The sequence below is a fragment of the Hoplias malabaricus genome, chromosome 17, assembly GCF_029633855.1.
Source record: "Hoplias malabaricus isolate fHopMal1 chromosome 17, fHopMal1.hap1, whole genome shotgun sequence".
Taxonomy (NCBI): Eukaryota; Metazoa; Chordata; class Actinopteri; order Characiformes; family Erythrinidae; genus Hoplias; species Hoplias malabaricus.
The window spans coordinates 8,672,900-8,799,782 of record NC_089816.1 but is presented as its reverse complement, the minus strand read 5'-3'; the positions used below and the strand labels follow the sequence as shown (position 1 = coordinate 8,799,782).

At 38.0% G+C, this 126,883-nt stretch overlaps 5 protein-coding genes across 6 annotated transcripts; 2 read left to right on the top strand and 3 right to left on the bottom strand.

Moving 5' to 3' along the window:
* Window positions 1–33,001: 33,001 nt before the first annotated feature.
* On the bottom strand, window positions 33,002–62,982 carry kctd8 (potassium channel tetramerization domain containing 8). Of its 2 annotated transcripts, none has more exons than XM_066649165.1 (7): window positions 62,868–62,982; window positions 61,548–61,649; window positions 61,250–61,392; window positions 60,891–60,999; window positions 59,298–59,387; window positions 57,022–57,931; window positions 33,002–34,692 (listed from the first exon to the last, which is right to left on the bottom strand). In XM_066649165.1, exons 5-7 carry the CDS (start codon window positions 59,334–59,336, stop codon window positions 34,160–34,162), a joined length of 1,482 nt encoding a protein of 493 aa, XP_066505262.1. In that variant the 5' UTR covers window positions 59,337–59,387; window positions 60,891–60,999; window positions 61,250–61,392; window positions 61,548–61,649; window positions 62,868–62,982; the 3' UTR covers window positions 33,002–34,159. The 2 variants fall into 2 exon arrangements, with proteins under 2 accessions (XP_066505262.1, XP_066505261.1); XM_066649164.1 differs by lacking the exon at window positions 62,868–62,982 and adding an exon at window positions 62,408–62,631.
* A 140-nt stretch (window positions 62,983–63,122) lies between these two features.
* On the top strand, window positions 63,123–82,860 carry loxl3a (lysyl oxidase-like 3a). The gene is made up of 15 exons (XM_066649166.1): window positions 63,123–63,553; window positions 64,203–64,485; window positions 66,321–66,484; window positions 69,975–70,192; window positions 74,501–74,690; window positions 75,002–75,182; window positions 75,451–75,605; window positions 76,035–76,205; window positions 77,375–77,530; window positions 77,854–78,013; window positions 78,522–78,765; window positions 80,747–80,862; window positions 81,221–81,357; window positions 81,790–81,901; window positions 82,113–82,860. The coding sequence occupies exons 2-15, from the start codon at window positions 64,206–64,208 to the stop codon at window positions 82,184–82,186; spliced, it is 2,358 nt and encodes a 785-aa protein (XP_066505263.1). The 5' UTR covers window positions 63,123–63,553; window positions 64,203–64,205; the 3' UTR covers window positions 82,187–82,860.
* Window positions 82,861–83,265: 405 nt separating this feature from the next.
* Window positions 83,266–85,940, bottom strand: tubb4b (tubulin, beta 4B class IVb). Its single transcript, XM_066648830.1, has 4 exons — window positions 85,782–85,940; window positions 84,868–84,976; window positions 84,648–84,758; window positions 83,266–84,450 (listed from the first exon to the last, which is right to left on the bottom strand). The coding sequence occupies exons 1-4, from the start codon at window positions 85,836–85,838 to the stop codon at window positions 83,390–83,392; spliced, it is 1,338 nt and encodes a 445-aa protein (XP_066504927.1). The 5' UTR covers window positions 85,839–85,940; the 3' UTR covers window positions 83,266–83,389.
* A 1,020-nt stretch (window positions 85,941–86,960) lies between these two features.
* On the bottom strand, window positions 86,961–97,914 carry aup1 (AUP1 lipid droplet regulating VLDL assembly factor). The gene is made up of 12 exons (XM_066649397.1): window positions 97,612–97,914; window positions 95,572–95,709; window positions 94,354–94,504; window positions 93,596–93,786; window positions 92,185–92,257; window positions 91,478–91,551; window positions 91,198–91,264; window positions 89,726–89,831; window positions 89,475–89,618; window positions 88,878–89,029; window positions 88,349–88,437; window positions 86,961–87,397 (listed from the first exon to the last, which is right to left on the bottom strand). Exons 1-12 carry the CDS (start codon window positions 97,650–97,652, stop codon window positions 87,358–87,360), a joined length of 1,266 nt encoding a protein of 421 aa, XP_066505494.1. The 5' UTR covers window positions 97,653–97,914; the 3' UTR covers window positions 86,961–87,357.
* A 7,862-nt stretch (window positions 97,915–105,776) lies between these two features.
* On the top strand, window positions 105,777–112,450 carry kazald2 (Kazal-type serine peptidase inhibitor domain 2). The gene is made up of 4 exons (XM_066650050.1): window positions 105,777–106,616; window positions 107,505–107,665; window positions 108,917–109,064; window positions 112,206–112,450. Exons 1-4 carry the CDS (start codon window positions 106,130–106,132, stop codon window positions 112,328–112,330), a joined length of 921 nt encoding a protein of 306 aa, XP_066506147.1. The 5' UTR covers window positions 105,777–106,129; the 3' UTR covers window positions 112,331–112,450.
* The last annotated feature ends 14,433 nt before the right edge of the window (window positions 112,451–126,883 follow it).

Below are 126,883 nucleotides of genomic sequence, written 5' to 3'. Positions count from 1 at the left end.
ACCTCTCCGCTCCGGGTGACTGTCTGTGAGGAGTTTGGTGTGTTGTCCCAATGTCCCAATGTCTGTGAGAAGTTTGGTGTGTTGTCCCAGTGTCCGCGTGGGTTTCCTCCTGGTGACTGTCTGTGAGGAGTTTGGTGTGTTGTCCCAGTGTCCGCGTGGGTTTCCTCTGGGTGACTGTTGTCCCAGTGTCTGCGTGGGTTTCCTCCAGGTCCTCTGGTTTCCTCCCACAGCCCAAAAACACATTATGGTAGGTGGATTGGCGACTCAAAAATGTCCATAGGTGTGAGTGACTGTGTGAGTGTGTGTGTCGCCCTGTGAAGGACTGGCACTCCCTGCAGGGTGTGTTCCCACCTTCTGGGTAGCCTCCGGACCCACCGTGGCCCTGAATTGGATAAGTCGTTTCAGACAGTGAGTAAGTGAGCGCTGACTCTGTGTCCTCACACTTTGCCTGGTGAGCAGTTCCTCCATGCAAATGGGGATAGAGTGTATTTGGAGCATACTTCCTGCTACACTCATGCCAAGCTCTAAATCTTTGTCCAAGATCAGCCCTTCTCAAACAATTAAATGTTAAAAGAACAGTAAACCTATGTGTACTGATTAACAGTGAAGAAAAAATAATAATAAAATAGAGAGCCTTGATGGAAAAACAATTAGTGTTTATTTCAGAAAAAATACATTTGTTTATAGAGAGCTGTTAAATAAGAAAAAAACATCCTGTAGTGTCAGTGACTAAAACAGTTTATTTATGCAAGTGGTAGCATACATTTAGAATGAGTCTAAAGATGGAATGAGCTTTCATTACTTGTACTCAACATTAATAACAGGGAAAAAAATCAAATGAAATACATTTTGTTTGATAAACAACATGTTTGGTAAAATGGTAATTGTTAACATTTTCACGTAACTATTCCTTTAAGGTTGTTTGCATTATAAGAAGCAGTGCCCAGCATAGAGATGACTGCAGTGATATTTAAAGTAAAGGTGTGAGGCCATTTTTATATTCTTATTATATGATTTGCCTGTTTAGTGAGAAGAGTGTAGGAGTGACATAAAATAAATATTCACAAAATCATTTGGCATAAACACAGCACTGGGTGAGATATTGCACCATCTCTTGCAACAAATGGAGCTTGCTGAATAATGCAAACTCCTTTAGATCATAACCACTATGAAAATGTGACATGATAGGTCTGTTTTTTAAACAGTGCCCTTAAACCACTGCATAAATTAATATACATGAGCATGATATTTTTGTTTAAGCCAGTGTTTAATTTAAAGCAGGTTTATAAAGGAGGTAAACCAATGTACACTGAATCATTACAGGTCAAAACTCCAGCAGCTGAGTGATCAAGCATGTCACTTCCACAAAGTCAAAAAGTCAACACCTTCCATTAAAAATCCAAGCCAAAAAGGTTATGAACATTACATGACCCTTAGTCCATGCATACGTATTATAAAAACTCATTACATGGCATTGTTCTGACTTTGTTTGATGTTATTTTTATTAATGTATTAATTAATTTCTTATGCATTACTAAGCACTGGCCATATCACTTTTAGGCAACCGCCCATAACAGCTGCTTAAAATACATGCAGCCAGCAAATTTAGTTCAGTGCCCTTTCTCAGCTGTAGGCCTAGTACTTTGCATGTTTTAATACTGATAATATGAATAATTCAGCACACACCATGGTTTTTGGGGGCTTCTTTTCTAGGAACGCAAAAAGAGCCAGACTGGCGGTAAATGAGCCCAGTGTTTTTTATGTAAAATTAGTGGTAGGCAATACATGTGTGCCCTTAAATTTGAGCAAATGCACCAATGGGAAATATACACTTGGTCTCACCTCCTAAACCAAAATTAACTACAATTTCATTACATTTGCCTTCCATATTTACATTTTCAAAAAGGCTATAAACGCTTTGGGAAATCTAAAAATATTTTGCCTAAATCTACAGGTAAATTGTATTCTGTGAAATAAACATAAAATAAAAAATATGAATAAAATGAACTGTGGTTAGACTCATGCCTTCATGTACAGAAGTATAAATCTGCCTTCAGCAGAAATCCGGTAATTTGTGAACAGTTGCCAATGGTACAGTATGTCATAGATGCTGGTTAGCATGGTAGTCAATGTGTTAAATCATGTAATGACTCTAGCTGAGGCTTCCTGGTGCCTGTTTCCTTTTGTGCTCCACTGTAGAAAGCCAATCTAAAGGTCAATTGCACTTTTCAAAGGCTGTGTTCCTGGCGTGCTCATGAATAAATTAGTGAGGAGTGACCAGATCTGGTGAAGTAATGGAGCCATTAACATCAACAGCCTATTGAAAATGCCAAACCAACTCTTCAGGCAGACAATTCTGAATGCCTTTGGGAAATTCCATCTTTTGAGACAGACACTAAAATAACTATATTTTTCTGCATCACTGGAGACAAAAGTGCAAACACACTGCAAAAATACAAACATATGAAGCGCAACAGCATATTTAAGTAAATTAATTTAAAAAATTTCATTCACAGCGTGTTATAAATTAAATATTGGCAAAGGTTTCCTTGTTTGCCTTAAATCTGCAATATGTGCTCTGTGTTACAAAAGGCTTTGAAAACATATCAGAAAATACCAGATTTATGGACTGAGTGAATAATATGACTTAAGAATCCCTCTCTTGCAAGGAAAACTGCGGCATTTTACCATTACCAATGTCTTCCATTTTTCCTTGGACCTCTTATAACATCTTTTTAAATGTCCATTGTGTTGTTCACCCTTTCTCTGCCTGAATGACTAGGAATTTGGATGCTGTATGTTGCCATGTTGTGTCTGTCGTCATGGGGCTGGAATGGCACATTGGAGGTAGCTGGAGAGAGCTGGGTGGGATTAGAACGTTCTGGAAGGCATTTACTAGAAGCCCAGGCCCATCTCCCGAGCTAATGGGCTGGAACAGATGGGAGTGGATGAAGAGATCTGTTGCCATGTCGCTGCATTCCTGTGTCACCAGCTGTTAGGCCCAATAATGAGTGCTGATGAATGAAGATGCATCAAATAACCTCAAAAAGCGGAGCCATGGCTGGAGCTCTGCTACAGCAGCCAAGCGGAGCCAGAGAAGGATGGTGAGGATGAAAAGAGTGTTCACTGGTGTGATGGAAGTCTGAGCACTTCTTCATTTCCTCTAGGGTCAGGGCTATCAGTGAAAACTGACGGATGCAAATCAAACTAAATGGAGAAGAAAATGGAAGGCCTTTGAAGGTGGTCAGCCATAATCCACCTCTATTACTCAAGATCAAAGAAGGTGGTCTTCATTTTTGTGGATATCTTCCCACTAGAACTGTTACAAAGACTTTTAATAAACTAAGCAACATCCTACGTTAAGCGGGGCATGAAATAAATTAAGATCAATTTTAGATCGAGACATCATTCATTTTGAGTAGGTCAACATGTAATACAAACCCTGTTTCCAGAGGTGTTAAAAAAATAAAATAAAAAATAATAATAAGAGATCTGGAGGTTGTGGGTTCTAGTCCTGCTCCGGGTGACTGTCTGTGAGGAGTGTGGTGTGTTCTCCCTGTGTCTGTGTGGGTTTCCTCCGGGTGACTCTCTGTGAGGAGTGTGGTGTGTTCTCTCTGTGTCTGCATGGGTTTTCTCCAGGTGACTGTCTGTGAGGAGTGTGGTGTGTTCTCTCTGTGTCTGCGTGGGTTTCCTCCGGGTGCTCCGGTTTCCTCCCACAGTCCAAAAACACATGTTGGTAGGTGGACTGGCTACTCAAAGTGTCCATAGGTGTGGGTGTGTGAGTGTGTGTCACACTGTGAAGGACTGGCGCCCCCTCCAGGGTGTGTTCCTGCCTTGCACCCAGTGATTCTGGGTAGGATCTGGATGCATCGCGACCCTGAACTGGATAAGTGGCTACATACAAAGAATAAATGAATGAATTAACAATAATAATAACAATAATAATAATAATAATAATAATAATAAGAAGAAGAAGAAGAAGAAGAAGAAGAAGAAGAACAAATGTATTTTGTAGTTTTTTTTGTGAAATGAAATAAAAAAACAAATTGAAATTTGTTAATTCTCTTGAATCTTTAATTAACTGCCAAAAAAACAAAGAAAAGGTGTCCAATGTTTTTACTGGCCAACTTGATTGTATTTTGTGAATATAAACACAAGAAATATTGGATACGTTCAACATGCGCAAAAAAATTGGGAAGAGGCATGTTTAACAGATTAAAACCTGCGTTCTTTTTAAGTTCACCATTTAATCAGATAGAAACTGAGGATACAAGATTTTGAAGTTTTACAAGTGTAATGTTTGCCAATTCTTGCTTGATAAAAGATGTCAGCTCAACATACTTTATGCAAAGGTCAAATTCAGTGGGTGTTCAACCTTTTAAGGTTGTTAATCAGAGAGCAGCAACTCAATATTCAACTCTGAATTTGCTGATTGAAGAGTGAATCCTCCAATTTTCAGCTCCAAAATAAATGTGTTGATGAAGCTGGAAGTTTATTTGTATGCTGTTATAATACATATTCCAAACATGTAACAGTGACTACGTAAGGATGTAGGAGAAATACACTTTTTAAAATGTCAGAAAATTCAATCCCAATTCAACAGCTTCTCTAAAGTAAACCGTTCAGCAGTCCTGCTCTGAGAAACAGGAGAGCAGTGCTCTGGCAGCTTGATATGTATCTGCTGCTACAGTGAGTGACCCCCCCCCCCACACACACACACACATACACACATTAGACATACCAATATATACAGACACACAAACACACTGACACGTGACTCTTTTACCCTGTGTAATTTAATTATTTATCTTACTATTTTAATAATTTCATCACACATGGATTTGAGTGTCATTTCATTATAGTATATAATGTCTCAAAAAATTCTTTCACATTTCTGTTCAAGCATGTAGTACATTTTTCTAATTTTAAACAGTGCATAGTGGCACAGCCGTGGTGATCTTAAGCGAGACCTTAGAGCAAGAACTTGGACTGGGCATTAGCCTACACTGAGAAAATCTGTAATATAGATATCATTTTTCCCTATATATTCTCAAATCCTAGGATAGTAGATTAGTTTTAAATTTTAATAAGATGTTAGCAAAACTATGTTTAGTAGTTCTTGTTTCTACTCAGGTAATCTCGTAGATTTCTCATTATTTACTTCATTTTAAACTCAATTTACTTGATTTTAAAATCTAATCCATTTACACCATTTTGAGATTGATTGGTCTTATTGGATCGATGCCCCTTCACAGAGCCACACACACTCACACCTATGGACACTTCTGAGTCGCCAGTCCACCTACCGCCATGTACTGCCTTGCCCCTTTTATAAATAATAAATAATCGTCATCATCATCATCATCATAAATTATTTTATATTCATCCATACACAGTATGTAAAATTTAATGAAAAATATATAGAATAAAATGTGTGTTGTGTACATGTATAAGGTGTTTTTTATAAATGCGGTGTCCTTTTGTGGGAGTGGGGTTATAATGTCTAGACAAGAATCTCATAAAATATACATGCAATTTATGATAATATCCAAATGGAATGGCACTCCATATCTCTCAGTGCCATCAGCTTTGGCTCATAAACGTATCTCAAATTGTACTTTTCATATAAGACACAATCATTTGGCCAGTATGAATAGTGTAAGTGGCCATTTACATTTGAAATTGTAACAGCTCTGAGGAACTTGATGTAGTAGACAGCTTAAAGGACATTGGGAGGGGAAAATGATGAGGGAAGATAAGATAAGGAAAGACAGATGATAAAAATGTCTGTCTGTATTCTTCTTTACACAGAGATTTTCTCCTTTAGGACGACCCACAATGGTCAGTCATTTTGTGCACAATCTAAAAAGCTCTTTGCAGGGTGAATTAAAACATGAGTGTAAAGTCTAACTGTGTCAGGACCAGAGTTAACTTCTGTGTACTTAAGATGCTGGAAGAAAATCCTTTCACCCCAAAGGGTGTAACTGGTAGGACCTTCTATTCTATGAGATAGATTCATCCTTGTTGGAGGCCAGGTTAATAGGATGTCATGTTAAGCATCATTCAGAAAAAAAACCCAGCTCTGCTCACGAGAAAGGTTTTCCTCTGAGTGCTCAGAATGAAAGAAGAATGTGACATGATTGGATAACCACGGGGAAGGTTTAGCATTCCTAAATGTAGCTACATCAATATGTGATGCTCTAAAAACACCAAATCCTCAACTTCACGAGTCTCACAGGATCAGCATAGCGATCCAGAGCTTTGCCCAGGGGGAGAAGGGAATGTGTATGTGTGTGTGTGTGACAAAAAAGTGAGAGATAAAGTGTGAAAAGTAGAATGAAAATGATCTTCGTAGACAAACCCATCCACACCTTGTCACCCAGTGATGACACTATCACGGGCTTGATCTTGCCCACCTCAGACCAGTACTGTCAAATCAGCTCTAATCCACATTATCACACACACACACACACACACACACACACACACACACAGAATATCTATACTCATATAGCTCCCTTTCAATTCCAAACCACTGGGCTACTATTTATCACAAACAGTAAAAACTAGGAGCGGCATTGTGGCGCAGCAGGTAGTGTCGCAGTCACACAGTTCCAGGGGCCTGGAGGTTTTGGGTTTGAGTCCTGCTCCGGGTGACTGTCTGTGAGGAGTTGGTGTGTTCTCCCCGTGTCTGCGTGGGTTTCCTCCCACAGTCCAAAAACACACGTTGGTAGGTGGATTGGCGACTCAAAAGTGTCCATAGGTGTGAGTGTGAGTGTGAATGTGTGAGTGTGTGTTGCCCTGTGAAGGACTGGGTGCATTCCTGCCTTGTGCCCAATGATTCCAGGACGGCTCTGGACCCACCATGACCCTGAACTGGATAAGCGCTTACAGACAATGAATGAAAGTAAAAACTAGGATAGGGCAGTTCTAAAAGTTTGATACATACTTTGATCAATGATACATATATTTTTTTTATTATATAAATAAAAAGTTAATGATGTTTCTGACAGATTATTATTTTCACATCAAGTATTTTATGTCAGTTTGGTTAAATTGCTTCAATATATATATATATATATATATATATATATATATATATATATATATATATATATATATATATATATATATAATGTTTTTGGACAATCCTTGTCAATTTTGTATTTAACTATTTTGAGGTGCAACCTTGTTTCACATAGGCATTCATGTGTACACAGCGTATAAGAGCAGTAGCATTAGAATGGCATGGACTTCAGTAGCTGCATGTGAGCCTAACGCCAACACATGCAATGTCATGCTTTGACTAGATGGCTATAAAGCCTCCCACTATTGATCTGTGGAGTAGAGATACCATCACTGGAGTGATTGAGCTATATTCAGTACCTTTGGGACTGGTGAATGGGCTTCGGGTTCCAGAACTAAACACCCAGTATCCAATCTCACCTGTTACACTGGATGCAATCACATCTTAACTGCAATGTTCAAACACTGATTAAACTGCAAATATTGCAGGAAAGGGATGACATTATTGCAATTAATTCTCTTCATTTCATAAGAATCATTGTGAGATCAGGTATCCCCAGTATGAAATTAACTATGAGTTTAGAGTTTTGAGGGTTTGGAATTTGTTAGATTTTTAAGGTGCTCTCTGAGCCTATCGAAAACACAACGGCACAGATATATTCCTGACTACTATCTTTACTATCTACTATCTTTTTTCTGCTGCCTTAAGACTCTTCGTTCAACTCTTCGAAGGTATGATAATTTGTAGCAAATACTTTAAAACCAGGGAAACTGCCTCGAAATCACTTTGATTCATAAGCATGGCCTGGAGTCTGCACAGAAGGGACCAGAATGTGAAGGGCTATTCAGAGCCATTCAATGTAGTTTTGCCCACTAAAAAACACAGTGGCAGTGCTCACATGCCATATAATTCAGCTCTTTGGAACAGGGTCCACATGGGATCTACCCATGAAACCTCAGTTTCTAGTTTGTAAAGAAGCTATAAAACTTGAATAACAGAAGAATGTAAATAACTTGCTTCTTACAAATATGTAATCCCAAACACTTTCATTGATACTGTGGTCTAATTTACATTAGTCATTCTCTAGGATATACTGGTCGCAGAATGTACAAAGCACAAAAAGAAAGGAAATTTGTGTTTGGTAGATTATTTCTTTGTTGTAACAGAGCTTCATGGCAAAGCTTACACCATTGGAAAACCTGTTAATGTCTTTTTAAATGGTGCCACAATTGTAAGGAACATGCATTTGTGGGATCAGCAGTAGAGCTGAGTATGTGGGTTGCACCCATGAAAATTTTCAAATCCTACCATATAATCATCAAAACAGTGATAAAACACAGACAAAAGAACTAAAAGAAGGCAAAAGACTATTAAAAAAAAAGAGACCTTAAGTGAGAATGCCAGGAACAAAGAGGGATTTTAAACTATTAGGGAAACACAAAACACCTGGGAGTAATTAAGATATGTGACAGGGGTGCGGCTAACAGAGTATCAGGATGAGCCAAGCCTTGTGTCTGAAATGGCTCCCTACTCACTATTCCCTGTATTAGTCACTATTTAGTGCACTATTATAGGAAACTGAATTCAGGAGGGTAGTGAATGATTTCGGACACTACCTCATGTAGGTTTTTACCAAACAACACAGAAGATTATGGGTAATCTGTAAATTTTTGCAGTGCATTGTGAGAATTTTTAAGTGCACTGAAAATTGTCCACTATGTTTGGAACCCCAAAATAGTGCACTATATAGTGAATAGGGCACACGTATAACAAAGAGATAACTAAATTGTCCAACAAAGAAATGTATGGGACGTGGCACTTCATTTTTTTTTTGTCTTCCTCAATAGTTATTTTGTAACTTATCTTCTTGGAACCTATTTTCTTCTTAAATATTGCAAAATGTGAAAAAATAGAAATGTCCAAGTACAGCCTAAGCATTCCTCTTGTGTTAGGGTCTTGACCGACCCGTTTTTAGGTTTTAAATGCATACAAGTACTTCCTAAATTTGTTTATTGCTTCAAGAATATTTGACTTCGTTAGGAACTTGACAAAATAATACAACAAAATAATAAAAACATTTTTTTTACTAAATTATAAAATGTTTTTGTTAAAAGTATGGCTTTTTTTGTTTTTAGGGTCAGTTTTGACCCAGGTATAATTTCAAATCAGAAAACAATAACAAGTTCCAAATCTGGAATCATAAACACACTATACACCAACAGCCTATAGCTAGCTCTTCTTACAACCACTTGAGCTCCAGATAGGGGCTTCTATCTTTGCCTGTTTCACAAAAAAAGGAATGACAGACATGTCCAGACATGTAAGGCCAAGTCAGGTTAGAATTTGTGTTTTGTAGAGTATACATCTCCAGTTTACAGTCTGCAGCAATGAAAAATTTAAACCAATCCTTTCATGGATAAGGAAGAATAACAAGGTAAACAAGAGGTAAGAAACAAATTGGTTGATAATTAATAGTTTTTAGGGGATCTTATGGCTGATTTAAGACACGGGTCAAAACCAACCCATTAACATAAGAGATGGTAACAGAAATCTAACACAGGAGGAAGGTTAAGAAGTTTCTTCATAAATTGTCTAATATATGAGAAGATTTTAAATGAACATGTATGAATGGTACCCAAGGTTAAAAAGTAACAAATGAAGTGTTACTAAATGTCATTTATCTGAACTGATATATCAAGGTGACATTTATTGAGAGTGTTTGCAACAAGTAGTTTAATAATCCATAATTTTCAGAAATACTAAAGCATGAGAAAAGATTCTGCAAATTGTTTTACATGCTCTAATGAATAGGAACCCAAGTAAGAGTGATTAGAAAGAATGAAATCAATATTTCCAGGTTTTTATAATCATTGGTGCCATGTGCATTCAGAAATCAATCACCCACAAATGTGCATAATAACACTCAACAGTGCAAGATGAGGAAATGAACTATAAAATAGCCATGGTAGCAATTATATGATCGTTTGATTGAATTTTTCCCTTCGTTCCACACTGGGTTTTAAAAATAAGCCAATTGCCCTGTCAAAATAAGGCTGCAATGAAGAGAGTTCTATTAGATTGATTCAGACCTTATTACTCCAGTGCTTCATAAAGAAAGTGTGAGCTGCATCAGCTCCTCTGCCAAGTTAATCCCTACCTGAACAATAAAAAGAACTTTTCTGAATCCTACCTAAATAAATTACCAGAGCCCAGTTCAAGATGAAATATATTCTTTTTATCAGAATCAATTAAAAGTTAATTGTGAAACAGACAGTAGATTTTGAGAGCTAACCTGAGGAGAATATTATCTAGAATTCCATTTTGCTCTGGCTTTTTATGAGATACAACAGTGTGGAAAAGTGCAGAATTAGCTGGGACAATCTGATATACCAAGTTGGAATAATGATGTCAGAATTAATAACACATGGTACTTTGAGCTCCTCTACATTTGGATTTGAAACAGCAGTAGGTTATGTAAAAAATGATTATGATTAAGTCCATGACAACAGTGTTATCAGCAGAGTCCTTGCAATTAAAAATTCTTATATGTGACACTCTTAGTAAAAACCTTTTAAGCTGAAAATGACATTGTTTGATGCCCTCTATTTAAAATAAAGAAGTCACTAAAGTATCAGTTCTTTTTGGGATGCAACATTTTTCATTTTCATCATATGCTCATGCTAAAAGACTGTTTATCTCTACTGCTAAGGTTTTTTTTTTTTGAAAAAGCAAAGCTTCATTTCAAAATCACACAAAAAGTAAAACACACAAAATCACACAAACACTAATTTTAGTAAACTATGCAACAATGCAAATGTTATGATAATCTGCCTGTGTGTCTCAAATCAAGTAACTAATACTCTAACCTACTTAGGTAATGCACTCGTGTTTGTGGTAAAAATAAGATGATGCTGGAAAATGAAACAGGATGCATTGTACTGTTAATACCAGGAGACCCTGTTGTCAATTTTAGATATGTTTTTGTGTTTGTCTGTCTGTATATAACATTACATTCATTAGCATATTGGTACAGCCTAAATCCAATCTCAGAAAATAATACAGTTATAACAGACACACACATGCACTAATACACTAAAACAGTACCAACGCAGCAGTTCACAAAACCACTCAACTGAGTATTTTATCAAACATCTTAAACATCCAGCATCTATCAACAAAAGTAAGTAGGAGTTTGTAAAATATGTTCCTCTATTTGAAACTTTTAAAAGAATTGTATTTTCTTAACATTAAAATATTAGCTAAAATTTTATATTGTGCCAAAATTTCTTCAAGATTGGGGCAAAAGTTCCAAGGTTAACTGAGCAAAAATATCTAATGTCATTAAAGTGTAAATGGAGGGGGTTTATTTATTTATTTATTTGTTTAATTTTTACAGAAAATTGCTGTTTTGGAGGATGTTCCCATTTTTAAGAGTGTACTTAATGAGTTGACCAAAGTATTTGCTCATTTTCACAATCTGTTCAGAAATGTTAGAGATGGTGTCAGGTCAAAAAGGCTTTCTCCCCAGATGCCTGACTTAACTTTGTCTATGCCTCATCAAAAATAACAACATCTATAAAAAAAATTCATGGACATATATTTCAGGTTAAAAGAGAACAGGTTCCATTCTTTATTTAAGCAGGTTAATATATAGGTGCATTAACCCAGGTAAGTCAAGGAAGAAATACAAAAAGCATTCATGAAGCTGTCATTTTTATCCAGTTTTCAGGGGTGCACCTTTTTTATACAATTCATAGGCTGAGTTGGATCCCATTACATCCAGAAAGTACCTTATTCCCCATGTACATATAAGGGCTTCCGCTTCTGGTTAGCTGTTCAAAACAGTGTTTGATAGACACTATTAAGTTCAAAAGAAAGTTTGGGTGCTTTTAAAAACTACGTTTCTTATCTATATTCAAGCTCTTTCCCGTACTCCTTTTCTTCTCATTAATTGTGTTTTTGTTTTTCACATTTTCACAGCCTTTGAAAATCTCTTGAACAACACCTGGTGTTTTTCCACTCTCCTGTGGAGATGTCTCTATTTGGTCCTAAAGATCCTTTTGAGCTTTTAGACATTTGTCAGTTAATGATTATATTTTAAAGGACAATGAAACATTATATATTTGAACCAATTAGACCCGTTAATACATATCCATAGCAAGTTATGCTAGAAGTGTGACAACTGCGATGCACTGGAAAGTTAATAATTATTTTATGTTAATTCAATTGCTCCAATGATTCTGTGGCCATGACAAGTACAGACACGTACCACTAATCAGCTGAGCTTTCCTTAATGGCCACAAAATGGCTGTCAAATCACACAAGATGGCACTCACCCTGTGCTTATAATCAGACGTCATCACATGCTGTTTTATTTTTAGCATACTCAGCATGCTGTTGTTCATTTCCCTCAACCATTCACTCTGAGCTTTTTTTTTCATTTTTGTAAGAAGGGTACAGTGTATATGGAGATTGAAGTCAAAATTATTTTAATAGCACGGGTTATACATGTAACGGCTAGAGTCCAGACTGTTGACTATTTTGCCATTTTTCTCCCTCTGTACAATATATATATATATATATATGCTGATATTCACCTTTGTCTTATACACTTTAAAAAAAAATCATGATCATCAACATCATCTTCATCATAATCTTTTTTCGCTTATCCATTTCAGGGTCGCTGTTGTGAAAAACTAATTTATTTGGCAAAATAGAAAGCCCAGAGTCTGGAAACAGTGACGAGGGTATTACTACAGTCAAATATGACAAAGGGATTATGTAAAGTGAAGACATAATTTCAAGGGTCACTCACGGGTGACATGAAGGTACTATACATTTATCTGCGAATGTATATTTAAAATAGAATATAGCTATATCCAAGCTATATTAAACAAGTTAAATAAACACTAGTAAGAAACCTTACTAAATAAATGTGAAATATCTATTCTAAATATACACAAAGTTTCATAAGTAGTGAGTGTGCAAAAATTAGCATACTTGTTATCAGCAATTAGCAGGCATACATTTCACAGAATATGAGGGCTGTACAGTACATACACTTCATACTATGTAAACAATGGAGATTAAATAGTCTTTCTTTACCCTTTCTGTGAGTAGTAAAAGCACATAGTTTTTACTTATTTCAATTTGAGGCTATTTATCAGTGCCTGAAGCCAAATGATTACCCTCTGATTCCTGTGCACGTTTTTCCTCCCTGTCTGAAAAGCGCGAGAGATGTGTCTCTCATCCTCTAAAGAGGATGACAAACGCCCAGCCAGCAGTCTCATGCATCCTGCAGCAAGCTGGAAATGCCACATTCATTAGAGAGGGTTTTCAAGCACCCTGCAAACCCCAGCTGCTGGGGTCTTTGTCACCTAGCGATCAATATTTAGCATTTTAATTCCATGTGTGTGGCCTGTCTAAACCCGGTGAGTAATGTGAAAGAGCAGAAAGCTGGAGGAGGGCAGATAGGACCCCATTCGGAAACTGCAGGTGGTCCACCATGGAGAGACGGGATTTGTATCTCTTTATCCAGTATTTTACAATTCAAGTTCAGGTTAGATGTTAAGTGCTCGTGTTAGCATGTTTCTATTGGAACCCACAGAAGTGGGCCTTGAGGTCAAAGAAAGTCAGGGAAATTGCTTCTTTCTGCAGATAATTGATTCCACCACCATCCAGGGATGTTTGTGGACTCTGTGAGATTTAAGCAGATTACTTCACAATCACTCAGCGGTTTGCTAAATGACGCTCCCGACAGGTTCAACAAGATATGAAGTGCATAACGATACACACTCAAGGACACAAAACCTGATGTGACCTGATGTAGTGTTTTTATTTTTTAGCTGAGCTGAAGAATCTGTGGATATACTGCAAGGTCAAAAGCTGGGTACCCTCAAAGCTGCCCTTGGATACTCAACCCATAACAAGTAATCTCTCTCTCTCTCTCTCTCTCTAGCCCTCTCTCTCCCTCTCTCTCTCTTTCTGTCTCTTCTTCACTCCCACTGCTGGAGCTCAGTCATCAGCGGGGGAATGGCACAAGGCCAATGTGAAATGAAGCTGTGTCTTGGGCTCCCTTTGCTGTGATGAAGCACACACAGAGGTCTGAAACTCAACAACAAAACAAGGGGAACCTGGGCCAAAGTGGAACATAAAATTATTCAGATGGCTTCTGCCAACTTAGATTTAGTGTTATTGTTTTACTTGTGTCCTTGTGTAAACCCAAAAGGGATTCTATTGCTTAAAAGATGCTCATTGAAGGCTCATGAGACAATGGTGTTTCTCTTAAAATTCCTTAGGAAAAACACCTTTAGACAAAATGGAGAAGAAACATTTCTGGCACAAAAATATATACAGCATCATAACTGAGAAGGCCTTTGATTTTGAATGAGAAATTGTTACATTCTTGTCTTAACTCAGTATTAGTATACCATGTTGGCTAGGTTCATGCTGGGTGATGGGGAAATGGAGGACCGCCCTACTCACCCAGAGAGAATTAAGCCCATAGTGCACTCTTGGAACCCAAGCCTCAGATTTCTGGGGCATTATAAGGGATAGACCCAGTGATCTCCTAATGAACAATGTTCATTTGAAATGTGTTAAATGGTTTTGAATGGGGACATGGTTAATAATAATTCAAGAATGGGATTGTTCTTCTACATCTGCAGACAGGCAAAAGTCCATTTATTCCAGGTATTTCGTTTGGTCAAGGCTAAATTGGAATACAAAATGCTAAACTGGAACTGGCATACTCCCCCACAGAAATGAAAACTTGCACTGACTACAGAAATGCTCTCAAGAATTGGAGTGGGCTTATGCATTTATTACTGATGGGTGTAAATGTAAAATAAGCTTACAGAATTTCAAATGAACATTACGGAACTTCTTTTCATCTCCTGCACTCCAGAATTATTCTGCTTGTGCATATAGCAGAGCTAAATACACTGTAACCGAGAGCATTACTGAGCAGCAGTTCAAAAGGAAAGCATGTCTGTTGGATAACACATATAGCACACTGTACACTGTGTTGTGTTGCTGTAGGCTGAAGCAAAAGTGCATGATGTGTGGAGTTAATGACTAACTCAGCTATTACAGCTTCCACTGAGCTATGCCTGAAGCACCAAACCGTAGGCGGGATTCTGAGGAGCTGTTTCTCATTCCAGTAAATTCTCTGCCATTGTTATTGATCACTAATTGACACACAGTGAGGAATTGTTTCTTTCCAAGCCATCATGTCCAAAATGAAACAATTTGTGGCTCTCTGGGGGGATGTATGTACTCGCTGACCTCTATAATGGTAGGTCCGTCTACAGTCATTAGCATTAACATGTTTCAACTTTCTCTGATAATTCAATCTTTATGCTTTGACGTTCTATGACATTTATACAGTGTGAAAAGGAAATACTTTACATTGCATTGAATTGTGCCCTGAAAGAATAAAATAGTTTTGACTCTTCAATAGAAGTAGCAAAAATGCTTTTTATACATAATTTAGATTTTGTATGTTGCACTATTAGCATTGTATATGTATCTATGCATTTTAACATTTGAAAAATAATTAAATAATTTTGCATGATTTAATAATGTAAGATTTAGATTCCTTTGGCATTTTGTTAAAATTTCATACAAAATGGGGCTGGGTTCCTCAAAAGCATCTTAGAAAAAAAAAGATTTGTAAGTGGTAGGGTGAGTATCACACTGAGCATTCTCTTGCCTTGGATGATCTTAACTCAAAGATGTTTTGGGGAAACTGGTTCAAGAGCAGTAGAAGTGGTTTAAAATAAAAAAAAAAAACAACAACTTTGTTATCAAAGTGACATGACGTTCTAAAATTGGTATCCTAATTTTCTATGGATTAGTCTTACTGAACTATGATGGGCATAAAAACAATCTTCAAAAGCTCAGCAACAAAGGGAAAGTCTATAAGAAGCATGGAGGGATATAATTTTGAGATTGAGATAATTACTTCATTTTCCTTTGTTGTCATCTTGTTACATAATAAAAGAGGCAGTTACTGACAAAACAGTCTGGAATAATTAGAATAACTGAAACACACAGGACAATAGATGCAAACTGAACAGCTTTTCTGGCTGGATTCCCAGAGCATCAAACATATGATAATATTACATTAATTGTGTTGATTCTCTAAAATGTAAAACAGCTATTGTTTGATAAACTATTTAACAAGCACTTGTAAAAACAAAAATGAGGGTTCAAACTGTCTAAGAAATGACAACAGGGTGTCTGCAGAGCTCAGCCTGTGGTATCAGACACACGCATGCACTGAGCAAGTTTATTGAACAGCAGGATGAAAAAAAGGCAAAGACAGTGACAGAGAGAGAGAGATAGAGAGAGAGAGAGAGAGAGAAAGTGTGAGAGTGAGAAGTTGAGAGAGATCGGTACATTTCTTGACATTTTCCTATTTTCTGCCAAACATGTCTTCAAGACCCAAGAGCTCCTGTCAGTCAAGTCATCCTAATCCTGAACAGAGACTGAGCAGTGCCTGGACCACAGGCTTGTGAAATCACTCCAGGGACCATTTTCTCTCTCTCTCTCTCTCTCTCTCTCTCTCTCTCTCTCTCTCTCTCTCTCACCTTGAAACTTGAATTAGATTAAATTATTTTAATTTACCATACCACAGAAAGGCTATTTCAGCTGGGGTTCATATGATTTCCACTGGTCTACCATTAGCCATCAAATGTTCATGTATTCCACAAATATATAACCTCAAAAACTGCCATAAAACAAACATGTGTTTGTTTGTGTGTGCGTGCATATTTCTCCCCACACAGTGTCAACACTCCTACACACGTGAGTAAGAGGGGAAAATCAAAAGATTTCACTGGGCACAGTAAATAACAGATTGAGGCAGGTGAAAGAGCAACACTGCTTCATCAATTACTCACCACTCTGCTCAGTGAGCACTGAACAATGGGCACTTAAGAGGCATTAAGAGGGGGTTTTGATATGTTCTCAGAATATTCATGCTTCTCATGCAATTCTTCTTGAATGAAGAAGGATACAGGGAGCTTGTGGTAAAGGAGGGGAACTAAAAACCGGTTTTATGTAGTGTATTAGCTACTGTCTAGTTTGCAATGTCTATTGCTAGCATCCTTCAGCTTCACTCAGAGGAGTTCTCTGTCAGGGAAACTCAGCAAAGCAGTAAATACACTGAAAGTAAGGAGAGTACCGAACAATTCATTAAAATCAGGGCTGTGCTGCAGGTGCTATAATACGTCTTCCTTAAAGGGTAATTTAGCACTCACTCCTTAAGGTTTAGAGAAGTAGACTTTAAAGACAGTATTATTTAACAGTATTTAAAAAAGCAGCTGCAGCTAAAGATAATAATGTTTGTCTTGTTATTCTAGAAAAGCTTTGCTGTATTTAACATGCTGTGATGAGTAAAATAACTCTACCTTTAAATGATGGTGTTGCAGTGGGTAAACATGTTTTAAATATCAAAACTATTTGAAGTGTTTAACAGTAAATCTTTGTCCCTCACTGCATAGCTGTCACTGTTCTCCCTAATTCTAAAACTTAGTGAAACTCATTGGTCAAGTTACTACTTGTACAGTATGACCAGTTTTGGCATTTGTTCTTTTAAATGATAATGAGCCACTGTTCTTCCCACCCTCAAGGGAACATCAATGAGAATGCACTGAAAAAATGATTTCTTTTTCATAATATGACCCCCATAACAATGTAAGCACTGAAAACATAATAAAAGACACAAACGTCATTGATGCAAAGCACAATATCACCCCCTAAAAATGAGTACTTGAGAAATTCCTGTGATATATATAAAAACACTATTAGGGACCTGGAGGTTGTGGGTTCGATTCCCGGTCCAGGTGACCGTCTGTGAGTAGTTGGTGTGTTCTCCCCGTGTCCGCGTGGGTTTACTCCGGGTGCTCCGGTTTCCTCCCACAGTCCAAAAACACACATTGGTAGGTGGATTGGTGACTCCAAAGTGTCTGTAGGTGTGAGTGAATGTGTGACTGTGTGTGTTGCCCTGTAAAGGACTGGCACCCCCTCCAGGGTGTATTCCCGCCTTGCGCCCAATGATTCTAGGTAGGCTCTGGACCCACCGCGACCCTGCATTGGATAAGCGGTTACAGATAATGAATGAATGAATGAATGAATGAAAAAAACACTATTTTTGCACATGCCATGTGAATTCTTTTTAGCTGTTATCTGAACATGCTAAAACATGCCATATAATCAGACTCAGCATCACTGGATAATGGGACAGTGTAAGATGTAGGGACAGTTCAATGTACTTATCTCACGAAGCCTGCATTTGTATTTGCCTGGAGTCAATGGAAAAAAATCTAGATTTTTTCAAATTACGTTCTTATATTTTATTTAAGATATATAAAATATTCTTTATATTTTTCTTATTATAAAGTTTATATGTAAACTTTGAATATACTATTAGACATTTTCTGGAGGCCTAGAAACATCCTCACTGATCTGTTGACATAAATAATGCAGTAAACATTTCACAGTGAAATTGGTTGTAATTATAATGCTGTGCATACTTTACTTTGCTATTATCAACATCAAGCACAGAAAGTGTTTGGCTTTCACACATTTCCTGATCACATATTCATGGATACTCCTGTATCCATCTAAATGTTTGAGGTGCAATGGTACATTCAAAATTTAATGTTGACAATGGCCTGATTGATTTTAAAGAGCCAAAAATGCCATGCATAATCCTATGTTCAATCCATATGAATGAGTAAGAGTAATCTAAAGACAACAGCCAGCCTTGTTGGTGTTAGTGTTTGTTGAGCAATGGTGGGCCTATATAATGAAGACTGCATTTTGTTCAGTGTGAAAGAGGCTTAAGGCTCCACAGTCGCCTTTATCACACCATAGTCCTTCCCTACAGTCCATTCTTTCAGATGAAGTAAATTGTTATCACTGCAGAACAGGTGCTTTGTGACTAATTCTTCTCCGTGCCCTTCAGATGCACTGATTCAGAGGAGTGCTCCACTCCCCCACTGGGATAATAGGGACATGCATGTTAGCATTGCAGCCATATCAAATATTTAATCATGGTCCCTCTGTACATTAAACACACTCAAGCCTGTTATTACTGATTCTTAGTCTGGGGATGAGAGCTGGCCCTAGGTTTACCCAGAAGAATACACAGAGAGAAGTAATATTACAAAAAAATGGATTAGGTACTTAGCAAAAAATTAAATGTCTATGTGGAATGAACATATGCAAAAACTGCCTGCATTCTATAACATTGTCTTTTCTTTGAATCCACCCATGTACAATAATAAGAATATGTGGAGAAAGAAGAAAGAGCTGTCAAACTGTCATATTGGTTTTATGTAAAAATTAATCATTTTCACAACTCTGCAGCATGCTGGAGAACATGGTTCTAGGAGGGGGGAGGTGTGCTTCTAGGCTGAGTTCTCATCGGGTGTACAGGCGAGACGGAGATGGAGGAGAATTGGAATTTGCCGGAAGGAGAAACATGGACCGGCTTGTCAGTCTGGAGCAGCTTTTTCCTCAGTCTGCTGGCGAGAGATTAGCCATCTCCCCTTAGCCGTGAAACAGCCCTTAATCCCACCTCCTTAATCCCGCACGCCACACAGAGCAGGTCTGTGTTGATTCAGTCAGCCTGCCAGCAACTCACACACTGAAGAATTTTCTACACAAGCTGAGTGAGGAGTTACATTTCTCTGGAGGTTACTGCACTTCCTAAAGCCAACGATTGTATTGCATGATTTCAAATAGCTAATTATGAATTTGTGCTTGGAACAATGGTATATCTATGTGTATACTGCCCTTTACAAAGAAGAGTTACATCTGTATCCATTTCTGTACCCTAACTTTTATACTTTTGGACAAGGATGCATGTATTTGAAACCACTCTGGAACAATGGATAACATGAATTCCCCCATTAATCTACACAGATCACACTGTCTGTGATATTGGCTAACCTTACTGAACTTCAGCAGATTGAATTCATGCATAAAATGGCCCCAATTCTCATAAAGAACTGATTCTTCCATCAAAAACCCATATGTAATACTATATTTGAAAGTTACTTTTAAAACATATAACATTTAAAATGTGAATATATGACATTCAAATGGCTCAGTAAACATTCCATTTTCTGTATAATATTTTGAATCTAAACATTAAAATGTGATGTTTAAAAATTTTCTTTTTAAATATATTATAGGCACTTGTTTGGAAGAAATTTATTTGTATTTGTGTTTACAATGCAAATGTTTAATGAAAGAAATTAAATGAAATGAATTTTTTTTATCCCATGTGGACAGAGCTTGGCAGAAGTGGTTCTATACAATTCTGTGGGTGCACAGCTGAACTGTATATGAATGGAAAAGGTAAATCAAATATGCACACTGCCAGGGCACACAAGATGAATCCATTTCACTGCAGTGTGGCAAATTTCATGGAGAGAGGGGCAATGTTCTTTCCCCATTCTACTGCCTTGCAGAGCACAAGGCCTCCACTGGGGAGGAGCAAGATAAGGGGGACTATAATTGCTGGCCCTTTTTCCCTCTTTGATGGGAAAAAATAATGCCATACACTGCATACACAATTTTCTGCCAATTATTACCGACAGATGAAAGTATAACCCTTGAAAGTCCAGCTGAGATACAGTAGGACATGTTCTGCCTCACACTGGTTAAGGCTCAATGAATGGTGTTCTTCTAAAGAATTAATTATTGCAAATTCAGGGTTTGACAGTTTAGGTCATATTAAAGACATCTTTTTAAGTAATTTGTCTCTTGGACAACACTACGCAAAGCAGTTTTTTTTTCGTTTGCAGTCTTTTGATAAAATTATCCAGCAGTGGTTGTGTATGCAAGGTGAGGAAATATAATTGACTTTTAGCAATAGCTATAAAAACCATTAAATTTTTTGCACAGTAACACATACAAACATAAAGACAGAAACATAAAATACAGTACATCAAAATTCCATTCACCTCCTTTCTGCATCTGCTACATGCTAAGATTTAATCTTCCCTGAAGTTCTAATCTACATCACGCTGCATCAGAGTTAATGAATGACTGACTGAGTGAGAAATCAATCTTTACACTGTGACTGATCAAACCTGTGCACTTAATGCCATGGCCCAATTCTGCTCACTTTGACTTACTGCCATCTCTAAGACCCTGTTCTCCATAATCACATAAATATGCTTTGATTAATGCTTTAACTCACTGTTCATTTTCTCTTCAATCACTAAGCCCAGAAGAGTTAAGGGAAGCTCGTTTGAAGTTGAGATCACCAATTCACCAGAGAACGCATGGCACTTTTAGATTAAGGTATAAGGGTAAAATATACCTTTAAAAGTCCAGGAATACATTGGCTTAATCTCCAAATTTCTAATGGGGATGAGATAAGACAACTCTCCTAAAAATTATACCAAGGCCATGCAAGTACCATACTTACAGTATGTTATTTACGTACAGTATGTATGTATGTTCCGACTTACACCGAAAATTGGTTTACGAGGCGACGTAGGAACGGATCAATGTTGTAAGTCGAGGACCCCTTGTATATAATAATGTAGCTAATGTAAGTTTGATTCTAGACACACCAACCATTGTCCACTTCAGTCTATTCATTTAAAAATCAGAGACAAAGAAATACATTTGACAAAAATTTAAACTGAATGTATGTTTTTGCAATTGAATACATGTTTGAGGATCTAACTACCCCCTTTGCATGCTTCTTCCTATGGACCGTAGGGAGTGATCAATAAGAAGAAAGATCGCCTGCAGAGGAAGAAAACAGGATCAGCAGTTGAGTTTGATCTTGGCCACTGGGTATGACAGCCAGCAGAGAGAAATTCACTCCCTTCTAAGAATAATCTCAGTATAATTAGTAGCCTTGCTTACTTATAAGAAAAATGCTTACTCTGCACTTATGTATATCTGGTTAAGTTTTGCCGTGTAACAAATGTTCTCCACAGGCAGAACTGAGTGCCTCAGCTCTTTGGCTGACTACATATTCCCTGACGCAAAGTTCAAGTCACAAAACTTTCTGTTTGTCTGAAAATAGTTATGAATGTGTGAGCAGTAAGAACTGTAAATAAGCTAATTTTTAATAATAAACTAATAAATGAAGCACTCGCATTCTCTGCCTGGTCCACTGGATTTTTTCCTGAATTTAATGAGCTCTAAAATATTGTAATGTCTTACAGCTTATGCTTTGATTATGATCTGTGAAACAGGGCAAATGGCTGATGTAGATTTTAGTGGTTTCAGGAAGTGTAGAAGCATATTATGTTGACATGTTCTGAATCTTGAACAGAGGATGTGACCAAAATGCAGAATGCGGTCCAGTGCAGCAGTTACAGATCTCCATGGTGTACTCAGCCCAGAGGATTGTAATTAGTCTTCATCAACAAACCTAACAATATCAGTAAATTCAATAATGAAAAATATTTCGTTATACATTTTTTTATAGATTTGTTGGCTTAATTTGCTGTCCATTTAGATTACTAGACTAAAAAGGGGAGTCAGGTTACAGAGACAAGTACAGCGTTTTGCCCATGAAATGTTAAACTTAATCATAAACTTAAACTTAAACAAAGATGTTCTGTATTAGATTTATCACATCTGAATGGGATGTGTTGGAGCAGCTGCATATGGCCCCAATGTCAACACACACACTGAAAAATGTCAGATAGAGGGGAATAAAATTCTCAGCATAAAAATAGATTAAGGCAGATTACCAACTAACCTTTGAAATGATTTGGTCACCCCTTGTGGCTGAATGTAGTCGAACCTTCACAGCAGTGATCCATCTTCTTGTGTAAAGTGTTTCCAGGTACTGCAACAAATACGGTACAAATTTGTAATCCATTACTTTGGCTTTGGAAGAAACATGAATTATGAAATTGTAGGTTTTCTTTTTTCCATAAAAGTTAAACAACATTTCACAGCTCCCCCGTCTATTTCAGTTGTTTAAGAGAATCTAGATGGTTTGTTACTCTGAGTCAGATTAACATAGTTTGTACGGTCCTTCATATGATTGCCCATGGCTGCAGGTGAAAATCAATGCAGATCCATTTGTAATTTCACTGTTGATTAATGAGATGAAACGAAACATTATCACTTTTAAGCAAAGAGCAATCATTGTTAAAACGTAATTCAGTGTGTTTGAGGAGTCTTTGCATTATCATGGTGTAGATCAATACATAATTTAAACTACAATTCCCCAGAAATAAAGCAATTATCTGACATGTCTATGTGGTACTCAAGCACACAACACAATAGGCCTTTTACAAGAATTAAAAGCTGGGTTTAGAAACAACTAATCTATATTTCTTTATGCTCTTTTAGTACTAAGTGACTTATCTAGTGAGGGGTTAATATAGTTAGAAGGAGTTGATGATTCAAGACTTGCTCTAAGTGCAAGTCTACTTCAACTGGGCTATAGTTAGAGTTAATAGAGCAGTCCACACTCAGCGCTAACAGAAGCTATAGCTGCTAAGCCTCTCTGATCTGAAACAACAATGTGCTGTGGCACAAGCTGCAGAGGCAATGTATGCTGAATCTGAAATTACCCTTCTGCAGCACTGGCAAGAGAGGAAACAGTCACTTCCTAGTGTCCTGACACGACCTTCCTTCAGCAAATTATGTAATATGCATTTGCAGATATGACATAAGGAAATGTCCAAATATACATGCAGAACAGCCCCTATTCTAAATGAGGCGTATTTATTGACTATTTATTTAATAAAAAGTTTTAGCTTTTTAGTAATGAAGCCCTCTCAGGCCGGCTAGTGTTTAACACTGGCCAAGTCCCTTCTTCTAGTTTGGAAGTATTTTTTAAAGAGATTTATATTAAATGGCTGTCAGATGTAAAATGTCTTATTTCTTCTGTCTTCTAAATGATTTCTCTTCAGCAAGGCCTCCTGGCCAAATTGCTACACGAAGGCCACATAGGCCTCGGTTCTATAATCAATAGCAACAAATCACACACTAATCCAAGGATTTTTTGCCTTCCAAGACACTTTGTTGACATAAAAGTAAGCAGCTTACTCTGTAAAAGGAAAAACGTAGGTCTTTTTTTCCCCATTGCTCCGTCACGTTGGAAAAAAGCCATCCTTAGCTGCTTTGAGGTCGTTATTTCAGCTTTCTGACGTTATCTGTGATGCAATCCTTTCTATCTCTTGAAACACTCCTGTGCCTCGGACGCTTTTTGAAATGCTGGCAGATATATGTTCAGATTTCTCTGCCGTTTCAGAGAGCCTTTGATTTAGATAATGCAATCTCCAATGGGACTGAATTTAATAACCAAAAACTAAGGTAAAGTTGAATGCAGTTAGGACATCATTTGTATTGTGGAAGTATTTTGTTAAGGATGTGTGTGTGTGTGGGCGTGCATGCGTGTGTGTGTGTGTGTACCAGGAATATATGACACTGTGGGGAACAACATAACTCTCAGTAAATCATTACATAATTTAAGGTTGAGTTAAGGGTAAGGTTTAGCTAGAATACGTGTTGGAAGTGTTTTTGGGGTTCACCATCAGCAAGTGTTGCATGTGCTGGCATGTGGAACCCCTGGATCACACTGCTTACTGCACTTGTTTTTGTTCTATATACCCTTTTAAGGACATAAATAAAGAACACTAAATAGGAGTACGGCTATGTTTAATTACTCATTTTTGGTGATGTCACAATATCTGTATTGTCATACATGTCATTTTTATGTACATATCTACTAGTACTGATACTGATGGTGAAACATAAACATCTAGAATTTGCTTCTTGTGCTTACTGAATTAGCATTAGAGAGATGTGCCACTGTTGATGTTCATTATTTTACATATGTGTATATCTGATGATGTTTTATAAACATTAATACAGATGTATTAATATCTGTCTTAATTAGCTTTACATTATAATATTACAAAGTTAGTAAAAGTGTAAAGCAGGGATTTTTGAGCATTTCCTGCAACACAAACATTCTGCAATTAAATCTTCAAAAACAATTTGAAATACCAATTTAGGTCTGTCTGTGCAGATATATATATATTTATTTGATGCAAATATGTACCTGATAATGATACTGATATTACTGTTAATCCCTATAGTTTGTGCACTGTTCAGTCCATTGATGTATTTGTTGCTGATCACTTAAGGGTGTAATTCCAGCAGATGGGGATTTTTTTCCAACACTAGAGCAGAGAGGCACTCCTTTGGGACTGGAATGGTTGGCGGTTCAGCTGGATGTGCTCTTTGTAGCAGAGCTGGATGATTGCTCAGACGGCCTTGAACACACCTCTCAGTGCCAAATGATGAATAGCAATAATTAAGACAAGAAGGTATTGTGAGAGTAGGCATGTGTAATGATATCATGCCGGCCACTGCAGTAGATTGTAGAATAGATGGGTTAACGTGTGGTGTAAAGGGGCTTATGTGCCAAAGAGAGAGGTGTTTGTAGGAGAATGAAAAGGGAGACAGAGGGAGAACAGGTGGACTAAACACTGGGCTAAATGTACTGCCTTTAGTACCAGGTTTGGATACCAGGACCTGCATGTACAATTTTGATGCTTATTGCATACAAAGCGGGCATCCAAGCCTAAGAAATGGACAGAGCAGCACCAAATATGCTTTTCTCAATTTCAGAAGTTGGGATGCTGTGCTGCAAAATGTAAATAAAAGAGACTGAGGTCATGCAAGACAGTGTTAAACACACACCTGTTCCAAAGGTTTTTGGAACGTGTTGCTAGCATCAATTTCAAAATGGGCAAATATATATATATATATATATATATATATATATATATATATATATATATATAATTGTAGGGATGAATTTTAAATGTATTTGAAAAAAGTATTTATTTTAAAAGTATTTATGATCACATACTGGTTCATACTGGTTGTATATGTATATGTTTAATACAGGTATAAAGTATATATATATATATATATAAGTATATATTAGTAAATATTAATATTAATAATTTTATATGAAGTAAATAGTATAGAAAGGTTTGTGACAATAATTCAGCTCATTAGGGTGGAAGGTTATGGAAAACAAGAATTTTGTCTGTTAAATTATGTGATATTATAAATCAAAATTGATATGACAAGAGACTTGGACTACAATTTGAAAATTTCATGTTGATTATAGTTTGACTTCACAACAGCAGCCGCAAACATAGTAGCAGTCAATGTCTAAACAGAGGTGTTAGCCTCAAACTCATGCTGAAAGAAAAATTACTCACATAATAACACAGTTTCAACTCTAAGGTTCACAGAGTGACTCCTATGCCATTGATTTTCCTTGTTATTATTTCTCCAACTCTATTTTTTGTTCAGCTGCAGTACTATAACACCACTCTGAACGTATATGATGTGAAATAACTATAGTGCAATTTCTTTTTCACAGAATGTTTTGTTTTGTTTTTGTCTCAAGCTTGTTGTTAACTCCTCTATTTCACGGCATGATTGAAAGCCATTTTACTTTGCGTACCTTGTGCAACTAGTGAGCTTTTGAATTAACATATTTTTGTATTAGCAATAGCTTTTGAAAGAGTTGTTTCAGTAATGTAAGAGCATACCACAGCTCAATCAAGGCACATCTTACACTGTGTGCAAATGTACCGAAGTAATGACCATTACAACTCTACACTGGATGCTTTGGTAGCTCCCTGTGTCTGGTGGGTCTCTTGTTAATTAATAGACTCGATAAACACAGCATAATCTCAGCAGATGTAATTGCTCTAACCAGATCAGCACCATCAAAGTATGACAAAGCTTCAGAAAGAAATCTGGTTAAAATTCATCATTGTAATAAAACATCTCTATCACAAGAAAGGATTAAGGAGTCTTGACATGATACAAAAATGGGGAATAGTAAGGTGAGGAGAACCATCAATGGTTAAAAATGACCTCAATTAAACCACTGTTGGAATCCTTGAATTATCAGCTCACGTGGTCTTATCACTTCAAAAAAGATATCTGAGCACACCATTATGAAAATATAAAATTTCTGATGACATACCTGAGTAGCACAAATGACACTGAAATTGAAAACATAGCATATCCATTTCAGATGACAACTTTGTGGATACAGTCAGAAGTGAAAGTCATCACAGTGGCTCTGCAGGTAGTCTTTCTGTCTAACACATGTCTAAGGTCTCTAGAAAATGTGTTCTAGAAACTTTTTTTTTTCTATTTTCCATCCTGGGTCTTGAGAAGAAGTGCTAAAGAAATATTAGTCAATAAATACATAAGCCCGTGGGGTGAGAGAACGGTTGAATGAAAGTATTAAGAAAAAAAGGATGGATGGATAACAACAGAGCAGTGACTCATGTCCACAACAGAATGAGTGAGAAGACGGCTGCTAACAGTGAGAGAAAGAGACAAATGTGCCATCAGCATCACAGCAAACCAATGTTTAGATGAAATGACATTCAGAACAGCTTCACTGAGAGCAGAGAGGAGCTTTGAGTCTGCTTTTTGCTTGTAGTAGGAGAGAATGAATGGCAGGTAGTATAGTTATTTCCCAAGGCAATGCAGACTCACACAGAGAAGGAAACATGCTCTTAAAACAGGTGTCTGTACCTCGATGAGTTTGTGGTGCTTTCCCACAAGCTGGATGTCATGTGGATTAAAGATATGGGGTTTTATGAAGCCAAAAAAAAAACAAAATGAAAGGGTGATTGGAAATAAAAGGAAAGGAAATGGAAAAGTGACAGCAGGAGATGCATATTTGTAGTGCACTGGAACAGAATCAAAGAGAGACTGAAATGAACCACTTCAAGAACTAGTAATTGTGCAGAATATGCAGAGTTTTGCATAAAAATACAGCAGTGTACAGGATATACTGTATACAGCAAAAGTGGCAGGGACAAACACAATATGTGTGAAATACAGAATGTTTAGAATGTGGTATCAATCTGACAAAATAACAGAAACTGTTATATATAACTGTTTGGAATACCTGTGTGAACATTATATGTAATAAAAGATCAGGTTTGTACATCAGCTGTATTTGAGGACACTGGGAATAATGGGAAAGAATGATTTTTTGTGCTGCCTGTTGGGAGATTCACATATGAAAAATAAATGTCAACACTATACCAAATCATGCAATGCAAATATTCCCTATTGGAACAGAAAAAGGCTTGTTCTGGGAAGATGACAAGGCCTTGAATTCATGCATTCTGGAACAGGGGCGTGAGAGGGAAAGATCTTTATATGCATTAAAATGCTGTTTGTACTCCTCTGCCATCAGAATGTGTCTGGCACTGTTGGTTAACTCATTTGTCTACTAATTCACACCTGTCATTAAAAGTAAGGTTATTCAGCAGCACAAAACAAGACAATATGGAAAACTGCTGACATCAATTTAGAATAATGATGCTGGCTCGCTGTCCCACAAGAAGAGACTGATTAAAGTTTAGTTGTGAGGAAGGTGAGTTTCATTTTGCCACAAAGCATACACACACACACACACACACAAACACACACACACACACTATGTTTATTGCTTACTATTGTAGAATTGCTGAGATCGTCTCAAGCCCTTAGCACTTTTCATTGACAAGATTCATGACTTCCTCCAATATTCCATACCACCACATTTTTTTTTTTACCTCAAGTTCTAATCCTTCCTGACTGCAATTTTGAGTGTGCAGCCTACGCTGTCCACATTTCCATAATTTCAGCAGTGGAAAGGATAATTCTCGTAAATCTCCTGCATTTGACATCTCTGCAAATCTCCTCTTCGACTGCCCGGAAACTATAAGCCCTGAGAAACTGAATAAATTGGCACGTTTGGCTGGAAGAAATAGTCCTGCTTCATCTGCGACTAAATCATTAGAGCTGGCAATTGGTCAAATGAGACATACCACTGAATTTTAGAAGAGCCTCTGCTTTTCTCTTCTGCTGTTTAGATGGAACTGAGGTAAGCTGACAAGCTGCTGGAGATGCTTTTCACTGTGTTCAGGAGATGAGGAAGCGAGTCAGGCCTACATGCTGTTTAATTCTTTGGACCTGCAGTCATGGGGGAAGCATGTGTTCCATTATTCCATGCACTTAACGACATACAAATGAGTCTTAAAAAATGTGCCAGTTTCTGTATGCATTTGAAGTGACTCGCTCTAGCAGGTGCGCCTTTGTGTCCTTGATGTTCTGGGCTGCGGCTGCAATCAAAGAAAGCTTCAAATCTCTGTTTACTTTGAGCTGCCATCACTTTTCACTCAGGCTCCTGCCAGGAACAAAACTGTTCCTCAAGCTCGAACTCAAGGGGGGGATGGTGGTGGGGGGATGGGGTTTGGGAGTAAGAAGACTGGCCAAACAGATGAGAAATGCTATTGATGATCTTCCAGCATCTCCATTATCATTTCGATCATTATCCATATCAGTGACATCCACTGTTCTCGGCAGAGACGGCAATTTGGCCGGAAGCTATGTTTGTCCCACATGACAAACTCTTATGACGGAGATGTTTCTAAATGTGGACGTGCATGCTTTGTGTGCTGCAAACTCTCCAATTAATTTGTTGATTGAGGAGCTTTTATCAGCACTCTAATCCCAGGCTTCGTGTAAGGCAGCACAATGGTGACGTCTCAGCCCTTGAGCATGACAAATACCGTAATTAAAACACGGCCAAAAAGAATAATGTCTCTCTGGGACATGGGGATTTTTGCATAATCTTTTTGTATACATTATTCCAAATGGGCCTCTTGAATCGTCCACAAATCTTTCTTGTTCACTGCTGTATTTGACAGAGAATTTATGCAAATCTGTGAGGTGGCAGTACTAGGCCGATAAGTGATGGCCTGTGGATGGACTTGACAGTTTTTTCATATATGCTTCTAGTAGCAAGGCAGTGCACCCTTTCACATTTATCTCTCCATATACACAGACTGGTCTGCAATAGGCCTTCATGCAATTCTAAATGTCACTCTTTTTGAGCTGACTATCAACCACGCATGAGGGGTGTTTTGCGGATAGCACAATGATAATAAAAGCCTTTTAAGGTTTATCCACGGACCTCTTACCCTGCCGGTCTTGTATTATACTGGATGGTTTCTTGAGTGGCTCATAATTACAGCTGTTATTCCCCCTGCTGTAAGGCAGCCGCAGAACCGCCAGGCCAGGTGACATGAGCTTTTCAGTGTAAAACACTAGCGGGAGCTTCCCCCCACCATGCCAAAGATTACGTCTGGAAGTGCTTCCATCAAATTTGCCTTGCGAGTTGCCATGGAGATGAAAGAGAACAATGCAGAGAAATCTTCATCTTTTGTTGTTTACTCAAACATATTCAAATGGTCCTCTTCAGCCGAGCCCATGCTCTGAATATGGCTATTTAAGAGAAAATGGATGAAGAGTGAAATCACAGTGTTCCCTCAAGCATTTTCCTGGACAGATGTCAGTTGATAATATGGTGTAGCATACCATGTTACAGTTTATACTTAGGCATGTTTTTGTTTCTATAAAAGCATGTTTCAAACAGATATAGCACTGTCCTTCAGCACCACAGACATGGCCTTGTTTAATGCAAAGGCCCTTTTCTCCCACTGACGTGCTCAGCCTTTTCATGATTTGCGTCCACATTATCTGTTTAAATGCCAGGCTGCAAACAAGAGCTCTCTAATTCGTCTTTTTAATTTCCATTTGACACCGCCATTTGGTTGAGCCTCTTCATTAAGACAAAGTTTTGGGCAGACAGTTGTCTTCGAACCAGACAGTCATTAGTGTGCAAATTAAATTTTCATAGATTGCAGATATCCACACTTTCTTGGAAGGATTGACTTTTGCAGGAATGTTTGTTTTTTTCCCCTAGAATCTATTGAATAAACACTACCAGCAAAGCAGCAGCGCCACTGGAGTTGGAGCATTTCAATTATCTGCATGTGGCTTATACCAGGAGAAGTACCATTTCCATAAGTGAAATATTGATCTGACTATACTGGATTTCAGAGGGTTAGCTTAGAGCAATCTAAACCTAAGTAACCATAAGGAATGTCAGGCAAACAGCAACGGAACTAAACTTAAATTGACCAGCAATTGCTTTCAACAAATGTTGTAAAAAACATTGAACAAAGCAGTTCATCAGGTCACTGGAAGAAATTTAAAAGCCTTTATTCATTAACTTAAACTGAGACTTCTGTCATTAAATGCATTGTTGCAAATGTCTGAACTCACACTGGGCTCAACGAAAAGACTGAGCTGCTGACAATACGCAGAAACCTCAGCACAAAGGTTTCTATCCTCTTGTGAATGTGTATTCCAGATTTGATTAAAATGAATGGCCACAATTTTTATTACATAAAACCAGCAGCTGTATTGCTTTCTTCTGGATGAACAAAGAGAAGTTTCAGAGCAATTTCACATCCCTAATCCTCAATAATATCACAAGTAAAATAATCTAGAATTAAACCAAAGCAACCGACTGCTTAGAACCTCAGTCAAAAAGGAACACTGGGCAAAAGGTGTCAAGCTGGGAATACTGGCTGAATCCTTCAGCTCCTAAAACCCTATAATGTAACTGGCTTGTTCATTCATAGGAATTAAACATGCTGTTTAATATAGAAACCTTGTGCTACAATTGGCTACTTAAAGTTTATGGGCTAAATCAGTAGTGCACTGTGACTGTCTTACTGCACCCAAAACCCAGGCAATTCAGTACTGCAATCTGTTTGGCTTCTTTTTAAAAAGATTTTTTATTCTACAGTCTGCCATATTTCTGTAATGAATGGCCCATATTACAAGATAATTGTGCTGATTTGCACCTCCTGACAATCAAGGGGATCGCAAACAAATGACCTTCCCGGACAATCCTGTAGTGTGGGGAGTCCATAATCCAATCTTTACTCCTCCTATCTTGTCCCAGTGAGGGTGGGGCTGCCCCATTTGTGAAACATAAATATGAAATGTTCAATATTTATGACTCAGTATCCTAGCAGCCTCTCAGATGTGAAACACCATGTTAACATTATGCCTGTAAAAACTTAAAACCAATGAGAGTCGAGCCAGGCTTATGGTTTCACTGACACTTATATGTAGTTTGTGGGAGAAATTCCCACCTGCTCTTGTGATATAGCAGTTCACAAGAAACTCCCTTAAGGTTTTGAGAACCAGAGCTGCCTATCGGTCATGAACGGCATGGTGGCTTAGTGGTTAGTTCGCCTCCCAGTGCTGGGATCTTGGGTTCAAGTCCCATCTGGGTGGAGTTTCCATATTCTCCCCGTGTCTGCGTGGGTTTCCTCCGGTGTCTCCGGTTTCCTCCCACAGTCCAAAAAAACATGGAGGGTAGGTGAATTGGCTTCTGTCTAATAACTGTCCTGCTGTGTGAGTGAATGAGTGTGTATGTGTGTGCGCCCAGATATGGATTGGCACTCTATCCTGGGTGAAACCCTAGTGCTCGATGCAGTCCTCGAGGTGAACGGTCGTTCCTGGTCGAGAGTACGCTGTGCGCGTTTGGCTGCCGCTTCTCGCCAGTGTGTGGATTGAGTGTTCTGAGCAGTGTGGATTGTAAAGCGTCCTTGGGTATCTAGAAAGGCGCTATATAAGTGTAACGATAGATAGATAGATAGATGAACAGTCTGAAAGTATGTGGTGTTTCATTCAGGGCAAACTGTGTAGTGTGGGATCTTTGAGGACTAACAATGATCAATCACATAAAACCTGTTGAAAATGTGTGGTGTCTCATGATTTTTAAAACCCTGCAGTGGGCCAAGACTAACCTGCAATCTGCAATACAAAGACATACATGCTCCTGAATACATGGAGATGTTTACTACTATACAGTTATAAATGCAGTATTAGGAGACTTGCCCAAGGAATCTTTATCAGTCAGTGCACTGAACTTTCTCAAAATTCCCTTTGATGAGTAGTAGTAAATACATCAGTGTTCTTATTTATTTACACGTACTGCATCTTAAATTATACACCACAAAGACTTCTTTTTCATTTTTCCACAACATGTTTTATTACAGGACACTGAGGCAAACCAACAGATGGAAAACAGAAGATCCCTTTCTCTTATGTTACATCATATAATAGACTAATACTAACTCTTTTGAGAGACTCACTGTAATACTGCAACTATGGATTCACAAAGAAAGCTCTGTCCTTGTGCTTCTCAAACCTGTGCCCTGGAAAGAGACAATACAGAATCTCAGTCCAGCATTTACTGAATTTTGTGCTTCAGACATCCTCTCAAAATACTACATAATGCTAATTTTAGTCATGACTGAAGGAGTACATCCTCTATGAAAATATTCACAAAACCCTAAAGCTTCGTGATGCTTCATCATGGATGTTGGGTAGCAATTTTCACATTATATTTCTGCAGTCATACTTTTAGGCACATTCACAAAAATGCACACATAGGTCAACATTCTGAATCTACATAATTAATAGTAAAATAGTCATAGCCCTATAGGCTTAGCTGAAACTGGACAGCCTTTACATTTCTTCCAAAGATGAATTACACATTCACACACAGCAAGTCATCATACTGACCAACATTTGAATCATCTACTCTTTTATCATAATGTGTTTTGGCTATTAAAATGAAGCAATAAAATGTGCTTCTTTCAAATAACTGCCAAACATCAGAGAGTGACAGAACATTTTGATTTCAAAGCAATATTTAACACAGGAACATAGAATTTGAGGCAAATAGCATTATATTTATGTGTTCATCACAGTTCTCAGGAAAAAAATACCTATTAATCAGTGTGAGGTATAAACTTTCTACGTTTGCACAATGTAACTGTACATGACACGCACATGAAATTAACCCTGTACTTCTAATTCTGTAGTCATGTTGATTTCACCAAAGGCATTTGTACTGAGCTTTTCGAGTAAGGAGACCTCTTGATTTGGTTCATTTAAAGGTTAGCACTCTTCCAAATTTCAACTGAATGGAGTCTTGCTGGCCAGAATATATCTGCCAAATATCTGTCAGCAAAAAAAAAAGATGAGTAGATAAAAATGTATCCACACTTGTCTATGGATATGAAGGTTTCAGTTTGTTCCTGCTCTTTCTCAAACACCGTAGATGTAGGAAATCTCTTGTGCTAGGAAAAGTTCACCAGAAAGAACAGTGAAAGAAAATGGAGCCCTGTAAGACTATTACGTTGCACTTCCCTAGAGCCCGTATTTCTGGAGCAATTCCGACTGCCACTGGCGCTTCCGTTCTGGGAATGCCTGCGGAATTTTTATCTTGCGGAAATCCCGGATGCACTGCTTCATCTCCTCTTCAGCACTAGGCCTCTCCAGTGTCTTCCTTCGTGTCAGTCCCCCAACTCCTCCACCTCCCTCCCGCAGCCCCACCCCACTAGTTAGGGACTGGAAGAGCTCGCTGTTGCGCCTCTTATCAGGGAGCTCCATCCACTGCACTGAGGAGCCCTTTTTGGGGGGTCTGCCAAGGGTGAGGGTACTTGGTGGACGGGACACTGAGTGCAGAGCACCACATGGGGCCAATGACCCTCCCACCACCTCTCCACGTGTTGCCAGGATAGGGCCTCCATCCTGAGGTGAAGTTGCTTCAGAGTGGGTTTCGGAGCTGGAGGTGGACAGCTCATTGAGAGAAGCTCCACTTTCACTGCCTTTATCCACCAGCTTCTCAGGCTTGGGCTCCTCACACTCGGCCCTGGGGGACACTGTCCTGCAAGCAGGCCCTGTCAGAGAAACAAGAAATTCATTGAAAATTTTATGCATTAATTATTCTGATTATTTGTATTATATTGAGGTGCAAGGTCACCTGGAGTGGGATTTGAATCCACAACCTCCAGGTCCCAGGAGCTGTGTGACTGCGACACTACCTGCTGCATTTGTATAAAGTTCGGTGTCCAAAAAAACACATCTCTGTTTCAGTTAACTTAAATTAATTTACAAATAGGTGACATAGTGGCGCAGCAGGTAGTGTCGCAGTCACGCAGCTCCAGGGACCTGGAGTTTGTGGGTTCGATTCCTGCTCTGGGGGACTGTCTGTGAGGAGTTGGTGTGTTCTCTCTGTGTCCATGTGGGTTTCCTCCGGGTGCTCCGGTTTCCTCCCACAGTCCAAAAAACACACGTTGGTAGGTGGATTGGCGACTCAAAAGTGTCTGTAGATGTGAGTGTGTGTGTTGCCCTGTGAAGGACTGGCGCCCCCTCCAGGGTGTATTCCTGCCTTGCGCCCAATGATTCCAGGTAGGCTCTGGACCCACCGCGACCCTGAACTGGATAAGGGTTACAGATAATGAATGAATGAATGAATTTACAAATATGCGTAAGGTCAAAACCTTACTTGTAAACTACTGAAAAACAGTCTCCCACAGCATATTGTTAAGCATACTGTTTATAACTTTCTGTGCTTAAACATTTTCTGCATTAAATACTGGATATCTGGTTTTTATCACCACTGTTGTGAACAACTCTGAATCCACAAGTTTACAATACACCATTTCATATTTCACAACTGCTGGAAAAGCACAGTACAATGGTAATCAACAAAACTTTTGGGTAAATTTCATTAACTTCTTCCGAAGTTCAATGCTATCCTTACGCAATCAATCATCAACAGAAATCAGCCACCTGTAGCAGATATCCCTTTTAGGCTAGAAAAACAAATATTTCTATAAGATAAGACACAATATTGGAGGTGTATGGAAAAAAGTCATAGGTTTTAACACTAAAACCCATAACCTGTCAAAGGTGCGTTAAAATGTCTAAAAGCAAAGTGAAATAAATGAATATAATCCACAGTGCTGCACATTTTAGAGCTTTACCCTTATTTAAAAGGGGACATATTACACCCATTTCTATAAGTTAACCCTGTTCCCTGGGGTCTTCAAATTGAAATGTTTGTGACATGCTTTGATCAAAATACCACAAAGATCAAACAACACAGCATCCTTCTCAACCTGTGTAAACAGCCCCCTTCACAACTACGACTTTGACTGCCCCTTCCTTTAAAGGTCAAGGTGACTGTTCACCCTGATATGAATGCACAGTAGTGAGCAGTGAGGTGCAGAAGCTCTCATTTTAGGCGTTTTAATTTGGTTTGTTTTCTTCTCTGTTTTTACTCAGAATTCACACATCTCCACATTCATCGTGTGAATTTTGCTGCATTTAAACTTATCTCTGCATTCTCACATAAATGGTGACCAGTGCTGTGATAGTATATACTCATATATATACAGGGGGAGGTACAATTGGAAAGTTTATGCACGTTACGTCAGAAGTGAAGCATTATCAGAAAATCATATTTTATCCCATGGCCACAAAAAAAAAAAAAAAACCCACACAATTTCTGGCCACAAATAATATAATAATAATCACGTCACATGTTCCTAAAGGGACAGTAGCTGTGCACAAGAACATAAACTCTCCTTAAGCATGAACCCAGAAATCTCAACCAATCACTATAAAACTGCTTGAACATCTTAAAGGCTAAGCACCAGCTCTATGAAAGTGTCGAACAAAAAAATACAGGGGAATTTGAGTTCCTAACATGTTATTTCTTACTAATTCAAGGAATAAGGATTAAAAGACCGTTGGCCCCCCCCCAACGGTGTTCGGAAACTCTAATAGGCGTCTTGCCTGTGACGAAGATGGTGGACAACAACTCTAGAAGTTGTACAAAATGACGAAAAGGTGTGTTGTTTTTGGCTGCAATAATTCAATGTACAGTGGGACATCTGTGTACAAATGACCCAAAGATCCCAAAATATCCAGAAAATTGACTAAATTTGTCAACTTTAAACGGGCACTTTGGAAAGGACCATCCGCTCACTCCGTTATCTGTAGCTCATTTCACTGGCGCTTTTCCAACAATATGGGCATGTAAGGACACCAACGAAAGGTGTTCAAGAGCCTCTGTAACACGGAGGTAAACAGGGTAAGTACACTTACTTCGCCTGTTTTAGTTGGTGTTAGTTAACGTTAGCTTGACTTGCTAAACTCGGTGGCTCAGATTATACTCGGCTACGTAGTTGCATTACGGAGGTTTATAGTGTCGGATGAATTCAAGTTCGACTTTGATCACGTTTACAAGAATAAAGGTACCTCTAAATTTGAGTTTAGCTTATTGCTAGGCTATTGTCATGAATAATGTTGGTTATTTAGCTATCAGCTAGATACTGTCATAACAGTCAGTCATAACGGTGTTTTACCGCGGCGTTGTTCAGCTGTTGTCCACCAGTGACGTCACGGTTGCGTTCAAGAATTTCCGTAGAGAGCTCGGGTTTTTCCGACAATTTAATAAAATTGTCAGTTTTAAAGCAAATTAAGCTGCTATTTTCATTTTAATTCATACTTATATCTGTCAGAAACTAAAATAATGTGAAATATTCATGGAGGTCCATTAAGTGGTGCTTAGCCTTTAACATTCTATTAGTTCCACAATAGTATGTCAGCACCTAGTAATATACTGTAATGGAATTATATGACAAACTAAAAAAAAACATGGAAAAGAAAAACAGATGTAGGGACATTACAGCCATAATAATTACTTTTCATGTTATACCATCACAGTTAAAAGTGTTAATCCTCAGCAGCACTACAAAGCCTGACTGAGCATACAACATAAAGAAACTGGTTCATGAGATATTAGGGCTGTGAGTTATGTAACTTGGTCCTAAACAAACACGGCAGAAGCATGCTGTTTTGGCACACAGGAGGAGAAAGATTATGCAAGAATAAACCTAAACATAAACACAAGTGACATGCACCAAGTCAACAACCACTCTGTGACAATGGTTTGGGGAAAAACAGACGAAGCTTTAAAAAAAAAAAAAAAAAAAATATATATATATATATATATATATATATATATATATATAAACAAAACAAAACATGCATTTGCCAAAATAAAACAAATACATTTTTTTAATGAATGAATGTTATAAACATTTTCACACAATTTGAAGGACAACAGATTTTTTCTAACCATATATAATAATAATAATAATAGTAATAATAATAATAATAAATATGTAAATGATATCCAGCCAACAGCATCCCATCTGCAGCATCCTGTGTCCACTGACGAAAGACTATAAAAACCAACACAAACCTTTCAGCCACAGATGAGCTACTGTCTCTGTCTTTACATCTCAGTGGTGGACACTGTTGTGTCTGATCCACTCGTACCACAGCAACACACACTAACACACCACCAGCATGTCAGTGTCACTGCAGCACTGAGTATGATCCATCACCCAAAACATAGCTGCTTTGTAGGGGCCCTGACCATTAAAGAGTATGCAGAGCAAGAGATGGACTACAGTCTGTAATTGTAGAACTACAAAGTGCTCCTGTCTGGTCAATGGAGCTGAGAAAATGGACAGTAAGTGTAGATACAAAGAGGTGGCTATATATGAAGCAATGGTATTTTAATAAACCTCAATTTGCATTTAAATCCCATCGTCCAAGAGAGTTTAGTCCTGTCTGAAACCACTGCTTAACATAATTTGAAAAAAATAAAGGATGGAAAAATATTCTAACTTTAATCTTCTCTCTATTATCTCTCCCTAAGTTTTTGCAGAGTAGAGAGAGCAGCTACTAATCACATGCCTCTGTGCGCCTCTTAATGCGATATACAGCAACTAATTGGTGATTAGATGCTGATATCCAGGCACAAGGGGAAGCATGAAGTCGGGCTGATCATTTCTGCTGAAGGGACACTGAGGGGCAAGTCCTGAGCTGCTGGGACCCACATTCAGCTCCAGCATACATCTCAGTTTATGCCTGTCCCTCTGAGTCATCTAGTCACCTAATCACACACAACATTCATTGCTGACAAGAATTGTGCTGTTGACAAATAATTGTATTTGGTCACTGATGTGTTTATGCTTGTAATTACATTATATGTCCTGTAGTAAACACTTCTTCTAATGAGTGATTTCAGCTAGTTTGAGGTGAACTAATTACTGACACATACATTCAACTGTTCCCACCCTCTACACACACGAAATTCATATAATCTCCAAAGAAATGCAATGTCAACAATATGACTGTGTGGCATGGTTATCGTGCCCAATGCCATGAATCAAATGGAGGTGCATAAATGCTCTCTGCACTGGATTGTGGTGCAGAGAGCCAGCCTAAAATTGAGAATTGGCCTCTTCATCTACTAATTTATTTCACATGGAATTGTTGAAATATCATATGAATGCTGCCTCATAATGGCAACTAAATGAACTCAGAGAATTGCAGGTGCTGTACAAATATCCATCAGATTATACACTTTTCCATCTCTATGACTGAAATCATGTTAGTGTTAGATCCTTTAAATTCCTTAGCAAGCATAACACACACTTAACATAATTCCACAAATATAACTGCATTGCAGTCAACGCATGAATTACAACAAGAATGTTGTTACGTCAAAAATGTAACCACACTACACCCACAGAATTAAAAACTGGACAAACAGCTGCCAGGTTAAATGAGTCTAGGCCCTTTAATTTCATGGAAATAAAAGTGTGTCCAAGACAATTCTAAAGCAAGCATTTTGCCATTAGGAGCCATATGGTGAGCTACCCACTAGGGATGAGAGGGTGAGTTTGGACCTTATATCTCAGAAGACTCATAATGCTTAATTCCTCTTTGCTTTACCGTCTCTCGAATAGCAGTAAGCATCGGTGCCTCTGGGGCTGCCGAGCATTTAAAACACAGTGCAGCTCCATCACAGAAAGCAATTACACATGTAGATCCATTGATTAGCTCCTACTGCACTAGGCCTGTTCATTCACAGGGACATTTTCACACTAAGAGAGACAGATTTTGTATACTGCCTGAGATGATGAAAGTTGTTTAGACATTTAGAAAGATGGTGACCCAGATACATGAACCTACACATGCACATGGCCCTCTGCTTTGTCACAATGCAATTTACCATGAATTACTATTTCTATTTCATCTGAAAACAAAAGAAAGAATATGCATTTGATAGCAACCTATGGCATGTTATCAAATTAATAAATATTCTCTTTCCTATTGCCTTATTTTAAAACACTATAGTGAGAGAAAATACTGCCAAAAAACTGAAATAGCATAAAATGCTATAAGCTCAACATACAAATACGTATTTTCTTATACGAACAGAACTACTAGCTATGCAAGTTAATAATCATTCTTTACATGAATCTTCTTTCTGCTAACCTGGCTCCTAAAGTTGACGTTCTATTGTTAATATCAACATTAAAAAACAAATTCATTATTAGAATGGTAATGATTAAAGTACTTGTAATTATCCACACAGCTGTCAGAAACACGCTACAGGATAAGCACAAAATTAGCACCCATCTAGTCACTGTGAGAAGTGTAATTAGCCTCAACAGAGAAGAAGGAGCTTAGAGTACGTTTTGCTCATAGAAAACCCTTAAATAAATAAATAAATAAATAACTAAATAAATAAATAGTGAGAACAGAAAAAACAACATAAGAGTCAGTACCAAAGTTTTTAAAATTGTGCATTTCATAATGAAAGAAACAAAGGAAAAATAGGACCAACAGACAAGGACAATGTTTCTTCTGATAAACTATGGTCTAGGTGTTGGCCCTATCATTTGGGAAACAGCTGATTCGATTCTCAATAGTGCCTCAGACATACAAGGCTAGAAGTCCAAGAGAGCGCAACTGTGCTCACTCTCTGGGTTGGTAAGGTGGCACCCCTTTTCTCGATCACAAGAACAATGCTAGCCAACGTGGACATCAGCTTACATAGTGGATCTGGACAGTTGTTCTCCTCCAGCTGTTTATAATCTACTGTCCAGCAACATTGTTAATGATTATTCAAAATGTTCTTGTCCACAACCTCCCTGGTTGGTAGGATTGTGTGTGGTTGTGGGATTCCTAGCTAACATTTGTAATTGAGAGCAACGTATCCTATAGATTCCATAGGAACATTAGCTAAATACTGAAAGAATGACATGGTATTTCTGCTGCCAATGATAAAAACATTCAGCATTTGTTTGGGTGAGATCAGAGGGAAGAACTAAAAGCCCATGCCTCCCAAAAAACTCAAGGCTGCTTAGCATTTCACACCGTTGCTATCCTGCAACAACCCAATGCCTCCTGACCTTTGTCAAGGGACCATGGATTACTAAAAAAGGAAAGAGTGGGAGAGGTGGCAGGATGGGAGGGTTGAATGTGATGCCAATCTATAATTGAAATGCAGATAACATTTCTGCTCAAGCCTTGGAGTGAAAAACAGGAGAACTGAAGGGGGTAGAAAGAGCAAAAATCTGATAGCCATTTTCTATATAGCTGTAATCCCGTTGGGTGAAACACAGGATTAAAATGGCGTAGAGGGCAGCTGCAATGCCACCAGCTTAAGAACAACTAACAGCTGGCAAGAACCTGAAGATAATGCTCAAAGTTTCAAAAATGACAAAATGACAAAAATGTGAATCACTGCATTTGCTGTAGTAGATCTGGGTGGTAAACGTGGTAAATGAAATTTTTAAAATCTCTTTGTTCTACATTGCACAATGAATCTGAAATTCTCAGTTGCTAGAAAAACAGAATCAATTTTGTGTGAGTATATGTGATACATTATGGTATTAAATGGTCTAGAGACTACATTTTATATATTGTGTTATTATAGATCTACGAAGTCAATATAAAGCAAATACAGAAATATAATTATGTAGCCATTTATTTTGTACAATAGTATAAATGAGATATTCCCTATATATCACTTAGTGACAGTGGTTCTAAGGGAATGACCTGCCTTAGATTTTATAAATAAATAACTCGAAAATGTGGTCTGCTAGTTCAGACACATACACAAGCACAAAAAAAGGTAATTGTGGTTCTTTAGCAGATCACAGTGTCCTCTAGAGACAGCATGTATTGTTTGTCTGCAGTAGTTAATAGGGAGTCAATAACCTGTACTAAGGTGCGGCAGATGTCTGCGCTAGAATAATTCTCTCTGGAGGCCAAAGCCATGTCCTAGAAATAATGTGCAGCAAAACTGTGTAAACATATTGTGTTCTCTCATGCTTTCACAGTAATTGAAGTCATAGAAAGCTCCATCTGTGGCCACATTCACGCTTAGGCTAAACTGGGAACGAGTGTCCTCTAACAGCTCTCAATTTTCTGTTCTGAATCACTGGTGCAGAGCGCAGTTTATGCTTACTGATTTATTTATATGCAGACAGATGCTTATTGTATTCCAATTTAGATCTCACCATAATCTCACCACAAATCTAACACAACCAAAGTCTGTTTTTCCTTTTCACATGAGCAATCTATACAAACAGACTATACCATAGCCTCCACAGGTTTCAGGTTTAAGCCTAATGCCTGTAACACACTCACAAACATGTGAACAGGGGCAAAATTTGAGTGGAAAGTTTATATCAATTTCAACCATTCCACTGTTCCACTGAATGCACCTTAATATTTAAGGTAGAAAAAGAGTAACTAGAAAAGGCTCAGTCTTATTGCCACTGCATCAAAAAATGCAACCTGAAACCCTATTACACCACATCAGCCTAATGCAGAATGGCTAAGGAGTTCAAACTCATCTCAGATCATATGTAAGACAGTGGAAACATGCTATAGTCGGATGAGTTCATCTTTCAGTTTGTTGTCATGAAAAGGGAAGCTGAGTTCTTTATGTTAAAGACAAAATTGACCATTCAGACTGATATCAGCAGAAAGTGCACAAGCCAACATCAGTCATGATATGGGGATGCATTATTGACCATGCATGGGTGACTTGCTCATGTGTGAATGGTTCACTTATGTAAAGTTTAATATAGACAAGAAAGTGCTAAACCTCATTCTGTATGTGGTACAACAGTGCGGCTTCAAGAAGACATAGTGCATGTGCTTAAGCAGCCTGCCTGCAGCCCAAATCTGTCTCACCAAGTGCAAAATCAGAAATCAGTGACCATGCTAAAGCCCCATATCAAATAAGAATGGGCAAAAATTCCACTTGCAAATCTGCAACAATTATACTCTTCATTTCCCAAATTATTAAAAAAAGTGTAATGAAAAGGAAAGGTGATGTAATACAGTACTAAAAATGCCTCTGCCCCAACCATTTTGGAGAGTACTGCATGCATCAAATTCTAAATATGGTTATATTTATAAAATACATGCAAGTTGGTCAGTTCACAGATTTTTTTTTATCTTATTTTAGAAAAGGTCCCAACTTTTGTATGGATGGAGATGTGTGATATGTGTTACACATTCAGTTAATCAAAAAAACAAACCAACAAACAAAAAACAACAGTCTAAGAACTAACATTCTTTAAAAATTATACTAATAAATACACAAATAAATACAAGTTTTTTTGGTGATAAATTGTAGCTGATCTTGGTGTGAGTTTAGAAATTACAGCTACACAAAATACCCAAATGAGTTTTCACTTTATAATCAACATTTCCTGATGACACAGTGTATTCCAGTGTGTGATTCTGGTATTGACTACAAACACACTTCTTGAAAGTTAGCACAAATCTGCAAGAATTTATTTATATTTGCCACTTAGTTTATTACTGACAATCTACTGTACTGATATATTGTGCTAAATGAACCGAATGTGCATGTGGACCCAATTACTACCAAAACTATCATTTTGAGAATTTTTATTTATTTATGTTCTATCTCCAAAAGTTCTATAAATCTGCAAAGATTTTATTTTGTCACACTTTTTTTTATGTCCTTGTACACTTATGATTACAGTGCATTACTAATTACAGTATTTTTCCCTAATATTGAATCATATTATTATTAGGAAAATGCTATGAAAAAAACATGGTTATAGAAATAGTTGATGCTTCTTAAATACATTTGTATTGTTAAATATTAAGACCAGTTGTGCTGACTACATCTGTATAAATTATGTATATATTATATATACATAAAATTCAATCTGTGAACAATGTAAATTATTATATTAAAATGAACTAATATTACAGGAATCAATATACTCACTGTCGTATATAATTATGACTGTAGCTAACAGGATCATATAGTGTGTACATTAAAACTACTTTTGCATATAACATTTCATAGACTGACATCGGCCTTAAAGTCTTACTAGAGCTAAGTATGATGCAATTACATAAACTGATTCTTATTTTACATAAATACATATGTATATGTTTACAGTATATATAAATAATGGACTCTACATCTGTCAGCACATGACATCAACATAGCAGTGTAAAGAATGCACTACAACATGACTGTCAGAATATTCATTAACTGAAACCACCTTCTGCTACTGGGTCAGTAAGCAGCAAAGACCAAGAATAAATTAATTTGCAATTAAATATTGGGCGACATTGTTAAAGAAGAAACAAAGATATACAGAGAACTATGTGGGTATCTAGAATGAATCAGCAAGTTGTTAGCATTGCTTATTCTCCCATCTGAGCTTAGTCAATGGCGTAGAAGTCATTTTGAAAGAACAATACAATGAAAGACAATCTAGAGCTAGGAATATTTGTTTTGCATGGCCAATTCACTACCCGTCCCTGCACCTAACCAAGCTATGCTTATCTAAATTAATGAAAGGATGGCAAACCTTATTTAATTGACAAACCTCGGAGCACACAATAGCAGGAAGAAGCCTGCTGTGTCGTTATCTGCATGACGGCAGCGTATCATCTCATTCTACGGTTGGGAAAACACATCCATCTCCGTTTGAATGTTGATGAGTGCCAAGGTGGCGTTTCCGTTTAAGAAAGAAGTCGAGGAAGTAGATTCCCCAGACGAGCAATCAGTTGTCAGATCCTGACAGCTGCTGCAGTACAGGGTGAACTAATCCACTGTGGGGTCAATCTGTGTAAGAGATGTCTCAGCAGTTAGAAGACAAATCATTGGACATTTCAAAATGCAGTACCATCTATATATAGTTCAAAATACAGTATGCCTGTCGACAGATCAACATGCAATAAGGATAACACGAGTGTAAAATACTGATCAGATCTTATAGATTTAAGCACCAAGACCCAAATTAAGCCTAATTGTGGACCAAAATGTGTTTCCAGAGGTGATTCAAGACTGGGGCTAGTATTTATTTCAAGACTGGGCTCAATCCAAGTCTTGAAAACGGGACCAAGATGTCACATCACACAATGTTTGTTCCTCGCATTAAAGGTTCATGGTGACACCCTATTGAACTCTGTTTTCTCATAATTTCTTTCTCATCTTTCATCATGTTCTATCACTTTTGTCACATAAACACAAAGTGTATTCTGTTAACGGAAAATGCTGTCTACAGCAGTTTCATGATTAAGTTGTAAGCCTCAACAAGTAATTATATGCAATCTACAGCTCAGATAAACTGTCTACAACAGGGTGGTCGGGTGGAGATTTAATGAGCAGTATTCTACAAAATCTTAGGAAGCTAAAGAAATAGTTAAAAAATATAAATCCAAGTTGTATGAGTGTTTGCCAGAATGAATGAGTAAATAAATAAATATTTAATAGCAGAACTAAAAATAAGTTAAGGCAGTCAGTTTCCTTAATGTTTTTAAGTCCATAAACTCAAATGTCAGAAGTATGGATACACATTTAATTTAAGTGTTTACTAATTCAATTAATGCTTGATACAACTTAAAAATACACATTTGTTCCACGCGGACACAGGGAGAACACCCTAAACTTCTCACAGACAGTCACCTGGAGCGGGACTTGAACCTACAACCTCCAGGTCCCTGGAGCTGTGTGACTGCGACACTACCTGCTGAACCACTCAATTTCAAAGTTTTTAATAAGATATCCTTATTTCATATTGTGTAACTGCTTCATAAATATCCTTAATAGAGAAACTGTAATTCTGATGTACCGCAACATGTTTTTTTTTTAATTATTTATTTTTATTATTTCTATACTAAACAAAAATACCTTTATAACTTGTATACCTTTTCATAGATTGCCTTTCACAGTAGCCGATAATTCACATGACTACATATTACATTTTTTATCATAAAAACTGAATTCTTTCTCAGAAGCAAATCCACCCACTACCTTCCTCTCCTACATTTTCTTATATTTTCCCCACTGACACTGTCATAATGAATACATGTTTGAAGTGCATGAAAATAAATCTTGATATTTTTTTTTAAATGTCCTCTTTCACAGCAGTATCTAGGCTCTGTCCAGACAATTCGGAAAAGGATCACCTCTCATTTTCACAGCATACTACCAACATAAGGCGGATGGTCATGGTGAATAATAATAATAATGGTCATGGTGAATTTGGCCTGTGAATAATAAAATATTATTCCATTTTAATCAGAGTTCTGATGACTGTAGTCTTACTTAAATTATAGGCACTCAATAAGGGAAAGTATCATAAGAAACTGAATCACACAATGAGGCCAAGATGGACCCTTTGAGCATGTTTTACCTACAGAGAGCAAAACAGAATAAATCAATAAACTGCTTCATATAAACATTTATAATAATATATTGTAATAGATTAATACTTGTATTACCAGCTAGTTTACCATTCAGAGGAAATCCCAAGAGATATTGTTTTGTCAATAAAATTTGAAAAATAGCTTGTTGCATTATGAATCAAATGACACAGAGTCCTAGAAAACAGTCAAAATACCATACTGTACCTTAACTACAAGGCAAATGATAGTATTTCCTTTAAAAGCCATTGATACTGCAGCTACAGCAGGTAGATGTGACACTACTCAGAAGGGTTGCATCTCCAGAAACTGACTCTGCTCTTGTGAAGAGATAGACACTGCAGTCTGCAGTACTCAGATGATAAGACTGATGACACCAGCTTTTAATCCCACAAGGACAAATGTTCTTTTGTAGGCTCTGTGGCTGTAGCATATCTAGCACTGCAGTTTTTTTTACTGTCTTTGTTCCAAGTTTTATGCTGTTGTCCCAGGATACTAGAGCAGGCATGACCTTTCTAGTTACTTGTTGGTGAGGAAAGCACAGTTAAACAGAAGGTGAAGAGCATGCACAGAAGGCAGACTATCACAGGATTTTGCTGTCTTGTCATGAATAACTCTGATTGTGCAAATATTTTTAATGTCCAATTACATCACTGCATCAAGCCGGCAAGTTGAAAGTAGAGCTCTGAAGACTGCAGCCTCATGGGATTTATTTTATCTCTGCATGCCTAATAACGAGAGGAAGAGAGAAATTCTTCTGCCTGCCCTCACTCCTTTAAGGCCACTTTCCATTATTTGGTTTTTAAAAAGATGGGTTTAGCTAATACATTTCATTAGAGTTATGAATTAGAATTGTGCTTGAGAGACGGCATTAGGCAATTAAACATCCCATATCAAAGAAAATCAAATCTTTCAAATAATTCCAGTCAGTCCATATATAGGTAATTCAATATGTATGTTGGGGGTGGCACGGTGGTGCAGCAGGTAGTGTCGCAGTCACACAGCTCCAGGGACCTGTAGGTTGTGGGTTCGATTCCTGCTCTGGGTGACTGTCTGTGAGGAGTGTGGTGTGTTCTCCCTGTGTCTGCGTGGGTTTCCACCAGGTGCTCCAGTTTCCTCCCACAGTCCAAAAACACACGTTGGAAGGATTGGCGACTCAAAAGTGTCCGTGAGTGTGTGTGTTGCCCTGTGAAGACTTGGTGCCCCATCCAGGGTGTGTTCCCGCCTTCGCCCACCGTGACCCTGAACTGGATAAGCGGTTACAGATAATGAATAAATATGTATATTAATAGTAACAATTTTTAAAGTTAAGATTTGTTTTTTATTATTTTTACTGACTGACATTTATGCCACACATAGCTCCAGTCAGAAGCCAAGCTGCTTGCATGCTTTACTCTGCCTACTCAACTAAGTAGTCTTTGAATAAAAATGTTGAAACATTGCAGCTTTCAGCTATTTACAGCACCTGTTTTAAAATGATATGAATACTGAACTATCATTTACAAGCCAAACAGAGCACTGATGCGTAAAATCAGTAACGGTGGCATAGAAGAATTCCAAGATGGTACTCAAAGGAGTACAATAAATAAAATGACAAACAGCAAACCAACAGAGAAATGAAAAACTTAAAACAAGACATAATGTGGTTAAATAAAGTCAAAGGTGCAGCCACTGTTGCTGTCACTGCAAGTATATATTGAAGATTGCTTGAGTTTACCATATTTATTTGCAGTTAGAAACAAAGTAACGTCATTAGAGATTCATTAGAATAAAACGAAAAATGTTGTTTAAAAATGAATTATGGCTTATTCAGGCATGAACTCATAAAAACAACATGTGAGGACCTGAGAGACATTTAAATGCACATTACATATTAAAGGCTTATGTATCTTATCACCAATTAAAAATAGTTTCATATAAGCACACAAAGATTAGTTTACATATTCTTATTATATATATTTGTAGTCATATTTACCATTTCAATAACTCGCACGTCCCTTCACGCCAGTTACATGTACATTCATGTCTTTTTTAGTGCACTGAGAACAGTCATTCAAACTAATGCACTCTTCTAAAAAGACATATTGGCATAACAATACCTGCCATACTCTCATGTAGACGTAGATAAGGCTACAGAGCTGCTCATAAATATCAATATAATACAATGTCAGTGTGTGTCCTATGAATAATTCATGTCTCCCTGGAGAGGACACAGAGCAGCAGTCTTAACTCTTGTCTTGTGCTGTTTCGGTGTTTCCTTTAGGCCCAGAGACAATACTCTGCACCCGTGGTATCTACACTTCTAGAGTAGGGCATTCTTTATCATCTGCACCCATGTCACAGTGAATTTTTACTAGCTGAATATTCATAGCTCGAGGGAAATGCAGAGAATGACTCTGACTCAGGTGGGTTTTATCATTCCTATCAGAGATGATGACAGTTTCTAGTCTTCTCTGAAACCAGTGGTTTTGATTAGTGTTTTTTTGGAGCCCTCTGCCATTGAAATAATCTGGACTAAGCATATTAGTATAAAAATAAATATGAACTTGTAATAAACAAAATGGCAATGTAATTCTAAATCTGAATTTAAATGTTCCACCCATACACCCTAAACTGAGAGCCTTGTATTTATCAAGTATATTAATAAACTTGAGTCATATATGAAAAAATTAATCATCACAAGTGGATCTATTACTCATCTTCACCCCTCTGCTAATGTAACTATTTTGCCAACATGTTTTTAGTTAGATTTAGTTTAGTTTATCATAAGAATTTTTAGAGTGCAGTAGGGGTGATGCTATTGCAAATCGGAGCGGTGCTGTTTCCCCTTTAACGTTTAAAATTTTTTCTTTCTAGCGTGGAGTTGAGTTTGAAAATTCCATTTCAAACACATTTTCACTGCGTAAGTGCAAAGAGATATTTGATGAATATTTTAATTATCATTTTGAAACAACGATCACATTAAATAAGTTAATTCAAATTGTTAAATGCATTTTCATTTTAATAAAGACAATCATAAAGCAATCAAATTTCTGTGTAATTAAAATATCTATAGAAGAATACCAAATTAAAAATGTTATGAATTTGAAATATTCAGTAATAATTTAATTTTGAGCTCAAACCTGCATGTTTGATTGTAAAATTAAATTCAAACTTAAAATTATATTGCATTAAATTTTCATTAATTTTGGTACAGATATGTTTCAATATAGTACAGGTTACAGCTCTACGATATGTACATAAAATGCTGTAGAATGTTCCACAACTAAGTTTACTTAAGTATAACTTCCCCACCATTAAAATATAGGTTTCTCTTCTTCTCCTCTGTTTAAATATGTCACTATGTCTATTTATAACGAAATATTTAACATGAGGGACATCTCTTCCTTTCACAAATGTGTGAGTTATTTTTTTTGCATTTTGTCACTCATATTTGTGTTGCTGTCATAAAACTGTCAAACAAACTGTGTGCTGCAGCAGAAAAGGGTACAAAGTGCTGCAAAAAATATGCTTAGAGTGATTCGGGTCCCTTTCTTTTGAAAACTATGCCCAGAATTGCCCAAGGCAACATATTTAGTTCACACTTATAAATTGCACTGACATTCACTGTAAATGATGTCCAAAATTTGTAGTTCTCCTTACAATTAGTGCTTTAATAAATATTTCACTTACTAAGGTTCTTGCAGTTAAATCCTATCAAACTATCACAGAAATGTTCTAAAATCTTACGTAAACCTTCCCAGAGGAGTAAGTCTTACTCCAGCACAGGGGTATAAACCACCTATAAATATATTTAATTGCTGAATGATAAAATTTGTTGGATGAATAGACTTCATCCAGAAACATTTGTTCATATAATGCAGTGACAACTCTTGGCTATAGATAACTTAGAAGTCTGTGTAAGATTAATATTAATTTAATATCATAATTCTCTGATAAACTATGTAGTGTGCAACTTTAATAGTGCTTAGTCAATAATAATGTTTAAAAAAAGAAGTTACTATTGAGCCTTTCATCAAAAATGTACTGTAAACCTGCAGTAAGCTGGCATAACTCACAACTAAGCTCTCTCCGTAAGTAAGCAATTCATCGGTATGGTAAAGGTACATTATTTTCATTAAAGGTACAAACAGTTTAAATGTACATTTAAAGGTACAACAGTAGTGTTAAAGCACAGTTGTGTTCCCTATAGGTGCATTACATTCTCATCTCCTGAAAGAGAGGTGAAATTTGTAAGATTTCATTACTGAACTGTGTAGAATAAATGTACAGAATAAAGTCCTGGAGATGAAATGGGGTGTATGAAATAAATAGTTTATAAGTGTATAATTATAATAGAACAAGGTACATGTTCCTTAATTAAAAGTACGGAATATATACCCTTGGGGGTACCTCATACTGACAGCAAAAAGTATCACCACAGTGACAATTTTTCTGACATTTGACCAAGGATCATCAGGCACTGTGTGTAATGGGTGCATCAATATCCAGCTACATTATTTATGTCGACACATCAATTTTGCCACTGTAACAACTGGACAAGTTAACAGGCTTTGAAAAGCTGGATCAATTCTCATGAATATTCCTTACTCTTAGATCCATAACCTTGACCCACCCTTCTGTCTCTTTAGTCCCGACTTACAAAGACTTAAATAGATTGTTTTTTAAATGTTTGTACATGAGGTATGTTGTGAGGAACAGTGCAACATATGCTTATTTTTTTAGAGTGCAGAGTCATTTGATAAGACTGATTACACCTGGTAAGAAATGCTGGAGGTTACTATTGAGGTTGGCAAAACGACTATTTCCCCCAATGTCCTTTTGTGATTATGGCAATCAGAAATTGTCAACAAGCACAGCAAATTCTACATCTCGATTTATTTTGTTAGATAGGAGATATTGGCAATGGCACAACACCAAAGGAGGGAATGAAAACAGACAAGGTCACTGACTTTTGAGGACGGTTGTGGTGATGAGTACCAGAGAGCACCTCCTGGGTTTAAACTGGCTGCACGACTGCAGTCGTTTTTGTAAGGGACTTGGAGGATGAACATGTCTAACGGATGACAGGGATTTATTTGTCAGTCTCCCCTGACAGAGATGCAATCAGAGTTTAGATTCGCCCTGAGAGACATAAGGCTCACCCACACGAACCAGTCAGTCACTCAACAGGAATAATAATGAGAGATGACGATACACTACCAAGACACCCATGCACATGCACATGCACACATACTAAAACATATCGCTTGTTTAAAAAAAATCAACAAATTAAATAATTTAAAAAAATGTATAGCCTGAAATGGTAAAGAATCTATCTGTCTTTAATAAAGACTGCACAATACCACTTTTCTGATACCCTCACTTTCAAATGTGCTATAGGCGCAGATGATGTGTCTCTGTACCAAATAATGGTAACATGCCACAATATACAAATTAGTGAGTCAATGTACAAGCCCCCTGTACCCACCCACTGATGATGCTCTCCTTGTGCTGTGCTCGTACTGGAGTATAGCATCCATTTTTGCTCCTAATCTCGTGCATTCTACTCTGCCATACTTGTCCTTTATGATAGTCAAGAAGTTTCAGAATGCTTCAAACAGGAAAATGCACTGCAAAGAACCAATGTGCTTCAAATAGGTAAACATACGTAATTCAAATAGGAAAAGGCATTGCAAATAAGCAAATTAGGCTGTGGATAGGGAATAATTTTACAGACTTGAAGCATGTTATGCTATTTTAAACCTTTTCCCATTGGTTCCCCACTTGAAACATGTTAGCATATATGAAACTAATTTTCCTATTTGAAGTGAATTTAATATCTGAAGCGATTTGGGCTATAGTTCACTTCCTGTGTGTGTTCCTCTGCTGTTATTGAAACAAACAACCCAGCAGTTCCCAGTCATGGTCTACAGCACTCATTGTAATGGCCACCTCAGTAGATGTTTAACCAAAGTTAATATTAGCTGAAGCTATTAGGTGCAATTATCTTTAAATTAATCAGTTCACACAAGCATTGGCTGTTTCATCACTTTTTTGTGATTGGATCATGTTCCAAATCCATTTAATCATATAAAATCTAGGTGTAATCCATGTGTTGACAAACTGTGAATACGATAAAATCACTTAAAATCAAATGCACTTGGGTACTGCATTGCACCCAATGATCCTGGCATGCTTCTGACCGTATAACACATATTAAGCTATTTTACATCTTTACATATATATATATATACAAATTCTGTTCTATTATACATTGCATTAATAAAGGCAGAAACTAAAAAGATCCAATACAGAGCACTGATGAGTTAAAACCTGCTCCAGTTTTAATCAGCTGTTCCACCATACATTATTACAGAAAATTTAAGAAAGTTCAGCCTTATTTTACATGATGGAAAAGCAAATTTTGTTCATCTATTTTATGTTTCTCTATGCACTAAAATGACACAGTTGCAGTAAACCTCCAGCTCCTTGAACCCCCATTTAAACCCAAATGCCCGCTGGTTCAATAGGTTTAATTCATTCTCAATTTTCCAAGTTACCAGCAAAGTATCGATGCATATTTCTAACGTTATTTTACATTCTAACGTTATATTAACATTAGTTTCTATGTTATTTTGTAAAGCCCAAAGATTAGAGAGCAAATATTCACTGTGCTGCTCTGCAGATAAGAGGAAATTTGCAAAAACAGTGTCAAATAGAGAACTTCTTAAGCTTAAGACTCTTGCTGCTTATAAAACTTTCAATGAAATATTTAATCTGGATTTTCTTTTCAAACATAAAGCCGAAAGTGAAATTGAAGTGGGACACTGGTTGATTATTCAGCTTTAGCCCCTGTATATTTCTCTTCTTAATTAGGGTAAAATTTTGTTGTTGTTTTGTGATTATCCTATGTCCTAACTACCTCTGACATGCTGAAGGATGTCTGTCACCTTCATCTGAGCTCCCTGGACAGCCATCTTTACACTGATAGGGCATAGATGTGGATGAGGAGTGTAGGGGGCTCCCATGAGGCAAATGAATATCACATTAAACTCTGATGACAAGTCTGTCAACAAGCCATGTGGCTACTGCTTCCAGTGACTGGTCACCATCCTGCTGAGACTCTCTCTCTCACTCTCTCTCAACCAAACGTGATAATAAAATTTGATCTACTTAATTCAAATGTTTTTAGATAATGTGCTTCGTTCATTCTTTGTGAAAGTGTTGTCAAACAGTTGAAATGGAACTGCAAAGCAATTAGGTCTATCACCAACTACCATTTATATTATTGTCAATTTCAGGAAATCAAGGATCTGTGACCTTTAAGCCTTCAGACGATACTGCATGAGAAACCCTCATACTGCTATGGTAAATATAGCCACCTGAGCTTAAACGTACTTACAGTCATTTACCAAATGAAACCTAAAACTCTGTAACACAAGGAGAAAACCGGACATCAACTCAAAGCAGAACAGATACCACATGGTCCAAAAGGCAGTGGAAAAATGTGCTGTCATCAAATGATTCCACATTTCAGATTTGTGAAAATGTGTTGTAAATCAAATTAACATTTTCTTGATATTTTTATAACAGAAAATCAAGTATCTTTTGTCAGTTAAATTATAGGTTCAAGAGAATGAACAAATAAAAGATTTTTATATTTTTGCATTTTACAAAGCTTCCAAACATTTCTGGAACTGGGGTGTATAGTTATGCCACTAACATGTTCGGTTTGGTATTCTCTAAATATTAGTCTACAGCTGCACCCATACTATTTCCAAATAAGGAAAGTCAAATACACGTGTTTACTTAAAATTTCGGCTGATTCCAACATTCAGTTTTACTGTTGTAAATGTTATTATCAAATAAGGTCTTAAACAAAGTAAACCGTATTTAATGAGCTGTCATTTTACTGAGAGGTTGTAATACATAAACAGTACTAATGAAAAATACTAAATTGAATAACATCAAGGTAGACCAGCTCAGCAGGGAATACAATGGTCACCACGCTAGTGTCCAGGAGTTTGCTGATTTCTTTCTCCAAGCTTTGATTAGCCAGTTAATTATCAGCTTTAGTCACTGTATTTAAGAAAACCACCCAAGTGTACTAGACTGTGGCAGTGGAAAATTTCTACATCGTTATTTTTTTGTTGTTTTCTTTCTTTATAGTAAGACCATGTTTGTATAGTACACCAGAATAAGAATACTTAGGTAGGAACCCACTCTAAATTTAGGAGAGTGCTAACTGCATGAAATTCAAGAGCAAAAGTGCTACAAAATGAAACAACTTGATTAACAAGTTAGTTGCGGTTGCAATACAAAGGTTGTATAAAATCTTACAGACAAGTTCAACTTGTACAAACAAGAGTTGTTTTTTCCTCAAATGTACCATACCACCTTCAAAGATAATGAGCTTCTGAACGTAAACAAACCAGAGAGAACTGCAGTTCCCCACAATTGTAGACATTCTCTTTTTAATGTATGGTGAAGTAAAGGGACTTTATTATAGTTCAGCTGGCATCTCTGAAAGGATTTGATTTGCCAGAGTTTATATTGTAATTAACAATAATTATTTTATATTATTAATTTTTCATTAATTAAGATATGAAAATATATTGACCAATATTATTTTTGTTTGCTGTTTTGTTCCCTTTCTCCTCCAGTTTACTCCCTCCTGTTATTCAATGACAACATAAACATCTCTTCAAGATATACATTTATTATGCTTTTACTAAAGTTTGAAAATCTGTTTTTTCCCACCATTTAAATATATAGATTTCACTGACTTGTGAGAATATACTATGATTTTTAGCCGTACCTACTGATGCCCTTCTCTATTCCGCTCTGCTCTCTCTATCTTTCTCTTCCATCTTCCACTGGACCATTATTGATCTTTTCTCTCCTTTTCAGCTTTTTTCCTTAGAGATCTGCTCCTCGTCACTGTGTCTTCATACCTCAACTTCATCCCACTCTCCCTCTCCCTCTCTCCCTCTTCAGATCTTTTTCTTTCCATGCTTTGGCTCCCTCTTGTCCCTATCTCTGCCGATACAACCAGAGTACTGGATCTCTTTACAATACTGACTGACAGAGAATGGTATGAGATAATGGGCATAAGGTGGCAAGAAGGGAGCACTATTTGCAAGCTTAAAAAAGACAGACAGTGAGAGAGAGTGGAGAGAGAGAGAGAGAGAGAGAGAGAGAGAGAGAGAGAGAGAGAGAGAGTATGTAGAGAGAGAATGTAGAGAAAGAGAATGTAGAGATAGAGAGAGAATGTAGAGAGAGAAAGAGAATGTAGAGAGAGAAAGAGAATGTAGAGAGAGCGAGAGAGAAATTGTAGAGAGGGTGAGAGAGAGAAAGAGAGAGAATGTAGAAAAAGAGAATTTAGAGATAGAGAGAGAGAGAATGTAGAGAAAGAGCGAGAGAGAAACTGTAGAGAGAGAGAGAGAGAGAGAGAGAGAGAGACATTAGGCATCCCTTAAGGCATACACATACATGTTCCCTTATACAAACATGCCTTATTATCTAAGCTGTACAGTGGTGAGAATAGAGCAAAAATTTCAATTAATTTGCTGAAGACCACAGCTGTGCCTCCTCTTGTCAATCACCTGCACCTTTATCAGTGCATTTCTTCCATGCTCTAATTCCACAAACACTGGAATATGTGTGTGTGTGTGTCTGTGTGTGCGTGTGTGTGTGTGTGTTTATATGTGTATATAGACAAATACACACAGTCTGAAACCTGTAGTACCCGAGATTACAGATTTATCCAGAAGAAAAATCCAGATAAACTGTCTCACCGGAACCAAATAAGCCTTAATTACAGGCTTGGATCACTGCACCTGCAAATCATATCACAGGCTACATTTCAGATGTACAGCAGTACCTGGGTGCTAGAGGACACTTACCTCCACGATGAATGGCATACATAAAGCTTTGAATTAATCTTAATTAATTTGGAGAAAACATCTTATTTGATTTTTTCTGATCAAAACAGTGCTTAAAATTTATAATTATTTGTTTCCCTTAAATTATGTTTAAGTTTTTTTTTCTTTCTTTTTTTTTTTTTAAAGATTGAATGCAGTGTGCTAGACTGCAACTTAATTGTGTTTTTCTGGTTATATAACTTCTAATTGGTGACTGGTTGCTCCTGACTAGACTGCAATAAGTTAAAAAACATATGTCCCATGTTAAACTTTACTGAAAATGAGGAAATTATAGACTGCAACTTTAAAAAATCTTTCATCTACCAAGCAAACCCAGTATGATAACAACAAAAGATGACTTGAGTATTACTATTTACTCACATCTTATAGCATAAGCAATGGCTCATAGTGCAACTACATGTGTGTGGGATGCTGGTGCAATTTTTTGGGCTTCTATCTACATTCACTCATTCAGGCCTGAGGCACAAAGTGCTCCAATTATCACACCCGATTCACATGCACCAAAGTACAACATATTCTCAGGGATCCCGTGTATATGCAAAAGTTAAAGCATTGACAGGACAGAGAGAGAGAGAGAGAGGTTGGAGTTAGGACTTATCTGAGGTTGGAGTTAGGGTTAGGGTTCTATATAGGCTATTATTATAAACTAACATAATGGCATTAAATAAAGTTTGTGAACAATTTAACGTTTAACACTAATCAAATACTTACGGAAAAAGATGTATTCCGTGTAGCTGCTCCAGATCTTGTCATCCCTGTACTGGTTGACAAAGGCGGCTGTTCCTGTAGAGTTGCAGGCAACCATGCTAAAGCCTGCCTCGCTTAGCCGGTCAAAGGCTTGCTCCAGGTGGGTGAATTTCAGGTAGAAGCGTGAGGTGTACTTCTCCGGAGGCCGATCTGGGTCACGGCTCTCGTTCAGAGTGTCTCCGAACACTTCCTTAGCCAGGACAATGCGGCCACACACCATGATCCTGGCCACACGCCGGAATTTCGCATCTGTCTGGTTGTCCCTTACCATGGTGTAAGAACCTCGGTAGCCTATGGTGATAAACCCTGATCTTTTGTCCTGTCCAAAAGACGATGAAGATGGGACAGAAGCAGCCCCAGATCCAGTGGTGCGTCCGAGCTGAAGTTCGCTGCTCTGTGAACTCTCTTCAATGTCGCTCTGGCAACCCTCATCGTTGAGTGATCCTTGCTTGGCAACCCTTGGCCCCAGCAGCCTGAGAAGCTCACCCAGTTGGAAGTGCTCAGCTTCACGCTGCAGTCGCTCGCGCTCAGGGAAGTGTTCGGGTAGCACTAGTTGCCGGTCACGTAAGAAGTCCAACACATAGCGGAAGAGGAAGCCATCGCGGTCAATAAAGAAGCGGCCACGGCTGTCACGGGGCAGCTCACGAGGTGCCCGGCGTGCAAACATGGAGTGCAGAGGTGTGTCCGGTATGCTCAGCAGTGTGGCCCGCTTGGTTACATACACCTGGCCACCCACGTTCAATTCAATCACCTCTGGGAAAGAGGGGCACCCAGACACCTCGCTAATGGGCAAGACCGTCTCCTTCATGGCCATGGTCCAGCCGCTGAGGGTGCCCAGCAATTGAAAAAAGAAAGAGATTTGGAGGCCAGCAAACTGCAACGGAGGAAAACCCCGGCAGGAAGGAGCGCAGGAGGTCAAAGAAGAGGAGGACAATGATCCATGGAGAAGTAGATAGAAAGGAGGAAAAATGAGATGGAAAGGTTACAAATACTATGTGATGCAAAAGTTTGGAAGATAAAGCCTACATCTCTGCTGGAGAGAGAGAGAGAGAGAGAGAGAGAGAGAGAGAGAGAGAGAGAGGGGACAAGTTCCTTCAGCTGCAGCAACTCTGTGAAGAGTGAGGAACATAGATACAGAACGAGAGACTCAGATGCAGAGAGGGAGAGAGAGAGAGAGAGAGGGAGAGAGAGAGAGAGAGAGAGAGAGAGAGAGAGAGAGAGAGAGAGAGAGATTGTAAAGCCTCACTGAAAGACCTCACATCATTTGTCCAGGTTTGGGGAAGCCACAGTGACATCATCCACATTGTGAGGGAGGTGGGCAGGAGCAGCCTGAAGGCTCCACCATTTAAAGGGCCAGTGAACAAATAAAAATACCAATCAGTCATACTATAAACCCTTAATAGACAAAAGTAAACAAATATATATATATATATATGTGTGTGTGTGTGTGTGTGTGTGCGTATGTGTGTGTGTATGTGTGTGTGTGTGCGTATGTGTGTGTTTGTGTGTGTGTGTGTGTGTGTGTATGTTTGTGTGTGTATGTGTGTGTGTATAGACAGCTGCAATTGAGTACAACCCAGATCCTAATAAGCCCCCATGTATTTTAAGTTTTATTTGCGAGAGTGGTGTAAAATATTTGCCTGTGAGTCACACAGTTGGTGCCTTATTAAGTTGGACTCCTATTAATGTTCTAGCACAGGCAATGATAAAAACAGGCACGCAATGTGATATTCTCTGGAGAATAAAGACAGATTAGCTGTTTTTCTCACATTATCCCTGCCAAACCATTAAACACACACACACACACACACACACACACACACACAATTTTTACATTCAATATACCACAGCTCCATCTAATGGACAGTAACAATGAGTGAATTACATTGAACCAAGCTCGAGACCGAAAGACATGGATTATAAAATCACTGTATAACTGTAAAGGTTACTCCACATAACTACAAAACAAATGTTGATAAAATGTATATTGTATATATTATATAATAAATGCATTGATATTGATTTTATATATTATTAAATATTAATATCTGTTGTGTTACCAAAAGAAGGCTAATATCCCTAAATCATATTTCCATATTATTAAAAAAACATGGCCCTCATTCACTCATATTTACATTATCTACCTGAGTGTTAGTGGTAGCCAGGTAACCCAACACACATTGCATCATCTTACTAATGACTCCCAGATGAGAACACAGCTTTGACACAAACAAACTCACTTTCTCTTTGCATTTCTGAACAAAAGTGGTACTCTGCATATAATTTCAACCATGCCAGCTTGTTTCAGTTGTGAACATCTGAGGAAATCCCTGCAAAGAGTCAAAACACAGAAAGCTGTTTTACCAATAGTAAACTTGCTATTCTTTTACATAGTCAAATTCAGCCAAAGTCTGCTTCAGTATTAGTGATTTCATATAGTGGGGGAAGACCTGAATCCTTCAGTGTCCAGTAATTTATCAGTGTCACATTAAAGACCCAGTCCTGCCTTAAGGAGCTTCTTAAGGGGTAAACACCAACAATAAACGCCTTGTTTTTCAATGCTGATCCCTTCCACCTTCCTCCTGGCTGTGTTCATTCACAGAAAGGTAATTATGCTAAGTCAATACCCATGTTCAATCCACTGTCTGCTTGGCTATTAGCAGTGAGAGGAGGTGGCCAGCATCTGCTTGAGGGCTAATTGATCTGGCCTAATAACTTGCGGCAGTCTCCTTCCCTCAGGAACACAGCCAGCATGCTGACTCAGCCCAGTGGCACAGACAGGTAGACTGACCTTAGACCTTAAGTTCTCACATTGGGTCTCACATTGGATCTTAAAGTCTATTTGAATATACACGCACACAGCATGAGAGTGGGAGCGTGTCAGCGTAAATCGTGGTTTGTAACTGTAGCACTCTCCTATGTAATTAAGTAGGAGGCTGTTGCCCTTGACAGAAGCACCAAAATAGAAATGTATTTGCCAAAATGTTAACACTGGTAGGCACACCCCAATAAATGCTGGTTGAGACAATATCAATGTCAGATTTTTAATGAATATATCTGCCGAAACTGCAAAAAAACCATATAAATTGTATAAAATAGAACTAAATTGCCCTCCCATTGCAAAGAAATACAGTTCAATATATAAGGCACTGAATATTGGTCAAATCAAAACATGTTTTGATCCTGATGATTCTGCTACCTGCAGATACTGATATTAAGCCTGTACAGTTTTGTAACCCTTTAATGCTGTATGTGTTTTGAACTTAATGTTCAACTAAATCCAAATCCTAGTGTTTCATTCAGTGTACCCCACTCTAACACACCTTATTCAACTCATCAGCTAATTACCATTTCCTTTGAGAACTGAATAGGGATTAAGACTGGTAGAAAATAGTGCCTTATGGTCTATTGCTCACAGCTCACTATGCAGCAGATGAGGTGTTGATACTGCCAATAGGGGAGCGGAGAAAATCAGCCTCAGTTCGGGGCTCTCAGTATACTCATATGACTGAATGTCATCACCTCACATTGCCAGCTGATTATCCTCCCTTCACACATCCAATTCTGAGTCAATCAGTGCTCTCACACTCCACAGTGTGTGCCACACTACAGCCCCATGATTATATTCTGAGCTAAGACAAGGGCCGACCTGCTAGCTGCTCTCTGGATGCTTAAGGATGTATGCATCGCTGCTTTTATGGCTCTGAGGCAGAATAAATGACATTGACCTGCCCCCCTGGAGCCGTTTCTCATGAGGCAAACTTCCTGATCACACGGGTAATGGAGTATGGCCAATGACACAATGAATGTCAAAACGTGTCTTCGAGGCTTACTGCTGCTTGTGACGTCTTCTTTATGGGGCCATAAAAGAAGTGCATTTTTTCCCCTCTGTACATCTTGACAGTGCTGAAATTAAAACGATGTGTATTCACTGAGGTATAACTGGGAAAAAAAAATTAAAAAGAGAATGTCTGACATCATTTTATCCACTTGATCTGCCAATGGAGTTCTCACGGAAATACTAAAGTATTACATAATTAACTGTTAGTTTCACAGTAATTATTAACTAATTTACAGAGGTTTTTGCCTAAGAGAATAATTCAAAGCGATTGTGATATAAAGCATGAAATATTTATTTCCCCTATAAAGTACATCACATACATACACAAAATGATTATGAATATATTTTTACCTGTGAATAAATAAGGCTCGCGTTATAATCCATGCTTGTTGCTTAATAAAAGCTCCACAGCAAATTTCCAATAAAGCATCATACAACATTAGTCCACCACCACCATTCTGTGGTGCTGTAATGCAGTGGCCTCTGCAGAGCCTCTGAGTGACATGTATAGATAGAGAGTGAGGGAACGAAACAGAGAGAGAGTAAAAAGAGAATGATGGTTCTAAACGAGTGCTCTGTGCCGCAGGGCTGGTTGTCCCTCAGCAGGGTGAGGAGAATGAAGACGAGCTGATCAGAGAGAACAGCCTACCTGCTTGTTGAACCACTCAGAGGACGCAGCAGCACAGAGAGAGGGAGGGTAATATGAAGCCAGTCTGGGTCCTCTGAAAATCGTTCTAGTGAACGTTTCACACTGGGGGAGAAATGAGAGAGGGAAAAGGTGACATTAGTATGATGTGTTAAGCTGTTCCAAGGGTGCTAAAGAGACTGCAGACATGGTGAAATGCTTACTTAGGGTTATGTGACATGTTAAATTCTAGCTGGGGGAGTGTCTTGTTTCAAGCCTCTTTCACAAACAATACTCACTGGCCTGCACCCATGAGTTAAAATAATATATATATATATATATATATATATATATATATATATATATATATATATTTTTTTTTTTTTAACATAATCCTGCTGAACCGATTACAGCTGAACAAGTTATGACAATATTTTAAACCTTTAAGGCAGAATGTAACACATAAAATTACACTGAAGATTATGGCTAAGTGGCATGTAGTGGCTTATAGATCAATAGTCAAACACGCAATATCTGATTTTTTTAAAACAACACAGAACGGCAAAACCTTCCTCTCATACAAATAAGAATAGGCTTCTTTTTCAAACTGTGTTGAAGAAATACACTCAGCATTAGAAGAGTATTAGAAGTATTATCTCAAGTAGTAATGGTATAAAAGTAAACTTATATTTTTAAAAACCTTTGTGAGTTTAAGTACAAAACAACAAGGTCAAATAACTACTTCACTATGGGACTTTTGTGTATCGCTGTGCTTCTCTTTATGAGATAAGAATGAAGTCTACAGTTTAATCCTCAGGTCACAGTTGTAGGGGTAGCCAATCAAAAATCAGATACTTTAAAAAAGCCATTTTAAATATACTTACATTTAGTTTATTTCCTTAGTTTACTCTCTTCGCTTAGCAACTGAATATATTGTCAAATGTTTTGCTATATCCAGTTAACCTTTTGCTAGTTTCATGCTGCTATGCTAACTTAGCTTCGACAGCCACTGTCAGGAGAACATTAAATAAATATAAAATGTATGTAATAAAAAATAACGTATATATTTAACGTTAAAAAAATGTTAATAAGAGATACTAAGGCTTCGTTCAATATACAGGCTACTACACTGCAAAATATCATAACATTTCAACACTGAGTGCACCTCCACGGTACATGTTTTAGATTCTATTAACACGTCTCGTTGTTGGAAATGTAAAATTTATATGAGGTAATTTTAATAATTATCTCTTTGTTCAATCTTTTTATCAGTCATATTCGAATTTGTACAGCTAAAAATATTAAAATATTTTTCAATGTATGGTTGTCTTCAACGTAACTTACAAAAAAACGGTTTCGGCACGTTGTGCTGATTGGGGCCATAAGGCACAGCAGATGGCGCTGTTTTTCAATGACAAATTCGTCGTCATTTAGCAACGTCCTTGTATTTACATTGCGGCGTTACGGTATGTCCGCTTGTGTGTAATCTGTAAGTATTATACACGTTAGAGTTTATTCCTGGAAAAAAAAACCTGCTGAAATGTTTTGAAACTCTTTCTCATATCACCAGTAGGGTCCCTTTCCTCCAACACTAACATCCAGAAGACATCCTCTCTCCTCTCTCCTCCCTCCACACGTGTATTGAGCCACGGTCTGGCAAACTGTTCAGATAGATAGATAGATAGATACTTTATTGATCCCCAGGGGAAATTAAAGAAAAAAGAGTTCAAGCTGAGTCCAGGCCAAGTCTTCACGTGAACCTCTGTCAAGATGATTCTGGTTTATGGAGCGTTCTGCGCCTCCCACTATAAATAGCTGAAAGCAGACAGTTAGCCTCACCAAAGTCCCACAGCAACCCCTGCCTCCTCTTAGCTCTCTCACCACTCCGCCATTCCCGGCGTTTACTTTCACCGCACATCCACACACGATTTGAAAGGCCAGAAGGACACATCGCTTTCTTGAGAAGTCATTTAATGTTCTTATGACTTGGTTTGGGAGTTTCTGCAGGTGCGAACTTTCCCCAAAGTGAGGTAAGAATGCATCATCAACATCTTTAAAAAAACAATAACACATAGTATAGATCACATGAACATCTTACATTTTTGGATAGTATGGAGACGACAAAAAACCTTCCAGGTCCATCTGGTTTTTGTTACCTCTAACTGCAGTACCAACTGAAAAGCAATCATAGAAGGACTGATTGAAGTAATGAAGTTTATTGGTCCCAAAATCTAATTTCACGAATCCAGAACTTCACATAGCTCACTCACTCACTCACTATTAACTAAATCACATACTCACTCATGTTTAAGAACGACTCCATGAAGTGATGATTTCAGTTCATTGCATCAATTACATTTTTGTATTTATATAATAGTTTTTTAAATCATATTTCTGATATGCCAAAATATGAAATAAAGATGCATAAATGTTTTTTTTAAATATAAAAAAAGTATATAAAAAATGTTGGCACACTTAGAACTTTAGTGAGACCACATTTGGAAACTTGAGAGTTTTATTTGCTATTATTATAACTCTAATTTTAATAACAATTAAGTCTGTTTTCTTTAAACACTGAGGATATCCAGAGTATGCACATTAAAAGCATTATTTTACACAAAAAAATGTGAATTTATCATCGTGTTACTCACATCCAAACTATCTTTCTGTTTGACTCAGGTCATGGTGAAATCTCAGGATCTAGTGGTATTTCTGGTGTGTATGTGGTTGCCCTCCTCTTTTTGCCAGACATCCTCACCTCGGCATGAACAGTTAAAGTTCCGTCTGGCCGGCTACCCGCGCAAACACAATGAGGGCAGAGTGGAAATCTTCTATAATGGAGAGTGGGGCACTATATGTGATGATGACTTTACTCTGTCTAATGCCCATGTCTTGTGCCACCATCTGGGCTTTGTGGAGGCCCTCAGCTGGTCACATAGTGCCAAGTATGGAGCTGGTACAGGTTAGTATAAACCTGGATATAAACGAGGACTGTATATGACATACACTATATGTGTATACATTATATTTTCACTTTACTGAAAATCTGTTTTACATAATTTGCTTACAGCAACTGGCATTTTTGTTGTGTAGATGATTCCTAGTGGAATTTGAAATGGTTCAGAATAACTATATATATTAACATGAAGTTATGTTTTTAATTTACACAAAGTTACTGTTTTAGAGACACAAAATATTGTGTTATTAATATGTTACTGCTACAAAGATCCTAAAACAGTAGATAGTTTTATATCACAGAAAGGTAAGATACAAACAGAATTGGAATCAGTGAAAGTACAGCAACATTTATGCCAACAATTTGATAAATAAGGTCACGGTGGTGCAGCAGGTAGTGTCACACAGCTCCAGGGACCTGGAGGTTGTGGGTTCGATTCCCGCTCCGGGTGACTGTCTGTGAGGAGTTGGTGTGTTGTCCGCGTGGGTTTCCTCCGAGTGCTCCGGTTTCCTCCCACAGTCCAAAAACACACGTTGCAGGTGAATTGGTGACTCAAAAGTGTCCGTAGGAGTGAGTGAATGTGTGTGTGTGTCTGTGTTGCCCTGTGAAGGACTGGCGCCCCCTCCAGGGTGTATTCCTGCCTTGCGCCCAATGATTCCAGGTAGGCTCTGGACCCACCGCCACCCTGAATTGGATAAGGGTTACAGATAATGAATGAATGAATGAATGTGATAAATACAAGTGTTTTGTATTGACTAATTTTAAGGCAAAAATATGCAGTAATATGCTTTTCATTGTCTCCAGGATTAAAACCCCTTATACTGTAGCTACGTTGTCTAGTAACTGCATATATTTGTTTTATAGTACAGACTATAACAAAAATACTATTACAAATAATTAATTTCAGTCACTCAATATGAAATAGACACTGCTGTGTCACTGCTGCCCTCTAAACAACAGACTGCGGTTCAGAAGAGAACATCAGTGAGAGCCCATGGGAAGGACTCCTAATCTCATTTTTACTACATCTTTAACGTTAAACTGCAAGTCACTCAGAATAAGAGCATCTGACACTACCCTAAATGTTAATTGTAAATAAGTATTATTAATTAATTAATTCATGGGCGGCACGGGGATGCAGCAGGTAGTGTCGCAGTCACACAGCTCCAGGGACCTGGAGGTTGGGGGTTCAAGTCCTGCTCCAGGTGACTGTCTGTGAGGATTTTGGTGTTTCCTCCAGGTGCTCTGGTTTCCTCCCACAGTCCAAAAACACACGTTGTAAGGTGGATTGGTGACTCAAAAGTGTCCGTAGGTGTGAGTGTGTGAGTAATTGTGTGTGGCCCTTTGAAGGACTGGCGCCCCCTCTAGGGTGTATTCTCGCATTGCGCCCAATGATTCCAGGTAGGCTCTGGACCCACCGCAACCCTGAACTGGATAAGCGCTTACAGATAATGAATGAATGAATAATTAATTCATAGCCTGTAACCGCTTATTAAGTTCAGGGTCGCGGTGGGTCTGGAGCCTAGCCAGAATCACTGGGCACACACCCTGGAGGGGGCACCAGTCTCTCATTGACGACACACACGCTCACGCCTATGGACATTTGTGATTCGACAAACCCACACAAACACAGAGAGAACAGACTAAACTTTTCACAGCCAGTTATCTGGAGTGGAATTTGAACCCACAACTGCAGGACCCTGGAGCTGTGTGACACTACATGCTGCACCACAGTGCCTCTCTAATAAATACTATATTTTGAGATCAATAAATTGATATATTCCCTAGGATTCAAGGGTTAATAGTGCTGAACCTATTTGTGTTCTGTATGTTCTCCACAGGTAAGATTTGGCTGGATAACATGATGTGCTCTGGCTCGGAAAATAGCATTGAGGATTGTTTGTCTCGAGGATGGGGAAATAGTGACTGCACTCATGAGGAGGACGCAGGAGTGGTCTGTAAAGATGAGAGGCTCCCTGGCCTCCTAGACTCTAACATAATTGAGGTAAACTGAACTTGCCGTCAGACCAGGCCACAGACAAAGATACAAAACCACTGTAATGTGAATTTCCATTAAAGTAAATGGATTCAACTTTATTGAACTACCTTTATTGCAACATTTAATTGTCCAGTTCCTGAAAGGCCTTGTTCCATAAACAATGGGAATAATTGAGTTGACTACATTCAAATGCATGGTAATCTCTGTTCAGTTGATTTACTTAATTAGTGTAAGTCAGTACATATGTTGGTCATGTCACACAGAACTGGGAATTTTTTCTCTCATGTATTTTTCATACGCAAAATCCAATTAGTAGGCTCTGAAAAGAGCCATTTGAAGTGAATATAGCAAGTAATTAGCTTCTTGGGGGAAAAAGAAGACAATAGAGGGAGTTCTGACAAAACCGTTTCATTATTTGACTGAATCCTTGTGATGATTACAGCCTCATTACAAACTGAGAACACAGCTGTGTTTTAGTTCAGGCAAAATGCACACTTGAATATTGTTTCTCACAGAAAGTTAGCTTTCCATTTTGTGTCAGTAATTTCATTAAGTTATTCATGAGTAACGTCCTATTTAATAAACTTTTTAATCTCTCACTCCCAAGTGATTTTTTTCCCCATTTGCTCAGGGGAAATGTGCTCATTCATTTGTGCAGTCTGTGGCACAGACTAACACACTTGTTTATTTTCTAACCCCTCTCTTTCACTCCTCTCTCTCTCAGCCTCTCCCAAACCTTCTCCTTCTTTCTCCCTTTGGTTTTAAATCTCTTAATTTTCCAGCCACCACTGTCTAGAGTTGTTTCCCTATGTCTCAAAGAGTTTTCTACATTTTTCATTCCCCACTCTGTTCTGCACAGAATGATGGCGGCAGGCTGTAGGTTTACTCAGGGGGAAGCTCTCTGTGGTGGAGCCAGCAGTGTGGGACACAGATTCTGCACTAAATTAACCTCGTATGGTCTGTCAGTAGAGAGAGAGAGAGAGAGAGAGAGAGAGAGAGAGAGAGAGAGAGAGAGAGAGAGAGAAAGAGAGAGAGACAGGAGGGGGAGGAGTGAGAGTGTTTGAGAGAAACAGAGCAGGGAGACAGATGATGAAAATGAAAGTGGGAACGTAAATGAGAGAGACAGAGATGAATAGAGTGGGGGAGTCAGCACGAAAGTAACAGACTGAGGAAAAAGAGCAACAGGGGAAGGGGGAACAAAGGATAAAGATAGCGCACCAACAGAGATGATGAAAATATAGTGATACAGGAAATGAGTGAGAAAGAACTAGAGATAGAAGGAGAACAGGGAAGAAGGAAGAAAGAAAAAAGGATATAGAGAGAAAAATGTTCAAAGTGAGGAAGAGAGAGATTTTGAGAGGGATAGAGTGGTAAGAAGTGTTATGAGTGGAAAGAGTGATAGGAGGGAGGGAGAGAGAGAGAGAGAGAGAGAGAGAGACAGAGAGAGAGGAGCAGAAATACAGAGTGAAAGGGAAGGACAAACGGAGCACAAAAAAAGAGGAGAGAAAAAAAAGAAGAGCACTAGAGAGAGACGAGGGAAGGACAGAAAAAGTCAGAGAGAGTGGGGGAGAGGGAGGGAGGGAGAGAAAACTCCAGACTGAGTTGGAGAGCAATGTAAATGGGAGAAAGATGTGTAAGAGGCCATGCAATGTTGTCCAATGTTCTGCTTTGTACCGGAAAAGCGAAAGAACATGGAGAACTTGAGGGAGCTGTAAGAAACATCTGCCTACCGCTGGACTAGGTTTTACACTCACATAACACTGTGTGCACTTAGACAGGAATGGTGGAAATGAGAGATTACAGGTCCAAAATACATTAAGAAGCATCCTGTTGTGATGAGAAGTGTCTCTAGTAAACATCAACTTTTCTTTTATTGACTTTTATTCGTTTTTTTTGTGATATCGGTCAACAGATGCAGACAGACATAAAGGACTGGGTTTTATTTCATTAGAGTCACACAGTCTAGCGGGAAAGTTTCTCACTGTCTGCTTACAAGGACAAACATTCCATGGCACTAATTCAGCAAGCTACGTGCGCATATGCGTGTGTGTGTGTGTGTGTATGCATGCACGTGTACTGGCTCTCATCTGTATTTCTTGCACATGTTTGTAGTTGGCACTCTTTTCCTGCTACAATTATGAAATTTAAACTCCTTCTTTTGTCCCACTACATATTAATACTAAATAATTTTCACCAAGGTACAATTTAGAGAATATGGCACCTTTTTTAAGATTTGGAACCACTGTGAATATGTAGTATAAGCCTGTGTTTTGTTTATGTTCTTTCACTGCTTGTGGGTATGTATCTATTAATGGGGCACTATTATGCAAAACTCACTTTTTGTGTGCTTTTGTATTTCCACTTGGGTCTCTACTGCTCCTACTCCAATACTCCAAGCTCGAAAAAGAACCCCATCCATCTGTTTTCTATGAGTCAGTTGAAAGATTTTGGTGTCAGTAATCATACACGTCTACAAGCCGTTTGGATGGCTCCCTTATTGTGACGTCCAACTAAGGAAATTTGCATAGAACCACCCTAGCACCACCCTCACCTGCATAAACATGGAATGGGTGGGGCGTGACCAGCAATAGCTTATTTGCATAAAAGTGACAGGGTCCTTAAACAGCTCATTCTGAAAAGGACTGAATCTGGCAATAGAGCTGGTGATATCTCTTTATGTGACAGTGATTTTGTGCAAAGAACTTCATGAACATATTTTGTACAGGCCATAGACCTATTCTAAAGTGTTTAAAAAGAGGTATATTCCCAGTAAACAAGGAACGTCCCTGGACGTTCAAAATAGGTCTAAAAGTAGCCAATGACATATTTTAAACGTCAATGGACGTCCAAAACCCATCTTAATAAGTTAGTTAAGTGGTGACCAATCGATAAAGTTAGTGGACGTCCAACACGCGTTTTATACAAGTAATTTATTTCGGGACCAATTAATAACATCAATGGACGTCCAAAATACGTCTCATAGTCGTCTTTTCAATGTCTGTGTTTGGACGTCTTTTCAACTTTCATTTTCAACCTTAAGAGAACGTTGATTAGACGGCAGTCATTACGATATTTCAACGTTGAATCAACGGCTAATTGTTTACTGGGATATGTCCCCTTTTAATATATGCACACTGAGATAATGACAGAGATATATGCATACAGAGATAATGACAGTTTTATCTTTTTGTAACTTAGAAGTGACCAGCTGTCCTTTCTAAGACATGCCATTTCATGATGAACAGACCAACAGAATTGCACAGAATAATATGGTGCAAATACACTATATTTTATAGTATGTGCAAAAGTCACTATAGTGCAAAACAAACAAAACTTTTTATGCTGGGTTTGCTCAAGTGCAGTTAGATGAGCTGAGTTCCCTGAGGGCTGAAAGGAAGAAATTGCAAAATCAATAGAATCTGGTTGTATACAGTTTCTTATTTCACTGCTGGTGTGTAGGTTTTTACTACCCTCATTGACAGTGCTGGTGTTTTAGATGCAGGTGGATGAGAACAGGATGGAGAAGATCCGATTGCGCCCCCTATCGGCTGCCCATGCTGATCGAATGCCTATTACAGAAGGTATATTGGAGGTGAAGTATAAAGAGAGCTGGGGTCAAATCTGCAACATAGGCTGGACTATCAAAAACTCCCGCGTTGTTTGTGGAATGATGGGATTCCCTTCAGAGAGAGTCATGGGAAAAAAGATCCTCAAGTAAGAGTTCACATTTCAATGGTTCTAAGCTCTGTCCTTTCACTGCACCCCTGCTGTCTTTTGCATGTCCTTCCAGAACCTGGCTTTTCTTATTATAATTGTTTCAGTAATCTTTATTTATTCCAGGTTTAGCATTTTAATGGTGCACAAAAAATCTACATGACTTGTAAGGTTTTTGCTACAATCCAGTTCTGCATAGTTCTTTGATGATAAAACTAATACATCATGTTTATTCCGATGCTATTTTTTCTATATGCATTTAAAAAAGACTTAAGGCAGAATGTTGACTGGTTAAAAAAATCACAGCAAAACAGTGGACTGTGCATATTACTGGCCAGACATACAACCTACAGACAATAAAGAAAGGAGAAAGAGAACTCCATCACAGCCAACCGGTTCAAAAATAAAAAAACTCATATAATACCACAATATGAGCTGTAGTTCTGTATTTAATCAAAATGCATACAGAAATCGCTTAGTTAGAATCACTTTGAGGATACTTACCGTAACTGGGTAATGGTACTGCCACACACCTCCAGGATCCTGGGGTTGTGGGTTCAAACACCCTTCTTGGGCTACTGACAGTTAGGTGTGTGTTGTGTTCTTCCTGTGTATGCACGGGTTCAAAACTCATTCTTATAAATGGATTAACTATGAAGTTGTCCATAGGAGTGACTGTGAGTGTGTGAGGCCAATGCGAAGGACATGATTAAGTGGCTACAGAAAATGATGCCCCAGTCTGAGTGTGTAGGAAAAATTGTTAAAAGTTTGTGTTTACAGAATTATGAGCTCTTCTCATAATATTAATAATGGTAGTAAATCAAGGCCTGTACTTTATCTCATCTACAATGCTGCTACTGCATTCCAGCAAACAGCCTCTACTCATCTCTAACTTCACTATTCAGTGTGAGCCACACAGGAGTACAGAAAACATTTGATAGCAAACTGTATTTGCATTAGGAGTTTAACTTTCCTGATTCATTCCTAAATAATTTTGGAGGAGTGTATTTCCTGTGAAGTCGATTGGACGCATTTTATAGTTGTGGTCTACAAAGGGTTCCTAGAAGCTGAGATGCCTAATTTGCTGCTGGCTGCCTGCTTTCTGACCTAAAGTGTTCTTTTCCTGATGGAACTTTGGAGAGTCTGAGGTTTTCTGTTTTTGTCTACTGAGTGTGTATCTTAATTCAGTAAACAATGTGTTATGGAGTGGTAGTTTATATTTTAAAAAGCCTCCAAAAATGTTGGAGATGAGTTCATGCAAACAACAGAACACTTCTATTTTGAAATGTATATACTCTCTCTTTGTTTGTGTGCATATTTGTGTGTGTGTGTGTGTTGGGTTATCTTTGAATGTCTTAAGATTCATTATCTCGCAATTACGTATTTGACATAACTAAACACATCTATTACTAATCTTCCAGTAATTAAATGTAAAGGGATAATCAGGCCTACGTATATCTGTTGAAAACATAATTTTCAGCATCTAATCATGGTGTTGAAGTAGTATGTTGAGTTTGTCTTGTTTCAAAATGAAGAAATGCCCATTCTGATGATGTGTCTTGTAGGTGGAAGTGTGTAATGAAAGATTGTGTGAAACAAAGAAAAAAAATGATGTCCAGGTGAGATCCGTAATGCTAGCAACCACAACGACTCTAGCAGAATAACAATAGTAATATTAAGGCCTTGTAAGGGTAATGAGTACAGAGTCATGTTAACAGTGTCTCAGACATTTACCTGAAGTCACAGTGATGTAAAATCTTTTTATGGATTTAAAAATCTAAGTCCCCAAAGCCACTCTTTCTGTGTTTTTTTTGCTTTTGTTCTGTCCGCCTGTCTCACATTCTATGCTAAAGCAGCCATCCACAACAGAGAGCTGTGTTACAGATTCACACCAGATGGCAAAATGTAAGCAGTGAGTGCTGTGATAGACAGACCATGACGGTGAATGATAGAGAATGTGTGTGTGTGTGTGTGTGTGTGTGTGAACACACGTGAGAAAACCAGAGAAAGAGGGGAAAACTGTAAACAATCATGGCAGAGAGAAATAGCTGAGGTATGGAGAGATTGATAAAGTCTACAAATGGCTGAAGTTACTGAGTCAGTTATTTTGAATAACACGCATGGACCCTGGAAAATTCCTCAAAAGTCCTGAGCAAGTTCCTCCAACAAACAAACAAAAATAATCTTTAACCATTTAGATCCAGTAATACCTACACAGGCCATTTATCTTTATGATTAGAGAAGTAGGTACAGTTTTAAGTTCTGTAAACTGACTAAACTAAAAGTACAGTATATTAGACAGTTGCCATTTGTCTTTTTTGGTGGCATTAATATAATTATCACATTTAATAGTTTGTGAAAATTGCTCTTTTTACATCAAACTAAAAGCCTGATTTAAAACTTGCTGCTGTGTTTGTAGCTGTTTTCTGGTTTTCTCGTGCTCTTCATGTTTAATAGATAATTTTCTGGTCTTTATTAAAATACAGCAGTTAGTGGATTACATTATCAGGAAAAAATGACTTAAGTAGCTTTGTTGATTTGTAACTCATAAGGAGAAATGGGATAAGTAAATTAAATTATTTGAAACGCATCCAGAAAAAAAAAGATTAATGTACTACACAGATTTCCTTCTGTACTCTGTAATATTTACAGTAGCCAGATACCACGTTTCTCTTATTTAATTTTCAGTCCAAAACAAGCATTAATTTTTCAGGAGATATATCTGCAAGTGTAACATATTCTTGGTTCCATTTGCACTGGGTATGGGAAACAATGTGCAAGTCAACAACTGTGCTTAAATTTTCATCTTTGAGATACAGGAGAAAAACCAGCTTCCTTGTTCTTTCAGTTCAGAAACAATTCAGAAGACCGCCTCACATTTGGGTCCAAAAAGACTTTCAGACAGTCATCATTAAGAAAAGTAAACAGAAAAGAAGACAAATTGCAGATCTAACAAAGCAACAGCTGGTGTTTTCAGCCCCCAAAGGTCAGCTGTCACGGATTGTGAGCAGAAAAAAATTCAGTTCTCAAAAAAACAGTTTTTTTAAGATCAAAACCACAGAGATGTGCACATATATGCTTGCAGATTATCTTTGGGCGGGTGATCTTTTTCCACTAGCGCAAAAATGTATAAATTGTCCTTAATGGCTGGAAATTAAATAGTCGCTGTTCCGAAAAAATACATGTATCTGGATGAATTAAATTTTCTTAACTAGTAAATGTCAATGTAAAAAGATTTTTTTTATTGGTCCATTCATCATGAGATCATCACACATTATGAAGGACAGCTGCTTCAATTCAAATGATGTAGTAAACGAAATGGACAAAAATGTGTATTTTCTTTGGACAGCGTGTTCTCTGACTTTTGCCCAGTACTGTGTCTAATATACAGACTGAACTGGAGGTGAAGGAGTTCATAATGATGTTGGTGATACACAGACACTTGTGCACTTATTCACATACGTTCATGAAAGGTCAACAGGGGTTGTGAAAACCACAGTGACTCAACGTGATCCCAACAACCTGCGCAGCAGAGTTACATTGTTGCTGAATTTTCACTGCAATGCCATTCTCACTGTACATTCATTCATTCATCTGTAACCCTTATCCAGTTCAGGGTCGCGGTGGGTCCAGAGCCTACCTGGAATCATTGGGCACAATGCGAGAATACACCTTGGAGGGGGCGCCAGTCCTTCACAGGGCACACACAGACACACTCACACACATTCCTCACTGTACATGTCTAAGCATATCAAGAGCCTGACAGATAGGCATGTTGTATATGAATATCATGCTGCTTGAACAATTGAAAATCAAAAGTAGCTTTAGGAATTAGACAGAGGAATTGGTAATTTGCTTAACAGTGGACTGATAATTACTATTTTTCAATTATTTAAACGGTCATTAAGATCAAATACAAAAATATTAATATTGTCATCCAGTCAAAATAAGTATGTTTTTAGTAAGTAATTGTGTGGAACAGTCAAGGCTTACCATCTCAATGACAGATTGAATTAGAACCGTCTCAGCGTCATTCTTTTTTGTGTCCATGTTCCTCTCTCACACATTTCTCAGTTGGCATAATTCTAACATTCTAGCAGCTTACTGCTGAGAAGAATAGATTCCTGTTATTTCCTAGCCCAGAGTCACAGCTTTATAGAGGATCATGTTATATCTGAAGAACTTTACTTGGGCCCAAGTGCTTTAGGTCAAGACTGCAGTTTTATAAATGGTGTGGTTTTATTAAATAACATTATCTTAAAAATATTTGCATATGCTTTAATACAAAGTCTTAACTTTTCTCTCTAGTCACAGCAACGTGTACAGGATTCACTCTGTGGCCTGCACTGGAAATGAGGCTCATTTGTCTGCCTGCACCATGGAGTTCAGTAAGAACACTAGCACCCCATGTCTGGGTGGAGGACCTGTTGCAGTGAGCTGTATTCCTGGACCCCAGTTCACACAAAATCGCGGGCGCAAGAGCAAAAAAAATTCTGTGGTAAGCCCAGTCCATAAGGTTTCTATTAAAAGTTGGGTTTCGGAGGAGAACAGGGCCATGAATTAGAAGTGCACTGCAGTGCAATCCTCATAGAAATACAGTGTTTGTACTTTTTGACTCTTTCTATTTGTTTACCCGTTCAAAACACTAGTTTTTCATGCAGAGAATTATATGCAATATATTTAAAAAGTTTTTTATTTAAAAGTTTATATTTGCACAGACAGTATCACAGGAAATGTTACATTTTCTGTAATAAAAAAATAGTTTTACAGTATTTACAGTAAAAGACAAATATTCTGTATCTGGTCCAGTCTAAGGTGCGTCTGAAGGGTGGGGCAAAGGCAGGTGAGGGCCGAGTGGAGGTGCTGAAAGGCTCTGAGTGGGGCACAGTGTGTGATGACCTCTGGAACCTGCAGTCAGCCAGTGTTGTGTGTAGGAATCTGGGCTTTGGAACAGCCAAAGAGGCTCTTAGTGGAGCGCGCATGGGCCAAGGTGAGTCAAATTAAGTCAACATCTAACAGCTTTGAGCTGAGGAAGGACATCTGTAGCTATGATAAACCAATGTACTCTTACAGCTGGACGGAATACCGAGCATGAACGTGTATAGTTACTTTATAGAGCAGGTGTGTACCTAAAACAATGTTAAGTGTTATTGTGCTGGCCAATTTATTGCGATTTAATGCAGGATAAATATTATTTAACATACTTTAATATATTTTGAAACTGATTTATGTAAAATCTGACATTCCTGCCTCTACAGGAATGGGTCCCATCTACATGAATGAGGTGCAGTGTCGCGGAGATGAGAAGAATTTGTGGAAATGTCCACATAAGAGTATCACTGCTAAGGACTGCAAACACATGGAAGATGTTTCTGTCCAGTGCAACATCCCATATATGGGTTTTGAAAAAACGGTCAGACAGCCTTCTCATTCAGATTAATTATGTAACTTTTAGATATCTTTAGGTTTTTATTATATTTTTCAAAAGTAAATTTCCAGAAAAATGTATGCTTGCTTTGTTTTTTAGTCTACCCTGCTTGAAACAAATGCATTCTTCATGAATACATGTATGCTAAGCTACTGATGCTTGCACTGTAATTTGTACTGGGCTGTACAACTCAGAAGCTAGCTTATCTATGATCAAATGCTGCCCAGTTAACTGAATGAGTCTCTAGAACAGGCATCCTGTATGCACACACTGGGTATAAATTATTTTTATTATATGACTAAAGCCCAGAACAACTTGAGTAGACCTACTTCATAACCCATATTTCAAAGTCAAAGCTGTTTGACTTTTGACCTGTTGCTTTTCTCTGCACTTTGCTGCTCATTTCTAACCCAGATCCGGCTGACTGGGGGCCGTACACAGTTGGAGGGCCGTGTGGAGCTGCTAGCCCCTAATGCCAGTGTTTCATGGCAGTGGGGGCTAATCTGTGGGGATGGCTGGACCTCTCGGGAGGCCATGGTAGCCTGCCGGCAGCTGGGGCTGGGATATGCTAGCAGCGGTCTCAGCGTAAGAGAATTCCTGGAGTATATGAGAGATGTCCAGCTCAGCTGTCAGAGATTTACTTTTCTGTAAAGTTGCATTCCAGCCCAGATATTACACACCTGGCTTTAATATTCAGAAGCTCTGTAAGACCTTGCAGAGCTGGATCAGGTGTGTTGGGCTGGGAGTAGAACTGAACTCTACAGGGAAGTGGATCTTAAGCAGCATGGCCTTCTCAATGTTACACAAATACACTAGTAGGGTGTGCCCATGGCCAAATATTAGATCAGGAATATTCTGGATTCTAGATCAGGAGTATTATGGGTCTAAAATTTGTTGTGGCAGGTCCTCAGTGCACCCGGGTGTACACAGGCCAGACAGTGTGAACTTTGGTGGGTATGCCTTAAAAATTGTATTAATTAATCAAGAATATACAAGCACACTTTTTAGATTATGGTGTGTCTGCATTGGAGAAATGTAGGAGTTCCAAAACTTTGTTGGAATTATAATAAAGATAATAATAAATCTTAAGAACAGTAGTGTATAGGTTACTGAAACACACTAATTATGTATCTAGAATGAGATAATAAGTAAATACAGATATCTTGTTATTTGCTTAATCTGAATTCTAGGCAGCTTCTTGTCACAACTAACAGAAGGTATCAAGCTTCTAGAGGGCAAGCATGAACTTGTGCAGTAGTATAGAAGTGTGTTAGAATCAGTGGCTTCCAAAATAGTCTCTGAAACTTCCAGACTTCCAGCTGATCCACATTTTGTTCTATCTCATCTTCAAATATTGCATTTACATTTCTGGAGTTTGGTAGATGTTCTTATCTGGAACAACGTAACACATAAAGTATGCTACAGATTTAGGCTAATGCAGCCTTAGGAGTGTTCCTGCAAAAGAAGGATATTGATCCAAACCTTTAAACAGTGTTTTTAAACTCCTGTTTGGGAACCCATGAGCACAGTTTCAGGTAATATTTTGCAGTAGCACACCTGATTTGGATTGTAAATGACAATTGACATTGAGCTGGATCAGGTGCAAGCTCTGATATAGAACAAGATTTCTGCTTGAGATAAATCAGGAATGTGGACTGTATGTTAACCAGTGTAGCCAGCTGCACTAGAACATCCTAACATAGATCACAGGATAGGTGGCATGCTTAGTCCTTGGACTGGGGATCTGTGTCCAGATCCGTTTGGTCGGGGGCAGGACGGATTACGAGGGCAGAGTGGAGGTTCAGGTGGGGTCCAGATGGGGCACTTTGTGCAGTGATGGATGGAGCACTAGAGAGGCCCTGGTGGCCTGCAGTCAGCTAGGCCTCAACTATGCCCTGCATGCAATCACAGTAAGTAAGAAAACTACTGACTCAATAAGTCATAAGACACATCATTCCCAAATTTAGAATAATTTTAGATTTGTGACTATAGTACACAATCAAGGGTGTATTTCTAGGGTTTCCAGTAAGCTGGATAATTTAAGCCAAATATTGTGGTTTGTTCAGTATGGATGTATCTTAGATATATCAAGAAATTAAGTGATCTGGCTAACTGATAAATATAGTCTGGTCAAATACCCCCAAATATTTCATATCAAACAATCCAAATATGGTTGTATCATCATTATAGCAGCCTCTAACTTTTGCATTGTGGCATGGTTTGTATTGCTAAGGAAACGTGGTACTGGGACAGCAGTAACGTGACTGAGATGGTGATGAGTGGAGTGAAGTGCCGTGGAGATGAGATGACTTTAAGTGACTGTCAGCATCACCAAGTTGTCAGCTGTAAAAGGGCAGGAGCTCAGTTCTCTGCTGGGGTTATCTGCTCAGACTGTGAGTGCCATACACATTGATCACACTTTATAGCCTCTTAGTAATATTTCAGTGATAGGCTGTATTATATTTTCACTAATAATGGTTCTAAAGATACAGTGGCAGTCATAAAGAATTGCTTGGATTCACACTAACATGTACTAATATTATTAGCAAATTATTTGATGTATTGAATGGCCCTATATTTTGGAGAAGGTAAACCACAGAACATCCAAAAAGAGGAGATATATCACTGTGAATAAGTGGTTTGAGGAGGAATTCAGTTGGTGATATGGCCACTGCGGTATTTATAATTTAAGCCTATGTAGAGGTTCTGGAACTATGTTCTGTTGTGTGTCTAGAACTAATTCAATTTGTCTTATATTTGCATACATTTTTGGTGTGTATCTGTGATCAATATTGTTGGTTAGCTTTTTTGCTAAAAAAAAAAAGGAATTACATGTAGTTATTCTCTTGCCTTGTGTACCATGTTTTTTTTTATCATCTGCTCATCTCTCATGATCCTCAGCTGCATCTGACCTGGTCCTGAATGCCCTTCTGGTGGAGCGAAGCGTGTACATTGAGGACCGACCCTTGCACTTGCTTTATTGTGCTGCAGAAGAGAACTGTCTGTCTAAATCTGCTGTCAGCGCCAGCTGGCCCTATGGTCATCGCCGTCTTCTTCGGTTCTCCTCTGAGATCCACAATGTTGGGCGAGCAGACTTTCGGCCACGATTAGGCAGACACTCCTGGGTGTGGCATGAATGCCATAGGTAAGAACATGGGCCTTTGAAGCTGGCTAGAAGCCTGTCTAGGCAATTCAGTATTCTTGATAATCTGAAGCTGTTGTCTAGAGTTTACACAAGTGTTTTTTCTTTCCTTAGGCCAATTTTAGTTGATTAACCAAGATGTTGCACACTGGAACTACGAGGCTAACAAGCAATGAACATTGGGCAAAAATACAGACAAAATTCAGACAGTATCACAGAAACACAATAAGCCTACAAAGCCTTAGCTTAAAAAGAATTATAAAGTAAACAAGCCTAATTTAGCCAGACCGCCATTAGCCGTATAGCCATTGTCTCAGAGGTTTTTCTGGCATTTCAAAAACAGCAAAGCTCAAAATACATAGCCTTGTCATTGGAAGGTCTGGAGAAGCTTTGGTGCTTCATATCAATGTCTTTGTTTACAATAATAACTATAACATTTGTTTAACTTGTCAGTTGCTGACAGTGTGTGTATGATCATGGAAAGCCTGTTATTTTCTGTTCATACAAATCTACAAAACTGAAGCACCATGTTGAGATGACATTAAAGCATCTCGTTTACCAGAAAGCAACAAAGGTAACACTTTAACAGTTACATTTTTGAACATTTCTAAAACCAAGCACTTAACATTTTTATCAACCAAGTAATCTATACTTGATAAAGGAACAGGGCATCGCTGAGAACAAGTTATTTATTACTGACTTACATTTCTATAAGAGTCCTGCAACTGATAAAACTGTGCTGTCACTAATCCACAGCCTTGTTTATTTTGAGTAACACCTCGCTCTGGTGTTCTGGCTTTGATAATCCCAAGATTTCCAAATTAAGTTCACGAACTGGAATGTGAAATAAGGCTGAACTAACAACAGATGGTGTTGTTAAGTTCTCTCTGTGAAATACGGGTGAATTAACAGTTCCTACTAGCGCATGTGCGTCTCAACATTAGGTGTCAGTCAGTCGGTAAGCAGAAATGCTCCTTCTAGGCCGACCCGCTAGGCAGTCCGGCAAAAATTACTTTTTGTTCGTTCTTATTGAACATTGTTCATTATAAACAGCATGGCATGGTCTGGTAAAAGTGTACTGATTTTGTAACATGATGTCAAATGGTGCTAATATTCCATTGCCTAAGGGGGCATCTATGATTGTGGGGAGACCTGTTCTCTGATTTGTGTATGTTCAGAAAGTGGGGCGGTGTGTTTAAGGGGAAAAAACAACTGTTTAACTTGTCTGTGAGTTTTTATACACTGTTTAAATTACCACAGAAATTTGTTTGTTACTTGAGTTGTTTAGTTTTGTGTTAGTTTATGTCTGTGAATACTCCTAGAGATGTTGCTGTGGTAAGGCTGAAGAATTGTGTTATCTGTCCACCAATTTAAAGTGGTTTTGCTGAAATTTATGAAAAAGAGGCCACAGAAAATCTGATTTCCTATAATGATGGTTGTTTTGTTTTATATGGCAACTCTTGCACTGATTTTATGATGAGGTTAGTTGCCCTGAACTGTGTTCAACTTGTCTTTACTTGTTACTTTTGGAAGGAGAAGCCAAAAATGAGCCTAGAGCAGTGTGTGGTGACCAGCACTTCTGTTTCAAAATCCATGCAGGTCTCCCATGCATTAGGTCACTCAGTACTTATGCTTTGTGCAGCTTTAATGGGAAAACCTGGTGTGTGTGGGAAGTCACGAGACATACAGAGCGCAAATTCAGCCTCAAGCCTGGGAGCGAGACCAGTGTTTTCTCCATGGGTTCAGTCCCACACATACAGGCCCTGAATTTGACAAGGATATAGTTTTATTCTGATAAATGCATAGGCACTTAGTACTAGATAAAGTACTTTACTTATTTCCATATGAATTTTAAGTGTCTTATGGCCTGTCATAATCATACAACAATGTTTATTCAAGAAGATCTTGAAGGCATTAACAAACTCTGCAATTCCATTCCTCTTTCGATGCAGTTCTTATTAATATGAGTGGTTAACTCTCTCAGGCACTATCACAGTATGGATATCTTTACCCACTACGACCTGTTGGATCTCAATGGCACTAAAGTGGCAGATGGTCACAAAGCCAGTTTCTGCCTTGAAGACACAGAATGCCATGAAGGTGAGGTTACATTGTGGTTGCGTTGGTTAATGATTCAGGATTCTGAGGTCAAGATTAGGTTTCTGACATGAAGCATTGAATAACATTGATCAGAAACACAATGAATAGACGATTTTTTAAATGTGAGCGAATTGTTCAGTGGTATTTAAGTACTCATTATATCTATATTCTAAGAAAAGCAAATTGTGATTGTGCAGTCCTGTATACAGTGCTTGCTGTAAACTCTGGGTTTATGAATATTAGGTTTTGTAGCTGTAGTGTGGTTCTACTCAATATGGCATACACATAAATCTGCTTAGTCAGGATAAATGTCGAGAATATATAGAATGCAAAAGTTGTATTACTTTCTTCGGTGCAGGTGTTTCAAAACAATATGAATGTGCCAACTTTGGAGAGCAGGGCATCACAGCAGGCTGCTGGGACACATATAGACATGATATTGACTGCCAGTGGATTGACATCAGCGATGTTAAACCAGGGAATTACATGCTGCAGGTAAAATGTAAACATAATTCATAACTTATCTCATTCACAAACCACAAGAATCTTGTGAATATAAGTTCTGAGCCTTATTACCCTGTCAAACTTGGTCCCAAAGGACCCCACTGACAGACGATTGCTTCAAATACTGTATTAAATTAGCTATTGTTCTGGTGTCCTCTTGTGGGAGACACACGCTATTGCAAATGCACAGTCAACTCTTAGGAATCCAAGGATCAAGACAGTAATAGGATTGAGTTGGGTTTTTGTTGTAATGAACCTTTAAGTATACTGTGGAAAGGAAAGAAGGACTTTTAGTGGATTCAGACTTAAGATTAACCTAAACTGGTCAATAACCATTTGGCTTTTTCTTCTACCAACTAATCTACCAGCTTGTTCCTACACTGCAGTTTTTATTTTTTTTTATTACATTTTTTGCTCTCACAGGTTATAATAAACCCCAACTTTGAGGTAGCAGAGACTGACTTCACAAATAATGGCATGCGCTGCAATTGCAAATATGACGGAAATAGAATCTGGTTGCATAAGTGCCATATAGGTAAGTCACTGTAACCCTGCTTAGTGTTCACAGATATATAGCAGTCACACACACAAAAAGGTTTTAAAAACACTCTTGGAGATGATTTGAGCTAATTTTTTTCAGATGTTTCCAGTGAGAATATTAGGCCAGAATACATTAGCACACATAAGCCAAAGTTCTTTAGGTCAGCAATGTTAACACAAATTTTTATTCCATATTCTATTTCCAGGGGATTCATACAGTGAGGAGGCAGAAAAGCAGTTTGAACTTTATCCTGGCCAGCTGAATAATCAGATCTCATAATGCCAGCAGCCAATGCCAGGAACTACTTTAAGCCACTCCAGGAAATGAGCAGCTTTATAATATACATAATTATTTATTCTTATTGTAAACCAGCAAGTCCTTATTAATGAAATGTTTTCTCCCTCTTTCTGAGAAGAGCTATCTCTAGGTGCTAAAACAACATGGCCAACTCAGCGGCTAACAAAAACCAATGTGCTAATCAGTGCCATTACATCTACAAGCCATGTTCAAAGACACTGGGGAAGGGAGCATAGATTAGTCTTTTGTCTGTTTGAATACAATGAAAAGGCCAATGGGAAATGCAAACTAGAACACTTCCTCATGCATGAGCCAGAACAATTACACCTTTTCAACTGACTGGAAAAAAATCTGGCTGAACGTGATCTTACAAATGGTATATAATAAATGATCATGATGTAGTAACAGATTTTAAATGTTGATTAAAAATGTATTTTGAACATGTTCAATGAACTGTCACAGGTTATAAAGGTAGCAAGTACACAAAACAGCTGTATGCTTTGTAAACCTGGGTGAAATATCAGGGTGTGCCCACAAAGCAAGATCTGTTTAGCTAGATATTTTAAACCAAAGGCCTGGGCCATGAGGAAAAAGATCCTCAGGCTCAAATTTTCTAGTCTTGTTTTGTGTAACACCCCAGGACTTTGTGCTAGAGCATTATATACAAATACTAGGCTAAACTAATTACACAGCCTTATTTAAAAGAATTATACTTTCTAAACTCTAGGGATTTTTTTTTAATAAAGCCAACAGGCATAGAACTTGAACTGTGCCTTACAGGTGAAAGTTTACTATTCATTCACAAAATTTCTGGCCTCCACTTCAATTTAACAATTTCAAGTTTAATGAAGTTCCATATAGCCTAGATGGTCTCCTATAGCCACACCCATTTATCCGTTCTTTAAGGCTTGCGCATATCTTAGTCCCTAGCCTACCTAAAGACAGTAACTTGAATGTTTTTCACTTGAGTATTTATGTTCCAGAGCAACCCTAGTTGTGTTGATTTACCATTATTGAAGAATTAGTAATTGTGAAGTTCAATTAAGCGCCACAAACTGAGGTGTCATTCATTTCACTTTATTGGTATGAAAGGTACAACTTAGAATGCAAGTGACAAACACAAAGTGCCAAAGGAAAGTTTGGAAAAGAAAGAACATGGAAAAAAGAAACAAGACAAAGACCAACTTAGGCCAGCTCCTCCTCTCCTTCCTCTTCAAACTCTCCTTCCTCTTCTGCAGTAGCATCCTGGTATTGCTGGTACTCAGAGACCAGGTCATTCATGTTGCTCTCAGCTTCTGTGAACTCCATCTCATCCATGCCCTCACCTGTGTACCAATGCAAGAAAGCCTTGCGCCTGAACATGGCTGTGAACTGCTCAGAAATGCGCTTGAACAGCTCCTGGATGGCTGTGCTGTTGCCAATGAAGGTGGCAGCCATCTTGAGGCCACGAGGTGGAATGTCGCAAACGGCAGTCTTCACGTTGTTGGGGATCCATTCTACAAAGTAGCTGCTGTTCTTGTTCTGCACGTTAAGCATCTGCTCATCCACTTCCTTCATGGACATGCGGCCACGGAAGACTGCAGCTACAGTGAGGTAACGGCCATGTCGTGGATCGCAGGCAGCCATCATGTTTTTGGCATCAAACATCTGCTGTGTTAGCTCAGGAACAGTGAGGGCACGGTACTGCTGGCTACCCCTGCTGGTAAGTGGAGCAAAGCCAGGCATAAAGAAGTGCAGACGGGGGAATGGCACCATGTTAACAGCCAGTTTGCGAAGATCAGCATTCAGCTGCCCAGGGAACCTCAGGCAGGTTGTAACACCGCTCATAGTAGCAGAGACGAGGTGGTTGAGATCACCATACGTGGGTGTTGTGAGTTTAAGTGTGCGGAAGCAGATATCATACAGCGCTTCGTTGTCAATACAGTAGGTCTCATCTGTGTTTTCTACCAACTGATGGACTGACAGTGTGGCATTGTATGGCTCCACAACTGTATCAGAGACTTTGGGAGATGGCACAACACTGAAGGTGTTCATGATGCGGTCAGGGTACTCCTCACGGATCTTGCTGATAAGGAGGGTGCCCATACCAGACCCAGTGCCACCACCCAGAGAGTGGGTGAGCTGGAAACCCTGCAGGCAGTCACAGCTTTCAGCCTCCTTGCGAACCACATCCAGAACAGAGTCAACCAGTTCTGCTCCCTCTGTATAGTGGCCCTTTGCCCAGTTGTTACCAGCACCACTCTGACCTGAAAGGAAACATTCGTTACATGCAAAATTGTAGACATTAAAAGCAGGCTTGATGCATACCATATTAGTTCCCCATCATTCAAATGAATCTAAATTTGCCTGCACACAAAAATCAACTGACCAGAATTATATTACCTATTTAGCATTTATACAATGCGAAAAAATAAATCCATGGTAAAGTAGACAGAATTATTACCAAAAACAAAGTTGTCAGGTCTGAAGATCTGCCCAAAAGGTCCAGACCTTACAGAGTCCATGGTGCCTGGCTCCAAGTCCACCAGCACAGCACGCGGGACATACTTTCCACCTATAATACAGAAGTAATTTAAGCTTTTCATTTGTAGCAGAACAGAACATTTGTATAACACTGAAAAAAAAAAAAACCTAGATCATTTTTACTCGTTTCAGAACCTCACCTGTGGCCTCATTGTAATAGACGTTAATTCTGTCAAGCTGAAGATCACTGTCACCATGGTAACTGCCAGTCGGGTCAATACCATGCTCGTCACTGATCACTTCCCAGAACTGCGAATAAAATATAAAAGCTTATTTAGAAAAAGTAGGGCACCAATAACTATTGTCTTACTTTTTAAAAATAGAACCAAGCTGGATTAAAGTACAGCTATAGCTTCCGCAAATTAGAAAATTAAGTCAAGCCTCAACTTGTAACGGTACGGCCCGCTACACAGGCAAAATGGAGTTTGCCAAGTCACTGAGGCCATTTTATAACACCAGCGCGGACTAGATGGACAGAATTGGGTCAGAGCACAAAAAGCCTGTTTGAACGGTCAAACTATAGATCGTATTTCTGCCCTTTAATATCGTCGACGATAAAACAAAAATAAAAAACAGGAAAAACAGGCATTGGCCTTGTCTGAAGAGCAATTTTTCTATTCGCTGAACCAGATACAACCGGCCATGTTACGCCAGCCAACACCCTTCAGCCTGCATTGTTTCACCATTACTTCATTCATAGAACCCCGCTTTCCGGAGACCAAGAAAGACGTTAAGGGCTTTAAAAAAATAAATAAAAAGCTTTTCATTCGACGGTTCAGCAGCACTTTATCGATATTCAAAATTGTGTTTATTTTTTAATAAATGCAACAAGTCGTCTTGGGTAATATTAACTTACTACAAGACTATATGCACGGAAATTTAACCCATCGTCAAAGAAATAATTAACATAAAAAAAAGCAGCGTAAAAACCAACTATAAACCACTAGGAACTAAAATAGACAGGCCTTCAGACAGTTGGCGGGCCAGCTTTACCAGGACTACCTAGCTCTCAGTTCATCGTTACAAAAATATTAAATAGCTCTTAATGTTTTACCTTGGCTCCAATCTGGTTGCCGCACTGTCCTGCCTGCAAATGAACGATCTCCCTCATCCTGTTAGATGTAGAAGAAATAAGTTATACTGAAATATACTGCGCTTGACAGAGCCGAACGACAATGAGACAGAAATTTGAGAAGTACTTCTACTTATTCAGTTAGGAGGGATCGGTTAGACACTCTCGAACCTAATTGGTTGCCATATGTCCTGTTCCCGCCCACTCTGGGATTTCATTGTCGGGCTCTTATCAGGAGCCTTCTCACAGGCAAAACGACTATTGGCTAAAAACGCATACGAAGGAGTTGATTGGCGGAGAGGGTCATGAAAAAAAGTTTCAAATATTTTCAATGTCATTATCTTCACCTGTGTTTTTTTCCACTCAACACGCTGTAACGGTTCTCTGTATCCCCCTAGCACTGCAACTCATGTTTATATTGCGCGCTAAAAAAAACAGCTAACCAGCTCCTGCTTTGAATAACTTGTCTGTACAGCCTGCATTCAAAATGGAAGATAACAAAGCAATTTTACTAGATTGGTATTAAATTAAATTGTTCCACTGATTCGCTTTCATTTGCAGCTGAACGAAAAAGACTTAAGATATGTAAAGTAAGCTTTACATATTTAAACTAGGTTATATGACCTTCAAAGCAATCCATGAGCATGTTTCAGACACATTTTTTCTGTCCTGTTGTGTAAAAATTACCTGTTGGTTTCATTTAGTCAGCATTAGAAAATTCCCATAAGCATACTACTCTGGCTTCTTACAGGCTCATAATTCATTCATTCATTATCTGTAACCCTTATCCAGTTCAGGGTCGTGGTGGGTCCAGAGCCTACCTGGAATCATGGGGCGCAAGGCGGGAATATACCCTGGAGGGGGCGCCAGTCCTTCACAGGGCAACACACACCTACCAACATGTGTTTTTCTTTGGACTGTGGGAGGAAACCGGAGCACCCGGAGGAAACCCACGCGGACACGGGGAGAACACACCAACTCCACACAGCCCCTGGAGCTGTGTGACTGCGACACTATCTGCTGCGCCACCATGCTGCCCCAGGCTCATAATATATAATTAAATATATTAATATATTATATATAGCTGACAAGAAAAAAATAAACATCTATCAGTCTACATAGAAAACATGTAACAATCAATCAGCACAAACATTTTGCATTTATAAATGACTTTTAATGTCTTTAAAAGCTGATACTGAATCAACACAAATCCTTACAACAGAAACTCAAACTGTTTTATTTTGAACCACACAATGCCAACCCCTTGTTTTCTACTTTTCAACTTTATAAAAATAACATGGAGATGTTCTATTGTCACTGGGGTGTATTACAAATTGTTTACCAAAATAATCCTTTATTTTCTGTAGCAGATAATTAAAAAGACATGCATGATTTCCATGCAAAAAGATAAAAAAAAAATCCACAAAGTCCAATCTGTATGTTTGTTTAACACAAATGTTTCAGGTGAAGCCAATGCAACAATCTCTTCTCTTTGTGTGGGTATCATTGTGTGTGAAGTCAGTTGTCTCTCTGTAAACACAGACAGATTTGTCCAAATTCAAGATTCTTCTTCCAGTCCATGTTTCTCAATGTAACGTCTGAAAGGTGGGGAAAAGAAAAGAAAGAAATAAAAAAGTAATACATTCAAATTCTTCCTTTATAAGCATTAATTCCTTCTAAAACCTCACCAGTTAAATAAACTCCTTTTCTGAGCTTCATCACTATCATTCCATATAATTAACATGACCATGCTATAGAGAAATTCTTATGACTCTCTAGAGAAACCAGAGTCATGATAATGCCACCCCTTCTTCCTCTCCAAGATTCTTGCTTTACCCTCACATATGATCTGCCAACCTGCATATTTGAGAATGTGCTTGTGCTTGCCTCATGATTCAAAAGTGAGGAAAAAAAGCTGTTTATTTATTTATTTATATTACTATTTTTTTCTTTTTTGGAGAGTTGGAGGGCAATGACTATGATTTATGATAATTGGGAGGGTAATGGTAGAGGGTAGTTTCTTTAACATTAACATTATAGGTGACAATGATTCAAGCATTCAATAAAGGATTTCTAAGAATAGCCAGATAACTTAAACCCAAAGTTAAGCCTTTCCAATAGGAACAGATCTGAGGGAGATTTCTAAAGAATGGTCCTAATTCTGGGTTTAAGTTACCTTGCTAATTGAGACATCCTGTTTTGTTGAATACCCCACAGGTAAACATATTTACAAATCCAGTTTATATTATACTGCAGGCAGAGCTCCAACAGCTCTATGCTAACTGTTACTAGTACTAATGCTACTACTAATCCAATGTGGGACTTCCAGGAAGTTATGCGGCTAAATTTAGCATAGCTAAACTATACATTAGTGAACATTACTATAACCTATATCACAATTTATTTATGTCAGTGCTAAATGTTCAGTAAAGACACCTAATCAACTACAACAGGACAGTTGTGGCTTTTTTGGCATGGAATGTCCAGATGATAAAAAAGCCTCAAGTTTGGAATTTTTAAAATGTTCACATCTGATACTCAGAGCTCACCTTCTTGCATACTCATACAAGGCTGCTTTTCGTTCCTGTAGCGACACTTGTCTGTCTATTAACGATTTTCCAAAAGATTTGGCAGCTGGCTGTATATTGAATAAACAAAACAAATGAACAAAACAGACTGCCACACATACAAAACCTGCAAACATCATAACAATCACAAACATGTCTTCAGCTCATACTTGAACCTATGAATACATAAACCTATAAATATTCATGGGTTGGAGTGACGTAATGTTTTGAGTGTGGGCACCATATTGGGCACAGACTGTCTGGTTTCAGAGATCAGCACTAATGAAAACAAATAGGAAAGATGGATAATTTTATCACACTCCTCTCCCTGCAGTCCAATATGGCGGCTACTCTAAACTGTGGCATCAGCAGCAACCATGAATAAATTAAGTTTTAATTTGCATATGTTTATATTTTACAGGTTGTGTACATAGTCGTATGCATTTTTTATCTTTCAAATGTATATTTAGTGTGCTACCAACACTCAATGTAGCATAGAGGTCATTCTCACCTTTATAGTAGGTGTGGAGGCAGCACCAGAAGGGGTGGTGGAAATAAGAGGTCTGGCTGGACCTGATGTAGCGCTCTCTGCAGACTCTGTGTGATACTGTTCAGTGCTCTCCAGCAGGTTGGTAATTGTTGCATCAACACAGTTCGTTTTCACTACATGGACATAAAATGGCAACCATGCAAAACAAGGCAATTACATGACTATGAGGCAATTATATGAGATGATAATTCAACCAAAACATACAAAGCAAAACTTAAATTGTGGATTGTTTTAGCCACTACAAACAGAAGTGTTAAATAAAATTGCTGTCATAATGAGTATAGTAAGATAGTTCTATCCAGATTAGTATGCACCATTGAATTCAGGCATTACGCCCATATTAGGACTTCTGGGTCTAAACTTGATTCCTTTATGACATAAATGAATAGGTTTCTAATATTTATTAATGAATTAATAACTATGACATTAAATCTTCATTTATGATCAAATGAATAATACTATATTATATGTTTATGTATATAAATGCTTAATCTCACTTGTTGCCAGTATTATAATTTGCAGAATTTCTGCTGTAAAGGAAGGCAAATTAAGTCTTACGCAGGTCTCTGGTGATGACACTAACGGGGATGTCAGGTAGCACTTCCTTCACCTGCAGTGCCATACGCACCACTCTAGGGTCATCTGCCCCTTGGCTTGTACCTAGGAAACCCTGTGCAATGGTACGAGGTCTGGCCCCCAAATCTAGGCAAAATAATAAAAAAAAGTTTTACCATAAAATTAGTGTACATGAGGGTATTGTGAAAGAGCCTCTACTTTCATCCAGTTTCCCAAAATTTTAGTGTACTTACTTGTGTGTGTGGTGTGTGGGACTGTGTGCCTTTTTCTTTTGATGTGTTCAGCTTTGTCTGCCTTTGTGATCTGTGTTGAGACCACACCAAGCTCAGTGGCTAGAAGCTAGATAGTGAAACAAATAAAACGAGGTCAAACAAAGAGATCCTCCCATTTGTGTCAATATTTATTTGAATGCCAGTACCTTGATTTCTGCAAAATACATTAAAACGTATCATGATTTGTTTATTTTTGTGAAATTAGAGTAAATGTTACTTTCAAATGTTATGTTCACATTCTCAGGCATGATAATTTCTGACATATTTACATACAGTGGAACCTCTACCTACAAACTTGATCCGTTCCGTGACCCGGTTCGTAAGTGGAAAAGATCGTTTCTCGAGTCAATTTCACCCCATTTAAAACAATGGAAAAGCAATTAATGTGTTCCAGCCCCCACCCCGAAAGTCACCCTTTTGGCACTGATATATGTTTACAAAACTCTCAAATTATTAAAAAAAAATACATGTAGCGTTACTAAAAATAAAAAAGAAATACAGTGATAACAGTAAATAAAAAAGAAATTAAAAAGTTTTAAGTGGTTACACATCGCTACCTTGAAGTCGTGACGACTGTCTGGAGGAGTAACACAGGCACTGGCTGTATGACGGGAGGTGGGGGGTGGGTGGAATGACGGAGAGCAGGCGGTGAATGTGGGGAGATGAAGCGTAGATACGGCTTAACGTAGCACAAATTTCGATGTCTGCAATTTATACTAATGCTAAATTGCTAAAGCTACAATTTGCTAATCTTAAAAGCTCACTCAAGTCTGGGCGCTGGGAGACTCGCCTATTGGGGTCAATGGACATTTCCAGCCGCCATCTCGGCGGAGGCTCGGGTTTGTTTCTAGAGTCATGGTTTATTGGTGGAGGCAAAAAATATTCAAATGCCCGGTTTGTATATTGGAAAGTTTGTTAGTAGAGGTTCCACTGTACATACAATACTTGGATCTTTTGCAATCATACTTTTTATTATACATTTACTAAATAACTTTATTATTTATCCAACAGTGCATAACACAAGTTGTTAAAAATAAATCCTTTTGGAGGGTTAGGGAGTTGTGTGCAAAGCAGTATATTAGGTTTAGGTTTTATAGACCTTTCATGTAAGATACCTTCCCTGACAAGACATAAAAGCCCTCTTTATGCTTCACAAAATATAATTTTTATCTACATTTTTACAAAACCAAGCAACATTTTAGCCTTTGAGCTTAAAAGCATTCCAAGACACACAGCGCCAATGACACAAAATGTCTGGAGGGAGTGTTTCAGACTGAAGGAATTCACAGGTTTTGAGTGGAAGCATAATTTCCATAATAATGGCAGGCATTCATGATTTCAAGATGAAACATTGGAAATGCTACACAATTATTTGGAATACATTTTTTTTCTTACTATTATTCAAAGCAAAAAAAAAAAAGATGTAAACCTACCTCTTGGACTCTGTTGGCAAACTCTTGAAGTGGTTCATCCTCTTGCCTATGTACTGGAAGAAGCCATCTATTCAGACAGAATAGTTGCATTACAACAACAAATTTTGCCTTCCTTTACTTTCCTACAACAGAATGACTAAAAAGGTCTTAAATATGGTATTAAAATATTCATAAGCATTAATCCTTATTTATGTAGTAAACAAGGCAACAGAATCAATTTATTAAAAAAAACAACAATTAAAATACTACCAGATATAAGAGAAACATTAATATGTAGTACCTTACTTGATACACTGTGAACGGGACAAAAAACGTCCAGAGCAATTCTGTCAGCCATGAAGACTCTGGTACATTCTATGAGAAAAGAAAATACAAATGGGCACAAAAAGATGTTTTATTGTCAGACACTTGGAGGGCTATGTCATTCCCCTGATCGTGCAACTGATCAGTTGCTGCAGTGAAGTTCTATCATATTGTATATTCCATCTGACAGATGTCCTACCTTCAGAAAGAGCAGTTTTACATACAAAGCTTTAATAAAACAAAATCTCATGTTGAATATTCACAGTTGTACCAAAGACAAAGTAAGTCCAGAGGGCACAGAGTTCACCCTCTGATCAGATGACCTTCAATAATTCTCTAACCACTGCACTGTGTCACTTATTATCAACTCTCTGCAGGCTTCTATAAATATACTACTAATGAGGCAGGCGCTTAGAGAAAGGCCCTCTGTGTGAATGCTTTGGGGATTGAGAGGTTTGAAAGAGTTAGCATCTTGAAGCCTTATAAGCAAATTCTTCTATGCCTCTCTGGTTGTTTAATGACACCTTTACAGCTTTTTACTTAAAAAAAATGCCAAAATTCATTGCTTTCTTCTATTTGTTTCAAAATTAAAACCTGTTGCTTTTCATGATTTAAGGCAACATTTCTGTAAATACACCATAACTTTAGTTAATACAGTAAACAGCTAATAGTCTTGATAATTACCACAGCTGTAAGAGGCCTCTTCACCGTCAGTGCAACAGGTTGAACAGAGTCTGCCACAGAGAAGGGCCAAGAACTGAGGTGGAAAAACACACACACACACACACACACACACACACACACACACACACACACACACACACACACACACACACACACACACACACACACACACACACACACACACATATATATATGAGAGAGAGAGAGAGAGAAAGAGAGAGAGAGAGAGAATTCTCTTTAAAAAAAAATCAGCAGTTATTGTAAATGTAACTTGGCAACAATATATCAACATATTGTACACGTTTCAGACATCAGACTTGAATAATCAGTCATTTTCATAATGACCTATGATATTTTCATTGGTTTTGTGCTTGAAGAGACTGCACGGAACAAATTAGCATTACTGTCCAGTCACCTTTTCACACTGTGATAAATTGGCAGTCAGGCTAAACTGTGAGCAGCTTTGTGGCAGCTTAGACCTGGCACCTGTCCCAGGACAGCTCGGCTTCTAAATCACCTGAGCTCTTACACCAAGGATCTCACATAAGCAAGATCAAACTGAGCCAAACTGAGTCCTTTTCAGATGAACCATACCAGGACATTTCTTGCTCAAGCTCATACCATCTTAACACAGTGATTCCTCCTCAAACCTTGGCCAGTATAGGCTTTTTTCCTAAATGAGCACTCAGGATTAAAACACATTAATACATTTTATGCAGTATTCTACACAAACATTCTAAGTCTGTTTTTGTCACTTGATAAAAATAAATCAGATGACTTACTGTCCCATAATTGACACACTATGTCACTACAGATTTTTTGCAATGGCAGAAACAGGTTTCCATGATGTTTTGTTGTATAGCATTGCCTCCCTCAACCTCATAAGTTTGACAGATTTCCAATCTGATAAACATTGTGTTTTTATCTATAACATGCATTCACTACAACATTAAGCATGCATTACATAATTATTTCATACAACCATTGAGAACAAAGAAATTCATGAGAGTATCATGGACTCAGAGTACCCTAAGGAAACCTACGCAGACACTGGGAGAAAACAACTCTTCACTAGCCACAGGATCAATACCTGTTTCTCTACTGTGACACTTCAGCAAAACTATCTCCCTTTGTGGCTCCTACAGATTAGATACTAGAGTAATGGTGGGCAATATGAGCTGGCCTGTTTTGGTATTTAGTATGGCTGTATGTGTTTTAGGATGCAGGTATGGTATCATTATCTTGAAAATGTATGACATAATATGCTTTATGGATTTTTTATAGCATTGTCAAGATTGTGATAGATTTTAGCCATTATTTTCACTCTTAGGAGAAAGTATATATTTACTACCATCTATCTTATGAAGAACAGAAAAAATTCTTTAAAATCATCATCAACTTGCTCACTCACCTAAACTTGAGGAGGCCTGCACGGCCATTAGTGGTGTCCTCCTCTGGGAAAAGCAGTAGAGGCAACGCCCCAGGAGCAGAGCAGTAACCACTAAGGGTCTGTGCTAGCTCTGTTCTGCTCCCTGCCACAGTACCCAACTCCAAAAAGCCCCGTGCCCAACAAACAAACCCTGAAGGGCCCTCCAGTAATGGCTGGAAAACAACAATTACTCACAGTGAGGCATTATTATTAGGCACCTTTTTCTCATAAATACCCCATGAGCTCTGATAACATAGGTTAAATAACACGGTTTGTAAAACATTTAAGCAGAATATTTTCTTTAAATCAACTTGATTTTAAATAAATATAAAATGCCAAAATTACCGTAATCATATCACAATTACCATAATATGCTTTTTGCTGATAGACTCTATTGCATTCAGTAAACTAAGTAAAAATTTGTAATATTACAATAAAATTAATTTAAATTAGAAAGCTTGTGGTCATGTCCAGACCAACCGAGCCAACTATATAATGTGTAGCACAGATGTTTAGGACAATAGCCCAACATTGAGTCACCACAGCTGCAATAAAACTAATGGCCTCATTGTAAAGGCAACAATTGAGAGAATCTTTGTTGTGGCTACAGCAACCAAAACAGACAACAGAGCATGATAGCAAATGAAAAGAAAGAGACGATTAAGTTAGGCAAATCTGTGTAGATATACTTGGACACACACACACACACACACACACACACACACACACACTATACTTACAGTGTTGCAGGAGGTAAGGAGGTTAATAATGTTGTGGTCAAACTGAGTGACGTGATTGCAGATGTACAATTTGACACTTTTGTCTCTTACACGAGAGCTGTTCTGTCTTACATGCAGACCTAATACAGAGCACATGACTCGTACAATAAATCTGAAACAGAAAGAATTGCATGCAAGAGTTCAGAAGTGCTCAGAATAATTAACTGTAATATCAATGATTTGTAATGTTATTTCTTAGAAAATCCCATATACTCCTATTTGACCATATTTATTTATTGATACCAAAAGATACTGCAGATACATTTTCTTGTTTTGTCGCTATCACTAAGGTTCCTGTAGATGTTTTCTGGGTCATGATATATTTGCCACACACAGTCCTATACATAAATGAATAACCATGATGGTTCTACAATGGTTTAAGATGGTTAAACTCTTCCCCAGGTGACTGAGACTTTCATTGTAGAAAATATGTTCAACTACCCTTAATCATAATATCCTATGATGAAATATTTATGTGGTTCCTTCCATTATGGCAATGCCCCCACACATAGGGACATAGGTATTGCTAACATTTTATTCCAGAGAATGTCCAAACCTCAAGATTTGTGCTTCATCTCATGGAGGCACTTAATTGATTAGTTCCACATTTGCATAATATATAAAACACACTGGTTTAGAACTAGTGTCGCAGTCACACAGCTCCAGGGACCTGGAGGTTGTGGGTTCGATTCCCGCTCCGGGTGACTGTCTGTGAGGAGTTCTCCCCGTGTCCGCGTGGGTTTCCTCCGGGTGCTCCGGTTTCCTCCCACAGTCCAAAAACACACGTTGGTAGGTGGACTGGCGACTCAAAAAAAAGTGTCCGTAGGTGTGAGTGTGTGAGTGAACGTGTGTGTGTGTGTGTCTGTGTTGCCCTGTGGAGGACTGGCGCCCCCTCCAGGGTGTATTCCCGCCTTGCGCCCAGTGATTCCAGGTGGGCTCTGGACCCACCGCGACCCTGAATTGGATAAGCGGTTACAGATAATGAATGAATGGTTTAGAACTAGCTGCAGGACGAACAAACAACAAAACCTGTTTATCTTTAAAAGTTTGGTTTTCCGCTTCAACTTTTATATTTTGGAGCAAGCCATGCTATCCTCACTCTCACGTCCCTCTTTCTCTCTGTAGTAATTAGAACATGCAGGGTAAACAATCAATTTGGACTTTTGCATCTTTACTTACCTTCTTATGAAACTGTCTGGAAGTGCACAGCTCACTAGAAATACATGGACACCTATAAATATTCGTAGCAACATCAAACAAAGTCCAATTGGGGAGTACAGCAGCAGCAGCAGGAGGATCAGACCATCACTTGGCAACCTGCACATACAGAACACTTTATAAATTAACTAAAATAGAATTGACTTTTATAGTTACACCTCTTCACGGACGGCAGAGCTTAGGACCATTAGAAGTGTTAATGGCAGCCGAAAGAGAATGTAAAATAATTGTAATTTCATAACATGTAATTTCTACAAGTGCAGCAATTTCCAGGCAAATTATTTTATCTATATTTTGTTCTTGTCTTGCCCATGTCGAAAACCAAGTTCTTAGAGAATGTGATAATACATATATTAAAGATATTACCATAGCCAAGAAGGGACACCTTTGCACATGGTGATTTTGAAAAGGCTCCAGAGCCACTGCATCAGGATTAAGCCCTTACAGACAGATGAATGAATGCAACTATTTTTCTAAATGTCCAATGCAATTAGCAATACAAATTACCCTTCAGTGAACGTCGGGTGTTTTTTAAACCTTGTTAATATGTCCACGTGGTGTGGTTTATAGGCTCAGAAACAATAAAGCAGTGTCACGACTGAGCGTTTACGGTTTGAAACTGCAGTGTTCCAAAGACAGTCTCAAACAGGTAAACTCTTGACAGCCAGGGTTTCTTGTGTCATAAATTAAGGAACTAATTCTGTCAAACTGTTGGGGGTTTCAAGCTGCAGGCAAGTGGCCAATTTGTAAGGAGAGACAGAGCAGGGGGTCTAATCGCATAATCATAGATCCACATGTACTGAATGAAGGAGAAGTTGTAGAGTTGTATCTAAGCCATTTTAAGTCATTAGGGAATTCCATTTTTTTGTGTGATATAACTTCTAAATATGCATTTCAGATGAACAGAAATTATTTTTATGGGTTAATTAATGACTAGAAAGGGTTTTTATTTAGAAAAAAACAGCTACATTTATGATATAATAATAAATAGTTTACCATTGACCTACTAAAGGGTGATTTAATAAATAATAAAGAGTACCCATTAATATACCAAACACATAAATAAGGGCAACAGTGGCCTGATATATCTGATCAATATCAATTACTGATATATAGTTCTAACACCGACTAATGGTGGACATTCTAACAAGTAGACTAACCAGCAACATGAGGTTTAACATATGGCTAGATGAATACTGGGATAATTACTGCCCAGCAAGATATGAGAATAATATCAACTCTTTATTAACTTGTTGTTAATTTAATTTTTTATTGACTAAATAATAACAACAATAAAAAATAATAAATAATTACAGACTGTTCAGCCATTAATAATAAAGGAAAGGCCCACTACTAAGTCTAACCGTGAAGAAACTTTCTACTGTAGCTAATTAATTACCGGCATTCAGCAAATATGGCTCATTATAACGTTGCTAGCTTTTTGGCGGTAAAGTTTACAAGCAGGTTTTATTAAGAAAAACACAATGTTAACTAATTGGTTACTATTCTAGCTAGTTAATTTAAGTCAAATATCAATGTATTTTTATCTTTAATAATGTATTGTCTTGTTTCTTCTAGATACGTAGCTAATGTAGCTAGCCAGTTTGTCAATTTGGTTAAGTTTTGTAGCTAACGACTATTTACCTCACCCAGTGCACGGGGAAACTTGGTAACATCAGCTTGAGGGAACATTATCTTGTTTTGGCGTTTAAATTTCTTAACTGGCCAATGAATAGAGCTGGTAAAATTAATCGGACCGCTGTGGTTAGAAATGCAGTGTTTTGTTGGCCTTAAACCTGACCAGTCTGAACGTAAACAAGTCACAGCTGCAACAGGCGAACGGTATTTGTTAACCTTTTATCAGCCAACGTTAGTTAGCGCTAGCTGTCAATACAGTTTGTCCTCAATCCACAATTTAGTACCATAGCTCTGAGGATAAAGATAACTGACGTTGGTTAACTAACAGCACAACTAGCCCTGAAGGTAAAAAGTGGATCTTACCGTTGAAAGTCAAACATCTGCTCTATGCCCCGTGTTTCCATTATGCAAAGATTCTTTGCTCTTCTGTCAGTAAGGGCCGGTTAGTCTCCTGCATACTATTCTAGGAGGTGTTATAACTTGTTATTAGACGGTATCGCTAGCTTGTTAGCCTGTGTTATTAATCTGCAATACCTCCGTCGCCATGTTGTATTCTTGATGTTCAGAAGGCGCAATGTTTGCTTTGCACACTGAACTGGAACCTGCCCTGCAAAACCACAGTCCCCTGTAAACCCTCCGGGAGGAATTTAAAACTGATCCCAGACCTGCGCAAAAGCCTATATCAAGTACACCTTCCCTTTTTGAAAGGACAGCTCAGGCTTTTGATGCACGCATTTCTTTTTTTTAACAGTGACACTTAGCGGTGGGGAGGGCTCCTAACAAGACAAGAGGACAAAAGTTGCACAGCAATAGGGTTTTTTCCATGACTACGAAGTCATTTTTATTATGATTTTATATCATAAAATAAATAATAAATAAATTACAGGCTGAAGGACTAGAGGATGACCAACACAAACTGCAGGAAGAGCCTCTGGTTTTGACCTTGCATCTACAAGGTTACCAGTAAGGTAGATCTATCTGATAAAGTGCCAGTGACTGGGCACAGTGTTTAAAAACTAAAACTTTAAAAAAGTTTAAAAATTAAAACTGTGCCAATGCTGTGCTGAGGATGATTTACCACCCAAATAATATCTGCTCTGTGGGAGTCCTGACAACTGAAGAGCGGGGGGGGGTTATTGTTTCATTCATTCATTCATTCATTCATTGTCTGTAACCGCTTATCCAGCTCAGGGTCACAGTGCAGTGTAGTTTATACAGGAATTTATTTTGACAGATTTAATAGAAATAATACGAATATTTAGCAAAGAGTCTAGAACCTTTGAAACCTACAATTGATTGTAAGTTAAAATAAACACATAACCAATTGAACCCCTATCATAATTAAGCTCCTGAATTAGCTTTCAAATTTCCAACAGACCATACTATGAGTTTATTAATTTATAAAACTATTTGATATGTTTATATTCAAATTTATAATAATAATAATAATAATAATAATAACATAAACTACAACAATGGGATGCCACATCAAAAAGGCTTGTTTTTCCACTGCATGTAAATAATGTGATCATTTTTACTGTAAAAGCACAATGACAGATTTCACACACTAGAGGGCACACCTATCTTTCATATAACTCTTCAAAAATATCTTCCTTTCGCCTGAAAAACAGCTTAGAAATTCTTATAACTTAATATTCCATAACTGTAATTAAGGCAAATATGGAAAATAATTCTGCAGCATTATTCTCTCTTGAAAACACAATATTGGAAAAACATTAATATTTCCTTACCCAGCAGTGGACAGGCACACTATTGCTGTAATACAGAAACTTGGATGCTATTATGTTATAATTTGTGATTAAGATGCTCAGGTACATCATTCTTATAATTGGCATAATCTCAGGGTCTAAAATCTAGTGACACTAATTACAGCTGTAAATTAGAAATGAACAAAAGTGCTATAGAGGCCCGCTCTAACATTTTTGTAAGGGAGCAAGCCCTCCAGCTGAAGTCCATCTCTACTCCGCTCACTCTGATGAATAACAGTGGTTCTCCTTCAGCACAGTGCATTCGCCTCCAGCTGCATCTCCCCAATATGTCTCTGCAGCAAAAGATTGAATCTGCCCCATTCATTAGCCTAAGTGGATGAGCCTCCCTAATAGAGGCTCCCCTTCCCCTCAATAATTGCCGTTGATTGGCGCAAATTAGACCCTAGTTGCCAGACGAGTGATTCTCGACGACGATAATCCGATTCCCAACTCAAACTAATAGGATTTTAACTCCAGCTTGGTCTAATGTCCGTCTGTACGGCCTGGCCTGGCTCCGCTAGCCCAATACTGCCCCTCTGCCCTTCTGCTGCACACTGCAGTATGGCACAGAGAAGCAGACTGACTGAATTCTGCTAAGCTCAGTCTTCAGGACAAAGCACTCACAATCTGTGCAAATGAAATGTGTGTCACCATTATTGTGCTCTAAACATCACACACTATGAGGCCTTGTGTATACATGTGATTATAGGCTTTAGGTATACACTGAGTTCTCTATCTAATCACACTGTTTTGCATTTGACTTTGTGTCTCCTTGTGAAAGGGTCAATATAAAATATGAACTTCTCAAATTATTACATGAGAATTGCTTCTTCAGCTGATCTTTAAGAGATGTTTAGGTAATCATGTTAAACCACTCTTTTATATAGTTCTAAATTATCCAAAATGCAACAACATCCAGGTGATTTATGAAATATTATGTTACTTGTATGTAATATGTTTATAATATGTAATATCATGTTATATAAACATCTAAACACCCTAACTCCAGTGAGCACATTCTCTATAACCGCACAAAAACAATTTCATAAAGAAATCAGAGCTTTTTTCAGACACGACCATGATGACGACTCACACATATTTGATAGTATTTGTCACTGAGATGATAAGAGGAGATGGGATGGCTGCTTAGACCCTGAGTCTAATGAAACTCCACTCCATTAGAGCTGAATCGGACAGATTGCCCTCCCAAAGAAATGAATTGAGTTTTTTGTATTTGTGAGATCATTCTCCCTCCATTAACTGCTCTTTATCCCGTCTCTTCATCACAGCCAAATCAGGTTAGACGGCCATGATTAGCTGGGGTGGCCTCCCTTTTTAAGCAGTAATTGGGTTTGGCGGCTCAGCTGATAGCGCCATTAAGACCAATAAAGGCTGGGCTTGGCTCTGAGAGTGAAACAGATTCTTGTGGAACAGATGGCAGGCGAAGAGAAAGGGGTTTGATCGAGAGCGGGCGAAAGCAAAGTTTGTGTAACTGTAGAACTTTGGTGCTGGGCTGTGACCATGTTTGGGAGACATTGTTTTATTAATTTATTTATTTATATTATTTTGTCAAGCTTTAAAGAACATATAGCAGCACGTATAATGTCCTTCATAACACTGAATGAAACTGAAAATATGAACTGAAAATACATTCTTTTCATTGAGGAACAAAGAGACATGAAAATATATATGAATAGTTTCATCAGTGGAAAAATGGATGTATTATAAAAGCATGGAAATATTAATGAACACATAGATATATCACCATACATAGATGGGGATATATATTGACAGGACAGTTAGGAGAATCTAAACAGCCCACTAGAGTCCAATAACAGTGTGTTTCTGGCTTGATGATGCCCATCTTCTCTCTCCTGAATTAAATGGTTTAATTTGATCTTCTTCTAATTTCCAATCAGACATACAAGTGCATTTCAATAAATAAGAATATCATCAAAAAGTTAATTTATTTCAGTAATTCAATTCAAAAAGTGAAAATCGTATATTACATAGATTCATTACAAACAGAGTGATCTATTTCAAGTGTTTTTTTCTTTTATTGTTGATGATTATGGCTTACAGCCAATGAAAACCCATAGTCATTATCTCAGAAAATTAGAATAATCAACACAAAACACCTGCAAAGGTTGACTAAGGCTTTAAAATGGTCCCTTAGTCTGAGTCAGTAGGCTAAACAGTAGGTGGGAAGACCTGGAGGAAGAGAGGAGAGGCACACAATCAAAGCTGCCTGAGGTATATAGTGAAGTTTGCGCAATCATGTCATGAAGTTTCCGGAGCCATGTCATCTGCTGGTGTTTGTCCACAATGTTATATAAAATCCAAAGTCAGCGTAGCCATCTACCAGGACATTTTTACAGCACTTCATGCTTCCCCCTGCTGATAAGCTTTATGGAGATGCAGATTTCATTTTCCAGTAGAACATGGTACTTGTCCACACTGCCATAAGTACCCATACCTGGTTTAATAACCACAGTATCACTGTGCTTGATTGGCCAACAACTCGACTGACCTAAACCCCATAGAGAATCTATGGGGTATTGTCAAGAGGAAGATGAGAGCCACCAGAACAAACAATGCACACAAGTTGAAGGCTGCTATCAAAGCAACCTGGGCTTCCATAACACCTCAGCAGTGCCACAGGATGATCGCCTCCATGCCACCCCACATTAATGCAGTAATTCTTGCAAAGGGAGCCCCAACCAAGTATTGAATGCATATACTGCACATACTTTTCAGCAGGCCAACATTTCTGCATTAAAAATATATTTTTTAATATTGGTCTTATATAATATTCAATTTTTTTAGATAATGGCTTTTGAGTTTTAATTGGCTATAAGCCATAATCATTAACATTAAATGAAATAAACTCTTGAAATATATCACTCTGTTTGTAATGAATCTATATAATACATGAGTTTCAATTTTGAATTGAATTGCTGAAAAAAAATAACTTTTTGATATTCTAATTAATTGAGATGAACCTGTATCCAGACACACTAAACATTACTAAACTAAACAAAAAAAAATGTGAAAACTGTTTTTTGTCAAAGAATACTGAGGAAAATAATGTGGGCTCCAAAATACTGCATAACATGATAAATTAAAAATATATTTGACTAAATTTAGTCCAGAATGTCACTCTAAAGTTCTGTCAAAACAATTCTGAGAAGAACTCAAAACTCCAAAAGCAAAATCAGTGAAGTGAGCTACATAACCCACACAAGGCAACATAACCATGAAGCAGATTGATGTTTTTGCTGGTACTTTCCACCAATGCCTACACACACACACACACAGTTTCCTTATCTCAGAGAGAATGCTGTGTAAGAATGGTATAATGGCCGTAAAGAGCTGTATATCTTCCCCAAGCCTCATTAGGATGGAGTGGAGTGCCTATTTTTATTTATTTATTTAACAGTGTTTCATGGTACAGCTTTTCCCGCTCAAATCTTTCCCAAGAGAACAAATAATGAGAGAGCACTTCAAATGAATTACTGTATACACAATCACTTTAATTATTCAGCTCTAGCTAGGCATTGGGTGTGACTGTTGGGAAATACAGTGCATGCTGCCCAGATCTACCTGTTATACAGCAATATGATTAATGTAACAGCAAGATAAATGATGCACTTAAAACATCCAGCGTAGACAGTTATGTGCAGATTAGCAGCGGCATCATACTGGGAGCATTGTGAAAAGGGTCCATGCAGAACCCCTAGCCCAGCTAATGCTGTGAAGCTAATGTCAATAAAAAGAAAAGGCTGCAGTTTAAATCAATTTCAACATAGTATAACAGTGTGCACTGTGCACGATAATGACTAATAGCTGAGATGATTTGGAGAGTTATGATCAAACAATGATATATTTTTCATGAAGAACTTATGCTGAATAAGAGAAATGGAGGCAAACACATCTTCCCTAAAGAGCCATACAAAATTTCTATTTGTTGTTTCACTGAACTACAAAAATGCTCTGTGGCTTATTTCATTCATTCATTATCTGTAACCCTTACCCAGTTCAGGGTCGCGGTGGGTCCAGAGCCTACCTGGAATCATTGGGCGCAAGGCAGGAATACACCCTGGAGGGGGCGCCAGTCCTTCACAGGGCAACATTTCATTTCATTTTACATATTTGCACAATTTGTGTCAAAATTGAACTTGAGATAATATCGTGGCTGCAGAATGACTTATCACGGAAATGACAGCTCGACGGGAAAAAGAACAAAGTTTCAAACTTAAATGTAAATTATTATCATGAGATAATATTTCTGGGCCTCTCATATGAATGAATCCATTATGAAAAGTTCATATAAAATTAAATGGTAGACAGCTTTTTAATAGAGTGCAAAAAAAAAAAAAAAAACTACACACAATTTAAAATAGTGCAAAAAATAAAAAAATAAAAAATACATAGAATTCCGGATGGAATTCTCCATTTAAAGGAATACATATTCCAGGAGTAGTTTTAACCTCTGTGTCAAAGAGGTGGTATCAGCCCTGTAGCACAGTGGTTAAAGCATTTATGTCATTATACGGCAGTGTGAAAAATCCCTAGAGTTAGGCATATTCTTCCCCTGTTTGCACTAACCATAACACAGTTGCAATTCATGTGCCACTCTACAGCAGCCTGCCCTCGTGGTTTTACAAGCATTTGCTCCATCTGTGGCCTCCCCTCTGTGACATTGTTATAAAAGAATTGAATTTGTGGAAGCTCTGCAACGACTGTAAGGTTGCTGCTCCTATTTGCCTCCTTGTATATTGCTTTTATAAGAGGCAACAGGGAGAGACGAGAGAGTGAGTGAGTGAGAGAGAGAGAGTGAGAGAGAGAGAGAGGGAGAGTGAGAGAGAGAGAGAGAGAGAGAGAGAGAGAGAGAGTGAGAGAGAGAGAGAGGGAGAGTGTGTGTGTGTGTGTGAGAGAGAGAGAGAGAGAGAGAGAGAGAGAGAGAGAGGGAGGAAAGGAAGGATGAGATGAGATGATGCCATAGATCTTCATAGTTCTGACATTGGCTGTCCATTTGAAAATAAATCATAACAGACAGGCATCCATTAGAAAGGATATTTACAAACATGCTGCTGAAAGTCTTTATGATATGTAAAAGAGAATAAATAAATAATAATAGTGTGTGTGATTTTTTTTTTTGCAAAAACATTAAATTTATCTTATACATTGTTACAGTAATTGAGATAAAATGAAATGAGGCCAGCACAGATTACACACAGCTTAGTTTTATTCATGTATTATCAACGTTTATATCGCCATTAGACATAAAAGCGTAGTACCTGTGTAATTAATACTTATCATTTTCATGAAATATTTTTTCTCTTTAGCATTCCAAAAGAGTTTTAAAATGCTTGTTTATATATTAAAGACTGCAAAAGATCCAGAGAACAGGGACTAAAAGAATTTAAGATAATGTGGTAAACTGCAGTTGTTGAGCTTGTTTTTATTCACTAATTTACATGCCCTTTAATATGTATTAAATATAATATATAATAATATAATATATATATTATATATAATAATATATAATGTAAATAGCATTTTTAAAACGATAACCTTAAATTGTTCACATGACAACAACCTCTATCTCCAAAACAAACTAAACTAAAAAATAAAAGATAAATATTGAGGTTCTTTAGTATTTTATAGGAAAAAAATGTTTAATCGTTTGCCATGTGTATTTCTGCAAATATATTAGTTGTGTATGAGCTTGTGTAACATATTTTGTACATTTACGATCTCTTAACGTGTTTTTTGACCATTTAAAAAGGCTGTTTGCTCGTGTAAGTGAACTGGTGTTGATCTTCTTAATGTATAATACTAATTATTTGTAACAAATAATTCATATACCATGACTCAGTGTAATGCTACTACCTGCAGCTTCCTCAGCAAAGCATTGAAATCACCCATTCATTCCAGAGCTCCATTGAGATGGCCCGAAGCAATTAGCTGCACTAAGACCAACTCATTAGGAGGCATGTGCTGAATGAGCTCTGCTCACTGCAGCTAATCAATATTAATGATGGATTATTTACAATTAACAATGGGCCCTTAATGGCCCCATAATTGTTTGTTTTGCTCTAACACGGAGAGGTGAGAATTGCAGGTAGAATGGAGAGAGATTAGTGAGAGGAGGGCTAAATGCATTCTCAATTACTTGTACTTGAATAAAGTCTATAGACATTATTCAGTGCTGTTTAAAGGAGGCAGATTGTCTCAGACTTGGTTCAGGGCTACTTTGTGACCCAGTTTAACCCATACTTAAAGTCTGCATGCACACCTGAAATTTAAATGGAAGAATGGGAGAAGATATATTTATAACTGCTGAAAACATACATCAGAAATGACTTTATGACTTACCGTGCTCATTTTCAAAATAACATATCACTGAGCAAATCAAATTGTCCGTTTCAATCTCTCATCTAAGAAAATGAGCACAGGTCATGGCAAGACTCTGCAGCATAGTCATTTACAAGCCTTTTTGAACCTGAAAATCCCCCTGGGCCTTTAGATCATCTGCCCATTTCAAGGACCAGGTGTGTAGGGGCTGAATTTATGGCATTTACTGCTGACTACTGCATTTGGGTTGGACCTGTGCCTATGCAACCCCCTTCCTCCCACTAAGGTTGTGATTGGCTGTTGAAGGTTACTGATCACACCTATCGTGCACATACAGGGAGCACCCTGCCTTAAGAGGGGTCCCTAGTAATCCTCACTTTTTGTTTTCTCGCTGCACCATTCTTTAGCTTTACCCCACTTTCTTGTCCGGGGAGAGAACACTGACAGACGTCTCTCTAGTCTGTTTACCGGGTGAGTTTGAGGTTGGAAGAGTGAAAGCAGATAAGCTGCTTTACCTTAGCTTGCAGGAATCCTGCAGCCAACTTTTGACACAGTCACTCTGGGACTTGCAGGCCTTCAGCCTGCTAAAGATCACTCATCTCTGTCAAGAGCTTGTACGACAGACTGCATTCTACTCTGAGATGAAAGGCTCTCCTGTTGTTTGAGGCTCACGGAGGATCTCCAAATCACTCACCTTCTCAAGTAAAAGGAGTCATCTTGTTTGTCAACAAGTATAACCAAGGGAACGGACTATGGCGTGTTTGACAGCAATGCTTACACTGCTGCTAGTTTGCCTTTCTGAGTCTCTACCACTGGAGCACCTCAGGCACTTAGACTGGCAGAGGGGCATGAGGCTGGGTGAGCAGTGCCCAACAAAGTGCCAGCCTGAACAGTGCCCGGATACCAGATTGCTTCAGAGCTGTGTTTCAGGGCAGGTCAGAGACCCGTGTGGATGCTGTTGGGAATGTGGAAATGGAGAAGGTCAGCTGTGTGACACTGAGCCTTGGACTGGATCCACCTTTTTCGGGCGCTGTGCTGAGGGACTTCGCTGTAAAGCTCCTTGGAGAGACCCCTCAATGAAGGAAGAGCCCAAGCCAGTGTGCGTGTGCACCAAACAGGAGATGCTATGCGGGTCAGATGGGAAAACCTATGAAAATATGTGTCAGCTGCGGGCAGCCCAGCGTAGGCAAGGCGAGCATGAGAAAGTTACACTGGCACATCATGGACCCTGCAAAGCAAGTGAGTGTATAACCTGTTTTATAAGCTCAGAAGTACTGCAGAGTACAGAGGTTTTTATATGTGTATAAAGCATTACGGGATCATAACAAATCATTAGAGATTTTTATGTCTTTTTTACACTTTTTAACACCTTCCAATATGTTGACACCCCAAAACATTATTTAGTTCATTTCATAGGTTTAAGGTGTGTCCTGATCATTTAAGAATTTTAAAGCAGATTTTTTAAAATTTTCATACTCTCTGTCTTGAACACAGAGATCCAAAAAAGTTACAATATGAAAACAATTAATATATTTGTAATTTAATTTGTAACACAAACTCTCATGAAGATTACAAGTGGTAATGAGAAACATATGTCGCAGTCTGTGATGGAAGCTTGCCACATTCTTTGATTTGACAAGTTTTCTAGGCCCCTACCCTTTCGTAAAAATGTAAGTAAATAAATAGCTGATTTTATATGAATTGTAAATCAATTTATCATTAAGCCAAGGCTGATGTATCTTTTGTCCACACTTTCAGCTGCGGCCTCATAAACAACGCAAAGCCCAGACAACAAAGCTGCAGCTTGGCTGGCTGTTTACATTAATGGAGATACATTGGCTACACAGTGACCTCAATGTGAAACTTGTGAGACTGATGGATGTAAATGCTAAAAGCACATTTGTCTCCATTGTATGAATCTATATTTAGCCAGCAAGAGTAGATGTGCAGTCCCTCGGATTTCTCAAGTCCAGGGTGTAATTCTGCCTCCATGCTAACATTGATTTTTGTGAAATGATAGAGTGCTCACTTAGCACCATGAAGCCCAGAGCCTGATTTTGGCGCATGCTTTTGAGTATTTATAAAGCACTGTTAACCACAGATATCTGTCTTCTGCTAACTCTGCAGAACCAATCATCACCTATGCTCCACGTGACATCATCACTCTGGAGGGAAGCGATGTCCTCCTTTCCTGTGAGGCGTCATCTTATCCAGTGGCATCCATCCAATGGAGGAAGGAGGGGGATAGTGTCTTCCTCACCACTGATGATTCAAGCAGAGCCATACAGGTATGTGCACATGGGTAATTAAAAGATACAGAGTGTTTTAATTTATGTGAGATTTACTTTAGGCTGCATCCAGAATACATGTAGGAATCTTTGTATCTAACAATATATTTAGACTGCACTATGTAGTGTCTGCTATTCCTGTATGTAATGTAGGATTGTTGTGTTCATAGTGTCAGCAGAAAATATTTTTTTAGGAAATAAAAGACAGTAAAACTTTAAAATAAGGGTACATTAATTCAAAATACTAAATTTGTAGTTTTAGATTTATAGGTTAATGTATAACTAATTTCAGGCTTTTCGTCCTGGTTCATTCACAATGAAATATTCCGACAATACAGTGGCTTGCTCACACTATAAATATAGAGTGTTTAAAAAATAAATAAATTAAAATAATTTAAAAAAAGGATAAAAAAAAAAGTGTATCACAGAAGTGATACAATGAACTTTCTGAGAAAAATCTGATTCTCCAAATGGGTTTCTGTGGATATTTTTGTCCAACAAACTGAAATAACTGTATTCAAAATATCAAAATCATTATCAAACATATGTTGTTATTTAAAAATGTATATCCTTTTTTTCTCAGCAATTTTGTATTGGTGCCTATTTGAAAAGGACCACTAACACTAAACTAAACTGAAACTAGACTAAAACAGCTGTAAAATGTACAATAAAACGAGATCACCATGTTCCAGCTTATGAACAACACCGAGTAGATTTTCATATCTTTAAAAAAACAAAATGGTGAAACTGCATCCTCTTTTACTTAGATGCACTGACGGGGCTTTACTGAATACAATTACAATAATGTGCATATTAAAAACTGTAGTATAGGTCATTACTGAAAAGCTATATGTCTAAAATTGCTGTATATATGTAAACACAGAAGTTGGTATAGTGCAGTGGTTAAAACAGACAAGGGTTCAAATTCTCGCTTGTGCATTAAAACCACCTTATACCAATAAAAATCCTTGAGAAAGACTTTTAAATTTAAATACAATGAAACTTTTAATTTTATTTATTTATATATTTTTACATAGAACTGGCTCTTAAAAAGAGCATCACCAACATGTCTTACATGTAAATTTAATCCATGAATTTGTAACATAATTAAAGGTGAGTTCTCACACAAAACTAGCTACTAAGTGGTATTTGTGACTTAGAGAGTTCTGTTTTCACAGATATACACTCACACAGCTCCACACCTAGAGCTCCACACAGATGGTGGATGATTGCTTTTGTGTGTTATTACAGGCGAGAGGAGGCCCGCGGCGTTTTGAGTTGACCGGCTGGCTCCAGATCCATCAGGTCGGACTTGATGATGCAGGAGTTTACACGTGTGCTGCCAGGAACACCTTTGGAGAGGTGTCTGCTTCTGCCAGATTACGGGTTATGCACAGAGGTATGTGTCGTACACACATGCACACACAAGCAGTGTCAGAGGTCAACTGCCTGAAAAAACACATTTACAGCTTGCTCTCCTACACTTACATGCAAAAAAAAAAAAAAAAAAAAAAAAAAAACACAGACACACACACACACACACACACACACACCCTCTTGATACAGGAGAAAAGTGCCCAGAAAGCTCATTAAAATAAATACATTGTTGTTGCCTGAACAAAACCTCATATCTCCAAACCAACTTTAAAGGAACAGATAAACTATTGGCTTTTAGTGGAACTTAATTTATTTGATTTTTTTCAAGTTAGTTTGGACCGTTTTTTTTTCTGTAAAGTAGTAGTTGTGAGTGAGTTTGAAGAGCAATTTTGACTCACATAATACGAACTGCTACCAGGAGAGATTTGGAAAAAGTTAAACCAACACATTCACACAGAATATCACACTCACTGGAATAATGTTATTTGGTTTTATTCCAATGTTGGGCTTTATTTGTTATTTGTTTTTTAGCAAATAAACATTTATACAGATAAATAGCTTTTTAAATCTCATAATCTCTGGTGCCTAAAGTTTTGCGCAGTACTGTATGTAACAAATATATTTCTATATATATTAGTTATTTATTCCATTAGATATATATATAACAGAATAAATAACAGAAAAAATAAAAGTATGGAATGGTCTTAAAGGTGCTCAGTTAGGCTATGTTCCATAAGATCAGTCATTGCATTATTTCATAAAAAATATTATTGTTATTAAAGATATGGACAAGAACTAATGACAATTATATACACTGGTTACTGTCATGCCAAAATATTCAGCATATATTTTTGAGGCTAGGGCAGTTTCCTTGAATATATGACTTCTTGACTGTTCACAACAGTTTCTGTCTGTCTTCTATTCAAATTTATTATGTTATATAAGTTCTAAAGTGTGAAGATCATTCTTAGAAGGATTTTAATAATATGAGACAGGTCTACCTTTAAAAAAGTAAGCATGTGATATTAGTTTTAGGTGAGAAATCCCTTTAATTCTTGCACTATTTGTGCAATATAGCTCTGAAACAATGAGGTGTTTTTATTTTACCCTAGATATCAGATTTTGATATCAGACATATATTGTTTATTTCTTATTCCATTCAGAATTTATTGAATAATATGAACTGTAAATGGTTACAGACAATGAATGAATGAATAAATGAATAATAATGTTAAGCCATTGATTAGATCAGTGATAACTCACGAAAATAAAGATGTGTGTTTACACAATGAAAATGTTTCACATTAAAAGTCCAGGTGTGTATTTGGGCTTATTGGGAATGTTTTCCAATACACATGCACACAAAATATCAAGGCAGATTAATATTTAAAAATGTTTTTGGAAAATTAATTCTAAATTTGATTAATTTTTATTTGAAAGGAAACAGTTTTAACATCGTAAATAACATGTATTTGACCACCCCTTTTGAAATAAGAGAACCTCTCATTAAATGTTATTTTATAACATTAACTAAATTATAATACTAGCATACAGAATCATTTTATAGATTATTCTAAATTGTTTTCATTTAAAAAAAAAATCATTACTAATTTTCAAATGTCTCCTCATTCAGTGCAAAAAAAAGAAAGGTATACAGATTTTTTTAAACACTCATCTTCTGATATATTTTTGCTCATTTTTAACATTAAAGAAAGCAATCTTGTATATGTGCATTTTACAATTTCTTTCTTGAAATAACCGTATCAATAAACAGTAAGTCTACATTAAAATGAGTGTAGTTTGCAGGGAACTGCTAATTAATTTCAGTTACAATATTAACAAAACATTTAATTTCACTGACAACTCACAGTAACAAATAAAGAAGATGTGTGTTTACCCCATTATTAAGATCTATTACAGACCACGGTGTATAAACGATTTCACATTAAAATGGCAAATGGGCATAAAAGGTATTTGGCCTTACTGAGAGTGATTCATTAGTCTATTAGTTTTCAAATATAAGCTATCTATTGTTATTAATATTTTTGTTATATTAATCAGGAGTTAATATAACAAAGGCAAAATGTATAGCCCCAACTTTAAACATTTTTAAATGTCCTTTTTACTCAAGTTTTTTATTGTGTCCATTCTCTGTGGTTTGCACAGCAGTAAAGAGAGACATACATAAGCATTGACAGTGGGAGCCAATCGACTATCAGCACCCAGCATCTCCACACCAGTAAAGGTGAACTTGGCTTTTCCGAGAAAGCCCACGGAGAAGCAGATAACTTTACACCAGTCACCGGTTTCTCTTGAAGGAACGCAGCATTAGTGATGACAGGAGGTTGAGAGAGGATGAAGATGGGGCCGATTTGGCCGAGGAGTTGCAGAGGAAAGGGGGGGTTGTGTATTATGTGGCAGGCCTTTGCTGTGACTGTCTGGTTGTTATCTCTTTCTCTGGGGGGGTCTACTCTTCTACACTGCTTCTCTTATCTGAGCCACAGACAGACCCCCCTTCCCCTCACGATTTCCCGGAATGTCCTCTTCGCAATGAACTCTGGGACTGATGATGGGAAAAGGTGACTCTGGACATAGCGCAGTCCTCTTTCTACTTAGGAAGCTTAGGAATAAAGAAAATTAAGGTTTGATGAATGTTGGAATTCTACCAATAAATGATAAGAAAATAATTTTTTACAAATTATGTCCAATTCTTGTGAAGATCCTTAAAAGCAGATGAGATTGTTTGTCTTAAATACATTTTAAAATACACAATGTTCAGTTTTTCAGGAAAGTTTCTAAAATCTTTGTCAAAACTTAAACAAAATTTTAAATAAAAATAAAATACAATGAAACGTGATGAAAGAATATTTGCTCTGCTGAACCACCTTTGAAATAGATCCCCCTTTTCTTACAAAAAATGTACACATGAAATATTCTTCATCTCATCTAGATTTCAACATTCTCACTGTGTTGTCCATGTCAGCACCTGAATATTCTGCCTTTAAACAATTTCAGCTATTAAAAGAGACTACAGTCTTCGCCACACTACGCTCTTGTCTTCTTGGAACATTTAGGAGCTAAGAATCAGTGTATGCTACATATGTATCTCGCAGTACTTCCTGCTGACTGACAATGTATTAAAACTTTCTCTCTCGTCTTTCAGGATCTCCACAAGGCAGAGAGCTTCCAAAAAGGAAAAATGAAGCCCACATAACATCAATAAACGAGGCTGAGAATGAAGATGATGAAGATTATGAGGGTCAACCAAGTGGATATATTTATTTGTAAGATATTGTGGAAATCCTAAAACAAAACTCAGATATCATATCTGTCTGAAAAATAGATTTTTCATAGTATCACTTTAAAACACTTTTTTAACATTGAATAAATTGATTATGTACCTATTGTTTGAGCACTGTAAATAAATACTTATTATATGTTTCTCTATTTGTTTTGAATATGTTTTTATTTATACAACAAGACTCATTTGTAATTGTTATTTTTTAAGAAATAATCTCTAAACGTTCAGGTGCACTTTCTCTATGACTAATAGTTCACATATTTCTCATATTTGTCCCTTTATAGTTGATAGAACATCTGACTAAAGCTTACGTTCTGGTGCTGACTTCATAAACCTTAGCATAATAGAGTATATAAAACCAACAAACTGTGTCAAATGTGTATGTAGGTGAATTTGGAAGTAGTAGGTTACATTAGTTGGTGTCTTAAAGGCAACATCAACGATACTAGGGAACTGTTGTTCTCTTGTTAGTTAACGTTCTTCTAACGTTCGTATGTTTGAAGAAAAAATATATTTGCGTATGGCTGAAGTTGAACTTTTCTGTAAGTTTTTATTGACAGTTTGAATTACCACAGAAACCTCTTTGAAAGTCGAGTTGTTCAGATTTTGTTCTATGTTTATTTTCATGCAGTTAACGGTTTCCCATATTTAGAGTCTTAAGTAGATAGAAACAGCAAAAAAAACAAAAAACAAAAAAAAACAGTCAATATTACCCACCTATGGAGCAGGAATAAAGCAATATCGTGTGTTCGTGTGTTTCAAAATTTGGAGGTCTTTCCACTGTCTAAGCATTTACAGATTCAATTTCTCTGCCAGGGGCGGCACGGTGGAGCAGCAGGTAGTGTCGCAGTCACACAGCTCCTGGAGGTTGTGGGTTCGATTCCTGCTCCGGGTGACTGTCTGTGAGGAGTTGGTGTGTTGTTCGCGTGGGTATCCTCTGGGTGCTCCGGTTTCCTCCCACGCGTTGGTAGGTGGATTGGCGACTCAACAAGTGTCCGTGTGTGTTGCCCTGTGAAGAACTGGCGCCCCCTCCAGGGTGTATTCCTGCCTTGCACCCAATGATTCCAGGTAGGCTCTGGACCCACTGCGAACTTGAAATGGATAAGCAGTTACAGATAATGAATGAATGAAGTTTCTCTGCCATAAGCAGAGAGAGAGAAAGCCTAGCATATTGCACCAAGACCCTCTGATTTTTGACTTGTTTCCAGGGCACAAACAGACTGGAAACCTAGCAACTGGTCAGGAAACATTCAATCATTAATAGCCTGTAACTGCTTATACAGTTCAGGGTCGCACTGGAATGACTGGACACAAAGTGGTAACACAACGTGAAGGGGGAGCCAGTCCATTGCAAGGCAACACACACTCACATAGTCACACCTATGGACAATTTTGAGTATCCACCTACCGGGGCACCCACGCAGACACAGGGAAAACACATCAAACTCCTCACAGACAGTCACCTTGAGCGGTGGTGACAGCTACACTACCAGTTGTGCCACTGTGCTGCCCTGTGAGAGAACAGCTTCTGAATTTTATTTTAAAAAATGGTTGAGATTTGAGAATTTGAAAGTGGTGGTGAAAATTTTATAAAACAAGAATAATAACTAACAGACGTAGGCTTGACCTTGTATGAAAATACAAAATACTGTTTTAATATTCGCATGAATGTAATTCTTCGGTTTATTTTGTGATTTATTTTAGGACATATAATTACTTCCATCATTCATAAAAACAATAATGGAGGAATGACTTTGTTATGCACTTACCCCAAGCTCCTCCCCTCATAATGAATAAATCATCAGTGTCTCCATTACAGTCTCCTGAAAGAGACACAGACACAGCAGGGGAGCACCAGGGAAAAAAAAAGAGAGAAAACACCCAGCCCAGGTTAAGTTGTTTGAAAGCTCTGGTATTAAGAGGCGTTTTACACTTAAGAAGTTGGTTTCGCTGGGTTTTCTGTTTCCCTCTCTCGTATTGATTGATACTCAACTATCAATGCATAATAGAAAAGCACTCAGAACAAATGCGGGGTTATGGCCTTGCAGAGAGAGAGCAGCCGAAGCTGTAGCCCGGCACCATTATTGCCCCATAAAGGATCCCTTGGGACACACGCAGTCCTCTCATCAGCACACACCAAATACCCAATTAAGAAGGAAGACCTTTAAATTCTCCCCCCTTTCCTGGGCAGAAATCAATCAGAATTCAATCTGTTTTGGGCGAGATCCTGACGGTGCAGGTGATAGCTCACCAATGCTCGGATAGGTGACAACAGCTAAAGACAGACAGCCATGGAGGACGAGGTGTTAGCTTTCAACACTGCCTGGTACTGTGGAGAGAGAGAGAGAGAGAGAGAGAGAGAGAGAGAGAGAGAGAGAGAGGGAGGGATACCTTTACACCCCTTTTTATTTAAACATGTTTTAAAGAACAATTCAAATTTAATTCAACATTAAAAAATTAAAACTCAAATAAAAACAATGACTTTCAAAAATATAATAAAAAAATACAGGTCAAGATAATGTGTTTATACACCACCCTCCTCCCCACACACACACACACACACACATGAAGAGAGAGAGAGAGAGAGAGAGAGAGAGAGAGAGAGAGAGAGAGAGAGAGAGAGAGAGAGAGAGAGGGAGGGATACCTTTACACCCCTTTTTATTTAAACATGTTTTAAAGAACAATTCAAATTTAATTCAACATTAAAAAATTAAAACTCAAATAAAAACAATGACTTTCAAAAATATAATAAAAAAATACAGGTCAAGATAATGTGTTTATACACCACCCTCCTCCCCACACACACACACACATGAAAGACAGAGAGAGAGAGAGAGAGAGAGAGAGAGAGAGGGTGAGAAAGCAACTCTGCCCTTCTTAAATGCTTATATAGAGTTTCAGTGTGCCATTTATTTTTAGATGCACGTGACAGGTAGGCTTTAAAGCTTTTTTTCTTCATAGCTGGCTGATAGAGTGACCAGGTAAACGATCCCACTCAAACCTTTAAAATAAATGAATCATTTAAAAACAATTGGCTCTCAGATTTGTCTGCTAAAGAGGTCCATTGAAAGTGAATCTCGGGCTAAAATGACATGCCTTTATTCTCTGAAGGGTGTTTGTTAATGAATGGAGAGAGAGAGAGAGAGAGAGAGAGAATGCAATTAAAAGATGATTCATTCTCACTTCCATGTAACTGTATCTGTAGATGTAGATATTAGAGTGGACACTCTTTCTCAGGGCAGTGTTTGGCTGAAGCTAAAGCTCTCCCCTGGCCCTCTTCCTCAAATCCAGCTTAATGACTCCCTCCCCAGCACAGTTGGGATCAGAGGCAAAGGGCCAGCAGAGCTGCTGCCCTTGTCCAGCAGTGCCATTTGCAAGGGTCAGTCAGGGTCAAAGGTCATGGGCAGAAGGCTGTTATTAATGGACATGTGAATAAAGTGCAGGGTTACATTACCTTCTATTCAGCTTCACCCTACACACACTCCCTATTTTAATCACTGCTCTAAAGAGAAGCTCTTGCAGCCGAAAGTTCATACTCAGTACAGTGCCCACCATGATGTTGACTAAGACACATTGTGTGTGTGTGTGTGTGTATATATATATAAATATATTTTGAAAGGTGCTATAGACACACTCTCATCAGATGTAGGTAAAAACCCACTCCACATTTGCAAAAAAATCAAACCATAGATGTCCATAAATTACATGACACAGGAAAAATGTATTGAACACGCTTAGTGAAACTTATTTAATACCTCGTACCAAAGCCTTTGCTGGTGATGACAACCTCAAGAGCACTCCTTTATGGAGAAACTAGTCACATGCATTGCTTGTTTTGGCCCATTCTTCAACAAAATTCTTCAAATCCTGAAGGTTCGGTGGGCTCCTTCTATGAACTCCATAGAGTTTCAATTGGATTCAGGTCAGGTGATTGGCTGGGCCATTCTAGCAGCTTTATTTTCTTACTCTGAAACTAACTGAGAGTGTATTAGTGTGTTTAGGGTCATTATCTTGCTGAAATGTCCACCCTCGTTTAATCGTCCTTGTCATGTCTCTGTACATTTATCCATTCATCCTTCCTTCAATTGTATGAAGCATGCCAGTACCATTTGTACCTCTCTTTCTTCATGTGTTCATTAATTTTTCCCTGTGTCATTTCTCATTATTACACATAACTTAATGTTTAGACATCTGTATACATAATGTGTGTGTGTGTGTGGGTGGGTGTCTGTAAATATTTAAAAATATTAATTAATTCATTTTCATTAATTATCTGTAACCTATTCAGTTCAGGGTTGCGATGATTTAAAAATATACATTTAAAAAAAAGTTTTACTATAAACAACAGCACATTTAAAACCACTGTTACTTCCAATCATGACAAACAACAACAAAAATAAAATAATATATAATAAACATTTATCATGTAAGAATTTGAAAATATTTTACCAAACAAAGTAGATGTTACAATGATCATATACTATCCATTTTCATAATACCTTTATCATCAATAAGTACAATATAATCCATATTTTGCTCAAGTACACTGAGTAATTGGTAATAGTATCCAGTATGAGGTATCTCTGATCAAAGTCACTGAATTGACAGCGTGAGAGGGATGTTATGTTGTAGGCTACAGAAAGCTGGAAATACAGTGCATTTAATGAACCCATCCAGACAGTCAGTGAGGGGCATTTTAATATGCACTGGTCGATAGACTACACTGTGAAAATACACAGGAGAGATGGGTCAGAAATGATATTGACCGCCCATCCTGGCAGTCTCCATAGGAAAATAAACTCACAGAGAACTGTCAGCTAGTTACTAAGCTCATTTTGATGTTTTAGATCATGGAATATTTCGGGAAGATGATAAAACACAATCCCTAAAGCTTTGAATTCGCTCTGTTCATATGCAGGCGTAGGCTCTTTTGACTGTTTACAGGAGGTGGAGCTGACCTGATTCTGATAGCAAGTGAAGATCTCATTCAGCTCTATGTTTTTAACATTCCATTTGCTGAGCTTCTGAGAAAAAGTCCATGTTAAATATGTATTTTAACATTATATTATACTGTATTTTAATTTATATTCATATACTTCAATGTCCACTCAAAAATACACTGCAGAGTTTAAGGTTTGTTTGTTTGTTTTTTTTCCTCCAGCTCCACGTACCTTCAGGCCAGTACTGTCTTTGTACAATGGGAGGAGAGAAACACTGGTAGATTTTTCTATTTAGATCTGAGGCTTGATTTTCTCCGGTCTCTTGAAGAGGCAAGCTTCAAGTGCTGTTTATATAATGGGGCAGTTTTGGTGGTCTAGGTCAGTGGTTCTCAAACTGTGGTATGTCTACCACTGGAGGTAGGACAAGCATCCTGAGGTGGTGTTCCAGATGGCATCTAAAAAATTGCCTACATTCACTGCAGAAGGAATTATTGAATAATTAAAAATCTAAAGATTTCATATTTAAATTACACATTTTATCCTAGCTGTTATAATTTTGCCCCCTCCAGGGTGTATTCCCGCCTTGCTCCCAATGATTCCAGGTAGGCTCTGGACCCACCGTGACCCTGAACTGGATAAGGGTTACAGATAATGAATGAATGAATGAATGAATCCTATAATTTTGTTTAAATAAAATGAATTTGTGATTTGTTTTAAAAGTGACATGGGCAAATATCAGCTTTTGAAACACTGATATTATGCAGGTACAAAATAGAAAAAAAATGTGCACTGTCCCAAGAGATGACAATCCCAAGACCAAGTACCGTAACAAAATGGACGCTGAGCTAGATTTGCGTTTAAAGCTCACTGCATGACTTGGCTCAGGCTATTCACTTAATGGTAAGCGCGGTAAATGCATTTGTACTGTGTACAACTACTGAAATATGTTTCGCGACTACCGTCTTGTTTCAGTGTTTTCTCTTGTAGTGATTACAGTGCAATGAGACGTTGAAGGTATGCGTCTTCGTGTGTGTGTGTGTGTGTGTGTGTGTGTATTTTGGCCGTCAGGTGGCGCGTGCTCTTTCCTGGTTCTCGTGCAGGCGGCAGGAATGGAGAGCTCGCGCTGTTCCGCCTTCGCTTGGCATTTCCATTATGGATCCGGCTCGCGCTCATTAAGTTCCCAATGACTGAAATATGTCTCTGTCTGCCTCTGTCGCGAAGTAATAAAGCAGGCGCGCGTGCCTCGGCCCAGCTGCGCGTTATTGCGCGCTCTCAGCTGGACGCGCGCTCCCTGCCCTGCTCCTAATTGACAAACGAGAGAATGAGAGCTTATTACTGTCCGCGCGCGTGAGGTGCAAATGACTTTAAGCCGCTGATGAGGATGATATAGTGCTTTGTTTACATGCTCCATAGAACGCCTCAAACTCAGCGATTACAGCGCGCATTAAAGCGCAGCCACGGGCCAAGTACCTCGGGTTTACTCTCGCACAGTGTCGGGTCGCTGGGGGTTACAGGTTATTAACAGGACCCATCCACGAGCTCTTAATGTGGAACTCTGTGATTAAGCTTAATAATAATAAAATATTAACGAATACTACTACTAATAATAATAATATTTATAACAATAATAATAATAATATAACAAAAACAATAATATAAAATAAATTAGAGAAATAATTAATTGTATAATAATAATAATAATAATAATAATACCTTGCTGATTACATTTATTACATATGCACAGCCTAAAAATATTAGGAAAATAAGCTGTTCATAACAGTCTGCTGGTTATTCTGAGCCATTGTGTGCCATTACATTTTATTGGTTCAATTCCTCTTCTTATTTTCTTTTTATTATTTTTATTTTCCACATAACACACAAGGAGAGCACAGACCTCTCGCCTCGTGTACAAATAGCCAATCAAACTTCCATTTGCAGCATTGTATCATTTAAGAATGAAATCTCCTGTAGTCCTCTCCCCAGAGAGGGAATCTTTCACTTAGCCTTTCCTGTGAAGGGTAGGATTTGATTACCAGGCTGATGCAGGTATTTTCCTCTCTCTCCCTCTCTCTCTCTCTGCTGCTCAGCAATCTTCTCCAATACATCTCCCTCCTTTTCTCATAGCAGTACAATCAACTCTGCATCTCCACAACTCCAGCTGTTGACCTGGCTATAAGACTTCTGTACTGATATAGCTCTACTGATCTCTTCTACACACTCCAAAACGAAAGGTGCCACCTTCACACGATTGGAAGGTCCTCCAGATGGATGTTAATGTTATTTGTTTCTCTAAACAACTCTCCTTCAAAAGGTTCTGCTTTGGCATCTCGCTTAAACCCTTTTTGTGGGAATGTTATCCATCGGATAACATTCACAAACTTAATAATGCGCACACACACACACACACACACACACACACACACACACACACACACAGAGTGGTCATTTGTATATATGTTGTATATTGTAGTTATATGCAGGTACTTTACTGTTTATAAGAAACACAAAAATAATTTGTTGACACAAACAGGTCAGAATTTGAAGAGCTCTTTAAAAGTTGTATCAAATCCTACATAATGTAAAGGTGTACTGAGTATTTTTAATGTAGTTAAAAAACAGAGAACCACTAAGAACTAAGAACCACTGCAATATTTTGCAGAGTGTAACAGCTGGGTAATGAGGCTCTTTTATAGCATCTCTCGAAGTAATCCTTATTGATGCAATTTGTTCTCAAAGACAAAACCTATTTTTAGGGAGGCCACTTTTGCCTTTGCTCGGATTTTTCTTCTTATTTTTTATTTTATTTTATCTTTTTCTTCTCCCCTAAAACGGTTAGTGGAGCCCAAACCATAAGTCATCCAAACCCCAAATTGTGAGAGTAGGTGCAGCTGGTTACTCACTACCCAGGCAAGTAGTTTTTGGCCCATTTTGTATAATTATTTATAATGATAAGAAAAAGTATTTGAAATGCTTGCAGCAATGGTGCTTGATTCCACATTACTCCACCATTTAAAGAGGCTGAAGAAGAGGGGGTAGGAATCCACAGTTCCTTTGTGACATAACATGCAAGCAATGGCCTCCTTAACCCATAGGTTTGAATACTGGACTGGGCCTCAGTGGCAGAAAAATGCTTTCATAAATGCTGGGAGAACCGTGCATGCTGAAATGATGAATAATTTTTCCTTGCATAAAAGTTTGCACAGACCAAATCGTAAGATGTAGAGACATGAAACATGGTCAACTAGTAGTACTTTTCTTCCTCTACTCAGGCTAGCGAAATGATCCCCAATCAGCCTGATGGTGGCGCTATAGAGCAACATCTTGTGTTTTGGCCAATATCTTTTTAAAGATGGCACCTAGGATGTAAAATCTTACTGCATTATGTTCAGTCAAGTTTTGTGCATTTTTGGCTCATTGGGTGTGTTTAGCTCCTCCCACATACACCACTGTCATATTTGGCAAAAACCACAAAACCTTAATTTTTCTACTAGTCCTAGATATTTTTAAATACCCCAATATAGGTATCAAAGTGTTCAGGAGAGTCTCTTGATTAAAAATGATTAAAAAAATATTAGAAATTTGTCAACAATGTGGCAGCCACATGCCAATTATACCCCCAGGGTGGAGCTCATTTCACTTAATTGGCTATAGATCAAGATTGCTGGCACATATACTTATGAAATTTAGGCACATGATTCTGTGTAACTCATCCAAATGCTGTGTTAATTAACCAATAGGGGGCGCTGTAAAATCCAAAAATCAGTTTCTCAGTTAATTATAGACCTACTGAAATGAAATCATGCATGATTCATCCATGAGTTACCTGTTCACTAGTCCATTAATGTCAACCTTCAACTGAAAAATATGGCCGCCATTAGCCATATTATAGCCATTTGGGAGACTTTACATAGTCATAAAATTTATATATAAATTATATATATATATAAATATATATATATATATATATATATATATATATATATATATATATATATATATTATATATATATAAATATATATATACAGGACGTCCTCGGGTTACGTCAGTCCAGAGTTACGATATTTCGTGGTTACGACACATCTCCCATTTACTGTATAAAGCCTTGTTTCGACTTGGTTTTGCATTGTAAACGTCGTAACGTGAACTTCGTGTTTGGTGTGTGCGCAGAAGAATACACGGTTACGTGGCTTGGGACCAAGGAGGATAGGTGTTAGGATAGGATAAGTGCTTACAGTATGTTATTTACGTACAGTATGTACGTATGTTCCGACTTACACCGAAAATTGGTTTACGACGCGACGTAGGAAAGGATCAACGTCGTAAGTCGAGGACCCCCTGTATATATATTTATATACATAAAATAAATAAATACTTCAGTCTTTGTGTAATGAGTATAATGGAGTATGAATGGAGTTACTGAAATGAACCAACTTTTTCATAATATTGTAGTTTTATGACCAACACCTGTATGTCCTCATGTTTTAATATCCTCTAAAAATGTCATGTCCATGAACCTCATGGTGGAAAATCCAAGGGTAATAACTTTTGTCTTTACCTTGTGCACAAATGTTTTATATCTTTTTATACAGTGCACCAAGCCTGACAATTTTGTAAATACATGTCCATTATAAAAGTGGATAGTTTTTGTTCAGCTCATGAAAGTTTGAAAAATGCCCATTTCAAACTAGTTGCTGGACTTTCACTAGGATGACCATATTGGAGTTTTCAAATAAGAGGACACGTGGAGCAGGTTGGCAGCACAAATGCTTCCATAACCATGCAACTATTGGCCCTAAGCAAAAATAATAAAATAATATTTTTGTCATTTCTTGACAGTCTATTATCATTGAAACCTGTTATTTTCTGTTCATACCAAACTTCAAAACTGAAGCCCTGTATTAAAGCGACTTGACTTTTTGACTGTGTTTTTTAAACGTTACTAAAAGCAAGCCCATTTTATCAACCAGAAGAAATATAGACTTGATAAATGATCAGTGCATCGCTAGCATCCAGACATTTATGTAAAAATACTCATATTTCATAAGGTCTGGCTGATTAACCGTGCTGTATGTGAGAGCTATAGTTCAGTCTCTACCCTGTTCTGATTTTAATGATCCGGAGAGCTGGCCTGTTGTCTTCTAAAGTTAATGTTAAACAGAAAAACTGCACATCGTGTCTTAATCATGTAACTTGATAAACTCGTCAGAAAGTCTCTAACGGTCGGGTGTGTCCGTGTATTTGTGTCATTACGGGGACAGAAGTGACGACTTTCAGTTTTTTTAAATAAAGAGCAGAAAGTGAAAGGCTCGTGTGACACAGAAACGCTTCCAAATACGAAGAAAAGACTATGATAAATGACCTTAACAACTTTCAACACATTTCTGTTCGCAGCTCCAAACACTGTGGTGTAGAGTGGAGCTCGGCTGGAAGTGATGTAAACACAATCAGAGGGGCGCGCGGCGACGTGTGTCCCATTTCCGCTCTGAGCTCCGACCCCTGAACACTTGATCCCGGCGCACCCCTTTTGCGCACCTAAAACAACGTCATCATACGTCATCGATGTGTACTCTTCAAAAAAAGGATTAGGGTTTTTTGTAATAATTGGGACAGGGGAAAGACTGTGGACGACAAAATACGGGACAGTTTTGGAATCCTGGCCGGACACATTTTTTAGGTCCGGAAAAGAGGACATGTCCAGCAAAAAGAGGACGTGTGGTCACCCTACTTTCACCACATATGTTCAAACCTGATATTACAGAACATAATGTTAATTAAATATTCATGAGCATTTTGTTCTAATGATAATAATTGAAGTAGTTTGAAATGCTTGCAACAACGATGATGAATTCCATATTACTCCACCATTTAAAGATGCTCAAGATTTGATGGGTCTTCACAGGCCCCTTGGGGTGTAATATGCAAGCAAGTGAGTCCTTGACCCATAGGTTCAGGGTTCAAATACTGAGCTGGGCTGCAGTGACAGACAAATGCTTTCGTGAATGCTGTTAAAATCTTGTACACAAATGTGAGTCAATCTTCCAGTACAGTGTTTTATTTTTGCTAATAATACATCAAAACTCAAATGATTTGTATAGATTTTTTTTCTTCCATAAATAAAGTTTTGCACAGACAAAACCGTAAGATGTAGAGACATGAAACACGGTCAACTAGTAGTACTCTTCTCCCACTACTCAGGCAAATTAAAAGACCCCAATCAGCCTGAAGGTAGCACTTTAGAGCAACATTTTGGCCCATTTTGTATAATTACTTATAATGATAATAATTCAAAGTATTTGAAATGCTTGCAACAGTGGTGCTTGATTCCTAATTACCATTTAAAGAGGCTCAAGATAATGCTAAGTATTTGCGGTTCCCTTCTGGCATAACATGCAAGCAACTACTTTCTTGACCCATAGGTTTGGGGATTGAATCCCAAGCTGGATTGCTGTGACAGAAAAATCCTTTTATGAATGCTGTGAGAACCTTGTGTGCTGCGATGTTCTGGTAGGGTGTTTTATTCTTGCTAATAACACCACAAAACTGAAATGCTGAATAAAATCCCTTTTATGCTGAATAATTTTTTTTCCCTGCATAAAAACGTTTGCCCAGACCAAACAATAACATTTAGCTTGTTTGCATATTACTCCACCCTTTCAAGTGTCTCAAAATGGGTCTCTGCAGAAGTGGCTTAACATGAGGGCAACTGTCTCCTGACCCGTAGACTCAGGGTTCGAATCCTGAGCTGGGCTGCAGTGACTGAAAAATGTGATCACGATTGCTGTGGCAGTGTTATACGTAGAGAACATTACAGGAAGGTGTTAGATTGAAAAGACATGTAATGTTCTTAGGAACTGCAAAATTGCAAGTCAATGATTCAATTTGTGCTTGATTCCTTTCTGATATTCAGTTTCAAACAGTGTAATGAATGATTGAGGAAGGCTGTGGTGCAAGCTTTCAGTGCTTTACTTTGAATGCAGAGAGTCAGGGGTTTGAAGCCTGTGCCTGTTTAGTTTGGTGTGTTTCATGTGTGACTCCTTATTCATCCCAACATTAAAAGAGTGCAATGAAAAAGTGCCCATGCATGTTCCACAAGTGGAGTCAACTGTTAGTGATTGACCTTGGAACTAGAACGCTTAGGTTCAAATCCCAGAGATTTTTAAGTGGCTAAACTGGAATGTCAAAACTTTTCTAATTTAATATTATTTTACAAATTAAACATAGAACGAAGTACATTTTGACAACAATTGCTACTCTGAAATGATCAGTATATTCATGCAAGAGTTGCAATGAAACCCATGGTGCCAAGTATTGCCATGTCTTGGTCCCCTGTAATTGCCGCTTGCAGCTATATTTTCATTTTATTATTGTGTCATATGCATTGATACAGAAGCATGTTTTCTGACAGCACTGATAATTGTTTAATACTTAGCAAGTAAGACAATAAAAGTGTTTACATTTCTATTTGGCTGGTTTTCATGAAAAGCGCTCAGGCCTGGTGTCTAAAGGCAGCACTTTGTATGCTGTTTATTTGCTTGACAGACCATTATTAAAATCGCACATGCATTTGCTTTAGTCCAATGAAGGAGCAGGATGACTGACAGGTATATTGATCCTCTGAGAACAGCGCTGGGAGGGTGATATGTGGGTGTGTTTTTTGTTTATTGTCTCTCTCTGATCCAAACCAGCAGCTGCTGGTGGTGCTGCCAGAGCCGTGAGCAGTGCTGGAGGTAAGAGAAATACGGTGGCCATGGTGATGAGAGTGTGATGCTGCAGCCATCCATATCTCACTGTCAATGGTGGGAGGATGCCATTGGGGTGGGTGACAGCAACACCTGCAGCAGCTGTCACTGACATAATGAAGCATCGGTCCAGTCTGACACAACTCCTTCCAGCGTCTTATATTCAATGTGTTATTTCCGCCATTGGATCAAACTCTTTTCTCATGAAAGAGCCTCGCTTTCAGAATCTTCACTGATGTATAGATGCAAAGCACTTTATTGAAGTGGGAAGTAACTCACTCACTCATGCACTCTCACCCACTCATATTTAACAAAATGTTCACTATAAGTGCTTGTCAGTGCTTTGCTCTCTGACTCTGTGTGTATAAATCAACGAAACCCTCCCATTTCTACTTTCATTTTACACCTATAATTCCCGTGATTAAAGGAATAAATCTTATTTTTTTAATTGCCTTTTGATATATGTAGACTCAGTGGCCACTGATAATAATTCTGATACGATCCTATGTTCTTAGTAAAAGTGTAGAGAACCTGTGTACTCAGCTATAATTGTAAAAAAGAAACAGCCCACTGGTTTCTTTATATTTCTTATCAGTTCGACATAAGATGAATGTGGTTGAAAAAGAAAGGAAAATGTTGGAACGTTCCTTTAAGACCTGAGTTAATGGTAATTGAGTACTGAAATCATTCATTATTCTAATTCTGTATGAATCTTCATATTTTATACATTATGACCATATTAAATGTGTAATGAACCCCTGTTGCCTTCAGTGTGTTGTTATAGTTATTGAGATATTTACTTATGGGATATATTTGAATACAGGTTATCGGGGGTAATTTGGGAATATTGCACATAGATTTGTTAGATTTGACTTGTTACAAACTACATTAGAAGCTTCCCTGGTTGATCACTGTGTGTAGTGCTTGACTGTTGATGTTGCAATCGGGTGGTAATACTTCTGCCCTCCACATGGCCATAATTCATTTTTGGGATGATATTTTCCAGCATCCCCTTTTACATCACACTCACATTTTAAAAAATACTTCAAAAGTCAGTAAGTGTCCTTCATTCAAGATAAAATATATTATTTTCCTATCCTGCATTGGTTCCGTTTCCAGGGATGATAATACTAGTCAGCACAAGCGAAGTTTGCCTTGCATCGTATGAAAAACCGCAATTAAATCTTTCTTATTTCATGCTTGAACTGAATTCAGCACAGGAGCAGTGAGAGCATTGTGCTGACAAGGTGAATAAAACCTGGAAGTGACTGCAGTTGATTAAGCTGAGGTTAGAGGTAGATATGCACTGCTGATTTTGGCAAAGAGACTGTCCACCCACTTTTAGAATGTGATGCAGGATAAATTGATAAATGGACTACGGCAGGTTTGTATTGAAATTAAAAAGTATTTATCAGTAAAAACCCTCAACCAGCTGTAAAACACTATTGCTCACTCATCGCACAGCAAGGGAAATTAAGTTGCATCGTTCAAGCAGTAATCATCAATTCAGCCATCTATTTTTTATGATCTTTGGTTCTCATTTTCAAACAATTAAACCCAGTTAGATTGCTGCCATCCACAGTTGGGTTTCAATGGTTCAGCAGTCACCTGCTCACCAGCTGTCATATTTGCACAGCTTAATAATAGTTGGTAGCATCAGTGGGAGGCCGTAGGTTATAAGAGGTGAGCACATTCTGTTCTTACTGTAACAGGACCTGGAGGGGACATCAGAAGTCCACAAACTTTGCCAATGATAGCACGCTTCTGGAAGCTTACAGGCCATTGGAGGACTTTCAGCAAAGACATAATGCATTGAGGACACATGTTTGTGCAGGACATTGTCCCAATGCATTATGGGT

What these genes read in the sequence shown, in the direction of transcription:
- aup1 (XM_066649397.1), bottom strand. Translation starts at nt 97,652, where the DNA reads ATGGAAACACGGGGCATAGAGCAGATGTTTGACTTTCAACG. An exon ending in CAGATGTTTGACTTTCAACG is followed by an intron (nt 95,710 to 97,611) that starts GTAAGATCCACT and finishes CTGTATGTGCAG; the next exon opens with GTTGCCAAGTGATGGTCTGA. An exon ending in GCAGGCCTCCTCAAGTTTAG is followed by an intron (nt 92,258 to 93,595) that starts GTGAGTGAGCAA and finishes TTTCCACCTCAG; the next exon opens with TTCTTGGCCCTTCTCTGTGG.
- tubb4b (XM_066648830.1), bottom strand. Translation starts at nt 85,838, where the DNA reads ATGAGGGAGATCGTTCATTTGCAGGCAGGACAGTGCGGCAACCAGATT. An exon ending in GCAACCAGATTGGAGCCAAG is followed by an intron (nt 84,977 to 85,781) that starts GTAAAACATTAA and finishes TTTTATTCGCAG; the next exon opens with TTCTGGGAAGTGATCAGTGA. An exon ending in CTATTACAATGAGGCCACAG is followed by an intron (nt 84,759 to 84,867) that starts GTGAGGTTCTGA and finishes TCTGTATTATAG; the next exon opens with GTGGAAAGTATGTCCCGCGT.
- loxl3a (XM_066649166.1), top strand. Translation starts at nt 64,206, where the DNA reads ATGGTGAAATCTCAGGATCTAGTGGTATTTCTGGTGTGTATGTGGTTG. An exon ending in ATATGGGTTTTGAAAAAACG is followed by an intron (nt 75,606 to 76,034) that starts GTCAGACAGCCT and finishes TTTCTAACCCAG; the next exon opens with ATCCGGCTGACTGGGGGCCG. An exon ending in TGGGGTTATCTGCTCAGACT is followed by an intron (nt 78,014 to 78,521) that starts GTGAGTGCCATA and finishes CATGATCCTCAG; the next exon opens with CTGCATCTGACCTGGTCCTG.
- kazald2 (XM_066650050.1), top strand. Translation starts at nt 106,130, where the DNA reads ATGGCGTGTTTGACAGCAATGCTTACACTGCTGCTAGTTTGCCTTTCT. An exon ending in TCATGGACCCTGCAAAGCAA is followed by an intron (nt 106,617 to 107,504) that starts GTGAGTGTATAA and finishes CTAACTCTGCAG; the next exon opens with AACCAATCATCACCTATGCT. An exon ending in ATTACGGGTTATGCACAGAG is followed by an intron (nt 109,065 to 112,205) that starts GTATGTGTCGTA and finishes CTCGTCTTTCAG; the next exon opens with GATCTCCACAAGGCAGAGAG.
- kctd8 (XM_066649165.1), bottom strand. Translation starts at nt 59,336, where the DNA reads ATGCAGAGTACCACTTTTGTTCAGAAATGCAAAGAGAAA. An exon ending in TTCAGAAATGCAAAGAGAAA is followed by an intron (nt 57,932 to 59,297) that starts GTGAGTTTGTTT and finishes CCTCCGTTGCAG; the next exon opens with TTTGCTGGCCTCCAAATCTC. An exon ending in CACGGAATACATCTTTTTCC is followed by an intron (nt 34,693 to 57,021) that starts GTAAGTATTTGA and finishes TTTCTCTGACAG; the next exon opens with GGCCTGCTTGCAGGACAGTG.